This window comes from Stenella coeruleoalba, assembly GCF_951394435.1.
Source record: "Stenella coeruleoalba genome assembly, chromosome: 2".
In the NCBI taxonomy this organism is placed as follows: Eukaryota; Metazoa; Chordata; class Mammalia; order Artiodactyla; family Delphinidae; genus Stenella; species Stenella coeruleoalba.
In genome coordinates this window covers 40,735,900-40,878,207 of record NC_137147.1, presented here as the reverse complement: position 1 = coordinate 40,878,207, position 142,308 = coordinate 40,735,900, and the positions used below count along the sequence as shown (strand labels likewise).

Genomic DNA, 142,308 nt, shown 5'->3' with positions numbered 1-142,308 from the left:
CATTATTGACAACATGCCAAGAATATAGAAAACTAATGATATAAAACTGAGTGCTTATCGATGGGTACTGAATATTTGAGAATTGTTATGGTAAGGGAATTACGTACAGAAATATATGGAGAATGTTATTTTGTTTCTCTGAGAAACACTGATGAAATTCATCATTTAAAAAAACTGGAGTAACTATGCAAGCCTCACGACTTCCTTACACCTAAAATGATAAGGAGTTTTGGGATATGGTTCCAGTTCTTTTTCATGGTTCATCAGATACTGATCGATACTCTGAGAATGTGTGAAAGAAATAGCCAGTTAAAGTATATTTAGATTTTACTTGTTAGAGAAAATTGAAATTTTCCATTTTGATTGAAAATTTTCATTTCCATTTCCCATTTAACTGAAATTCCACTTTGATAAATTATTCTATTTTGCTCTGCTTTAAAGAGGTGTTCACACTGTTTAGTTTTAGCAATTTTCACAACTATCTTTATTAGGCTCTACTACTGGATGTGGACAAATAATTATCTATTTGGTTGAAGGAATTTTCAACTTTATGCTATGGTTTGAAATTACCAATGTCTATCACTATCATTTATTTTACATTTGCACCCCTGTGAACTGACAAACCTTGACTAATAGGACGATGTATGGGCATAACACACAGTTAACAATGGGATTCCAGGGCTTGCAGAGTTGCTCTAAGTTATGAGTTGTTCTAAAATGCTTTTGTGACAAAGAAAAATGGGGTTGGCACTTTTAAAGGAGTCATAGCAAGGATAGTTGAGACAAAAGAACTGTCAGGTTTTGTCTTAAGCTATTGTTTTTTAGAAGAAAAGTTTTGTTCACTTTTTCAAAAGAAGGAATCTGGTATGGAGCATTTATTTAACACTAGCTTCTTAACTTAGATCAAAGCTTATATCATGGGGGAAGAAGTGTGGGGACATGGAGAAAGAGTACCACAAGTAACACTTTAACCAAGATGAAGTCCTTTCCAGCCTCAATATGAAAGTTATTTAATCATTCTGTGCCTAAATTTCCTCATTTGTAATCTGGATATTTTAATAGCACCTTCTTTAAAGGATTTGGGGGAGCACTAAATGAGTTGACGTAGGTAACGCATGTTACTAAGATTTAATTGCACATGTCAAATTACTTCCAGAAAATGGCTTATAATGGTTAGCACTCTGCCTGCGTATTTCTATTTGTAAAGAACAGAGAGTCAACAGTGACCATTTCAGGCATTCAAAGCAAATTAGATAAGGAATGATATTGAGTGGCTATTGATCTGTTTCTACTAGTAGTTTCTATATTCTGAAAGGCAAACCTTACATAAAGATAAATATACTTCAAAGGTTCTTCTAAGTAGTTGTGTAAAACACACATAGGCGTGTATACATATTTCAACTTGCCATTCCTATAACAGGAATGGCAAATAGAGCTCATTGATAGATTAATAATGAATGCTTGGGGCACTGTGTTGAGAAAGAGTCTTAGATCACATCCAGAGTCAGTAAAAAAAGAGCGTCTAGAAAGGTAAGAAATAGCTACATTCAGGCAAGTGAAGGGGGTGTGGCAGCACATGCCAAGTATCTGCCTTCTCTGCTTTATTTAAAAACTTTTAGCATCCAAGCCAAGGCTCTACTTTTGAACCTTTTTAAGAGAGACTGCAACTGTGGAAACACTCCCATCGACTTGGTAAGGTAAGTGTTTGACTCAAGATGAGATTCACGCTGGAGCCTCAGATTTCTCTGAAATCATTATGTGCAAGGTTGGTTCAGGACTTAATTTGTCTATGGAGCAACCAGCTCATTTTGCAACATGGTTTTCACCCTTCCACAATATGTAGAAGCTCTTGAAATTGATCAGGAAGAGTTCTCCAATTCCTATTGCAGTGAAAGAATGTTTAGATTGAAACTAATTTATAGAGGCTACAGGCTGGTGCCCGAGACAGCTGTGTTTTCTCCAGGAGACCACTACATCATTCACAAATGTCACACAGCACATTTGGAACACACCAGGCTCCTTCTGTCCATAGGGAGTGGCTGCTGTTACTTAATCTGCCATCCAAGGGGATAAAACATAGATGCTTCTAATGCATAAAACATAGATGCTTCCCACTCCAGTAGGGGTGGAAAGAAGAGAGTTGATCACTTTTCATTGAACCCAGTTTCGTTTTTCTTGTTTAATTTGCACATCTGAGTAAAACTACAAAGACTTTTTTATTTGGGCAAAAACATGAATTAGGAGATCTGAAACTTGAATTCTCCATGCTTTGGATTCACAAAGCCTCTTTTAAAAATTCTGAGCTTGACAAGAAAACTGAAATATACACATGATAAAGGTAAAATTTTCTTTAAATAGGTTCTTTGAAGTTTACAAACAGATCTCATTTAATACATGCACATATACATGATTTTAATTTCCAAAATTTGATAAGAAAAATGGTAACACTGTAATTATTAATTTTTTATTTATTTGATGACCAATGAATCTGGAGTTTTTTCATGTGCTTCTTGATAATTTGTATTTCTTTTTTAAAATAACAGCTTTATTGAGATATAATTTGCATACAGTACAATTTAAAGTATATAATTCAATGATTTTCACTATCTTCACATGGTTGTGCAATCATCACCACAATCAACTTTAAAACATTTTCATCACTCCAAAAAGAAACCTCATACACATTAGCAGTCACTCTCCATCCCTACCACCTCATATCCAGTCCTTGGCAATCACTAATCTATTTTCTGACTCCATAAATTTGCCTGTTGTGGATACTTCATATGAATGGAATCATACCATATGTGCACTTTTGTGATTGGCTCCTTTCCCTTAGCGTAAGATTTTCAATGTCCATCTGCATTATAGCATGTATCAGTACTCCATTCTTTTTATTGATGAATAATACTCCATTGTATAGATATAACACAATTTGTTCATCCATTCATCAGTTGATAGACATTTAGGTTGTTTCCACCTTTTGATTATTATAAATGATGCTGCTATAAATGTTTGTGTATAAGTTTTTTGGAGTAATTTTTCTTTTATCTTGGGTATATACCTAGCATTAGAACTGCTGGGTCATATGGGAACTCTGTGTTTAATTACTTGAGGAACTGTCATACTGTTTTCCAAATCAACTGGCCCATTTAAAAATCTCATCAGCAGTTTATGAGGACTTCAACTTCTCCACATCCTTGCCGATACTTGTTATTATCTGTTTTTTCATTACAGCCATCCTAGAGGGTGTGAAGTAGAATCACATTGTGGTTTTGATTTGCATTTCCCTGATAGCTAATGGTGTTCAGCATCTTTTTCATGTGCTTATTGGCCATTTATATATCTTCTTTGGAGAAATGTCTATTCAGATCCTATGCCCATTTTTAAACTGGGTTATTTTTCTTTTAATATTGAGTTGTAAAATTTCTTTAAATATTCTGGATACAAGTCCTTTATCACATATATGATTTGCAAATATTTTTCTTTCATTCTGTGGATTGTCTTTTTACTTTCTTGATGGTGTCCATTGCAGGACAAAATTGTTTAATTTTTATGAAGTTCAATTCATCTATTTTATCTTTTGTCACTTGTGATTTTGGTGTCATATCTAAGAAACAATTGCCTAATCCAAGGTCAAAAGATTTACAGCTATGTTTTTTTCTAAGAGTTTTATAGTTCCAGGTCTTAAAATTTGGTGTTTGATCCATTTTGAGTTAATTTTTACATATCTTGTGGGCAATTTGTCTTTCTTATTTTGTAAATTGCCTTTTGTGTCCCATGTTTACTTTTCCAAGTTTTTTTCTTGTATATTTTTAAATGCTCTTTGTATTATATTTTTGTCATTTATGTTACAGATATTTTTCACATTTTATTTTCAAGGATGATGAGAAAACCAAGGTTCTGAAAAATCTTCAGAGACTTCTTCAAAATCACATGGCTAATGCAGCTGTTATCAAAGTCTAAGTCTTTTGATTCTACACCTCATGCTCTCCAACTTAAAAGTCCTGACACAGTATAATCAATTTTACAGTTTGTACACAGTATGTCATTAACAATAGCCTAGCTCAATAGAGCTCAAGGTAAACTACAGAGGTAGTCAAGATTAGTGATCACAAACTACATCCAAAGTACTCAGAATTTAAAGCAAAATCACCAGCATCAAGCCCAAGGATTGGAATGTCCCATGCCAAAGTCAGAACCCTGGACAGCTCAGTATGAGCATTAGCCAAAAACCAGTTTTCTTCTAACTTTACACTGTAATCACTGCAACCCCGGATTAGTGGTTGACTCATACATTACGGGGTTAGTTCCAATTTAAGGGGTTCTGGCCTTATTAATATGATCCCAACCTCTCTTGGTGAAGAGGGTCATACCATCTTCCAAGAGTCTGTAGTCTTGTCAGATGACATACCTTCATCTTTGGGCCTGAAAAATATGTTAGAAAATCCTAGGTCCCAGGGGTTTCTTTGGGGTTAGCCTGGTCTGAGGAGAAAATGTTTTCTTTCTTTTCTTTCTTGCAGCTCTTTATCCATCAGGATGCCTTTTCATCAAATTTAGGGACTAAGCAGGAAATCCACTATAAGTGGGGACCTAAAAGAGAACTTGGCAGAAGCTTAAGTTTATATGAGAATGCCAAGGGAATTAAGGGGAATACTGAGGTAAGAGGGCTCAGAGCCAGGCTGTATTTTTAATTCCATGTACACCATAATATAAGTTTGACCACTGGTGTCACAGAGCAGATAGGACTACACAAACTCTGTGGCTTGTATGCCTTATGAACTGTCCCGTTGTTGGTCATTTATCTCACTGATCCCTATTTGGTTACAGATGTAAAGCAGTGATAAATCAAGATAAGCCTATCATAACCGGAAAAATAACCTACGTGAAGGTCCTGATGATAGTAGAAGGTCCCAAACAGAAGTCCTTAACATGAAGATGGTGCAGGATATCTACACATAGTCAGTAAAGAGAAATACTTGTTTCACTTGATTAAATAAGCAAAATAGAGAACATAAACAATTGTTCTGCAGAAACATCTAGATGATACTCTGGAATAATGTTATTCTTCAACAGAATCGTGGCTTCCTGTGCAACTTTACTTTGGAGACTTTAGAAAGATCTTACTACCAAATGTTGCTCCTACTCTAGCTTGTCAATGGTGTTGGAAATTCAACATTTTGACTTTTTAATATTGGAAGGTCAGTACTGCTGTAAATGGTAGCATCCCCCCATAAGGTAACTCAGTATTAATATCTTATAGTGGATTATCAGATAACTTTACTAAGCTGAGCTTAGATTTTGGTAAGAAAAAGAGAAGAGCCAGCACTTCACACTGCCCAAGTAGGACAGCATGCGGGATTGCAATCGCAGGCCTTAGGAGTCAGAGGAAGATGTTAAACTTCCCCAGGGATGAATGTATTTCAGCAAATTATGGACATGTTCAACAATCCTTGCAGATTGTAATAGTGTAGCAGAAATTATCTCTACAATTGTGAAAATGTTTATAATGGTCCATCAACTTGCCATTAGAGCATTTGGGACACACAGCCTTGTAGATCATCATAGAAGGGGAAAAGGGAAGAAAGAGTGTAGAATTCTCATCTGTTCCAAAATACCTCATACTGAAAGTTTCACATATCACTTCTTATAGAATATTGGTCAAAACGGGTCATAAGCCCCAAGTCTAATGCAAAGGATACTGGGAAATGTAAGGAAGTACATTGAATATTTGGTGAGTCTTATAAACTTTGTTCAAACATTTGTACCAGACACTTTGGGAATACAAAGATGAATCAGCTTTTCAAGATGTTTATAATCAAACCATGGAGATAATAAAATGTGCCTGCGAATAATCAAAATCCAAAGTAGAAGTTGATAAGCACTAGGAAAAAGGCTCAGATAAAGTGTTATGGCAAATTACTGCCATCTGGAGATATCAAGAAAAGCTTTACGGAAAGAGAGCTATTTGAGCGAGGCTTTGGAAGTTGTAGGATCTGTATATGAGGAGCTGATGAATAGAGATCATTCTGGTCTAAGGAACAGCAAGGGCATGGAAGAGAGCAATTATAGGGCACTTACAGAGAAGAGTGACTAAGTACATTTTTCTAGAGCAAAAGGTAGGTAAAGTGGGAAATAAAAATAGAAAAATTGGTTGGGATCAGATTGTGAAGGACCTAGAAAGCCAGGTTAGGGTGTTTGGATTTGTTTTTAAAATAAGAGTTTTAAAGAGACATAAATAGATGTCATTCAGGAAAAGGCAGCAGTAATTAAAATGGATTTTAGGGGAAGAAAACTAATGATAAGGAGGCCGGGTAGCAGGCTATTAAAGTTGTTTTGATGAAGAGCACTAAGAAAGAGGAAATAATAATATAAATGGGGGGACAAATATTAGAAATATTTCAATCAACTGAATTTGGTACCTCACTGAATGTAGGAAGAGTAAAAATTGATCCAAAAAATTTGGGGGACAGATAATTTATAAATGTCATTAATGGAAACTTAAAAACACAGGAAGAGAAGCTGGTTGTAGAATAACTCGTTAATGTTTGGCCATGCAGAATTTAAGGTGCAGATAAAACACTTAGGTGAAGGTATCTAGCTGGCTCCTAGAATATGAAAAGGAGGTCAAGGTCAGAGCTAGTGATTGAGATTAGGAGTCACCTAGGTAGAGAGAATAATCCAAGTCATAAGGTTGGATGAGTCTGCCAGGGGAGACAGTATATTGAGATCTGAGAAGCCAGCCAAGAGCACATCCTTAAGAAATATATATTTATTTGAATTCAAAGAAGAAGAAAGAATATCCACAGAGATGGGGGAGCACACCCAAGGGAGGAGTTTCAAGTGTGAACACCTTCAACAATGTTTAATCCCACAGAGAGCCTGATGATGATGATGACTGAATTGGCCATTGAATTTGGCCACTGAATTTGGCCACTAGGAGGGACAGGGAAGAAAGGTGATACTTGCTTAAAGAAGTAAAGGGATTAAAGGAAAGTGTGGGCTTTTAGAAAAGGACAGGAAAACATATAAGCTAAGGGAGAGAATACAGTGGAGAGGGGAAAACTGTAGATTCAAGGACAGGAAATAATTGATGAAGTCAATGGATTAAGATGGAATCAGCACCTGCTTCTCCTCGCCTGCCATACCTATCACCCCAAAAGAAGCAAGTACCCATCCCTTCTTTTTGTCTTTGCCTATGTATTAAACCATTTCATACGGAGCCACCACAACGTCGCTTTCTGGTCTGCTCCTGCTTTCCTTGGATCCTGACCGCTTCCCTGGAGCCTTGAAGGCTCTCCTTGCAGCAGATGCTTGATACTTACTTCTGATACATTGACCTCCCTCTCGGTCCACAGCTCACAATCACTTCTAGACTTTTGTTAGCTCCCATCTAGCCTAGGAAAAAACGCTACCCAATCTAGTCTCTCCATAGGACCCCACACCTGGTACAAGCCCTTGAGGGCAAGGATTAAATTTAGAATGTAGGAAACTTAATTCTTTTTCAGAGATAGAAGAAAGAGAATACAAGGCAGATGAACACTGAGAAAAAGTTCAAGCTGGTGATGAAGGAGATTCACATCAGATGGTTACATGTAAGGCAGAATCATCTGCAAAGCATGAAGGTGGCAACAGCAGGGTTTCAGCAGAAGAAAAATTGCATGTAAGCCTAGTATTTGTAATTTGTATTGCTTTTTCCAATTGACTTTCATTATAATTTTACAATACATTTTTTCTCAGATCTGCTAGACTCTAATTCTTCAAATGGAGAATACCAAAATTATCAAAGGGCTTTCTGACTACTCTTTATCAAAGGCTTTCTAATATGATCTTTCTCTGGAAGGTAATATTGTCAAATGAATAATAGACTTGAACTTTCATCAAAGCATTTTAAGGTATGCTTAAGGCATTTTATTTCTAAAATTTCTTCAGTAACTCCAATAGTTATCCCACTTAGTACAAATCATTATCCAAAACAAACAGAAAAACAAACAAAGAAAACCATCTGAGAATGACTTTCCAGATGGACAGTATTGGACTGATTAGGGATTCTGAAGTCAGGCAGGATTTGAATATCTATTGCATCACTTACTAGCAGTATAGTATAGCAAGAAAGAACAAAAGGGCATTGTGGTATCAGACTTCCTGGGTCCAAATTGTGACTATCCAACCTATTCAACTCAGGGAAATAACTTAACTCCTCCAAAGCCTCAGCGTCTAATATCTGTAATAATAATAAAAGTACAGTCATAATGTAGACCTCATAAGATTACTGTGAAGTTTGCATAAGGTGGGTCATACATTAAGGGTTAAGAGCATGAGCTCTGTGTCATGTGGCTTGAATTTGGATACCAGCTCTGCCATGGTCTAGCTGTGAGACCTTAGGTAAGCTACTCTCTGTGCATCAGCTTCCTCATCTGGAAAATCAGAATAATAGTATGTCCTCCACAGGACTGTTGTGAAGATTAAATGACATGATAATATAAAAGACTTAGCATAGTGTCTGATGTATAGTGAGTTCTTTTTTTTTTTAATTTATTTATTTTTTGGCTGCATTGGGTCTTTGTGGCTGCGTGCGGGCTTTCTCTAGTTGCGGCGAACTGAAGCTACTCTTCATTGTGGTGTGCAGGCTTCTCACTGTGGTGGCTTCTCTTGTTGCGGAGGACGGGCTCTAGGCATGCAGGCTTTAGTAGTTGTGGCACACGGGCTCAGTAATTGTGGCTTGCAGGCTCCAGAGCACAGGCTCAGTAGTTGTGGCGCACAGCCTTAGTTGCTCCGCAGCAATGTGGGATCTTCTGGGACCAGGGCTCGAACCCATGTCCCCTGCATTGGCAGGCAGATTCTTAACCACTGTGCTACCAGGAAAGCCCCTATAGTGAGTTCTTAATAAACACTATCTATTATTTTGTATTTAGCGCAATGCCTGACATATAGTCAGCACTCAATAAATGGTTCTAAATTATTCTAAAGGGAAAGCTCTTAATGCCTCTGCAAGACACTTTGATCCCATAATAAATACTGGTTTACCTAAAGCCTAATTGACAATGCTAGCATTCCAACTACCATTAATGGGATGCATTTTCACAAAATGTAGAAAGCTGGGCTTCTGAAAACTAAATTACCCTAGAAATAAGGGTACATTAAACACTGCACCTGAGCAGGACACATGTAAAGCACAAACAGCTGCAAGATATTAGGTAGGTGCTCCGACGTGAACAAAAAAGCAAAATAATTGCAAGCTGAAGAAACATCGTAAAAATCAATGGATGCAGAGCCGCAGGCAACGATGCCCCTGCTTTGTTACAAAATGCTAAGATACAGCAGTGCTGAGCTGACCAGCTGGATCCACTGCCAGGAGTGCTGCTGTGAAACTACATTGAAAAGACTGCAGCTCAATATCAAAAAAACAAACAACACAATCCAAAAATGGGCAGAAGACCTAAATAGACATTTCTCCAAAGAAGATATACAGATTGCCAACAAACACATGAAAGAATGCTCAACATCATTAATCATTAGAGAAGTGCAAATCAAAACTACATTATGATATCATCTCACACCAGTCAGAATGGCCATCATCAAAAAATCTACAAACCATAAATGCTGGAGAGGGTGTGGAGAAAAGGGAACCCTCTTGCACTGTTGGTGGGAATGTAAATTGGTGCAGCTACTATGGAGAACAGTATGGAGGTTCCTTAAAAAGCTAAAAATAGAACTACCATATGACCCAGCAATCCCACTACTGGGCATATACCTTGAGAAAACCATAATTCAAAAAGATACGTGTACCACAACGTTCATTGCGTCACTATTTACAATAGTCAGGACACGGAAGCAACCTAAGTGTCCATCGACAGATGAATGGATAAAGAAGATGTGGCACATATATACAATGGAATATTACTCAGCCATAAAAAGAAACGAAATTGAGTTATTTGTAGTGAGGTGGATGGACCTAGAGTCTGTTATACAGAGTGAAGTAAGTCAGAAAGAGAAAAACAAATACCGTATGCTAATGCATATATATGGAATCTAAAAAACAAAAAAGAAAATGGTCATGAAGAACCTAGGGGCAAGACGGGAATAAAGACACAGACCTACTAGAGAATGGACTTGAGGACATGGGGAGGGGGAAGGGTAAGTTGGGACAAAGTGAGAGAGTGGCATGGACATACATACACTACCAAATATAAAATGGATAGCTAGTGGGAAGCAGCCGCATAGCACAGGGAGATCAGTTCGGTGCTTTGTGACCACCTAGAGGGGTGGGATAGGGAGGGTGGGAGGGAGGGAGATGCAAGAGGGAAGAGATATGGGGATAAATGTATATGTATAGCTGATTCACTTTGTTATAAAGCAGAAACTAACACACCATTGTAAAGCAATTATACTCCAATAAAGATGTTTAAAAATAAATAAATAAAATCAGTAGTAAAAAAAAAAAAACTGATATATGTTGACCAAAAGTTATTTCAGTCCTGTAAAAATGAACTTCTTCCTATATGTTGTGCTAAACAGGGAATCACTGAGTTCTTGGGATGTCTTTTTGCTCACTGATTTATATGCACATTTTATAGAAGTGACTAGCATAAAGTAGATAATACATTTGGGCTAAATAAATGAATGAAGTGTGAAGAGTCCCACTAGAAGAAGAGACATTGGGGATCCTTTAGACTAAGCAGGGCCATCACCTCCAAGGGACACTACTCCATATGATTCCTGAGATATCTACCCAGGGTCTCCACCAGATACCTCCAGATGCTATGATTTCCTGGGTTCTGGCTTTGATGCACATTTTCCTTCTGGAGGTGAAGTAGCTGAGACTTCAGCTTTCCATCTCTGCTTGTCCTGGTCTTTCCCTCACATATGGCTTCCCTTCTGAGAACTCAGCCTTCCCTAGTTTCACTTCAGCCTCTTTTCACCTTGCAAGTCTCCACTCACTTCCCAGATGAAGCAGAGTCACTAGCTTCCCACTCCTTGGCTTTCTGTTCTCTATGTCTGTCACCCATGGGATAGAGGCCTTTGTGCAGCTGTGGCCCCTGCAGGCTCTAAAATTAACCTCTTGCGTTCTGTCAGTCCTTGCCTATTCTGCCCATTAACCCCTAAGACACATAGAGGAATACTACCCCCACCCCACAGCCATGTAAAAGGTCACAACATTCCTAAATATTTCAAAGACTGAAGTCCATTGCACTTTTCCCTTGTTTCTCCTATAATTTTCTCCCTCGATCAGCTCGGTGCTTTGTGACCGCCTGGAGGGGTGGGATAGGGAGGGTGGGAGGGAGGGAGACGCAAGCGGGAAGAGATATGGGAATATATGTATATATATAACTGATTCATTTTGTTGTGAAGCTGAAACTAACATACCATTGTAAAGCAATTATACTCCAATAAAGATGTTAAAAAAAAAAATTTTCTCCCTCAGCCTTCCAAATAAATTTGAAAGAAACAGAAGACTCTGTCCAAACTCTTGGCATGGCTCTAGCTTTAGCTAAAATCTTTGACCTGTAGACTTCAGCACAGATACCTTGAAATTTGGGCTTCCTCATAAATCACCAGGAGGGATAGAGATTCAAATCTCCAGTGATAATAAATACAGTCTCCTTCTCTGCTGCTATGGAGAATACACAGCTTAATTGGGGTAGATTTTGAAGGATGCCTAAAGATGATGGCTGAGTCTGGAAGCTTCAGTGGCAGTAGCAGAGCCACAGCTTAGTTTTTCCTAAATGACTCATTTAAATTAGCTCGCTCAGTTTGGATTGGAATAAAGCCACTCTAGATAATGAGTTTAAGGAAGGTCTGAATAGTCAGTCCATTTGGGCTACCTAAGAGGATATAGTTGTGATTCTGTCCAGATTACTGTGCCTACTGATTGAAGCTGATTCAATGCCCCTTAAATACCAGCTCAGATGTGTCTGTAATTTTTTTTCAAACTTGGTGGCCTTCTCAGGCACCATCTTAAACTGATACACTTAGGCTACACTCACTCCAGCTTTCTCTTCCTCTTTGAATTTGGGCAGGCAAGCCACTATGCCATTTACAAGCCCCCACTGGAGAGAGGGAGTGGAAGAATCCAGCTCTGGGCAATGAGGCCCCTACCAAAGGATGAATTTCATCAGGGAGCAACCCCAGCACCTTTATCGATCATTCTACAGTTCCTCAACAAGTTCTACCAACCTAAGAAGTTCTGGGAACTATACACTTTGACTGATAACTAAGGACCACATTTACTTCTACCCAATATTTCCCCAAATGTTACCATACTTCAAAAATTCCACAGAGCTCCATGCCCATCGCATTTTATGTGAATGGCATTCCCAGGAGCCAAACACTTGCAGACTTCATTGCCTCACTGGAATTGAAACGGTGAGAGACCAACCTTGAGAACTACCTCTTCATGATAACTACTCTGTTTCTCTAACAGACTGTAATCCTGAGTGTAATATGTATCCCACTTTTTCCTAGGTTTCAAAATTTGTGGTCTGCCTCAGAGCTGGCATTTTGCTCCCCTAACAAGGTCTATGGTTTTCCTGGACTCTGTCCAAAAACCAGCAGCCAAGCAAAGTGTTCCTGAGATATGCAGAGAATATCAAAACTTCCAGTACACTTATAGTACCATGGAAGCTACCACCCTGGTGCTGGGAGTCCCACTTCTGATGGGGAATGTTCATCCCTCTGAGAATACAGATTCAAGGATTCTGAGACTTCCTTCCAACCAGTCTGACAGTGCCCCAGCTGAGGAACACCATTCTTTACATGTTGGATTGGGGCGCAGTCATATTCTGGATGATTGTTTTCACAACTCCAGGGAGTTCTGGCCCATTCTCTCATATGACCCTGAATTGCTGCTGGCAACTCTGGCTCTTTGATGAAATGAATCAACCCAAATATGAGACTGTAAAGGTCAATTCTCTAGAGTCATCTTCCTTCAAGACATTCCCTGACACGCATGATTGGGGCAGGCCACCAAGCTCCAACAGTTGGTAGTACTTTTGGGGTTTGTGGGATATGACAGGAGAGATGTGGGAGGGATATATAAACATACCTTCTTCCATATTTCTTCATCCTGACTTCCAAGCTTACCAAACTGCTTAAGGAAAATAAGCCAAGCATCATTAAAGGCCCAAAAGACATTTAAAAACCACAAAGATGGTCCATCCTGCATCTATTCTAGTACACCCAGACTATCAGGGTCTTTCCTCTCGCCAAGCATATTGTTCTGAACATACCATGGAGGAATATTTCTCAAAGTATGTTCTAGAGACCAACTACATCAGAATCACTTGATATTCTTGCTTAAGATGCTTATTCCTGGGCCCTACCCCAGACCTACTGAATTAGATTCACTGGAAATAAGCACCTGAAATTATTCTTATATCCACTAAAACTTGAAAATTACAGCTGTGGAAGCACCTTTCCTAACTCAGCCCTGACTCAGCATTTTCACAAACTTATTACACAAATTTCCCACTCCCTATCCCTTGCCCATCTAACCACCCAAAATTATATGATATGGGAGAAGAAGCCCTTAAGAACCAAAGCACAGAAAGCCTGAGAGTATTGTTTGGAAGAGGGCCATGTTTCCAATAAGGACAAAAACAGGTTGTTACAACCAAGAACAGCATCCAATTGTCCAAAGATTAAGCCAAAGGTCCATTCATTTGTTCTAAATCTCTCCTGGTGCAGAAGACAGAATTTATAAGTTCAGGCTCAGCTGGACTGAGATGATCATCAGGGATCAGGATTCATCTTTATCTCTCGGACAGAAATTCTCCCTGTAATGGGTGAAATGACCATTGGCAGATCATAACATCCATCCCACTAACTTAGTCCAGCCAGGAGCAATAAAACCATCTTTGCTGATAGCTCTGAGGAGAGCGCCCTGGGGAGGACTTCCATCACCTTGATTTGGGGTGATATGTGAGGTCCTTTAGAAAGAGGGCTAGTTATAATGTAGGGCAGGATGACCAACTTGTCCCAGTTTGCCTGGAATTCTTCCAGTTTTAAAGCTGAGAGTCTATATACTAGGGAATCCCCTGGAGAGAGGGAGTGGAAGAATCCAGCTCTGGGCAATGAGGCCCCTACCAAAGGATGAATTTCATCAGGGAGCAACCCCAGCACCTTTATCGATCATTCTACAGTTCCTCAACAAGTTCTACCAACCTAAGAAGTTCTGGGAACTATACACTTTGACTGATAACTAAGGACCACATTTACTTCTACCCAATATTTCCCCAAATGTTACCATACTTCAAAAATTCTACCCTAGGTGGGTCAGCCATTTTTCTATTTGAAATGAGTTCTCCACAGGAAAAAGCAGTTCTGTTACAAAAGAAAGGGGGAAGAGGGGCTGAAGCAGGGGAAAATATTCACTTCACCCAGGCCAGATCCATCTTGTGCCTGGGTGGAAGCATGGTAAAAGCCCCCAATTTGCCCCCCTTCTCTACGGCAACACTGGGGCAGGTTGTCTTTCAGATCAGGCTGGGGCTGTGTGACTGGCCCAGGCCATCACCTCAAAGGGTGTCATCCCTCACTAAGCTCAACCAGGACCTGACTTCTATCTCCCAAGATTCTCTGCACCCTCTCCAGGTCCTTGGTCCTAGTTCCTGGCCTTGATCTGACTCTCCACTCTAGTAACATGGCACCTTGCTCTTCGGCTTTCATCCCTGGGTTAACCCTGGTTTCTGGCTTCTGTGTCTCTGTATTTGTTGTAACTAATCTGCACACTCCTCTGATGCCATCGCTGCATCTTGCTTGCATTTGGCTTGACGTTCTTTCAGTAGGGTCTTAGCAGTCCATCTGCAGCTAAGGTTTGCCAAATCCTCCCAACTCATGCAGTTCACCACTGCCCCCACCTGTTTTCAGGTGGAATTCAACGTGGCTGCCCATCAAAATCTGTCCCAAACTGTAAATTTAATCCTTATAGTCACAGCTATTAGTTCTCTGACTTCACACACACACACACACACACACACACACACACACACACCCTCTGATCCTTACAATTCTGCAGTGCAGGCACTTTTTCCCATTTCACAGATGAGTACACTAAGGCTTAGAGGCTTAGAGGAGTGAAGTAACTGGCCCACATTCACAAAGCCAGTCAGTTCTGAAGTTAGAATTCAAAACCTTGAGCTGACTCTATTAGGCAATATGACAGTGGTAACTAGTTGAAACAAAGATCACAAATGACAACTTCTGAAGACTATTTTTTAAAGTTCTGCTCCATGTGTATATCTATCCTTATATTACTGGCACTCAGCAGTGTCAAACACGTGGAATTTTTCAGAATTTAAAAACTCATCTCTACCTCTACAACTTAAATAGTAAAGAGGTTATTTTAAAATGTATCTTAAGATTGTTTTCCAGTAACCGATGGAGTACCATCTAGGCTTAGAATTCTAAATTTATTTACTTTCAATTACATACATTGCACCTTTTCTTTTCATGGGTCAAATATTGTTCTAAACCAGTGGTTCTCAGTGTGTGGCCAGTGACTCTTGGGGTTTGTGAGGTCAAAACTGATTTCATAACAATATTAAGTTATTATTTGCCTTTCACTCTCATTCTCTCATGGGTGCATGAAGCTACGTGATCTGAGATTCTGTAACAGATTGACTGCAAAATCAGGCATGAGAATTCAAATATCTTCCCTTACATCAGACACTAAAGAATTTTTAAAACATGTAAAACGTTGCTTTGTTTCTCACCAAACCTTTTCTTTAAGAAAGTACAGTTATTTTTCACAAACATATGTTGTTTATGTTAGCATGAAATGTTGTTAAAATAAATGAATAAACATGTTTTAAATTTCTGAGTTGTAATTTTGAATGGTAAATATCAATTGGCATAACTCACATAAACAAAAGTTCTTTGCGGTCCTCAATAATTTTTAACAGTATAAAGGAGACCAAAATGTTGAGTATTCCTGTTCTAATTAAGAGATTATTTTGTGGTGAAATTCTAAATTAAAAGCTCTCTCTAGTATAAATAAGCTTTGATATTCTAGAAAGCGGGGAAAGATAGGGATATTTTACAAATTAGTCAAGTGTATTATTATTACAAAAAAAATAGAAACACAATAAACTTGTGATTTGAAATACCTGTCAGTCACTCATTACAGTCATTGACTCATCTGAGTCATTGTATTTATGGCTTTAATAATATTCCTAATGATTAGCAATTCATTTAAATTGAACTAAGAAATAAAACCTAAGGGAAGAAAATTAGTGACAAAATCTAAGAATATTTTTAAAAGCCTTGAAAAAATAAGCCTTGGTTTGTTTTCTTTAAATGGGATATCCAGTAGGAAAATTCTTAACAGCAACTTAAAGAATTGAGGCATTCAAAACAAGATTTGCAGATGAATTCAATAATCACTTCAGTTGAATTAGGAAGAAGTAAAAGTGAAGATTTAAAGATATAAAGTGCTTTCAGGGAAGGGAGAAACGTCTACAACTGAAGAACACAAAGATCTTGTCTGCAATCATCTCATTTATCCTTTCTTCTCCATTCTCAGATCTACAACTTTAGAAGGGGCTTAAATCTTTTCTCATTTATTTTCCTTTTGAATCCGATCAAGCGGCTGCTGAAATAGTTTTAAATGAGAATAGCAACATGATTACACTCACTAAAAAGATATGATGTGGGAAAGGCAAACGTGATCCCTTTAAAGTCATCATTTTTATTCAGATATCTTTTTAGCTCACCAACTTTGGTTAGTAAAAGTATATTGGCAGCATTTCAGGGGTTATTTCTTGGGGCCACTGTAATAAGAAGGAGTCTTAACTGTTCTGTCATTTCGCAACACACGTGTTGAGTAACAACTCAGTGGTAAGTGTGCTCCTGAGGTCTGAAGGCAGGAGAAGCCTGAGAGAGGGACCCTGTCCTCTGAGAGCTGCCCAGTCTAGTGGAGAAAATTACAGTGAGGCTCAAGCTGACTTGATGTTTCTTTCCCATTTATTTTATTGTATGACATTTTACTTCCCCTGGGTGGTTCCTCTCTCCTTCCCTTTCTCAGACAAACCTAAACTGTCTACTAATGCATTCATTTACTAACTTAAATAAAAATGAATTCATTTTGAGAATTTTGCTGCAGCCGTTTAGATTATTGAAGGCACTCTAAGTTGCCATAAAAACTTAGCTGGAAACCCATTTATTTATCATCAGGCTTCAAGTCTCCACACAATTTAAATAATTTTCCAGAAACAGTGATGCTTTTTGTTGGAACAGAAGTTAAGAGTATTGATTGAGGGATGGAGAATGAGAGAATTTTTATTTCAACTGTTAGGATATATCTTGAGAAAGTAGGCAAACTGTTTTTGAAGAAGAGCAGGAAAAGTATGGCTTTGAGTTTTTTGTACTATCCGTAACCTTGATCCTTGGATATTTGCCCTAGATTTCATAGCCTTAGAGTAGTGGTGCATTTTAATTAGAAATATCAAATACCTGCTTATTCAAATACTCTACTAAAGTTGTGTCTGGGAAACACAAAAACAATAAAATATAGGCCCTTGCCTTCTGGATATTTAGAGATATTTAGGAAGAAAAAAAACACCTAACAAAATGATTAAATGGTAAAAAAGCAAACCTGCCAAAAAAGGAGAAATGGAGTCCATCCTCCACTTAGCCCATTTTTTCTCCAGAAACTACTCCACATTTAGAGAACTTCTAGATTTAATACATTTCTTGAACACATGAAAACTCAAATTTAATAACTAGGCATTTAAATATGTGCATGTATGAATATAAGATTGGGAAGCTGGAATAAGAAAAGGCATCTCAAGTGATCTGCTTATAAGCCAAGACCGAGGGGACCTTTTTACTGTAGCAGAAGCCTCTCTGAATGTTACACACCATACTGTTCTACTTCTAAGGTCACACAACCCATTTGCATCTCTATCTTCTGGAATGTTAAATGTCAGTAGATTTGCCAGTAAATTAACAAATTTGTTGATTAATTCTATTGAAGTAGATATAACCCTAAAGATGTCTTGTTACACTTCCAAACAGTGATGAGTATATTCAAGACAATCTCCTCAAAAATCAATTGAGTTTTCAAAGACCCTCTTGAAATAAAGACTACTGGTTTCCCCTCATTATCCATTTCCTTTTCTTCTACAGTAGTGAAATCTCCAATTTTAAGATGGATATAGGGCTACCTTAAATTAACATTAAAATTTTTTACCACCTCTTGCAGCTATCTGTGGACTTGTGACTAAGTTCTGGCTGATGGTATATGACTATCATATGAAATTTCCGCCTTCTCTTTCCTCCTCTCTGCTGCAAGCATCTTAGACCATGAGGTGATCTTATTAATCGAGGCCGTACAAAGCAAAGCAACAAGATAAAAAAGCTGGGTCCCTGACACCTTACTAATCCCAGACCACTATGTCCCAACATTGTATAAGAGAGAAATAAACTTCTATATTTATAAAGCCATGATTATTTTGTGTCTTCTTTCACTGCAGCCAAACCTAAGTTTAATATACATCTAAATTCTAAATTAAAAACAATCATTTAGAATTGCACATTTGAATATGGTAGCCACTATTCACAGGTGTGTCTATGAGCACTTGAAGTGTGGCTAGTCTGAATTTAGATATACTGCAAGGATAAAATATACACTGGATTTTGAAAACTTCATATGAAATAAAGAATGTAAAATCACTCATTAATGATGTTTTATATTGATTAGATGTTGAAATGAAAATATTTTGATATGTTGGGTTAAAAAAATATCATTAAAATTAATTTCATCTGCACAGTAAAGGGAACCATCAACAAAATGAAAAGGGAACATACTAAATGGGAGAAAATATTTGGAAATCATATGTATGATAAGGGGTTAATATTCAAAATACATAAAGGACTCATACAGCTGAATAGCAAAGAAACCAAATAATTCAATTAAAATATGGGCAGAGGATCTGAATAGACATTTTTCCAAAGAAGACATAAAGATGGTCAACAGACACATGAAAAGATGGTTAACATCACTAACCATCAGGGAAATGCAAATTAAAACCACAATGAGATACCACCTCACACCTGTCAGAATGGCTATCATCAAAAAGACAAAAATATGTGTTGTCAAGGATATGGCAAAAAGGGAACTCTTGAGCACTGTTGATGGGAATATAAATTGATGCAGCTATTGTGGAAAACAGTATAGAGGTTCCTCAAAAAATTAAAAATAGAACTACCATTTGATCCAGCAGTTCCACTTCCGGGTATTTGTCTGAAGAGAACAAAAACACTAGCTTGAAAAGATATATGGACCCCCAGATTCATTGCAGCATTATTTACAAGAGCCAAGATATGGAAACAACCAAAGTGTCCACTGATAGATGAATGGATAAAGAAAAATGTGATATATATATATATATATATATATATATATATACACATATGTAAAACTCAGCCATGAAAAAGAATAAAATCTTACCATTTGTGACAACATGGATTGACCTTGAGGCATTATGCAGAGTGAAATAAGTCAGACAGAGAGAGACAAATACTGTATGATCTCACTTACATATGGAATCAAAAACAAACAACAACAAAAGAAAACCAAGCTCACAGATACAGAGAACAGATTGGTGGTTGCCAGAGGTGGAGGTTGGGGGTAGGTGTGATGAAAGGGTAAATGGAGTCAAAAGATATAAACTTCCAGTTATAAAATAAATAAGTCATGAGGAATTAATGTGCAGCATGACAACTATAGTTAATAGTGCTGTATTGCATATTTGAAAGTTGCTAAAAGAGTAAATCTTAAAAGTTCTCATCAAAAGAAAACAAATCTGTAACTAAGTATGGTGATGGATATCAACTAGACTTACTGTGGTGATCATTTCACAATACATACAAATATCAAATCATTACATTGTACACCTGAGACTAATATAATGTTGTATGTCAATTATACTTCAATTTAAAAAAAAGACTTTTCTGATGATAATATATGTGATATTTTAAATATTGTAAAAACATTAATTTTACACGTTTGTTTTACTTTTTTACTATGGCTAATAGAACATTTAAAATTACATATATGCATATGAGATTAAGAGATACAAAGTACTATGTATGAAATAGATAAGCAAAAAGGATATATTGCACAGCAGAGGGAAATATAGCCATTATTTTGTAATAACTTTAAATGGAGTATAATCTATAAAAATATTGAATCACTATGTTGTGCAAAAACTAATATAATATTGTAAATCAACTATACTTCAATAATAAATAAATAAGTAAATCATTAAATCAATCAATCAATCAATATTTTTAAAATAAAATTACATATATGGCCCACATTTTGTTTCTACTGAACAGGGTTGATCTAGAATACAAACTTTTTAATATGGGGGTCAGTAGCTGTCTTCACTGAAGATGAAAACAGACAAAAAAAGGTAGAGTCTATAGAATTTCAGGTTTAGGTCAGGCTTGGAGATAAACATTCTGTCAATAGGGATTTTTAAAAATTAAACTGAAAGATTGCTAACATATCTTTTAAATAAAGAGTATCTGGGATGATTTTTTTAATGTGACTCTGTTTTAAGACAAAAGGTGAATTAAATGGCCAAGGTCTCATAAGCACACAAATTTTAAAACTCTGATAACTCTGATACAAAATGCACTATCTTAGGTAAAATTCTTCAGTATATGTATAAATACATATATATAAATGAAAATACATATGAGACATTAACATTATACATGTATTAGCTTTTACCATATGTTACTAATGTTTTCAAGGGCATGAATGGCTTATTTTTGAGGTCCTGGATTTGATTTAAGAGGGTCATTTAAAGTTAATTATAATCTAATGTTCAGCTTGGTATTCATCTTGTATATGCACAATTAAAATTCTGCTTCTATTCAGGTGTTGTGTTTGCAGGTTGGATCATATAATGATCATTCTGGCATAGCTAGCAAAATGGTGCTGGCCACCACTAGGAATTGTCTCAGAGTTCTCTGTATTTAATAACAGTGTTACATCTTTTTCCAAGATCTCTTGTCAAGTGAACAGATATGTACTTTAGCCATGGTTTGTAAAGCAAATCAAGTGTTTCTATGTAGGCTGGCTCTAATTTCTACAGATACTGTCATCTTTGTGTACATGTGGCTAAGAAGTAAGCCTGTAGTAACAGTATAGCAAACTTTCACTTTCCCGAAATTGAAAAAGAGTTCCTTATTCTGAATAATGGAATACTTTGTTTTTTTCAGTGTCAATATTCATTTTAAATTACAAATATTTGGATTACACAAAAGTACACTTAACCCAAACTATAGAATTAGGCTTTAAAAAGCAAATAAATAATACCTCTTTCTTGCCTTCCCAAGCTTGGAACCAACTGGGAAATAGACATGAGACAGATAACTGGAGATTAAAATATCAGCTTTAATACTGGAAAAGTCATTGGGAGAATCGTTGTGTATCTGTATAGAAAGGCTCACTAGCATCCCCTATTCCCACTAAATCTTGCTAGAGCGCACTCGAGGGAAAATTTGGGTCTATTCAGGCGATTCACTTAGGCAAAATTGCTGCCTCCCACTAATCTGGGGGCACCAACAGATGAAATCAGGAGCAAATCTCCTGTAGTAGATTGGGAGTGGGGAAGGGGGGTGGGGTCTCACATTTGCTCTCTTAACTTCTCAAATATTTTACTGTAAAATACTACAGATGGAAAATAAACGAGGATAAATCTATACAAAGTCAAAGCAGCCCTAGTTTGGTGTATGCGGGTGTAATGCTTACCTACACATTGTGATATAAAGGTTGTGGAGACAGCCACTCTCTCTACAGTGCACATCTGCTGGTTTTGCCTTCCCAGCATTCAACATTCAGTAAGAACACCTCAATTTTTCCTCAAGTATCAACTCTCTTCTTACAGTATACCTGAGATTCTGGTGGACCTGACCCCACCCCTCAGCCCAGACCAATCAGAGCATTCCAGTTGAGCATATGACCCAAGTTAGGCCAATCAGGCTTGAATACCAGAACTTGTGTTGAAACTAGTAGGAAAAAGACCCCCTCTTTCCATTAGGGTCCTTAAGCTGGCAGATGACACTATGTGGAGATGCTCCTCTCTGAAAATGAAGCTGATTAAAATAGATCAGAGTCATGGAGAAACTGAGTCCAGATATTTTCATTTGAATGAATCCTGGATGTGTAGCTTTCCCTAAACCTATTCCTACCCCTGGACATTTGACCTGTTGCTTGTGAAGGTCAATTTTTTTCAATTTTCTTAAACATTTGAATTGGATTTTCTTCACTTAACATCAAAAAGATTCCAGGTTAATAAACTCCCTTGCCAAAAAAATTTTTTTTCCAGAAACCTAAAATTGTGCCACAAGAGGAATCTTTTCCTGGGAGAAGTATTATACTATCAATTCTTAGTGTTAACTATCATCTTAGTGTTAATTTTTTTACCAGTTTTTTTGAGAAAGGACACTGGGATAATGGACATTTTTATCAAGGATGCTTGTATTTTTTCTAAGGAAAATAAAGAGATAAAGAAGCTAATTTCTTCATCATCGAATCAGCTTCTAGTTAGAGCTTGATAATTAGCTAGGGTATCTCAACATGACTGATTACTAACAGCATCTGGAAAAGTTTTTAAAACACAAATTTGTGAACCTTACTCTAAACCTACTGAATGGTATTCTCTGGGATATGTCCTTAGAATCTTAAAAACATTCTACAAGTGATTCTAATTATCAGATAGGTTTGCAAACAATAGGTTTGCAGTCTATTTTGTTTTAGACTAAGGTGGTGGTTCTTTAGCCTAGTGGTATTCATTCATTCATTTATTCATTCAGGCATTAATTTTAGGTTTCTACTTTGTTATTATCTACAGAAATGCAAGGATGAATGAGATGTAGTCCTGACTCATAAAGATCACAGCCTGGTTGAAGAGACTCACCATAGATAAATGTGCTATATCTATAATGGAAGCATGAACCAAAACCTGGGTGCAAGTTGGGAAGAGAGAACAGCTTACTCTGCTGGGGTATTGAGTTAAGGTGTTGAAAGGGATTTGTAGGATAAGATAGGCAGGAAGGGGAAAAAAGCATTTGAGGCCTAGGAACTAGTAGGTACAAAAGGGTAATGTGGTACAAGGCCTTGCAATACTCTGGAAATAAGTTTGGTGTGGATGGAGGAATTGCTGCCAAGTGGGGTGTGGGGTTGAGGAAGCAAGAGGTAATTTGAGCTTGTATTTTATGAAGTGCTAAAAATTTGGGATTTTCTTGTGTGGCCCCACTGGTATTCATAATCCATAGATCCTACCACTCTTATCCCCTTACCTTCTTCATGAAGTCACTTCCTTCCACATCCAGCTTAAATTCCAAGGTCAATCACTATTAACCTTCCTGTGAATACACTCTCAAGCTATCTGCGCTCTTTCACTTTGCTGCATATATCTGGCCAAATTCAACTCTTCTTATCTTCCATGCTAGCAGCCACACAGCTGACTGTGGATGGAGGAAAATCACAACCATACTGACAAGTATCACTTACACTCCTGATCACTAAACTCATAAGAAAGTAATGCTGTTAGGCAATCATATGCTGTCGCCCTAGTCCACTCATTCACCTGGATCATTACATTGTACTTTTTCATCTCTCATCAAACCTCAGCATCTTTCCAAATTCTTACTCTCAGATGACCTTCTTTCTACTTCACTGAGAAAACTGAAACCATGAAAAGAAGGCTTCTACACACCTCTACCACCATATATACCTACCCACCTGCTTCTGTATGAATCCACTGTACCTGATCTCCTGTCCAAGCTCTTAGCTAGGGCTAACCCTGTGACCTGTGTGCACCCACCTTCTCTCAACTCCTCAAGGATGTTGCTGCAACAATTCTCCCTCTATCTCCTGGATACATTTTGGTCCCCACTGGATCATTCTAATTAGCATAAAAGCATGCTGTTATTCTCCCAACTTGAAAAATATCTTCATTGACCTTACTTCTCCTCTAGCTTATGCCCCCATTTCTCTTCTTCCTTTTATAGCAAAACTCTTTGAAAGAGTTTTCTGTAATACTCCTGTTCTCCAATTTCTCTCCTTCCATTCTTCTTGAACCCACTCCTTAGAAACTGTCCATCTTCCTTGACCTATCATTACTCAATTTTCTTCATTTGGCTCTAGAACACCATACTTTCCTGGTTTTCCTCCCACTTTTTTGGCTAAGATTCTTAGTCTTTGGTGGTTCTTTCTCATCTCTCTTAACTTAAGTATCCAAGTGTCCCACAGCTTAATCTTTCAACCTCTTCTCTTTTCTACCCACACCTACTCTTTTGGACATTTAATCCAGTCTAATGACTTTAAATATCATCTTTAGGCTGATGAAATTTGTATTTCCAGCCTGGATCTCTCTCCTGGACTCCAGACTCATAAGTCCAGCTTCTTACTTAGCTTCTCTACTTACGTTTCTAATAGGAATCTTCAACCTAAAATATCCAAGTCTATGCTTTAATATCCTCCCACCCCTAAATCCTGTTTCATTTGCAGCTTTCCCTTTTCAGAAAATGCCATGTCTTTTCTACAACTGCTCAGGTCAAAGCCTTGGAATCATCCTCTCATTTTTTTCACACCCCACATCCAATCCTGTATAGTCTTCCCCAGACATCATGATTCATGCCTTGCCTCCTTCCAGTCATTACTCAGATATCATCTACTGACAGTGGCCTTCCCTGGACATCCAATTTGAAATTGCATAAACACAAACACACACACTTCTTATCTCCTTTCTCTTCTTTACTTTTCTTCTTAGCACTTATCTCTAGCTAACCTGCTATACATTTTATTTATTTCTCTTTTCTCCATTAGAATGCAAGCTACATAAAGATAGATATTTTAACCTATTTTGTTCACTAACTGTATCTCTAGTGTCTAGAAGAGTGCTTGGCTCACAGTGGAAGTTCAATAAATATTTGCTGAGTTAATGAATGCACAAATGAACACACATGTAAAGGATGATGCATGGGAGGTCTATTAAAGCATGACTTTATCAGATCTGTTTTTTAAGACCATAACCATGGAGGTAATGAGGAAGATAGGCTAGTGGGCAAAGATTAGTGGCTGGAAAATAATTTAGGGGCTATTGATAAAAAAAATTTTGTACCCTGAACTAAGGCAGTAGTGTTAGAAATGAGAGAAGGAGATGAGCTGGACCAACTGGGGCAGGAATTAGGAAAGAAAACGGGATGGTCAAAGTGTATATAGGGATGTTAGTATGAGTTAACTTGCCTCATACCTGAGGTGGGGCAGAAAAGTCTGGCTACACTCTTCTTGCCTCTGCCTGGCTCAAACTGGGCTCTGCTCTCAACTCTAATCTTATTTCTGGCTCTTTTATTAAGTTCTGCTTTGGATCCCTTCCTGTATGTATAACTTTGGGCAAGATACTTTCCCCTTCCTAACAGTACCTGTAATTATTTCCTAGAGCTGCTATAACAAATTACCACAAACTGGGTGGTTTAAAGCGGAAACTTATTCTCTCACAGCTCTGAAGGCTAGAAGTCTGCAATCAAGGTGTGGGCAAGGTCATGCTCTCTCTGAAGGTTCTCAGGAAGAGTCCTTCTTTGCCTCTTCCTGGGTTCTGGTGTGTGCTAGCTATCCTTGGCATTCCTTGGCTTGCAGGTGCATGACCGTAATCTCTGCTTCTGTCTTCACATGATTTTCTCTCTGTGTCTGTGTCTTCACATGGCATCCTAATAAGGACACAGTCACTGGATTTAGGGGCTACTCTAATCCAGTATGACTGCATCTTAATTAATTACATCTGTGAAGAACCTAAATCTAAATAAGGTCATATTATGAGGTTCCACATGGACTTGAATTTTGGAGAGACACCACTATCTTCCAGAGAAAGGAGGTGGACATTTAGGGTAAACTATCATTATCAATTTGTGTTTTATAAATCACAATCTTCATCTTGGAATTTCCTGTAAGTTTGCAGATGAAAAAAATTATTTGCTAACTCTTGCTTTCCCAAAGAAAGTGAAGGAGGGATAGGATTCTATGGGTGTGTTCTAGAGGCCTAATACACCAAAGTGATCAAAATAAGAGACTGTTCATATAAAGCTCTTGGCATATTACTTGGTATTCATACATTCCACAAATCTTTCTTGAGCACTTGCTATGTGACAGCCACTAAGGTAGATGCTGGGAACACAACGGGAAATGAGAGAGATGCGATTCCTGCCCTCACAGAGCTCAAAGCGTAGTGGTGGAGGCAGACATTAAACATTCAGCAAAGATATAGGTGTAAGAGTAAATACAAATCCAAAAAGAAAAAGAAATTAATTTTCCCTGGTATAAAAATGGTAAAGAGACTCTTCTCTCCTCCTTTTCTTTCAGAGCATTTCTTCAGAGTACTTGTAATTGCGAATTCTTTCTTTGTCCCTTTTAAAAACCTAAGCCTCTTGCCAACTTTATAACCCAGGAATGTCTTTCTCAAGGACCTTGGAGCCATCTTTTTGAAATGGAATCATCAAGGAAGATAGTGTCAGAGAAAACCAGAGCCAGACAGAAATTAAAGTGGTGAAGGTAAATTTCATGCAGGAACTATTGTAATAGGGGAAGAGAGAAGTGAGTATGAAGCTCCATTCTGAATACAACAAGGACAAGTGGGGACTTACAGCCAAGGAGCAAGGTAAAGAGGGGTCAGTGGATAAAAAAAAATTGCCAAGAGGAAACATCAAGGATAAGGGGGTTTCTGGCCAAAAGAACTTAATAGAATTATTAAGGAAGGCAGGATGGTAAGGTATTGGGGGGAGGGGAAGTGTGGAGGGAGGAATTTGATCAGATAATCATGGTTGGGAGATTTTTCCCCTATTACAAATGAGAACTCGGGTTAGTGAATGTGCTGGCTGTCCCCTGACCTTCTATTTAATACGGCCTGTGTTTTTGGTCCTCCCCGACCTTTGCCTTTGCAGTATATTATTTTTTTTAACATCTTTATTGAAGTATAATTGCTTTACAATGCTGTGTTCATTTCTGCTGCATAACAAAGTGAATCAGCTATATGTATACATATATTCCCATATCCCCTCCCTGTTGCATCTCCCTCCCATCCTCCCTATCTCACCCCTCTAGGTGGTCATAAAGCACAGAGCTGTGTTATGTAGCTGCTTCCCACTAGCTATCTATTTTACAGTTGGTAGTGTATATATGTCCATGCTACTCTCTCACTTCGTCCCAGCTTACCCTTCCCCGTCCCCGTGTCCTCAAGTCCATTCTCTATGTCACGTCCTCTTGTTTAAGGCCTAGTTATCATTTGAGAACATGTATGGGATGGGTTGTATCTGCTTGGCTATATAAAAGGGTTAGGTTTCTTTCTGTCTTCCATCTCTTCAGGGGATTGCCTGTGATATGAATCATATTCTGGTTTAACGTTTATTCAGTAATAAAATTGCTTTCTTTTCCTTCTACCTTTGTGGAGAGGTTTTCTGGGTAGCCAGGAGATTTTGGTTTTAATTATATTTCCCCAAAAAGGGGAATGAGAATTGTCAAGCACTACTGGTGGGAGGGAAATCTGGAACAGCCATTCTGGAAAGTTATCAGATGATATCTAGTGAAGTATATGTTTGCCTTTTGCCCAATAATTCTATTCCTGGCATATACCCCAGAGAAAATGTCCTTAAGAAAACAATTTCAAGGCTGTTCAATACCCTATTGTTTATTGCAGTCAAAATAGGTGCCCATCACTAGGGGAACAAATGAAAGATAAAACATGGTAGATATATATTATGGAATAATGTGCATAATACAGAAACAATGAACTACATGAACATACAGAAACAAGGATAGATCCTAAAATAGCACTGAATGAAAGAGAATCAAAATACAATTTATAGCACAATAACTTATTTTTTTCAAAGAAATTAACTTTTATTTGAAAGGAGACTACCCTTCCCCTCACTATTTCTAAGGACTCTATACAATAGCCTACTTAAACCATTTCCCCAATACCAAAATTTCTAACAGCAAAGCATACAACTGCTCTAAATAATAAGGCTTGTCCTTCACTGATTAAACTTCAAAAATTTCAACACAAAAATCAAACTTTACGTTTTTAAGTTTTAACGAATGTATTTTAAATACAACATGTTTTGTAGGAGTCCACAAGCTTTTCATCTCTAAAAAAACGACATAATTTTTAGGGTTCAAAAATTCCATTCTTCAAAAGAAATGACCAAGTGTTTTCTTCTATAGCTTCAAACTTTCTACACTCAATTATTTGATTGCTCCATGCCACCCCAGACAAACCTGACATGACTGAACTACTTTATGTTACTAACTTCCCCAAAAGAAAGTTAAAAAAGGAGTTTGTAGTAAATGCAGCTCTCTAATACCATGTCTAATACAATATCTAACACAAAAGAAGCTTTAAAAAGATCGTTTCTTTCTTCATTCGATTAGTCAGGAGTTAATTTTCTGTAAAAGCAACAAACAAACAAAAAACCATTTACAAAAGCATAACACTAGGGGTTCCTGTTTTACTCAAGATGTTTAACTACTCAAAATGACAACAATTACATCTTTAAGAATATAATAAAAGGGGTGAAAACAGCAATACAATCAACAAAGTGTAGATGCTAAATAAACCAAAGATGTTTTTAAGGGTTCTTTTTAAGGAGTAGGAAGGATTAGAAGCTTGGAGAAATCCAGAATTAAACAAAAAAAGAGAAAGGGAAAAAAAAAAAAGAAAAAGATGTCCTCAACAGCAGCCACTCTGTTTATCAATAGCGTTTTGGGCTGTAGGAACAAGATCTTTATTGTGATCTGTATTGACTATAGTAAGGAGAAGGTGATCTTCTTCTGTACCAGTAATCATCATCTTCATATCTGTCGTACCCACGATCATATCCTCTATCATAGTAAGAATCTCGACGTCTGCCACCTCCTCCACCTCCACCTCCACCTCCACCGCCTCCACCACCACTGTGAGTTGGTCTGCCCATGTATATGCCTGGTGTGGGTGTGTGCACTCTCTTGGTGATAGAATAATCTACACGAATTCTTCTACCATCCAGCTCCATTCCATTTTCCCTTTCCATAGCCTCCTTTGAGTCATCTATTCTCTCAAAATAAACAAAAGCAAATCCTTGTGATCGTCCAGTTCACTGGTCATAAACCACATTGACACCACTCAATGGTCCATATCAAGAAAATACTTCACGAAGATCTCTCTCTGTCGTGTACAAACTGAGGCCAAACACTCCTAGACAAGTGTTGGGATCTGGATTTGCCCTGCTGCCTGTATGTCTTCTCTGGTTAGACATTGGAGAATGACTTCGGCTCCTGTGACGCCGGTATTCTAGTGTATAGGACCTACTTTGAGATTGTCTTCTATGAGAGTGAGAATGGGATCTGGATCAAGTGTAACGTCTATGAGAATGCCTCCTTGACCTCGACCTGGATTTTAATCTTGATCGAGAATGGGATTGAGAGTGTTTGGAAACTCTTGATGGACTATGAGATCCTGACCTGCTCTCTGATTTTACATGAGCAGGAGTTCCCGTTGGAGATTTTGACTGAGAGCGAGGCTCTCTGCCCTCGAAGTTGTTCTCTCTACATCACTCATGTCAGCCAGGCACTCCCCAGAACTAAATAAGAGACAGGTCTCGGCTTGAGGGCCGATGGCCTAATCAACCAGCTGACTGGACCGTGGGGAGGAGGAAAGAGTTGGCAACAACAGCCGCTCCACTCCACTCCCACTCGGTCGCAGGCTCTGGCAAAAATCCACAATAACTTTTTATAAATAAAAAATACAGACACACAAAACAGTACTGCTTGTTTTTCAAAGATAGATGCACAACTCAAGGTTTATAAGAAACATCAAATGTATGCCTATTATTGGGATGGGGGTGGGACTGGATATAAAATAAAACAAGGGCCTTATATAGACAAATGTCGATAATGTGCTGTGATCTGAGGAATACAATCAACTTTCTGAGCCTCAGGTATTATAAATAAATAAAAGACACAAAAGAAAGGAGGTAGAGGAAAGAATTCTCCCACACAAAGAACTGGTCAGCTCTCTAGCGAATTAAGACTACCATCCCTTCTTAAATTCACTATCCTTCAATTTGCTACCATAAAGCTAAATACAAATAGAATTAGGAAGGTAAAATAAGGAGGTTATGTTGTCTGAAGTGGAGTATCTTTTTACAATTCCGTTCTGGCTGCCTTTTAAGAAAAGCTTGTGCATTAATTATATGTCAACAAATCATGGACAAAGATTATTTAACATTTTTAGATAGACTCATTAGAAATAGCATTCTGTTGGTCTAATTAAAGTTTTATTTCAGGATAATTCCTACCTTTTAATTGAATAATATATATTTATTGCCAGACATGAGTAATAAGAGGACCCCTGCTGATGACTTTATATGCACCACAAAATTATCTCTTCCGCTGCCAAAGTAAACCCTAAGTTGTGCTGCCTTGGTGTTTTCACGATATATCAAATTTAAACATGTGACAGCAAATTTTCACAGATAATCTAATAAAATCATTAACTGGAAAGTACTCATTTGCATAAGGATCAAATGTCAACAAGAATATAAAAATTAAATTAGCATTTGAAATCTCCAGACTTTTGGTTCTCTGGAATTAAACTTGAAGACATTACAAAGCCAAATTGTAATTAGATGTCTCCACTGTTGTCTACCAATAAGAATAGGGCTTTGGGGGAAATCAATTTAACCATCTATTCAAAAGATTTTAATAAAGAAAGATTTTCTTATTTAGGTCTATAGTCACCTCTATTTTGTTTAAGTAATTCCTCTTTAATTCAGGTGGTGACACGGTAAGTGTGCCATAATCAGTGGTAAGATAGCTTCCCAATTGTTTTCAGGTTCAAGATACCTTTATCCATAAATAAAGTAGATTTAAATTTATATGTTTTGGCCTTTGTCTAGGAGTATGAACAGACTGATGAATGAAATGAAGTCTTATTTCACTTAGAATGTTTTACTTTGCTTGACTTTTAGTGGCTTCTACTTCTGTTGTTTCTGGTACAGACACATAAAACCATATCATAAAGAAGCTTTAAAATAAGAAAAGGAGATTAACAAGAATGGTCACTGATTCTGTATGCTTTCTCTGGTTTTAACTGTAATCACCTTTTGCTCCAAATACCATCTAGAACACGCTAACAGGCAATTCTTCCTTTAAGAATTACTAGGACAAGGACTTTAGTTTGGCAACTCACCAATGGTTATCAGTCTACAGCTATACAGGAACTCTGACTCAGTTGCTGACCAAATCCTTGAGCTTTACCTAAAAATAAAATTCTTAAAATTACTCATTTATATAATATAACAAAAACTGTGTTAGCTTTCTCCTAGTCCTTTACTGGTTAGGAAAGTCACAATAAAAATTTCTAACAATATCAAAGTAGATAATCTCTATACTTTTATGCAAGAGTTGCATCTCCCAAAATGAGAAGCTTGATGTAGATAATTCACCTAATTGATTTCTGATCCAATTTCTTAATTTAATTTAAAAGTTTAAATTTCTAAACTATTGTTATCTAGCTTTTACACTCTAAGATGAAAATTTACCCAGACAGGTCATCTTGTTCAACTAGATTTTCAGAGAAGTTAATAGTAAAAGTACAAATATGAATCAGATTTTTCTGGTCCTTTTTTTAAACCCTTAAACCATAAATATTTTAATTAATTTTTAACTAATTAATGACAGAAACTGAAATTTCTGTGAAATAAAAAAATGTACAGGTAAAATTATTTTTTCTTTTTCTGTGTTTATGTATGTTTATAAACAGTCAATATTACAGATAAAATATTTGGAATGAAAATATATTTAAAAATCTGCACTCATATTTTTCATGAGAAAGCAGTTTTAAACTATAGTCTATTGAATGAGGCAGCCACCTGGTGACGGAAAAGAGCACTACAGACACTATCTTGCATGAACTGAACGTCATAAATATGCTACACAAATCAACTTAACCTCAAAAAATATAGTAGTGCTCTCCAACAGAAATATAATAGAAATCACATATGTAATTTAAAATTTCCTAATCGCCGCTTTTAAAAAGTAAAAAGAAACAGTAATTTTAATAAGGCATTTTTATTTAAACCAATATATCAAAACACATTATCATTTCAACATGTAATCAATACATATTTTTTTCATGCTAGGTCTTCAAAATACCATGTGTGTTTCACAGCACAACTCAATTCGGACTAGCCACATTTCACGTGGCTGTGGCTAGTGGCTGCCATGTGGGACAGCGCAGATCTAGAAAATGAAACGAGACCTGCAGTTACTTTGATTTGCCTAAGTTCATTCATTTCTCAGCCCCTCTGCCCACTCTTTTAAAAGTTCTTTCCTTTCCCTCTTTAAATTTTATCTTGTAAAATTTTTTGGCCTCCTGTACACTTTGGAATACATAAACGGCCCTCAAAAGTCTGTCGACGAACGACAAGAAGACCCTTGGAGGTCCTATGTCTTCTCTGAAGGGCATCAGGGCGTTACGTAGGCCTGCGCTGTCCTTCCATTCGGCTCGCTCTGCGCTCAGCGGCTTCGGGCTGCAGTCAGCTACACTCCTGGAGGGCGGTGGTGGCGGGCCGCAGGACCAAGAGCGCGCGGGGGGCATCAGGGCCTGTTCCGACCATCTGGCCGCCTTGACATCACAGCGTCGTGTCTTCGGGGTTCAAGTCCAGCGAGGCTCCGGGCTTCCAATGAAGGTCAAAGATTTTCAGTAGGAAAGAGCCGGGACTGGAAGAGGCAACGACTAAGTCCCCGTCATAAGTCGTCGCTTCCCGTCCGGGCCTCTGATCCGGCGAAGGTGAGTGAAAAGCTACCTGCAGGGATCAAATGACCCGCAGCTCGGGAAGCTCCCCACCCTTTCCCAGGAGCACCAGCAGGGTCTTCCGGGTGGACCCCGACCTCTGCTGATTGGTTGGCGCTTGCCACCACGTGATCCAGAAACGAGTCGGCCACCGCTTTCCCCGCCCCTTTCTCCCCCTCCCCACCCAGAGGTCGCGGGAGGCGGAGGGCGGGTTTCCTAGGCAACCGCAGCGGGGTAGTGTGTACACACCAGGCCCCACGGTAGAGAGGGTGTCGTGCCTGCTGCTGCAAGACAGGGATTAAGAAGTGGGAGTGGACTCTGTTCTGTCTCGGATTGCCCCGGAATCCATCCTCTCTCTGGGATAAGGTGAGTGACTATCCCCTGGTGGCCTTTGGGAGTACCTCACCTGTAGGCAGGCCCCAGGAGTCTCTGCTCCCCTCTCCTCTCTCTGGCTACGCTGGGAGGAAGACAAGAGAGAAGCAACGTTGAGGTCAAAAGACCCCTGTAACGGTGCAGTGGCGATCATGATAATGAGAGACAGTGACATGACTTTATCTGAGGCCGTCACGGTTGCCAGAGCAAAGCTGAAGAGGAGGAGGAGGAGGAGGAGAGGGAGGGTGGCCCACAGCCGCCTGTGCAGCCTTTACTGAGGGAACGAACTGCTCCTTGGACACACTTGATACTGCTCACCTAGAGCTGGAAGGGCGTTTTTTTGCCCATCAGTAATAATGGATGGATTCTGATCCATTTGTACCCAATTAATTTTTAACTAATTAATGACAGAAACTGAAATTTCTGTGAAATAAAAAAATGTACAGGTAAAATTATTTTTTCTTTTTCTATGTTTATGTATGTTTATAAACAGTCAATATTACAGATAAAATATTTGAAATGAAAATATATTTAAAAATCTGCACTCATATTTTTCATGAGAAAGCAGTTTTACTTGACCATACAGGGCTTCTAGTTTGTAGAAAAGAAATTTGATTTTCTCACAATGACACCCTCCCCAGCTCTCATGGCAGACAAAAACATTACTCTTTGTACTCTAATTATTGTTCTACTCTGATTGGTCATGTACAGAAAGTATTTAAGTTATATCATATAGGACCCTGTGGCATGACAATTAATTCAAACCATTCAACAAATTTTTATCAAACACCAAGCATGTGTCAGGCACTGTGGTAGGTTCTTTGTCCCTGCCTTCAGTGAACATGTAACCTGTCAAGGGGGAAAGACCTGGAAGCATCACAATACAGTGGAACAGGTGTTGTATATAGGGCATATGCTGGCTTTAATTGGAGTCATGAGGAAAAGAATGATTATAATACTATCAGAGAGAATTAAAGTCTTCACAGAGAAGACCCTTGATTTAAATCTTTAAGGGTATATGGAGTATGCCGTAAAGTCAAGGGACAGTTAGGGAGGGGGAACAGCATGTGCCAAGAACAGAAATACCCCATGCCATTCAGAGAACTATAGTTGTGGCCAGAGCCTGGGTTGTTCCTGGGAGTTTGTGGTTGATGAGCTTGAGAGGTAGACAGGAGTTAGAGTTTGGAGACCATGAATACCTGCCAAGAGGAGCAGCGTGAGTGGATTTCCCTTTCAGGAGGTTGCTGTCACAGTAGAGTAGAGGATCGATTGGCAGGAAGTGGGACTATAGGGAAAGCATTGGTTAAGTTGAAGTGATGAGAGCCTGAATCAAAGCAGAGGCAATTGGATAGAGGGGAGGAAAAAAAAAACAACAACAACGTGATAGACATTTAAGAGGTATATGCAGAAAGATTTAATGAGTGAGCAAAAGTGGGGGAAAGAATAAAAGAGTGGTTGAGCATAAGTTCCAGGCTTCTGACTTGGATGATTAAAAGAATGGTGTCACTTACCAAGAGAAAACATGCATTAGGAGAAGCAGGCTGGCTGGAAAATATAGAGTTCAGTTTTGAACATACTGAGTTTGAGACACATTCAGGTGGAGCTTTCCATGTGTGTAGTTGGGTGTTGCACAGAAAAGAGGAAGATAAAAATTAGTAATTCTTCAGCAAGAAGGAAACTATTAATCAGAAAATTAAGTTTTACATAACAAATAGAGAGACGCCAAGGAGAAAAAGTCACACCAAAGCAGAAAAAGAGCCATCAGCATCATCAGATTCGATGACAGGGTCAAATTGAGAGCTGAAACATGTCTAGTGTCTTTGGCAATTAGATTATTGTTGACCTGGAAAAAGAAACTGCAGTGGCCTGAGGTGTCCTCACTGAGACTGCAGTAAACTGAGAACTGAATAGAGGTACTGAAGTATTGCTAATGACTACATATCTTTTGTAATGTTTCCTAATGCTATAATATGGTACTAATGACTTATATCTAAAAGTTTTCCTGTAAAGGAATCTAAAATCAGCTGTTCATTGAACACAGGATAGGAGAGCTTTTTTTAACGATAGTAATGACCTAACATTCATATATGGAGAGAAAAGAGACCCTAGAGAAAGAAAGAGGGGAATAAATGAAAAGAAGGAAAATTTAACAGACCAAAGTTCTGAAAGAGACTGAAGAGGATGGGATGAGTACACAGGAAAAGGGATTCATTTTGGGCAAGAGAAAGAATACTTTTACTAAGACAGGAATCAGAAAGTGAAAGAAATACAGTTGACCCTTGAACTGATTAACTGGGGGTTAATCCATGTATAACTTATAGTCGGCCCTCTTATCCTTCGTTTCTCCTTATCCTCGGATTCAAAAGGCATGGACCATGTAGTATTGCAGTATTTACTGTGGAAAAATATCTGCATATAAGTGGGTCTGTGCAGTTCAAACCTGCATTGTTCAAGAGTCAATTGTATATTTTAAGAGGTGTGGGAATTTAAGGAGTGTATATCTGATGGTGTCACTGTTCTCTGTGAAAATGGGGACAAGATCATCTGCTGAGAGAGAGAACTTGAGAAGAGTGGTGAAAGTTTAGAATAGTCCAGACGTTGTGAATCCCAGATCTGTATCTCTAGTCCTACTCCCTAGGAGAGGAAGTTGAAGAGGAAAGTATAAAATGTCTGTTGGATTCAACTCAAGTTAGAGACCATACATTTGCAGTGATTTCAACTCACATGACCAACTGGCCATGTGAAATCTTCCAGCAGCACTCCAAAGCAGAGAGCACAGGTGACTAGATCAACCCAAGGTTTGAGATTGGAAGCGTGAAAGCTATAGAAGCTCCTGGTAGCTCCTGGCTCCCTGGAGAAACTAGAGAAGATCTGTAGTTTCTTAGATGGGCAGGCCCTGAAAAGAGCTTTCCCAAGGCGCAGAAGAGTGGGTGCAAGCTGGGCATCAGGACACTCACCTCTTGATGGAATCAGAAACTGGAAGCCTTGGGACCACCTGTGACTGGAGAAAACATACAAGACTTGTAAATACCAGGAAGGCCCATAATTATGCATAATTAATTACACACAATCACATAATTCAGATATAGTTATGCAAATTATAGAATTTGGGGGTTTTAAGTTAAATTTTGTTTTGCTAATTAACTATTGAATTACAACAAGGTTTTTCCTAAATGAGGGCATTGGTGAAGGGAGGATAAGGTGAAGTGAAAGAAAAGGTTGGTACCCCAAATATGCATAGTAGTCTTCTTGAATAAATGGAGAGTTATATCTTGTTCTAGAGGAAGACTCAATACTGTAAAGATGGAAGTTCTCCCTAAATTAATCTTTACAATCACATCTCAGTCAAAATCCCAAGTGAATTTTTAAAAACTAAATGCAAAATAATCATAAGTCTTATTTGGAAAAATAAATATGAAAGAATAACTGGAAATTTCCAAAAAAGAAAATGAGATAGAAATTTACAACATGAATCACAGTAATCAATACAGGATAATACTGTAGGAATAGATAGAGCTAAGGGAAAGCAGATTAGAAAGTCCAAAATTAGGCTCAAGTATATGTGATAATTTAGTGAATAATGAAGGGAGCAGTTAATTTCTTCTGTAATAGGTATCTTGGACGTGGACTAGAAAACTTGGATGGCTGTTTGTTGACTTTGGGGGTGTTAAAGGCAGGTTTTATCCCTTGTGTGGTGGTGGGCAGACAGACTTTTCCTTTGGTGCTCACAGACATTAAACCAGAATGTAGGGGCTTCTCTTCTGATAAGAAGAGGTACTACAAAGCCCTCCTTTACTTGGGGTGCCATCCAAGTAAACCTAAGGAGGGAAGACTGTGGCCTGCATCTCTTTATGGGCCTCTGATGGATTATCTAAATTCCTTCAGGTTGTTCCTTGCTACATGCTCCCTTGCCTGGCCACTCCTATGCTGTAATATCTGGGGGTTGTCCAAGAATGGGGTAAAGAGACAGTTGCCAATTGGAAGCAGGGAAGGAATGATCAATATTACTTTTAATATAGATCCATCATCTAATCACTGCTCACCATCCTCACTACTACCACCCTATTCCAGCTGCCATCCTCTCTCACGTTATTATAACTGCCCCTTGACTGATCTCCTTTCTTCTCCCTTCAACCCCTACAGTCCATTTTCAACAGAATAGCTAGGGCGATCCTTTCTGAAACCTAAGACAGCTTGTGTTATTCTTTCTTTCAAAATCTTCATACAGCTTTCCATCTTACTCATAATGAAATCCAAAATCCTCATAAAAGCCTACAGGATAGCACATGATCTGACCCCACAGAACCTCTCTGACCCCACATCCTACTGGTCTCCATCTCCCTCACTGTGCTCCAGCTACATCATCTCACTTGCTATTCTACAAACATGTCAAGTATACTTTCACCCATTTTTTTTTGCATTTTCTTTTCCCCATACTTTGATGCTTTTCCCCAAGATTCCTCATAGCCCATACTGCCTCATTTTCCACAGTTCTTTGCCCAGATTCCACATTATCAAAGAGGTCTTCTCTTTTCTCCCATATCTATTATTCTCTAACTGGTAGATATTAGTCCTCAATGCATAAATGAATGAATGAGTGAATGAACAGAGATTCCATTGTATGAGGATAACTTTCTGGGTGTACTTTTCTTTGTGGTGCTAGCTGGGATCCCTTCCTCAGCATAGTGGAGCAATGTCTCCAGTTTACAAAGCCTGAGTACAAATATAGGCTGTAAATATTACCCTGATACAGATCTCAAAATCCTTTGATTTGGACTCTTTGGATGGCCCACAGCCACTTTCTTCCCAATCACTGCTGCTCTGAGTTTGGGGAATTTTTTTTTTCTTTTTTTTGTGGTACGCGGGCCTCTCACTGTTGTGGCCTCTCCCATTGCGGAGCACAGGCTCCGGACGCGCAGGCTCAGCGGCCATAGCTCATGGGCCCAGCCACTCCGCGGCATGTGGGATCCTCCCGGACCGGGGCATGAACCTGTGTCCCCTGCATCAGCAGGTGGATTCTCAACCACTGCGCCACCAGGGAAGCCCTGGGGAATTTTAAAGGATAGTTTTGTAAAATTTCTTCCTCTGGTACCTTGAATTTTGGGCTGGTCTGTACTGATGGGCTTTTTCTCTCAGTCTGATGTCATCTGCTTTATCTTCATTCAAAAGACCTTTCTCAACATCTCTGGCCATCAGTGCTCTTTTGCTAGCACTGCTACACATTCCTTTCTTATTTTCCTAGTTCCCTAGTCATTCCAGCGAGATTTGAGCAGAGAAGGTAGGTAAATACATGGCCTCAAGTCACCATCTTTTTTTCCTTAAAATTTTAATTTACATGTACACCTGCACATGTATAAAGTTTTGCATAAATGATTAAAAGTGATCATATAAATACTTTAAAAATAAACATTTATGTAAAATTTCATAACATGTATGTAGAAACCACACAAATCTTAGGTATCGAATTTTATTCTCTCGAAGTAAATGCATTCCATTAGCACCTAGATCAAAAAATTTATCTTCATCAGCACTCCAGAACCTATCTTTTGCCTCCTCCTAGTCAATCAGCCCTGAAAGGTAATGACTATCTTGACTTCTAATACCATAGATTAGTTTCCAGATTTTATATGAGTGGAGTCATGCAGTATGAACTCATTGTGTTTGTGTTTTCGTTTGTTCAATATTGTGTTTGTGAGAATCATCCATGTTATGTACACCAATAGTTTCTTTCTCATTCTACTCCTAGGTATAAACCCCAAAGAAAACTGTACCTATGTCCTGCATAATAAAAATGTCCAGGGAAACACTATTCAGCTCCAAACTGGAGACAGTCCAAATGTCTACTAACAGTAGAATGAATAAGTAAATGGTTATATATCCATATTATACAATACTAAACATGCTTTTTTAAAGTGTAGGGTTTTTTTTTTCCTTTTTACCTAGATCCATCTCCATGCAACCTCTCATGCCTATTATAACCACACCAGCTTTCACCTATATCCAAGGTAACTCATGTTAACAACTTAGTATGTATCTTTACATATTTCTCCTTACATATGCATAATCATAAACACACATACATATCTCTATTCTATATCTATACACACATGTATGTACACACATATCTGTGGAGGAGTTATTATCGTAAAAGGTAGAATCACAATAAACAAATAAATACAATTTCTACATATTGCTTTGTCATGTCCTCATATTAAAACCAGGATTCCTATATTTTTAAAATAGTATATGTCTGGAATAATATAATGAATATATTAAAAATTATGAAAAATTTGGTTAAATTTTATTGAAGCTACTTAGGTATTTAGTAGTTCATACCATCTAAAATGAGGAAGTTGACTAATTCATTTTAATAAACATTTATTACCATGCCTATGGTATGTCATTAAGCCCTGAAAATTCTTTTCTTTTCTAACTATACTTAGAGAACTGTATTCAGTTTGGAACACCATAGTATAATAGGATGAATGAACTGGAACTGGTTCAAGGGAGAAAACAGGGCTCTTTCTAGTGAGAGAACTAAAAGACATGAACTGAGGGCAAGGTGAACATATAGATGAGAGATGACTATGTTCTTCAAGTATTAAAGGGTCATAGTGTGAAAGAAAAATTATGCTTGTTTTATTTGAACCCAGGAGGTAAAATGACAGTGAATGGGGAGGAGTTATGGAGAGAGAGAATTAAATTCAGAATAAAAAATAACTGTCTAAGAGAAAACTTCATAGATGGAATGGACTGTCTTGGGGTCCAGACATACTTGGTAATGTACTGTTGGGAAATGTCAAGCCACAGGTGAGTAATTCCACCTAAGTAACTTTAAGGCTCTTTTAAATGATATGGCATGACTCTAGTACTTATTTCAACTTTTCCTTTTCCTTAACAGTTATATTATTATAGCCTTCATTTTTAATGGAAGATGATTGAATGTGAAAACCTAAACCAAGAAGACATAATTAAAGAACTGGTGAGTCAAAGCCAGGTTTCTTTTCAACTACATTTGTAAGAATATTAAATGGAACATTTCTACACTCCTTTCTGGAGCTTATCTAGAGATTTCTTCTACACCATGATCTTTGGAAATAGAGAAAAATCATATATATGACACAACTTTTCTTCTTGTGAGTGAAAAATGACATCAGTGAAACTGGCCGTTTATAATTTCTAATGGCAAAAATAAGTTTTTATCTTTTTTTTTTCATTTTAACATCTTTATTGGAGTATAATTGCTTTACAGTGGTATGTTAGTTTCAGCTTCACAACAAAATGAATCAGTTATATATCTACATATGTTCCCATATCTCTTCCCGCTTGCGTCTCCCTCCCTCCCACCCTCCCTATCCCACCCCTCCAGGTGGTCACAAAGCACCAAGCTGATCTCCCTGTGCTATGCGGCTGCTTCCCACTAGCTATCTACCTTACGTTTGGTAGTGTATATATGTCCATGCCTCTCTCTCGCTTTGTCACAGTTTACCCTTACCCCTCCCCATAGCCTCAAGTCCATTCTTTATTAAGTCTGTGTCTTTATTCCTGTTTCACTCTTAGGTTTTTCATGACATTTTTTTCCTTAAATTCCATACATATGTGTTAGCATACGGTATTTGTCTCTCTCTTTCTGACTTACTTCACTCTGTATGACAGACTCTAGGTCTATCCACCTCATTACAAATAGCTCAATTTCATTTCTTTTTATGGCTGAGTAATATTCCATTGTATATATGTGCCACATCTTCTTTATCCATTCATCCGATGATGGACACTTAGGTTGTTTCCATCTCTGGGCTATTGTAAATAGAGCTGCAATGAACACTTTGGTACATGACCCTTTTTGAATTATGGTTTTCTCAGGGTATATGGCCAGTAGTGGGATTGCTGGGTCATATGGTAGTTCTATTCGTAGTTTTTTAAGGAACCTCCATACTGTTCTCCACAGTGGCTGTATCAATTTACATTCCCACCAACAGTGTAAGAGGGTTCCCTTTTCTCCACATCCTCTCCAGCATTTATTGTTTCTAGATTTTTTGATGATGGCCATTCTGACTGGTGTGAGATGATATCTCATTGTAGTTTTGATTTGCATTTCTCTAATGATTAGTGATGTTGAGCATTCTTTCATGTGTTTGTTGGCAGTCCGTATATCTTCTTTGGAGAAATGTCTATTTAGGTCTTCTGCCCATTTTTGGATTGGGTTTTTTTTTTTGTTATTAAGCTGCATGAGCTGCTTATAAATTTTGGAGATTAATCCTTTGTCGGTTGCTTCATTTGCAAATATTTTCTCCCATTCAGAGGGTTGTCTTTTGGTCTTGTTTATGGTTTCCTTTGCTGTGCAAAAGCTTTGAAGTTTCATTAGGTCCCATTTGTTTATTTTTGTTTTTATTTCCATTTCTCTAGGAGGTGGGTCAAAAAAGACCTTGCTGTGATTTATGTCATAGAGTGTCCTGCCTATGTTTTCCTCTAAGAGTTTGATAGTTTCTGGCCTTACATTTAGGTCTTTAATCCATTTTGAGCTTATTTTTGTGTATGGTGTTTGGGAGTGATCTAATCTCATACTTTTACATGTACCTGTCCAGTTTTCCCAGCACCACTTATTGAAGAGGCTGTCCTTTCTCCACTGTACATTCCTGCCTCCTTTATCAAAGATAAGGTGACCATATGTGCGTGGGTTTATCTCTGGGCTTTCTATCCTGTTCCATTGATCTATATTTCTGTTTTAGTGCCAGTACCATACTGTCTTTATTACTGTAGCTTTGTAGTATAGTCTGAAGTCAGGAAGCCTGATTCCTCCAGCTGCGTTTTTCGTTCTCAAGATTGCTTTGGCTATTCGGGGTCTTTTGTGTTTCCATACAAATTGTGAAATTTTTTGTTCTAGTTCTGTGAAAAATACCAGTGGTAGTTTGATAGGGATTGCATTGAATCTGTAGATTGCTTTGGGTAGTAGAGTCATTTTCACAATGTTGATTCTTCCAATCCAAGAACATGGTATATCTCTCCATCTATTTGTATCATCTGTAATTTCTTTCATCAGTGTCTTATAATTTTCTGCATACAGGTCTTTTGTCTCCTTAGGTAGGTTTATTTCTAGATATTTTATTCTTTTTGTTGCAATGGTAAATGGGAGTGTTTTCTTGATTTCACTTTCAGATTTTTCATCCTTAGTGTATAGGAATGCCAGAGATTTCTGTGCATTAATTTTGTATCCTGCTACTTTACCAAATTCATTGATTAGCTCTAGTAGTTTTCTGGTAGCATCTTTAGGATTCTCTATGTATAGTATCATGTCATCTGCAAATAGTGACAGCTTTACTTCTTCTTTTCCGATTTGGATTCCTTTTATTTCCTTTTCTTCTCTGACTGCTGTGGCTAAAACTTCCAAAACTTTGTTGAATAAGAGTGGTGAGAGTGGGCAACCTTGTCTTGTTCCTGATCTTAGTGGAAATGCTTTCAGTTTTTCACCATTGAGGACGATGTTGGCTGTGGGTTTGTCATATATGGCCTTTATTATGTTGAGGAAATTTTCCCTCTATGCCTACTTTCTGCAGGGTTTTTATCATAAATCGGTGTTGAATTTGGTCAAAAGCTTTCTCTGCATCTATTGAGATGATCATATGGTTTTTCTCCTTCGATTTGTTAATATGGTGTATCACGTTGATTGATTTGCATATATTGAAGAATGCTTGCATTCCTGGAATAAACCCCACTTGATCATGGTGTATGATCCTTTTAATGTGCTGTTGGATTCTGTTTGCTAGTATTTTGTTGAGGATTTTTGCATCTATGTTCATCAGTGATATTGGCCTGTAGTTTTCTTTCTTTGTGACATCCTTGTCTGGCTTTGGTATCAGGATGATGGTGGCCTCGTAGAATGAGTTGGGGAGTGTTCCTCCCTCTGCTATATTTTGAAAGAGTTTGAGAAGGATAGGTGATACCTCTTCTCTAAATGTTTGATAGAATTCGCCTGTGAAGCCATCTGGTCTGGGCTTTTGCTTGTTGGAAGATTTTTAATCACAGTTTCAATTTCAGTGCTTGTGATTGGTCTGTTCATACTTTCTATTTCTTCCTGATTCAGTCTTGGCAGGTTGTGCCTTTCTAAGAATTTGTCCATTTCTTCCAGGTTGTCCATTTTATTGGCATAGAGTTGCTTATAGTAATCTCTCATGATCTTTTGTATTTCTGCAGTGTCAGTTGTTACTTCTCCTTTTTCATTTCTAATTCTATTGATTTGAGTCTTCTCCCTTTTTTTCTTGATGAGTCTGGCTAATGGTTTATCAATTTTGTTTATCCTTTCAAAGAACCAGCTTTTAGTTTTATTGATCTTTGCTATCGTTTCCTTCATTTCTTTTTTATTTATTTCTGATCTTATTTTTATGATTTCTTTCCTTCTGCTAACTTTGGGGGTTTTTTGTTCTTCTTTCTCTAATTGCTTTAGGTGCAAGGTTAAGTTGTTTATTCGAGATGTTTCCTGTTTCTTAAGGTAGGATTGTATTGCTATAAACTTCCCTCTTAGAACTGCTTTTTCTGCATCCCATAGATTTTGAGTTGTCGTGTCTCCATTGTCATTTGTCTCTAGGTATTTTTTGATTTCCTCTTTGATTTCTTCAGTGATCACTTCGTTATTAAGTAGTGTATTGTTTAGCCTCCATGTGTTTGTATTTTTTACAGATCTTTTCCTGTAATTGATATCTAGTCTCATAGCGTTGTGGTCGGAGAAGATACTTGATACAATTTCAATTTTCTTAAATTTACCAAGGCTTGATTTGTGACCCAAGATATGATCGATCCTGGAGAATGTTCCATGAGCACTTGAGAAAAATGTGTATTCTGTTGTTTTTGGATGGAATGTCCTATAAATATCAATTAAGTCCATCTTGTTTAATGTATCATTTAAAGCTTGTGTTTCCTTATTTATTTTCATTTTGGATGATCTTTCCATTGGTGAAAGTGGGGTGTTAAAGTCCCCTACTATGAATGTGTTACTGTCGATTTCCCCTTTTATGGCTGTTAGTATTTGCCTTAGGTATTGAGGTGCTCCTATGTTGGGTGCATAAATATTTACAATTGTTATATCTTCTTCTTGGATCGATCCCTTGATCATTATGTAGTGTCCTTCTTTGCCTCTTCTAACAGTCTTTATTTTAAAGTCTATTTTGTCTGATATGAGAATTGCTACTCCAGCTTTCTTTTGGTTTCCATGTGCATGAAATACCTTTTTCCATCCCCTTACTTTCAGTCTGTATGTGTCTCTAGGTCTGAAGTGGGTCTCTTGTAGACAGCAAATATATGCGTCTTGTTTTTGTATCCATTCAGCCAAGCTGTGTCTTTTGGTGGGAGCATTTAGTCCATTTACATTTAAGGTAATTATCGATGTGTATGTTCCCATTCCCATTTTCTTAATTGTTTTGGGTTCGTTATTGTAGGTCTTTTCCTTCTTTTGTGTTTCTTGCCTAGAGAAATTTCCTTTAGCAGTTGTTGTAGAGCTGGTTTGGTGGTGCTGAACTGTCTCAGCTTTTGCTTGTCTGTAAAGGTTTTCATTTCTCCATCAAATCTGAATGAGATCCTTGCTGGGTAGAGTAATCTTGGTTGCAGGTTTTTCTCCTTCAACACTTTCAATATGTCCTGCCACTCCCTTCTGGCTTGCAGAGTTTCTGCTGAAAGATCAGCTGTTAACTTTATGGGGATTCCCTTGTGTGTTATTTTTCCCTTGCTGCTTTTAATATGTTTTCTTTGTATTTAATTTTTGACATTTTGACTAATATGTGTCTTGGCGTATTTCTCCTTGGATTTATCCTGTATGGGACTCTCTGTGCTTCCTGGACTTGATTAACTATTTCCTTTCCCATATTAGGGAAGTTTTCAACTATAATCTCTTCAAATATTTTCTCAGTCCCTTTCTTTTTCTCTTCTTCTTCTGGAACCCCTATAATTCGAATGTTGGTGCGTTAGTGTTGTCCCAGAGGTCTCTGAGACTGTCTTCAGTTCTTTTCATTCTTTTTTCTTTATTCTGCTCTGCATTAGTTATTTCCACTATTTTATCTTCCAGGTCACTTATCCGTTCTTCTGCCTCAGTTATTCTGCTATTGATCCCATCTAGAGTATTTTTCATTTCATTTATTGTGTTGTTCATCATTGTTTGTTTCATCTTTAGTTCTTCTAGGTCCTTGTTAAATGTTTCTTGCATTTTGTCTATTCTGTTTCCAAGATTTTGGATCATCTTTACTATCATTATTCTGAATTCTTTTTCCGGTAGACTGCCTGTTTCCTCTTCATTTGTTAGGTCTGGTGGGTTTTTATCTTGCTCCTTCATCTGCTGTGTGTTTTTCTGTCTTTTCATTTTGCTTATCTTACTGTGTTTGGGGTCTCCTTTTTGCAGGCTGAAGGTTCGTAGTTCCTGTTGTTTTTAGTGTCTGTCCCCAGTGGCTAAGGTTGGTTCAGTGGGTTGTGTAGGCTTCCTGGTGGAGGGTACTAGTGCCTGTGTTCTGGTGGATGAGGCTGGATCTTGTCTTTCTGGTAGGCAGGTCCACGTCTGGTGGTGTGTTTTGGGGTGTCCGTAGACTTATTATGATTTGGGGCAGCCTCTTTGCTAATGGGTGGGGTTGTGTTCCTGTCTTGCTAGTTGTTTGGCATAGGATGTCCAGCACTGTAGCTTGCTGGTCGTTGAGTGAAGCTGGGTGCTGGCGTTGAGATGGAGATCTCTGGGAGATTTTCACCGTTTGATATTATGTGGAGCTGGGAGGTCTCTTGTGGACCAGTGTCCTGAAGTTGGCTCTCCCACCTCAGAGGCACAGCACTAACTCCTGGCTGCAGCACCAAGAGCCTTTCATCCACACGGCTCCTTAATTTGGGATGATTCGTTGTCTATTCATATATTCCACAGATGCAGGGTACATCAAGTTGATTGTGGAGCTTTAATCCGCTGCTTCTGAGGCTGCTGGGAGAGATTTCCCTTTCTCTTCTTTGTTCTCACAGCTCCCAGGGGCTCAGCTTTGGATTTGGCCCTGCCTGTTCGTGTTGGTCGCCGGAGGGCGTCTGTTCTTTGCTCAGACAGGACCGGGTTAAAGGAGCCGCTGATTCGGAGGCTCTGGCTCACTCAGGCCGGGGGCAGGCGGTAGGGAGGGTCACGGAGTGCGGGGCGGTCCTGCGGCGGCAGAGGCCGACATGATGTCGCTAGCCTGAGGCGCACCGTGCGGTCTCCCGGGGGAGTTGTCCCTGGATCCCGGGACCCTGGCAGTGGTGCGCTGCACAGGCTCCCCGAAAGGGGACCTGTGTTCGCACACAGGCTTCTTGGTGGCGGCAGCAGTGGCCTTAGCATCTCATGTCTGTCTCTGGGGTCCGCACTTTTAGCCGCGGCTCGCGCCCGTCTCTGGAGCACCTTTAAGCAGCGCTCTTAATCCCCTCTCCTCGCGCACCAGGAAATAAAGAGGGAAGAAAAAGTCTTTTGCCTCTTCGGCAGGTCCAGACTTTTCCCCGGACTCCTTCCCGGCTAGCCGCGGTGCACTAACGCCCTGCAGGCTGTGTTCACGCCGCCAACCCCAGTCCTCTCCCGGCGCTCCGACTGAAGCCGGAGCCTCAGCTCCCAGCCCCGCCCGCCCCGGCGGGTGAGCAGACAAGCCTCTCGGCTGGTGAGTGCCGGTCAGGTCGGCCCTGATCCTCTGTGCTGGAATCTCACCGCTTTGCCCTCCGCACCCCTGTTGCTGTGCTCTCCTCCGCAGCTCCGAAGCTCCCCCACTCCGCCACCCGCAGTCTCCGCCCGCGAAGGGGCTTCCTAGTGTGTGGACACTTTTCCTCCCTCACAGCTCCTTCCCGCTGGTGCAGGACCCGTCCCTATCCTTTTGTCTCTGTTTATTTTTTTGTTTTGCCCTAACCAGGTACGTGGGGGGTTTCTTGCCTTTTGGGAGGTCTGAGGTCTTCTGCCAGCATTCAGTAGGTGCTCTGTAGGAGTTGTTCCACGTGTAGATGTATTTCTGGTGTTATCTGTGGGGAGGAAGGTGATCTCCGCGTCTTACTCTTCCGCCATCTTCCTTTATTATCTTCAACAGGTAATAATCCAATTTCTTTTTTGAAAACAGTGTTTATGCAATGGTTTATCTTATGAGATGATTGGAGAAGAAGGATCAGATACTTCAAAACTGGAAATGTTTTTCTCAGGGTACCCTCGTATACTCGGATTATCATTATTTCCTAATTTAACAAGTCTCACAATTGTTGCTCAAGATATAAAAGAAATTTCAGGACTAGAAACTTGTTTACGGCTTAAAGAACTTTGGATTGCCGAATGCTACATAAAGGTAAGTCTAAACATAACCTTACATGAAGATTATGCTAAGTCCTTTGGCTTTGGAAAAATAGTTCATTGAAGTATATGCTTGAGGCATGGATCAAAACAGATAGATTCATACATGATGAATTGCAATTAAACCCTTTGCCCAGTAAAACAAAACAGAACAAAAACAGATAAATGGACAAAATATAAAAATAGATTTATACAAAGGAGAAAATAGAAATAAAGAGCCAAAACATAGACACATTCTACTTTTTAATAATCAAATCAGATCAAATAATACCCAGTACTGCTAGTGAAATTGGTTTACTTTGACCCTATTGGTTGTGTGAAAATTATAACATCTATATTGAAAAGCAATATTGCAAAATGTATATGGTTATGATTATAACCATATAAAAATAGGTATCAAGTTGATTTAAAAAGAATATGAAAATTGAAAATAGTATTTAGGCAGAGGGATTGTATGATTTTTTATATTTTAGTACATTTCGCTGGGTGTTGATTTTGCAATCTATTCTGAAAATGTGATTTTTAAGGAAAATGTACTTAAAATCTACTTTATTGAAGGATTAATAGAAAAACACAAGTTAACACTATTCAGGCTCCTCTTTTTTTTTTAACAGAAAATTGAAGGTATTCAAGAATGTAGAAATTTAGAAAAACTGTACTTATATTTTAATAAAATTTCTAAAATAGAAAATTTAGAGAAATTATCCAGATTGGAGGTTCTTTGGCTGAACCACAATGCAATTAAAAATATTGAGGTAAGATAATTTCAGTGATTTATATTTAAAGTCAACTCCTGTAGAGTTTAACCACAATGTCCAAGAAATATTCATGACTAGTTTAATTAGTTAAGAAGAACTAATGTGTATGTAGCATATTGTAACATATAGAGAACTTCGTATGCATCATTTTCTTTACTCCTCCCACCGTGTCTGGGAGGTAAGGTGTTATTTCTTCTCTGAAGGTTAAAAAAAAAAAAAGGAGGTTTAGAGAAGTTTTGAATATAACTTGCCTAAGATTTTAAACACACTCTGTGTGATGTGTTCTTTTTGCTACTCCTCCTCCTCTTTTCCTCTCTGCTTCCCTCCCTGTTCCCTTCTCCTTCAAAAATTCTTTCCAGTTTCCAGAGAACAAAGTAGACTTCACTGAGGCACCCACTTACTTCTAAGTTTGTAAAGTAAACAGCACCTGGTGCTTGGAACACCTGGAGAACTAACCAGATTGCTCAGATGATTTATAAACATAGATTTTAATGATTTCTTCTAAATTATATATTGTCTAAAATTTTAGGGTTTGCAAACTTTGAAGAATTTAAGTGATCTCAACCTTGCTGGAAATCTAATAAGCAGCATTGGTATGTACAGTTTCATTTGGAATATGAGAGAATGTTACAATAATTTTTTGTCAATATGAAAAGTACAGTCTTGAAAAGCATTTCTAAATCTATAATTACAGGATGTGAAAATACTACCCATTGATCAGTGGTTACTAATTATACAACGTTACTGTTAGTCTCATTTATATGCAAGAAAAGATGGTCATATACAACTCAGAAATATGACAAGATATGAACAGGAGGTAAAATGATAAATTTAACTTTTTTCTCATCTTGTTTTTTTTTAATTAAAGGTCGATGTCTTGATCCCAATGAACAACTAGAAAGATTAAACCTTTCTGGTAACCAAATATGTTCTTTCAAGGTATGTTTAAGTGGAATAATTTATTTTATTCATCAACCTGGATCATGAACCATCTTTTTGCAGAAAATGGACTAAAGAGTCCCCACTTAAAGAGTAATTTATTTTGGACTACCCAATACTCCCAGAAATTTGAGAGTTACCTGATTAAATTGGCCCTAACGATCTGACACTATTAAAACCAAACAAATAACTATTTACTTGGTCTTAGGATACCACTTTCTCTTAGTTTTTCTCCCATCTTTCTGGCTACACCTCTTTGGTTTTCTGGTTTTTCATCCTCTCCTAGCATCTAAAAAATGGATTGCCCCAAGTTAGTCCAAGATCTTTTCTCATTTCTATCTGCATTCATTCTCTAATCTAATCATCTTATAACTTAAAATACCTTTATCCACTTATTACTCCTAAATTGGTATCTCTACTTTCCCTAACAATTACTCCAAATGATAGACATCTCCTATCCTAACTCAAACTGATTTCCCCTCTACCGAACCTTTGTCTCCTGCAGCCTTCTCCATTTCTCTAAATGTCATCTCAATTCTTCTAATAACTTAAGCCAAAATCCTTGAGTCATTTTTGACTCCTCTTATTCATTCATACCCCATAACCAGTCCATCAGCAAATTCTGTTGGCTCTACCTTCAGAATATATCCAAAGTCTGACCATTTTTTACCACCTGCATCACTATCAACCTGGTTGAAGACACCATCATCTCTTTCCTGCATTATTGGAAAAAAAAAAAGCCTCCTAACAGTTCTCCCTGTGTTTACCCTTTCACTGCACTCAGTCTGTTCTCCACATAGAAGCCCACTCCTTTAAAAATATGTCAGATCAAATCATTTCTGCTCAAAACCCTCCCTTGGCTTCTCATCTCTTTCAAAGTAAAAGTCAGTTCTTACAATGGCCCACCAGACTCTATATAATCTAGTCTCCTCACTGTCTCCCTGACCACAGCTTCTACCACTCTCCCCTTTGTTTTCATCATTCTAGCCACTCTGGTCTCCTCACTGTTCCTTACATATATCGAGGACACATTCACCTTAGGGCCTTTGCACTTGCTGGAGTATTCTTACCCCGTATATCTTCGTGACTCATCTCATTTCTTTCTGGATGTTATTCAAATGTTATGTTCTTGGTGACACCTTTCCTGCCTAATTAAGTAAAATAGCAATGACCCCTACTACCCTCCTCAAGTGGAAGCATTCCATTACTTTTCCCCTGTTTTATTTTTCCTATTGGCACTTACCCACAACCCTTACTAGAATACAAGCTCCATGAGTACAGGAATTTGGCTTGTTTTGTTCACTGCTATATCTACAATACTTAAAGCAGTACTTGACTTGTAATGAATCTCAATAACCATTTGTCAAGCACATAAATGAGAGAGAAAAAACAAATAAGACAATGTTTATGGTATATAATGTGGGTGAAAGCATATGGTATTCATAATTCTGACAGTGTCAGACTGAAGGTACATTTTCAAACACTTCCTCTAGACAATAGGTGAGCAAATTAGCTATAGAAATAATTTTGAATTGATCAATATTAAAGTAGGCATTCTTTTACTCGGAGAAGAATATAAGACACCAAAAATCTATAGAATGAGGCAGAATGTTATAAACACCTTAAAAAGAAATTTCAATAAAATTTAATTTTATTAGTCAAATTCAAGAGGAAATATCTGATGTGAACATTGAAGGGTTGACAGAATTTCAACAGGCATTGTAGGGAGGATTTTCTACAACGCAGTGGGAAGTAGGCATTCCAAGATGAGAAGAACAATATGCAAAAAGGTGTGGAGGTAAGAAATCAGTGTTATTTGAGTAACATCAGCAGCAGAGATCAGAGGGAGCTGTGAAAGGTAAATTCAGAATGCTGTAGCAGGTAATGTTTAAGGTAACAAATGAGACATAAGCAGGAGTTACCTAGGGAAATAGCATTCCAAGCAAAGGTGTGAAGGACCTAAGTGGTGGAAAGAGTGTGGCAAATATAGAAAACTAGAAATCCTCTGTGCCTGGAACGGAATGAGGGAGAGAATCATGAGTTGAGGCTGAAGAAGATAAGTGCAGAAGGCTGGGAGGATAAGGTATCACCCTGCCAAGAAGCCATATGGAAGTTTATCTCACCCTGGCCAGCCACGGCAGCCTTGTGGTAAAGAGCAGAGGCTGCACAGGCAGAAAGATCTGTCACTTCTAGCCCTGCCACAGACTAAGGGCAGCATAATACAATGGTAACATGAAGTTGAAGTGAAATAATAAAATAAAGCTCCTAGAACAATGACTAAACACAGTAAGCACTCAATAGATATGCCATTTTATTATTATTACTATCACTTTAATGACGTTAACCTATTTCAATCTCCTCATCAAAAGGATGGGGATAAAAATAGGATTATTGTGAAGGTTCATTGTATGGCATAAAATTAAAAAGGCTCTCTATAATAATTATGGCTTCTCATAAAAACATTGAACATGACTCACAGCAACCTTTATTATTCAAATATTAGGAATATTCCTGAAATATTATTATTCTGAATTTTTATGTCTACCCTTTCCAGTCACCCTAAAAAGATACTATCCTGGTGAAAGTGAGATGTGCTTTCATAGACTCCAGTGTCATCTAACTTCTGAGTGTATGTGGAGGATTCCTGCATAAGACTTCAAAGTTCACACCCGCCATAGCCCAGACTGATGGTCAAATGCAACACAGCCACCCAGAAATCAAACAGTATCTTTACTCTTCAGCATAGTCAATGGTTTACCTTCCTTGCCCTGCAGAATTTGACCAAATAATTCTCTGCACAGCTCTATTCAGAAATCTCCTTTTTAGAGTCACCCTGATTAGTTAGTCCCACTCATGCTATGGGCCTAGCCATAGCCTTAGGTCCAGCCAGTAAGCCAAGTTATCACTTGTCCAGAGAGAGTTTGGACACACATTATCCACCTCACCCTGTCTTACTCTTAATTCTAGCAGCCTGATTTCACTACTTGCTTCCCGATTCCATTTGTATTGATACTTTATCTTCTAAATTAGTGCCTCCTGGTCCTTGCTTTGGATTTCCTTTAATTCTGATTCTGAGTCTCTTAACTAGCAGTGCATTCATTTAAGTCCAACTCTACCATAGTACCTTCCTACCCCAGGCACCACCCTAGTAATACTATTATTGAGAAAGATGTGAGCGTGTCTTAGAGGTTGGTAGAAAGTAATAAGCATTCAATTCAATTCACATTATTTATTTAGTGCCTGCTGTGTTCTAAATGCTGAATGCTGGGAATGCAGTGTTAACAGGACACAAACCCTGTTCTCAAAGAGTTTATCTCAGGAATTGGCAAACTTTTTCTATAAAAGGCCAGAAAGAAAATATTTCAGGTTTTGTGGGCCATATATGGCCTCTGTCACACATTCTTCTTTATTTTTTCCCAACACTTTAAAAATGCAATCACCATTCTTAGCTTGTGGATTGAGGGCCAAAGCACATACAGACCCTTGGCTTATAGACTTGTGGATAATTGACAATAGGGTGTGATAAATTCTATAACAAGGGTAAGCCCCGTGGCTAAGAGAGTTCATAGGAGGAGCATCTACCCCAAGCCTGGGGGATGAAACAAGGCTCTCAAAGAAGAAGATACCTAGGTTGAGTCTTGACAGATTAAAAGGTAAAATTGGGGTGAAGTTCAGTCCATTCAAAGGCAGAAGCGTGAGTGAATGTCTAAATGGTCTGGGACATTCTGAAACTTCAAGTTGTTCAGTATGGCTAAAACATAAAATGTCAGGGTTTAAATAGAAGGGACAAGACTGAAGAGTTAAGCAAGGGCCAGATGCCAAATAAAGGAAGGTATAAACAGTGACTTAAACTTCAAGATAAAAGATGTTAAGGAATCACATTGGTCTGAAAGTGCATCGTCAACCCCTACCCCTCCAGAGGCTGTGAGGAAAATGAGGCCCTCAGGAGAAAGCTAGCTTTCAGTTGCCCTTAATAGGCAGAAAGGGCATTTATAGAAACAAACAACAACAACAACAACAAAAACCTCAAACCCTAAAAATCAGGAGTTCAGTGTTAATTATATTAAAACATAGGTGCCATAGCCTTTGGTGAGAAGAGCAGACCTGGAGGCTGAGGAAAATAGCGAGCTGTGTTCCTGGGTGGTCAGTGTGGGGAGTATGGTGAAGGAGGTAGGAGACCTACATCCTTGTTATTCCTGGGGCACGTGTTAGCAAAGGGGCTGTGCAGAGAGAGAATGGTGTCTTAAGGAATAAATGGGCTTCAAGGTTTCATGTAGAATACATCATTTAGTAAATACTCTTTGTCATTTTACATTTAAAATGTATAGTTATATAGAGTCTGCTGTTTAATTATTGTTGATCCATTTTTCATGTATTTAGCATCTTTTTCAATAGAGAATAACACTTTATGCATCTAAATACCTTTAACATATTAAAGCACATAATTAGAATGCATTACATTAAGTTATGGGTGATCTTAAGAGCTAAAATGCCTCCTTTAGAAATGGAGAGTTGCAATTAATCAATTGACCATTATTGTTGCTGTTGTTTTAGGACCTCACTAACTTAACCAGGCTGCGTTGCTTAAAGGATTTATGTCTCAATGATCCTCAGTATAAAACCAATCCAGTTTGTCTGCTGTGTAATTATTCCACACATGTGTTATATCATTTGCCTTGCCTTCAAAGACTTGACACGTTTGATGTGTCAGCAAAGCAAATCAAGGAACTGGCAGATGTAAGTGCATACCTAATCAGGTGTCTGTGTCTTAAGTTTAATTAACTCCTTCTTTCTGGCTGTGTCAACATGTGGTAGGTAGTATGATCTTGTCAGTGTTGTCACCAATTCTACTTTTGCCCAGTGAACTGGATATTTCACATAGATGCATACAGATAATAACATTAGTACTAGAATCTCAATTTTGATGACAGTATTGGAAGGTAAAATAATAGAAAAACGTTTAAACTTATATAAAACTTGAAGGAAATCTGAAAAATTATCAGTGTTAAGAATAATTAAACTAATGCTATATATACGAAAATTAAGCCTAAATAAAGTAGAAATGAAACAAGTAACCTCCTCTCATTTGGAGTATTATATATCAAAATTAGAAGATACCCATGGTTGATGGTAGTATGCCAGGATTAGGTAGATTTTAATCTAATTAAAGATGGTTTGGGGTTCTCTGTAAGTATAAGTGAATCTACCCACACTGCCAAAATCTTGAAGATCTCCAAAATCTTGAAAAGGGCTTTTCCTGGGCTGTCACTGACGGTGAATCTCCCAGTAAGGGGACTACTATGCCATGGTATGAAAGGCTTTATAATTTGAGAGTAGAGTTCATAGGAATTTACCATGTTTTTTAATATTCTTCCCACATTATATTTCTACCTCTCCTTCTAGTCCATTGAGTCCCATTTGTTTATTCAGTTAACCATTCGATAAATAGTTTATGAGTGTCCAGAATGTGCCCACATGAAGCCCTCCCATTCTTTCCTTGTGGCTCATCCATCATCTCAACATAGATAAAGAATGTCTTTATCCATTTCTCTTGTATCTCTTCTCTTGGTAGCTTGAGGATTTATTCTCAAGTTCCACTGTCTCCTCTCATCTTTTCAAAACTGAGATTATCCTCTCTCCCATCCCAATCTAAGAAGTGAGCTGTCTTGTAATATTGAGCAAAAGGCTAGAGTTATTGTCTACTAGCAGATGTCCAGAGTCATTGGAGGGTCAGGGAGGAATGTCTTCTCTAACAAGGTTAAATCAAAAATAATGACAAAACTTTGCAGTGACAACCATATTTTTGAAATTTCCATTATCATCTCTGTAGTTTTTCATCACACACTTTCTGAAAAGGTGAGCAGGATGAATGTGCTTCACTAAATTACTTGGCTGATTAATTTATCTAACAAATATTTAATGCCTATTACATTCGAGGCACAGTTCAAGGCACTAGAAATAGAGTGACCAAAACAGAAAAAAAAACCCTGCTTCCTTGGAGTTTACATTTAGTGAGAGAAGACAGATAGTAAGCAGCTAAATGAGTGAAAAACTAGTATGTCAGATGGTGATAAATGCTATGGAGGAAAATGAAATAAGGGTGAAGGAAACAAGATTGTTGGTAGGGGCAGAGAAAGGGCTGTAGGCTCTTTTCTATAAAACTGTTGGGAAAGGATTTACTAAGGCAACATTTGAGCAGAGACCTGAAGGAAATAAGGGAGCAAGTTTTTCAGGGATCAGCAAGTACAAAGACCTTGAGCAGGAGCATGCCTCATATTTTAAGCACAACAAGGAGGCTAGTATGGCTGGAGCTGAGTAAGCAAAGAGGAAAGAAAGAAGAGATGAATACAGGAGTGGTGGGGGGCAGATCACGTGAGACTGAAGAACGTTGTAAGGACTTTGGCTTTTACTTTGAGTGATATGAGGCCACTGGAAAATTTTGAGAGGAGGAAGAAACAAGATGACTTATGTTTTAAAGGGATCCTTTTGGTTAATGAATTAAGAATAGAGGATTAAAGGAAAAGGTGAAAGCAGAGAGACCAGTTAGATTCCAGAAACTTGGATGAGAGATGCTGATGGTTTGATACAGGACACTGTAGAGGGGGTAGTAAAAAGTAATCAAAAGTAATTGTAGCAGTAGTTAGAAGGTAGAATCCATCTGGATTTGCTGATAGATTGAATTTGAAGTGTAGATGAAAAGGTAGAGAATAATTCCAAGCAACTAACCCAAGCAACTGAAGGAGGGAAGGAGTTGCTATTTGATGAGATGAGGAAGAGTATGGGAGGAGTAAATTTAGAAGGAAGAATCACAGCATAATGTTAAGCATATAAAGTTTGAACAATCTTTTGAATATCCAAGATGGATATATGAGACTGTTATTTAAGAGAGTTGCCTGGATTGGAGATAAAGATATGGGAATTGAAAGCAGAAGGATGATACCAAGCCGAGGACTGGATGAATCACCAAGGGAATGTTGTGGGTGGGGAAGTGTGTCACTTGGGTAGGTAAGTTCTGACTTTACTTGCCACTTGTAGGCAAAAAAAAAAAAAAAAAATCAAGAAACACCATCTGCCATTTCCTTAGTTACAGTTTTTTCTACTCAATTGCACCTGAGAAACAAGCTCTTCTTGATCAGGAATTTTTATCTGCTAATCATCACCCTAAAACAGCCTTTTTCCCCTTAACTCTTCTATGTTATGAATGCCTGATTTTTTGCAGAAGAATTTAGTAATTTCAGTTTCAGAATTTCATATTATGTGTGGAGAAGGAATTCTTTTGTCTGTTCATCAAGCCATATATTCGTTTCCATTCTATCTGTTATGCCAAATAATTCTGTTGGGATCTTGACTATCCACTTTCTACTAAATAAATCACACAACAGTGTACAAGCCTTCCAACTTAATTGAGGTACAGATTTGCCGATAATGCCTTCATTATTTCAGGTAAACAGTTAAAACTAGGTCACATTATAACATGCACCTGATTTGTTTATTTTCTTAGCTAGTTCTTTTGACTAATATAACTCTTGAGCACCATTTACCTGGTATATTTCTTAATGGTGGATTTAATCAATTTATCATGATAAACATTAGTAACTGCATGATCCATTGATATTAAGGAATTCAAGATAACTGGATTAGATTGACAATTTAGTAATTTGCTCAATCTAAAACAAGTTCATTTAGAGCATTCTTTTATAGATTTGGGGGAAAAAACCCATGAAATCCTATTTCTTAGCCATGCATTTAAAAAATGAATAATGTTACATTTGATTTTATTCTTTTAAATTTATTTTTTCTCTAAATTAATCAAATAGGAATAATATGTTAGCTTCAGTAGTACTGCCACATTAGCTAAATGACACTATTTTGTAAATTGAGTTCTTTCTATAGTCTCTTTATGTTGTCACTGAAAGTAAATATGCCTCACACTTAAAATATTATACACAAAGAACATCTCTGAAATTTTATGTTTTGCTTATTAAATTTAAATAGAGGATTCTGTGTAGCCATTATCATTTAAACTAATATCATTATTAGTAACTGAGCATGTAAAACTTAAAAATAATTATATAGAACATACCCCACTCATATAATACCACTAATAATTACCTATAATGTTTTTTGTTTCAGCTAACCTTTTTTCTCACTTTTAGACCACAGCAATGAAAAAAATAATGTATTACAATATGCGTATAAAAACTGTTCAGAGGCATCTTAATGAAGACCTTGAAAAACTGAATGATCGAAAATGTAAATTACAGAAGTTGCCAGAAGAACGAATAAAATTATTCAGCCTTTTGAAAAAAAATGTGAGATTTAATATTGTAAAATTTCAATAGCCTTGTCTTAAGAAAACTGGCAGATAAGATACTATTATCTTTTAAATTTTATATGTATGTATACATTTATAAATATGCATACCTTTTAAAATTAATACTAAGTTTCAAGTAAGTTTGCCCTGAAAATGTTTTGATTCTAGGTACTTAACTAAGCTTCATTCTGTGCTTAGAAATCTGCAATTTAAAAAAGGTATAGGCAGGGCTTCCCTGGTGGCGCAGTGGTTGAGAGTCCGCCTGCCGATTCAGGGGACGCGGGTCGTGCCCCGGTCCGGGAAGATCCCACATGCCGCAGAGCGGCTGGGCCCTTGAGCCATGGCCGCTGAGCCTGCGCGTCAGGAGCCTGTGCTCAGCAACGCGAGAGGCCACAGCAGTGAGAGGCCCGCATACCGCAAAAAAAAAAAAAAAAGTATAGGCATATTAATTTATAGTTTTAAAAATGCTGTGTAATTCAATATGATTCAGTGAGTTATAGAGATCTGTTAGACTTATTTCACTACATTTTTATTAGATACCAGCAGGCTGTGCTCAAAATTCATTTTCTTGTCTAAAATGCTAAAGTACTCTTTACTATTGTATGTTGTATACTATTAAAGTATAGCTTGTTATAAAGTTCCCATAATGTTGTATACTTCAATAGTTTGTGCTTTAGTAGTTATATGTACTTTTTAAATTTAGAATAAATTGGATTTCCTTTACTAAAAGTAGACTCTGAGAAATGAAGGCTTACGTCAAAACAGAACTTTGTATGTATAAGAACTTATTGTATTAAAAAAAAAGGTATAAGAAAATAATGGTTTATTCAAAAAATGGTGTTACAAAAATAGTCAAACTACTTGGGAATAGGGGACTTGGATCCTTAGTTTATACTTTACTAAAAGTAAATACAGTGGGGAAAATAGAATTAAATGTAAAAATGAAAACATAAAAAAGCAGAAGAGTATATGGATTAATATATTTAACTGATCTCAGCCTGCCAAGTAAGAAAAATACTAGAAATCACAGGGAACAGAATTTAGCTTTGATTGAAAAAAAAAAAGTAAAACGCTTTTGTACTAAAAAGCATCATTAATGAAAATAAACAATAAATGACAGTCTGAAAAATTGTTTTCAACAAACATGAAGGACAAACATAATATCCTTAGTATAAAAGTACTCATAAGTAAAACAAGACAAAAAGGGACTTCCCTGGTGGCACAGTGGTTAAGAATCCGCCTGCCAATGCAGGGGACACGGGTTCAATCCCTGGTCTGGGAAAATCCCACATGCCACGGAGCAACTAAGCCCATGAAGCCCACGTGCTTAGAGCCTGTGCTCCGCAACAAGAGAAGCCACTGTAATGAGAAGCCTGTGCACCACAATGAAGAGTAGCCCCCACTCACTGCAACTAGAGAAAGCCCACACGCACCAACGAAGACCCAATGCCGCCAAAAATAAATAAATTAAAAAATTTTAAAGAAGACAAGAAAGTATATATCCAAATAGAAAAATTAAGCAAATTCCATAAACTATCTTTTTACAAAAGAAGAAATAAAAACTAATAAACATGTGAAAGAGGACCTCAATCTGATTATTAATTTCCTAATATGAAATAAGACAACAAGCAACCATTTTCACCTATAAATTTGTCATAGCCTGCCTGGTGAAGATGGGTGTGACACTATTACACCACTGATGAGAGTGTAATTGGGTCATATATATTACTAACAGCCTAAAAATGCTCATAGCCTTTGACCCAGTAAATCTACTTCTAGCACTCCATTTAAAGATTTGGATAAATATTTATATGAGAATATTCATCACTGTACTATTAATAACAACAAAAAATTGGAAACTACCTAAATGTTTAAAAAGAGAGGCAGAATTACTCATTCTTAAGATTGAATGGTATGTAGCGATTAAAAATCAATTTTTAAAAATATATTTAGTACTCTTTATGAAATGAACAGGTTTAAATTCATATTATAATCAGAAAGGTATTCTTAAAACATTAACGTAATTTATTTATTTGAATAAAAAACGACAGGAAAACCAGTATATGGAAATCATTTTATATCTGCCAGTTTCATGTGCAAATGGATGTATTAATATGTGAAAAATAATAGTTATAGATTATATAAACTATAGGTATTTTTATAAAATATGCTTACTTCATTTTTTTAACAGCTGTATGTAGCCATTATAGAGAAAGGAGTACAGATACTTAGCAAATTTCTATTTGTATGCACTTCTCTGTGTACAGTACAATTTATCTTGAAATCCATTCTACGATGCTGGGGTTAGGGTAAGGCAAATGAGGCACTCACCCTGGGCCCAAAGTTTAAGGGAAGGTCTAAAACCTCCATAATTAAGATAAATCATGTATTTTATTATAATATATATTTTAAAAATATTTATTTAAATTTATTTGGTTGCGCTGGTCTTAGTTGCGGCATGTGGGCTCCTTAGTTGTGGCATGTGAACTCTTAGTTGTGGCATGCATGTGGGATCTAGTTCCCTGACCAGAGACTAAACCCAGGCCCCCTGCATTGGGAGCATGGAGTCTTAACCAATGCACCACCAGGGAAGTCCCTATTATAATATTTCTTAAAAATACAAATGAATGCAAAAAAAGTCCATTACGAACAACAAGAAAAAATCACAAATATCAAAATTTTAAATAAGGACATTGCTGTGCAGAGCCGTATAGGAGACTGAGGCAAAGAGAAAAATGTGCACCCCTATATCCATGCTTGTGTATATTTTTTATGTTGTTTCCCAGAATACCAAAGTAGTTGAAAAATTGAAAAGTAGGAGTGATAAAAGTCACATTATTTCAAGCTTATTCTCTTTCTTCCAAAACCAGCATTTCTTATCATTTTACTTTGGCTTTATTAGAAGCTAACTCATCAATAATATTTTAAAATTTATTTCTTTGCTTTTCTTATTTTCAGTTGAGAGAACTGCCATGTCTGAAGTATTTAATTTCACTTGGTCAAGAGAAATTCGTTGACCAAACTTGTACTAAAGTTATAATCACATGCTTGCCATGTTTTTATGAAGTTTGGCTTATTTATTATCTAGATTGCTACTTTGTTAATTTAAGTTAACTAAATATTTAATAGATTCCACTGAACAATTTTGCTCTCTGGCACATTGATTTCAACAGTTGGAACGGGAACTGACTGAACTCAGAGGATCTGGCAAAGGGCACAATGACAGATCCAGTAACAATAAAGTAACTGAGCTTGAAAAATCAAAAAACTGTGAAACTGTCACAGAAGAACCAAGTCTTCAGCAGAAGATAGTGACCAAACTAAATGCCTTGAATGGAAGGGTAACATTCTGGAACAAAAAACTAGATGAGTACGTTTAATGAATTATCTCGTTGTTCAAATTTGAAACATGAGGGAAAAGAATGTTCTGGGCCACTGGTCGAGCTCAATTCTCTTCTTCAGGAATGGAAAGAATTACAGTATGAAGTAAAACACAACATGTTTTTTCAGTCCAGTTCTTAGTAGAGGTAGGCATCATTGGTTCAAAGTCAGCATATAGTTTTTTAAAGAAGCAATACTTTACTAGGAACACTGGACTTCCCCTGAGTGGCTTCTTGTCACATGACTCTAGTGTCTGCAAATTAAAAACATTAGTTTTTTTAACGTTAGTTGCTACTGGTACAGAAAGCACATACAAAAGTTGTCTGGAATCATGTAGAAAGAAACTCAGGTTGAGTATCAACTAGAAACATAAAGCAAGAAGACTTATTAAGTGCTGTGAATTTTTTTTTTAATTTACTAAGGCACTAAGTGGATAAGTTAGTTTGCCCTGTAATAATAAATAGTAACAAAATAATAACTAATATTTATTGAGTTCTTACTCTGTGCCAAGCTCTTGGCTAAGAGCTTTTCATATATTTTGCCTATAATCTTCAAAAAGCCTATTCAGGTGTAGGTACTATCAATCTTGTCATTTTCTAAGAAGTTGCAGCAGAAAAATGTTGTGACTTGTCTAAGATCTGAGAATCATAAATGGTGGAGCCAGGAGAGTCTTCTAACCTTCACTTACTCTGAGGTTAACAAAATTTGAGGTGATTTTAATTGCCAAAAACAGAATGTCTTTTACTTGGTTTAACTGTTAGCACCAAGCTTTCTTTATTCATTGATGAAAGCCTTATATTTTAACATCAGCTTAGAAGAAACTATCATGAATTTTAATGTTGTGAATTTTAGAGCATTTTAATAGCTTTATTTTTTTCTTAAATAGAATTGAAGGAATTTATCGTATTGAAGTAAAACAAAAGAAGAAAAGTCATAGTTTATTAATCCCATTTTTGTTAATTGAGTTGGAGACTGTGGGAAACATCTACTTTGAAGAAGGCACTCGATCTGATGACTGGTAAATCTTTTGATATTTAGTTATAGCTTTAAAACTAATTTTAAGTGCTTAGGATCATCAACCAAAATATCAACTTATAAAAATCTTAAAATGTCCCATTTCAAAACACTTACCATATAGAGTATTCATCCACTGAAAATTGGCAGTTACCTACTTTACCATATATACATTTCTCTGTTTATACTATTGCCATGAGCTAACTTGAAAACATCCTAATAGTATTTCTTTGCTCTTTACTTAATTTTCCTTAGCCCAAGAGCAGAATATAATTTAGAAAAGCTTATGGTCACGAATTAATTTTATGTATGTTTATACGGTTTATTTCTGGACTGAATATAGCCCTGGATTCTGAATACTGGGTGAGAGGCTAGAATAGGGAAGGAGTGGCAAAGCAGGATTGGCAACAGCAAGTTGCAAATACTGGAGGAGGCTGCCTAGTAAATTTCCTGGGGGTCCATGATCAAAGTGAAACCAGTTGTCTAGAGCTAGATAGAGTCAGGGTGCACATAGACTTTATGAGTTAAAATAAGGCAGACGCTTAAAAACCAGGAATTCAGGTGAAAAGCCCATTTGGACAAAAATGGCAAAGCCACCCAAAATGGAAACAGGAAAAAGGGATCCACACTTCAGAATCAAGTCCTACTGGTAGACACAAGGAAGTGGTTGTGTTGCTTCAACTAGAGGGTACAACCCAAAAAATGATCCTAAAAAAAGAGAGCCTTGGCACAAAAATATCATAACTTTCATATTTCTGCAGTCACTTTCTCAAAATTGAGAAGCCCGTGAACAAGGAAACATGTAAAGCTATAGCATGGACTTGATATATCACCCCAGAGGATGGTTTTACTCACTGTCACTGTTGAAACAAACACGATTTTTGTGAAGTAAACTACAAAACTTACAATAACCTTTTAGAAAGAAAAATGTGTGACTGTTATCCATTACTTTAAGCCAAGCCCCCTGATTCTATTAGATGTGGCTCTAACTCACCTCTGTGAGTAAAAGCTTCTGAAGGGCCTTGGGGGTACTTTGGTGGAAAAGTCTAAGACGCTCTGCCCAAGGGACAAAGGGATCTTCTAAAATACTTTCTTTTGTATCAGTAGATCCATTTGCCCAACAGTTATCACTGTTGCTTAACCACAATATTTGATTTTTATGTACAAAGATATAAAAGGTATTCATCCCAGTCCCCATGTAAACAAGTAGAGGCCTTGATTTTTCAAGTGTTAAGAATTGAATGGTGTCTCTCTGCAGGATGTATGCATAATTCTTCAGTCTTTTATTTGTATTCACTCAACCTAAACAGAATTGCTTTTTATTATTTGTTTCTTTTTAACTTATCACAAAGTAAGCTCTTTATAAAACAAGTACATTAGTGAAAAAAACTATGTAAAAGCAAAATAACTAAAAAGCCATTTAGGTAACCGTGTCAGCCTGATAGTAATTTAGATAGCTTTGGTGGATTTTAATAAGCATTAATAATTGTTTACTTGGTTTTAATAAAAATAACCTTGATCCATTTTAAGGAGAAAATCAAATACATGTTGGCAGAATTTCAAGGACTGTTTGTTACTTTTAGCATACTACAAGCTTGGCTACCTTAGCTCTGATCGTTTATGTATATTAGGAAATAACTATTAAAGTGCTTTAAATTGCTCTGTGTGGTACATATCTAGTCATTTTATAATTTAAACACTGACTTTTCTTTAATATTTTTAAGGCCAGTATTTAGCATTTAAATAAAAAGTACTGGAGTAGAGCTAGAACTAAAACATAAAGGTTTTCTCTCAGAAAAGCCTATGTTTATAGTAAAAGAGCATTGCAGATTTCTAATTGTATATCGTTAAAAATTTCTTAGTGGGCTTCCCTGGTGGTGCAGTGGTTGAGAGTCCGCCTGCCGATGCAGGGGACGCGGGTTCGTGCCCCGGTCCAGGAAGATCCCACATGCCGCGGAGCAGCTAGGCCCGTGAGCCATGGCCGCTGAGCCTGCGCATCCGGAGCCTGTGCTCCGCAACGGGAGAGGCCACAACAGTGAGAGGCCCACGTACCGCAAAAAAAAAAAAAAAAAAAAAAAAAATTTCTTAGCTTCATTTCTTTTTTGAAATTGAAGAGCTTTATTTTTCAGTTTAAAAAAGTCCTGATTTTACAGAGACTTGTCTGTTGAGTAGATTGTTGCCACTACAGCATTTTCATTATAGATCATATTATTTACCTCTGTATTGCCAACTGAGTTATATCTATTGACAACAGACAACATTTATCAACATTTATCATATGGGGACTCCAATGCATCAAAGATGCTGTCCTTGTGCTTGAGAAGCTTTTTTAACCTGGTTATAGATACATGCATGGCATTTACAATTTAAAGAAATAACTTCAAAGTACCACAAAACAATATATAAGTGACTCTGTGAGATCCTTGGGGACAGATAGGATGTGCCTTATAAGTCATTACATCTAGCATAGGGCTGGCTGGATTCATAACTCAATAGATAACTAATTGAAGTCTCTATATCAATATATAGATATTCACTTAGTAGGTTCACTTTTGTCTATAAAATAACTTTCAGTAATTAATCTAACTTTTTATATATAAACATTTCAGGCTGTACTGTTTTAGAGAGCTATAGAAACTCAGACTTTTTGTTTTATACTGTTTTATATTTGTTTTTGATATGGTTTAAGTCAGCAAGTCAGTTAACAGTATTTATTAAATGCTTGTTTAGGATTTTGAAGTGATTTTAATAGATTATATTATGCTTCAGCCATTTAAAACCATGTGCATTCTACATTTGCTAAATGGGTGCATCATTTGTATATTAAGAACGTTTGTAGGCATCTCTCTGTGTAACTGAATATCTTAGTCAATGTGTATATCACCACTGTGGATGCTCACACATTCAGGTCTTACTGAATGAGTGGGGGCACCCAGTGACATGAGGGGCCCTCACTCTCCTAACCTCTGCAGATCTTGTTGCTTTTAGCCATTCCTTCCGTGTAACTTCACCTCTCTCTCTCTCTTTTTTTTTTTCTTGTAGTTAGACATTTCCTATTTTCTTTTTACACTCTCCCTTGACAGTCTCTTCTACTCCTGCACTTTCAAAAATTATTTAAAGTTACAATCTCTCTCCTTTACCCCAGTCCTGAATTTCTACCTATTAGACATTTCTAGCCGAATGTCCAACTGGCAAGGCAAACTCAACACATTTAAAAGGGAATCAGCTGTAAACTAAAAAATAGACAGTGGGGTTAGAGTCAGAAAGCCTAGGTTCAAACTCTATCTGCATAGTCTTAAAACAGTTATTTAACTCATCTGAATGTCATCTGTAAAATGAGAAAATAAAAATCTATCACAAAAGGTTACTGTTAGGATTAGACAAGGTGATGTAAAAATATTTAGTTCTTAATCTTTTTGCTTTTGTTTTCCTCTTCCTGCCCACAAACCACCCCTTCCTTCTGACTCCTCCATTCCTGTTTGTAGCACTACCACCCTCTAAGTCATAGAGGCACAACAAACACTGAAGCCATTCTTGACTCCATTCTCTTCCTCCATCTCCATATCCAATCAGCCTAAGACCCACAGGTTCTCTCCATAATGTCTCTTGCATTCGTTCTCTCCCTCTTTGTAACCAAAATCTCCTGCACATGGGCCATCATAACCTTCCTCTTAGACTATTGCTACATATAGCTGGTCCCTGCCTATGCCAAGAGCACTCTGTTAAAAACAAAACAAAAGCCTCCTGTAGCAACCTGTTATCTTCCAAATTACATTCTAACTCTTCACACTGACATTCAGTGTCCTTCACTGTATAGTCTCCAAACTACCCTAACCCCTTTTCAAACCCTTTCAGAGTCAGCTGAACTGTTCATGCCTCACTGCTCTTGGAATATATCTGGTACACCATCACATAAGTGGTTTTCTTTGTTCTACTTCCTTCACCCAGAATGCCTCGCATCCCAGGCCCTGGCTCTATCATTGCCTGTCAAAACTTACTTTATCTTCAAGGATGACATCAAAAGCCATTCCTTTGTGAGGAATTTTCTTGTCATCTCCATCAGCTATAGTCATTTCTTCTTCTTCTTTTTGAATCTTCATAGCACTGAGTTTTATCTCTCCTATCTTATACTCTATTATAATTTTGCTTGTACTTATCCATTACTTCTTCACTTTATTGGTTTATAAACTCGGTGAAGATAGAGACTGCATCTTTTTAATCTTTGAGTCTTTTCTACTTTGTTCACTTGCTCAGCATTCATCCACTGAGCTTCTACCATAAGTCACATTCTATGCTAGGTGCTAGTGATAAAAGTCAAATAAGATATAGTTCCCTCTCTAATCAAGCCTACAATCTGCTGTAGAAGACTATGGTAATGAAATAGTAATAAGTTCTGGGATGATTGTACACATGGAGAATGTAGGAGAGGGCAGCTATGTGAAGATCAAAGCAGAGTGGCAAGTTACAGAAAGTATTGTGGAAGTGGGGACACTTGAGGGAGATGCTTTGATCTGAGTTTTGAAGGACTGATAGAAGTTAACTATACGAAGAATTAGAGGAAGGACTTTGCAGGCAGAGGAAACAGCATGTGAAAGGGTGTGGAAATAGTATAATATGTTTGGAGAACTCAGTAGTTCCACAGGACAAGGGCCTGATCATTAAGGGTCTTGCAGGCTGGGCTGGGTAGTTTCAATTTTGCCCTTAAATCTATCAGACTGAAAGAAAGGTGTAGCAGATTTCAATATTATTTTATACAAAGTCCTACAGAGTCATTATTTCAGGTTCAGACTAAAATGTGTATACATCAGACCAGTAATGACATGCTCCCCAGTTGCATGTAGCACATATTCAACAATGCTGTAAGAAGTTATCATCCTCCATGACGTACTGATAATATTGTAAGTCTCAGTACTTCTCTATCAGCATAGGTCTGTTCTCCCTCCTCCAGCAGTATTGCAGCCTCTGAATGATGTTTTCTCATCCACGGTGTGGCCAGGTGATTGAATGAATTGCTTTACTTCTGTGACCCCAGGTAGCACAGAGCCCTTGTCCTCTCAGCACCAGGGTTCTGTATCTCCAGGGCTCTAGGAATTCCATATGAGGAAGGGATCAGCTGCTTAATTCCCAAAGAAAAGCTCTATGAAAGGATCATACTACTTGGAGTTTCCTGTGCCATTCCTGGTTCTTGCATTCCTGGGAGACCAGGCTAGAAGCTGGGAACTGTCCATTCATCACTTCCATCTATTCTCGATTACTCTCAAGGGCAATTCTCGATTACCCTTTTGTTACTTTATAACAAAAACCTTATCTACATAAAACGCCTATAGCACTAGTTTCTATCAAAGCACAATAATAATGATAATAATAACAATTAGAGTGCAAGTAATAATGAGTTTCAGTGGTTCCAGGACATGTTGTTTAGGGGTGACTTGGACTAATTTAGGCCCACCCAGGAAATGATCCCCCTATACATGACACTGTAGGTTTCCCACTGCACATGATGATCTGGTTGTTTAGCCGGACCTCTGAACTAGTTAGCAGCATTATGCTGGATTGCAGCACTATTTCTGTCTCCTTTACCAGACTGCGAGCTCCTCTGGGATTAGTTTGGTTTGGGCAGCTCACTTTTCAACTCTTGGGGAAGAGTAACTGGGCAGTTCCTAGCTGCACTGGTTCAGTCTTTGCTAGTGAGAAAGGCGAATGCTCTAAATTAGGAGCTCAGATGTTAGTCTTAGGAAGAGACACCCCATCAGGAAGCTTACCTTTGTGATCTTAGCCCACACCCACGCTCAGGCCCTGGTTGATTATCCCAGTGAGGACCAGTCATCTCATTCAAAGGCAGATGTACCCCATATAGGAGCACTTAACTTCCTTTTCAAACTGATCCATTTTTTTCAAATTTATTTTTTATTTTTACTTCTTTTCATTAAGGTAACATTGGTTTATAATATTATATGTTTCATGTGTACAACATTATACTTCTACTTTTGTATACATTACAGTGTGCTCACCACCAAATATTTAGTTTCATCTGTCACCATACAGTTGACCCCCCCCTTAAATTTCAAATTAATCTAAATTCTGTGCTACTTTAAGACAGTGCCAGAATTATTACTGTGAGCGTGGCCAGGCAAGGGCAGCAGAGAGCAAATGAGCATTGTGTACATTTTCCTGAGATCTTCACACAGCAGGCCCCTACTTCTCCTTCAATTTTTAGCTCAAATATCTTCTCTGAACGTCTTACCCAAGACTTGTCTTAAGTAGCCCCTGCCTCTCCAAGCCTCTCTTACCCCAAGCCTCTCTTTCTTCAGAGTACTTACCAGTTTAGATTTTTTTTATGTCTTGTTTATTTTTTTGTCCAACTCCCTTGGAAGATAGGGTCCATGAGAGCAGGGACCCTGCCTCTTTCACTTCTATATCCCTAGCTATGAAGTTATTGCAATAGCCCAACTAAGAGATGATGGTGATTTTAACTAGGAAAATAGCAGCAGTAATGATTAAATAGGGTCATATTCAGGATGTATTTTAGATGTAGAATCAAACAGACTTGCTGAAGACTTGGATATTGGTGAGGAAGAGAGGAGGCAAGGTTTATTCCTGGGATTTTAACCTAAGCTACCAGTTAGGTGATGTTGCCATATACTGAGGTGGAAAACACTCAGGAGGAGCAGGTTTAAAGGCAGGTGTGTTGGGTGAGTTAAATTTGAGAGGCCTATTACATATACAAGTGAACACAGCAAGCAGGTAGTTGGATGTTCAAGAGTAGGTATATCCAGCTAAGTGGGGTAAGGGTAAAGCCTGAAAATAAAATGTTGGAATTTACTAGTATAATAAATATATATGTATATGTATTTATATATATATATATAAATAATATATTTAAAATATGTATTCCCAAAGGACCAGGTGAAATCACCTAGGGATAGAGTTTATGGAAACAAGAGGAGAGCCAAAGACTGATTGCTGGGGCAATCCAACATTTAGAAGTCTGTCAGAGGAAAGAGAAGCAGCAAAGAAAAACATGAAAGAGCAGCCAGTAAGATGAAAGCCAGAAGCATGTAGTTTTACTGAAGCCAAAAAATGAAGTGTTTCAATAAAGGAGGATTGCTCCATATCTTTTAGTCAGAACAAATATATAATAATTAATGAAAGAACTATTATTTTATGTTTCAAAGTTTAGCGCCTCTTTTACTGATTGAATAAGAACCAAATCAGAGCTATACTATATGACCATTTATCTTTAGCAAAAAAAAAAAAAAAATTAGCTATTACTTTTTTCATATGTAACTTTGTGTTCTCAACATTTTAAGGAAAATCTCTTTTCTTTGCATATATTTTGTATTCCCATATAGGTTTAATTCCTGCTATGAATTAATTCTATCACGTTTTTGTACATGGGACTTCAGAACGTATGGTATTAGAGGAGTGAAAGTAAAACGTGTCATCAAGGTTAACAACCGTATTCTGAGACTAAAATTTGAAGAGAAATTCCAAAAGTTTTTGGACAATGAAGATATGCATGATTCGAAGTAAGAAGTTAACTTCCATAAGGAACATTTTTACAACAGTCTGATTTTATTTTGTAAAAGAAAGTCTTTCTGTTTTAAAAGTTTACAATGTTGAAAATATCCTTGTCAGTAAATAGTTCCTTTTCATGCATCTTCCTTGACTAGGATGACCTCATAGTTTATCCACATTGGAGCTCTTTTTGAGACTGAGGAGGAGTGCAAGTTTAATAATGACACTGGAACATCCAGCGTAAATGGGAAATATCCTGGGCAAGGCATATGGTCACTTATCTACAGCTAGGCTTTTCTGAAATCAATTCTAAAACTTTTTTTGTCTTAATTATTCTTAAGGAGCTATCGACAGATGCTGGAATGCCTTTTTTATGTTTTTGATCCTGAAGTTACAGTGAAGAAAAAGCATCTGCTACAAATACTTGAAAAAGGATTCAAAGACAGTGAAACGAGCAAGGTAACATAAAATGTCATTCAGAATAATGCTTTCTTCCTAATGAATAAAACTTTGCCACTGATTAAGCGTGGTTTGATTCTCAATGCTTTCATTCATGTTAGAGCAAACTTACACTGTTTCACAAAAAAGCTTAGTGCTATCATGGAAAGTACAATTCCTCAGTATCCCAGGGGGATTGGTTCCAGGACCTCCCACAAATACCGAAATCCAAGGATGCTCAAGTCCCTTATATGAAATGGCATACTATTGGCATGTAACCTATGCACATCCTTTTGTATACTTTAAATCATCTCTAGATTACTTGTAATACCTAATACAATGTAAATGCTGTGTAAATAGTTGTAAGTACAATGTAAATTCTATGTAAGTAGTTGTGGAAGCAGGGCAAATTCAAGTTTTGCTTTTTGGAACTTTCCAGAATTCTTTTTTAAAAATATTTTCAATCTACAGTTGGTTGAATCATGAATTACTTTATCTTCATTATTATCTATTTAATCTTTCTAGGCATCTTATATTTTATATTGTGATCCTTTTGTGGATGATTTTGAAATCCACTTCTTTAATCTGTTTTAAACTCATCGAGGTCTTCTCCATCTTGAAAAAATTCATTCAGTTAACACTGCTGTGCTTTCTATCATCCTATTTTTCTCTTTACTTTTACTGCCACCATTTCTTTATTCTCTACTTCATTTTCCCCACCTTGATACTGATATTGCTTTATCCTTGGTCACTCCTGAGCTCCAAAATATCCAATCAACCTTTCTCGGTCCTCCACCCATTTGACGAGGCAGCTGTAGCACACTGGTATAGAGCAGTGTTTCCTAATCCTTTTCTCATCATGGCACGCATAAAATCAAAGTATTGCTGTATTTGAATCCTGGCTTTCCTACTCACCAGCTGGGTGACTTCACCTCTCTGTGCCTGTTTCATCCATTCTGTAAAGTGAAGATAATAATAGTATCTTCTTAACAGAATGGTTAGGATTTAGTGAGATATGTGCAAAAAGGTTCTTGGATACTTGTTCATAGCATCATTATTCACAATAGCCAAAAAGTAGGAGCAACCCAAATGTCCATTAACTGATGAATGGATAAATAAAATGTGGTATATACATACAAGAGAATATTATTCAGTCATAAGAAGAAATCAAATTCTGATACATGCTACAACATGGATGAACCTTGAAAACATTATGTTAAATAAAAGAAGCCAGACACAAAGGGACAAATACTGTACGATTCCACTTACATAAGATATCTAGAATAGGCAAATTGGTAGAGACAGAAAGTAGAATAGAGGTTACCAGGGGATGGGGAGGATAGAGGGACAGAGAGTTATTGTTTAATGAGTATACAGGTTCAATTTGGGATGACGTTCTGGAAATGGATAGTGGTGATGGTTGTACAACATCGTGAATGTACTTAATGCCAATGAATTGTACACTTTAAAATGGTTAAAATGGTAGCTTTTAACCTTATGTGTTTTTTTTACCACAATAAAAAAAAAATCACAATATAGCTTTCCAACCTCTTGGTGGAGAATAAATTGGAGGGAGTAGAAGCAATGACAGGGCCACTATACGGGGGAGGTCCTACAGCAGCTCAGGCCAGAGATGATGGTAGCTTCAGCAGGGTGGTATAGTGAGAGTGCCCTCACTGTACTTTCTGGAAGAGAAGTAGGAAGGAGGTGAAGAATTGAGGAAGGTGAGTGAAGTGCTCAGGGTCATATCAGAGAACTCTGAACCATCATGGGCACAAAGGGTAGAGGAAGGATGGGGCTATTTCTGTGTGTTTTCTGCCTGCCAGACACTGTGCTAGCACTTTATCCCCTGCATCTCCTAAAGGAGATACAATATCTCTAATCCTTCCAGCAGTGCTCTACACTGCTCTGTCCAATATAGTAGGCACCACCCACATGTGACTACTGAGCATTTGAAATGTGACTGATCAGAATTAAGGTGTGCTAAAAGTTTAAGACATATAATACCAGTTTTTGAAGACTTAGTACAGAAAAAAAGACTATAATTTCTTATATTGATTACATATTAAAATGATAATATTTGCAAAATATTAGATTTAAAATATATTATTAAAATTTACCAAAAACGTTCTTAGACCAGTTTCTGGCACATAGAAAATTTTTTATTAAATTCACCATTATTGCTGAAACATTTGATTATGAGACTGACACGCAGCCTTCTGTGCTAAGGAGGCAGGTTATTGCTAAAACATTTGATACTTTTGATTGCTCTTTCCATTTTGAAACTCTCCTTTAGCATCCATACACTATTGTTATCCTCACATTTTTCTGATTGTCCCATCTTTGTTTCCTTTTCTTTCCCCGTCTTGCCTCTAAACAAGAAAATACCAGAAGGTTAAAGTTTACTATTCTGCCCTTCTTTCTCCACACACCATCAATTACTCTCATTGTTAAGATCTTAGAAATGGGGCAAGATAATTGGCTAGAAAAATCACTGGGTAGCACAAAGCTCAGATAAGCTAAATTTCTATGTTATGTTGTGCACACAATGAGTAAAGATTGATATTTATGTTCTGCATCATTTAAGAGACGGGATCTGATTAAAAAGATATGCTGTGTAAGCAGCTGAGAAGGAGGATTTGGCTTAGTGTGGCAGTGTCTGGTCCAGGCAGAGAGCCATGCACATAGCCTCTATCTAATGGATATTTAGTGATGTTCATGGGAAATCTGAGATTATAATTACTAGAATGTGGAATTTGTGATCAGATGAGCCACATTTTAGTATTTATTTTTCTAAATCTCTTTGAATAACAGGTTTCAATAAGAAAATAGGCAATTCAGCATTTATATAAAAGATATATTTTAGATAATTTGGCTACTAATATTAAGCTAGTAATAATTTCAAAACTCCAAGAAGTGACAAGGAGGAGTAGACCTGAGTCCAAGTCATGACTTTGCCAATTTCTACTTCAGTCCTTGGATAGATCATATAAACTCTCTTAGGTTTTTTTTTTTTTACTGTTAAAAACAGAGATTTTTGTTTGTTTTAGAGCTGCTTTCACAGCAAGTAATATGAATATTTCTGATAAAACACTTTTAAAGAAGTAACTCTAATCACAATGCAAACTAAAATTTCCATGCATTAGCACAATGAGATGTATTTGGAAAATAATGTAGATTATTAGACCAATTATTAGACTTTTATTTATTTAAATAAGAATCTTCAGTGTAATTTCCCACAGAATTTTCTTTTTGGAATTTGCACAGTTGCTAGTGGAGTATCCTTGAAAACGTGCAAAACTATAGCTCCTGCACCACACAGAGTGGTCAGTTTTGACTCTGGCTGGTTTTACAGGAACAAATGTTGTTCTGTATTACTTTTCATAAATCTATTTGCATATAAATTTAAAATATATAAATGGTTTTATAGAATGAAGTTGCACCTGAAGGTTATCTACTTCTTTTCAGTGAGTCTGACCTGCAGTTTCCTTGTACAGACACATAAACATAAAATGATAAACCATCTTACTAAAGTTGAAGTATTGTCAATCTTGTAAAAATACTCATACTTTGTTTTTTCTTTACAGCTGCCTCTCAGAAAAGAAGCTGTTATTCTTGCTAACAGCCTAAGTATATGTGAGTGTCCCAGAATTGAATTTCTACAGCAAAAGTACAAGAATGAGAAGAAAAACTCTCTTGAGCATGAGCTCTTCAGACATGGTAATACAAGTATGCAGTGTTTCTGAACTTTTAAGTTCTAAGTATTCAAATTCATTAATTATTTGCATAATATTTTTGATACTTGGTTTTATCAACCTGGGAGGTTTTCTGAAACCCATTTTATTTAGTGTTTACCAGTGTAGTGATACATGACTTTCTGATTATTATTACTTTAGTCAGGTTGTCAACAAATATTTACTGAGTGATTATTATCAGCAACATCAATAGGATGAGACTCATTCGTTAATCATATTTAATCCATCTTATATGAAATAAACACTTTTCATAATCTGCTTTTGTTCATTAAGTTGTGTCCTAAAAATAAACTTAACATATTTATGTACATGTTATACACAAACACACACACACAATCACCATACAAACCCCAAATTCATAGGAAAGAGAAAAGAGAACTTGGCCTATTTATATGATAATCATTATATAAAGCACTCAGGAAGACAGGCCTTATTTGTCCTTAATTATCAAAATATAAGATGATAAGAAAATCTGGTTATATATCTAAAGTTGGCTAAAGACAAATTGTGAAGTGTGTGGATTGCTTTAAAGTTGCCTTATAGAAGATAAATGTTTGGTATTTTAATTTAGTCACAGTTATTAGTACTTTATTTGCATCTTGAATATATGTAAATAAAAGTACATGAGTCAGTTTGTAGGACACTTCTGGGAGAGGTTCCCAGGTACCCACAGACTGGAGACAAAGACCAGCTCATCATGTCCTCTCTTGCCCCACCCTCTTCCACTTTTCATTCTTCAGTTCCACCAGTATTTATTGAATGCTTACTGGGTATTAGGCACTTGGTTGGTGATAGGGATTTAGTCAATACAGACTAGACAGTTTCTCCGTTATGGTGCTTACAAATAATAATATCCAAATAAATGTAAAATTACAATTATAATAAGAGCTACAAAGATGAAGTATTAATGCATAGTACCAAAGAATGTAAAATAAACAGAATTGATCAGGTCAGGGAGTAAGGGACATCTATTCTTTGGTCTCAACTATTCAACCTTCTAAGGACTGGGTAGTCAGAAATTTGGTTAACTGAATTCTATAAAAGTAATATTCTAGGTTCCAGACTCTAGCTCTGTTAAGATGATGCATGCTGAACTAAATTATGTGTGTTCTGCAGTCTTTCATTCAGTTAATAATAATCAGAAAATTAAGCAGATTACTGAATCTAGAAAGAACTCCTATTTGAAAAAACCACTTGCTTTTTTTCTCATCCTTCTCCATTCTCATTTAAGAAATATCCATTATAGGGACTTCCCTGGCAGTCCAGTTGTTAATACTTCACCTTCCATTGCAGAGGGTGCTGGTTCCATCCCTGGCCGGGGAGCTGAGATCCCACATGCCTTGTGGCCAACAAACCAAAGCATAAAACAGAAGCAATATTGTAACAAATTCAATAAAGACTTTAACAATAGTCCACATCAAAAAAAATCTTTAAAATAAAAAGAAATATCCATGATGTTTTTCTTGATCCTTCTGGAATATTCTTTCTAAAACAATTAGGTTCTCCCAATTTACATTTCATAACTTGTACATAGTTTTAAAAAGTCATCTGAATACTTTATGCATAGTAATTAGAAGTTGTTTCATAGGATTCAGTGACTCCTAGAGATCCTTAGGATTTAGTGAATTTCAAGGTTCCTTAATATCTAAAGGGAAGAGAAATGTGCATCCATTCAGTAGACATGAGTGCCTGTATGAGTGCCTCTTATGATCTAAGCTATGTGCTGATGATACAGAGATGAATTTTTACCCAGTTAACAAGAACAACAAGTTTCTTAAATTAATTCATAAAAATATTGATAAATATTGTCTTCTTTCCTTCTTCCTTCTCTGTATAGCTTTGCTTGATATAATCACAGGAATTCTCTTTTATAAACATTTTATTTATGCAACAAATATTTATTGAGCTTCTATTTTGGATCAAGCAGTGTGCTGTGTGCTTTACGGTGGCAGACAAGATAGCCAGGATCTCTACCTTTACAAAATATACAGTCAAGTCTGGGGCCAATAAGGAAGATGATATGGGAAAATTATTCAGATGAATTAGTGTTAAAACATTTTGTTTTTTCACACTAGGCATCCTCCTGATTACAAAGGTTTTCCTTGGCCAGAGTGTTCAGGCTCATGATCAGGACTCCATCAGTCAAGCCAACTACCCAATGATTAATTCAGTATTCATTCCTCGAAAATATTTACTAAGTATGTCTGCGATGAAGATAAATCTTTTTTCATCTTTCTGAATACAAAATGTTTTCATTTAATACAGATGCTTACAGTTTAACCTCTACCTAACAAAACTTATTAACTTTTTTATAAAAACCTGTTCCTAGCTACTAATGAACTTCTATATTTCTATTTCCTATTTCAGTGACATTTATATATGTGTGCGTGTAGATATTTTATTTTGTAAAAGTTTGTTTTATGTTTTATTTACACAGATATATATATATGTATAATATATTATATGTATTTCAAAAAATAGAACCTACTCAACTTTTAACAACAAAAAAGTAATATATTTGTCAAAAACTATATGGCTAAACATTGAATAGAAAAGTGAAAAAGTATGAAAAGGGAAAGGAGATGAATATAACTAAACCCTACTAGTCTGTGTAGTGAAAGGGTGACTAGTATTTATAGAATTAAGAAATTGTCTACAGTGGTGGGAAGATATAAGAGAAAAAAACCTCAATGACATAATATTTGGAACTTACTGAGTTTGTTGTTTATTAATCTATGTAAGGGTGAAAAATATTAAATATCATTTTGAAGAGTGTTTGTTTTGCTTGTTTTTGTTTTTTATTTTACCCTAGATTCTATCATGGGACAAAGAAACTGTGATTGCAGCATTCGGCAGTACAAGTGGTTTGTCTTTGATCATGACCTTGTTTTGCCTGAATACATCGTAGAATTTGAGTATATTACAGTGGTATGAATTCATTTTTTAAAAATTTTCTTTATTTTTTTGGCTGCGGCGGGTCTTAGTTGCAGCGCGCGGAATCATCGTTGAGGCATGCAGGATCTTTCGTTGTGGCACACAGGCTTCTCTCTGTGTGGCACATGGGCTCCGGGCACGAGGGCTCTGTAGCTGTGGTACGTGGGCTTAGTTGCCCCAGGCATGTGGGATCTCCGTTCCCCGACCAGGGATCGAACCCACGTCCCCAGCATTCTATGTTATGGAGACGGCTTCTTTCCTTGAACCGCATTGAACCAACCTCTGCTAGTTTCAAACTTTTCTTCTGCAGTTTCCTCACCTCTCTCAGCCTTCATAGAATTGAAGAGAGTTAGGGCCTTGCTCTGGATTAGGCTTTGGCTTAAGGGAATGTTGTGGCTGGTTTGATCTTCTGTCCAGAGCACTAAATATTTTGCCATATCAGTAATAAGCCTGTTTCACTTTCTTATCATTCATGTGTTCACTGGAATAGTACTTTTAATTTTCTTCAAGAACTTTTCCTTTGCATCCACAGCTTGGCTAACTATTTGGAGCAGGCGGCCTAGCTCTCAGCCTATCTCAGCGTTCAGCATGCCTCCTCACTAGACTTAGTCATTTCTAGCTTTTGATTTAAAATGAGAGGTATGTGACTCGTCCTTTCACGCGAACACTTAGAGGCCATTGTAAGCTTACTAACTGGCCTTATTTATTCATTTATTTATTTTTGCGGTACGCAGGCCTCCGCACTGCTGTGGCCTCTCCCGTTGCGGAGCTCAGGCTCCGGACGCACAGGCTCAGCGGCCATGGCTCACGGGCCCATCCGCTCCACGGCATGTGGGATCTTCAAGGAACGGAGCACGAACCCGTGTCGTCTGCATCGGCAGGCGGACTCTCAAACCACTGCGCCACGTAGGAAGCCCCTAACTGGCCTTATTTTAAGACTGTCTTGTCTCAGGTAATAGAGAAACCCAAAGAGAGGGAGAGAGGGAAATGGCTGGTCAGTGGAGTAGTCAGAACACACACAACATTTATTAAGTTCACCATCTTATATGAGCATGGTTTGTGGCACTCCAAAACAATTACAAGAGTAACATCACAGATCACAGATCACCATAACATATATAATAATAATGAAAAAGTTTGAAATATTATGAGAATTACCAAATGTAACACAGAGACATGAAGTGAGCAAAGGCTGTTGGAAAAATAGCACCGATAGACTTGCTTGATGTCTTCAATTTGTAAAAAATGGCAATAAACCAAAACACAATAAAACAAGGTATGCCTATGTATAAATATAATATGATTATTCTTTAAAGGACTTAATTTTCAAAACAAATCATTATGACACCTAAATATTTTATCATGCAAATATATTACATGAGTAATATATAACTGTAGTCTCACTGGAAAAGATTCAAACTGTATTGAAGAATATAGAATAAACATGAAAATCTGCTTTCACCTCAATCCCACCACCACTCCCTTTCCTGAAGGCATCCACTGTTAATAGCTTTGTGGGTTTGCTTTCAACCTTTTTTTCTGTGCATTTACACATATGACAACATATACCATTTTACGTAGTAGAGTCAAGTTCTGAGTATTCTGTAAATTTTTTGCCTTTAACAATATGTTTTGGACAAATTTCACTTCAGTACACATAGGTCTATACTTCAGTCTTTTGGTGACTTCATACTATTCAGTAATACTCTGATTTATTTGACTGTTCCCCTGTTGATGAAACATAGGTTGTCTCCAATTTTATTACTACTTAAAACAATATTTCAGTGAGTATCATTGCAGATGCATCTTCCATACAAATATGGAAGTTTTTCTGCAGCACATATTTGTAGAAGAATTGGCTAGTCAAAGGATATATGGATATATGTGTTTTAATTTTGATAGATTTTGCCAGTACTCTTTACAGAAGTTGAACCATTTTATAAATTTCCAACAGTGTGTGACAGTGCTTGTTTCTTTACATCTTTACCAACACAGGTGTTATCAATCTTTTTGTTTATATCTTATGGCCAAAGAAAAGATATTTTATCCTTTCATGTGCTTATAGATTATTTACAGTTTTATGAATCACCTGTTATATCCTTTGATCATTTTCTATTGGACTCTATCTTTTTCATATTGATTGGAAAAATCTTTATATGCATTCTAGATGTTAATCCTTTATCTTTTATATATATGCAAATGTTTTCTGTCACTTGTATTTTCATTTTATTTGTAGCAAAAAAAGTATTTGTCATTTTCATTTGTAATTTACAAGTTAATTTTTAAGAGATCAGATCTCTCCATCTTTTACATTATGGATTCTGAATTTTATGTCTCACTTCATAAGGCTTATATAAATATTCTCCTTTATTTTCTTCCAATACTAATATAGGTTGTTCTAAAAATTTTAGCCTTTTTTTTTTTTGGCTGTGTTGGGTCTTAGTTGCAGTACACGGAATCTTCGTTGAGGCACGTGGGATCTTTTGTTGCGGCACACAGGCTCTTCTTTTGTTGCGGTGTGCGGGCTTCTCACTAGTTGTGGCGTGTGGGTTTTCTCTTCTCTAGTTGTGGTGTGCAGGTTTTCTCTTCTCTAGTTGTGGCGTGCGGGTTTTCTCTTCTCTAGTTGTGGTGCGCGGGCTCCAGGGAGCATGGGCTCTGTAGTTGTGGCAGGTGGCTCTCTAGTTGAGGTGCCCAGGCTCAGTAGTTGTGGTGCACAGGCTTAGCTGGCCCCACGGCATGTGGGATCTTAGTTCCCCGACCAGGGATCAAACCCACTTCCCCTGCACTGGAAGGCAGATTCTTTACCACTGGACCACCAGGGAAGTACCTAAAACTTTTAGCTTTTTAATTCTATCTAGAAATTGTTTTATTCTGTGTGAGGTTGGGGAGGTCAAATAATTTTATCCTTAAAAATGGACCAAGCATCATCTTTTTTAATCTATTTTGAAATATTAGCTATCATTAAAATTATTTTCATATATAAGTGGTCTATTTATAGATCCTTCTATTTCTGTTCCATTGATCTCTCTGTCTAATCTTGGACACCTACCACATTATTTTGGTTATTACAACCTGATGATATGTTTTGATATGTGATAGGGCAAATTCTCTTCCCCTGTCCCCACTTATGTATATTTTTTTAATTCTTGGCTATTCTTGAACATTTTCCTTTCCAAATAAAATTTAGAAACAGTTTGTTAAGTTCTATTTAAAAGTCCTATTAGGATTTGATTGTGATTGTATTGAATTTAAATTTAATTTGGGGCAAACTGACTACTTTGTAGTATTGGGCCCCTCATCCAGGAACATGATAAGTTATTCCATTTACTCAAGTCCTCTCCAACATTTTCCTTTATATACGTCTTAAACATTTCTTGTTAAGTATAGTTCTGGGCATTTATATTTTATATTGTTATGAAGCGGATTGTATCAGTCAAATATGCTTTCAGCAAAAGACACAGAAATCCAAACAAACAGAAAACAGAATAACTGAAATAACAAGAAGTAGTGAGGCCAAGTCCCTGGCTGTTGTGACTGACTTCAGTGATGTCGGCAAAGACCTCCATCATCCTTCTGCTTTGCCACTTCATGAACTCTTTTAATCGGAATATTCAGTTCTTTCATCACCTCTGGGAAGTTTCTTTCTCTTAATTCCTTGATCATTTCTTCTCTTCCATTCTCTGTTAAGCCCTCTGGAACCTCTGTTTGTTAAACATTGGACATTCTGAACTGATCCTGCATGTATTTTAATTTTTTTTCTCTTGTATTTACATTTCTGTTTTTAAATTCTGTGCTCTGGAAGATGTCCTCAATATTAGCTTCCACTTGCTAATTTGATTTGCTGTCATATCCATTTGCTTTCTCAGAACGTTTATTGAATATTTTCTATTTCACTAATTGTTTTTACTTTGACTTCAAAGCATTTACCCTATTCTTTTCTGTAGCAGCCTATTCTTTTATAGATGCTTTGTTCTCCCAGATTTTAAAAAATTCTCTTATGGGGACTTCCCTGGTGGTCCAGTGAGTAAGACTCCATGCTCCCAACACAGGAGGCCCAGGTTCGATCCCTGGTTGGGGAACTAGATCCCCCATGCCTGCTGCAACTGAGAGTTTGTGTGCCGCAACTAAAAATCCCGCATGCCGCAATGAAGATCCCGCATGCTGCAACTAGGACCCGGTGCAGCCAAAATAAATAAATAAATATAAAATGAAAAAGTAAAAAAAAAATTCTCTTACGGACCATTTTGGTTTTTCCTAGACCCATTTCTGTTTGTTCATGTTGTTTTTGCCCATTCATCCACAGTTCTTATGATAATTACTTAGTTGCCTGATAATTACCTAGAGCATCCTCCTGCTATTTTACTTGTTCACTCTGAACGTCAAGTTTCTTGGGATCTGCTCTTTGAAGTGGTTATCTCCTGCGCATATTTTGGCTGCAGGTTACATTTCTGCTCCTATTTGTCTGTCAGTTCAGTCCCTTCTGATTTATATCTCACAATTTTTAGTCTTTCGTTGGTACCCTCTCCACTGTTATAAAATATTTTTAACTTGTCTTTTGCTAGTTTTAGGGAATTTTCAGCAGGAGGACACACCCATTCTTAGCCCACAGTTTTAATCTACTCTCATAGATTTCCTAATGTGATACTCATCATAGATATTACTATATAACAGGAACAAAAGTTAATTCATCTTTCCTACATAGCCTATTTCTTTTTCAAAATGATAAATACAGCAACCAAATTTTCAACATTTTTAATAAATTTTTAGGTCAAGGCTCACTCTTTATTTTCTGCATTCAACAATGTTATCCTAGAAGAGAGCAAAAAAAATTCAGAAGGATCAGTATTGTCCCAGGATTTGAAATTTGATGATGAAGTTATAAAAATGGATCCCAGGATCAAGCCCAGACCAAAACTTACTCGCTTGGATGATAAAACAATACTTTCCCTTGCCAAGACTAGCATTTACAGTCATATTGTGGTGAGTATTAAAATTTGGGGACATGAACCTTGAATTTGGTCAGAATCTATCGCATGAAATCTAAAGATATTAAACCACCTATCTGATGATGCCAGGCAGCATGCTGTCCATGCCAGGCATGCTTAAAAGTGCCCAGCCCTTTTCTTCTACTGATCAGTGTTGTCCAGTAGTAATATAATATGAACCACATATGTAATTTTGAATTTTCTATTAGCCACATTTTTAAAGATTTTTAAAATTAAAAGGTAAGATTAATTTTAATAATATATTATAGTTAACTCAATATATCCCAAATATTATCATTTCAACATACAGGCAATATGAAGATTCATTAACAGATAGTTTCATGCTAAGTCTCTGAAACCTGGAGCATATTTTACACTCACAGTACATCTCAGTTCACAGTTCAAGTGCTCAATAGCCCCACGTGGCTAGGGGCTATCATAGAGGACAGTGGAGGTCTAGAGGTAGCCTTGTAATTTGCAAGGAATTTCATTCCTGAATAACAAATAAACTCTCTTTAACTGATTAAGATAGTAAGTTTCAAAACAGTTTCCAGGACCAATCAACATAGAATACAGGAGTTTTATCTTTACAAAATTAATCAACAGAATTTGAGTAACTTATTGAAGCAACTTACTTTACACTGAGGAAATTCTATTGAGATATTAAGGCTCCCTCTATATCTTGACTCTCAATCTGTCCATTTCAAATCTGCTACCATTCTGTCCAAACTCCCTTTATCTCCAACCTAGACTACTTCCATAGGGCTACTACACAACTCCAGGAGGCACCATGCACATTGTATTCTGTTAATGTGCTCTTTGGATGCCATTCACTATATAACTTGACTATAACTCAATACAAGGTGTGTGTGTCTGTGTGTTGGGGGCTGGGGAGGTACATGCCTACTAGAGCTATGCAAAAGAGGCCTTGTCCTGCTTCCGCTTTAAGGCCACAACCCATTCTCCATGTTGAAGCGAGAGGAGTCTTTTCAAATAGCAAGTCTGATTTGTCACCCCTCACTACTCCTATTTGAAATGCTCAAATGATTTTCCATTGTTTTAAAAATAAAACCAGAGTCCTTAATATGGCCTATAAGGTTTTGCATGACCTGGTTCCTGGCCTGTCTATCCACACTCTTCTCATATTACCCTCCCTTTAGCAACCTGTGCTCAGCCTCCTTCTTGTTTTTTAATGTACCCTGTTTGCAGCCACACAGAGCCTCTGCACTTGTACTGTACTCCTGCACTGTACTCCTGCATGGAATGTTCTCCGCTGACCCCGTTTCTCCTAGTTAACTCCCACACATATTTTTGATCTATACTTTAGCATTAAATCCTCTTACCTCTAGGTCTAGTTAAGAATCTAAGTAAGATTCCTTTGTCATATGCCTTCCTAAACTATAAATTCCACAAGGGCAGAGATTAGGCTGTTCTTAGTCATTTATATTCCCAGCGTGAGGGCAAAAATATAAGATTGTACAGTGTACATTGAACAAAAGGGCCACACCTAAGGGGCAACTTTCAAATAAGAGTAGTATATTTACTACAACAATTTTTTGATGACTGTTGGTAAAATTTCTTTTACTAACAAAATCAGCCTATTGTAACAATTTTCTAAAAGCTGGAAAATAAAGGCATCTTGAGGTAAGGATGCCTTTTTCTAATTTACTCATAAACACTGAGTGGACTAGCATCAACTCTGCCATTATCTAGCACAATACCTAGCACACATGAGATACTCATTAGTTACTTGTTTTAAAACAGAATGTCTTGAGTGGTTCTTAACAAAGAAAGTGGGTTGTTTACTTGAACCTGCAGAAGTAGTAAACAAATTGATATTAACTGATAAATTGATAAGAATACTTAAGAAGACAAATTATTCTTACATGACGCTATCTTTCTATGCATGCATTGAAAGCTAAGGTACAGATAAAAATTCTGAAATGATTTTTATCTTGAAAGTCAATTACTTTGCTCCATCGTTACATTTCTAAATCCATTGTTTATGATGACAGTTTTTTCTCAAGTGATTGTGTGAAACAGAAAGTAAAAAATATTTTTTAAAATAATAAGTGAGGTCAACAGTTTTCAGTCTGCTTCTAAAAATATTTGAAACACTTTTTTAAGAAAGTTTATGGGATTGCGTTGGTTAAACTGTGTTAGCATCATCCACCAAATCTTCAAGTCTAGGAGACTGTCGTTACCTTAGAGGATTATTATTAGAGAGGAAGGAAAACTTCATAACATGATGGCAATATCACCACCTTTATCATAAGTGTGCAGTATACTTATTACAGGAGCAGTCTTCCAGCTGACAGCATGGAAAAATTGTTTCTGAACTATATTGTCAAGATTTCATATTTGAGTAATGAATTCTTGATAATAAAGCTTCAGTAATGAAAGGTTTAATAAATGAATGTGCTCTGATTGGACTGAGCTTATAGAACATGTATTCCTATAGATTTAAAGGGATTAAATAAAAGTTTTTAAAAAAAACAGCACCAGAAGGTAGGTCTTTTTTATTATCTTTGGTTTGTGATAAGAAACAGAGGAGAGTTAAGACTTCAGAACACCTTGGGCAGCTTGTGACCTCCACCTGACTGTATTAATTTGGTCAACACGCATAACATAAGAATGGAGGGGCTTTTTCATATTAAATTTGCCTATATTGCTTAAAAGCCAGCAAATTTTCTAGGGTTTCCAGTAAGAATACTAGATATTAGAAGAAGGATATTTAGATATCACACCCTTTGTTCTCCCTTCTTTGTGCCGTTACTGTAAGAGAAACTGAGGGGAGGGTACATACCTCTTGTTTTCTTTTCAGTTATCCCCACCAGGTCGAGTTTCATGAGGACATCTATAAAAATAAATAAAATATGTAGAAATAAAAAACCCAGAGTAACATAATTTTATATTCTCTTACAGCACAATTAAATACTGAAACCTAGAGTTGTCAGTTATGTCTGGCTTTTGTACTGGTTTACTCATTTAGCATTTACTGAGATTTGCTGTATTTTAGGCAATGAAATAAGTATTGGGGGTTCAATGAATAAGTTATTTTCCCTGCCCCAAGGATATTATTTCAGTGGAGGAGACAGATATGGAAACAAATACAGGAAGTTTGGAGTTGCTGGGAGAGGTCCACAGAAAGAGGTGGGTTTTTTGTGGATTTTTGAAGGATATGAGAGATTTCATTGTTTTTGTCTTCCAAGCAGAGGAAATACTTTATCTGTAAGCACATGGTTTTGAAAGATCCTGGTGTCTTCAGGGAACACTGAGGAATTCAGTGTGACTAGAACATTGGGTGTGTGACAGTGGAAGTATAGGTGTAGGTTGGAATACAAAGAAGATACATGAGGCTGTGGATGGAAGAGTAAGAGGTTATAGCCACATCGGGATGGATTTCAGAAGGCAAATTTATAAGTTTACATTCTTTTGTTTAGGGAATAGGCTCTCTGTTTTTAAAGACCTTACCTTTGATAGCTTGTGTTTAGATTTAACTGTGGTCAGACTGGTGGTATAGAAATCCAGTAGAAACTATTGTAGTAGTCCAAAGGACAAATAATAGTCTGAACTAAGGCACTGTAGTGGTGATGGTATGGAGCGGTTGATTTAAGAAACATTTCTAGAATCAAATGTATATAGAAAAGAGGGGAAATGGATGATCAACAATATCTGTTAGATGGTGAAACTCTTAATCAGGATTGAAAATATGGACTGCCAAGCAGATAAGAGAAGATGATGAATTCAATTGTGAACATGTTAAGTGTAAGTTATCTGTAGAATCTGTCATGTGTGACCTGTAAACTAGTCTGCATAAATTGGCCCTTCTTAATTTTAGCAAAATTTTGATAACTATTTGACATTCAATTGTTTCTCCCTGCCAGGAATTTAGTTATGTCCACAGTATAATAGGGTATAAGATGGTGGTGGTAAGTGAAGACGGTTGGGAGGTAGATACCTGATTTTATCATGATACCCATTTGTTGTGAATAAGGTGGTCAATTATATTGACATTTTCTTGTGCCACTATTTATTTTGTAGACTATGCATAAATCTTCATTTGATACCATTAACAATGTTATAGTTTAAAGAGAAAAATTATGTAGACATCAGGGTTTCCCCTAAATATAAAAATATAGTAACATTCTTTTTTTTTTTTTTTTTTTTTGTGGTACGCGGGCCTCTCACTGTTGTGGCTTCTCCCGTTGCGGAGCACAGGCTCCGGACGCGCCGGCTCAGCGGCCATGGCTCACGGGCCCAGCTGCTCCACGGCATGTGGGATCTTCCCAGACCGGGGCACAAACCCGTGTCCGCTGCATCGGCAGGCGGACTCTCAACCACTGCGCCACCAGGGAAGCCCATAACATTCATTTTTATACAGCCCAGGATCAAATGGGCAGGGAAAATCTGGGCCAAATTCTGATGTAGAAACTGTCTTAGACACTCTCCCAATTCCTTCTTTGATGTTGTGTCTCCCACTTTAACACCCTCAGCCTTTCTTCCTTAGTCCAGTGCCCTCATATGGTTTCCTGTAATCAGGATGTATCCTTGCCATCCTTTTTCTTGCGAGGCGACCTAGCCAATACCCAAAATCTTTAGGGCCTACACTGTTCACTAGCCTGAGAAATAAGTCTGCCCTAATGAATATCACAACAAAATATTTAGCCATTTTCTAAAAAGAATTTCATGCCGATTATTGATAAACTTAGAGCAAGTGGAAGATCAAATTAATCAAGAACCAGATGCAATGCTGCTATTAGAAACTATACCTTTTAAAATCATATTATAAAATCAGACTATACTTTCAAAATTATATTTTTTTCTCATTGGCTCTCTCTTAATGTTATTTAAATAGCTATAATTAGGATATAATCTGTCTTGTTTTTTATTTACATTTTATTTTACTTCAGAGTCTGAATCTACATGGAAACAGCTTGAGTAAATTGAGAGATCTCTCCAAGTTAACAGGACTTCGAAAACTTAATATCAGCTTTAATGAATTTACTTGTTTAGATGATATATACCACCTGGTAAGAACTGTCTTTTTGAAATTATTTAAGTAAAATAAAATTATTAATTTAATGAATAAATTATTTTTGTAATTTAGACCTCATATATACCATATTAACAGCCCAATTCAGGAACAAAACATACATAAACTATATATATAGTATGTTACTTTCTCTAAAATACGCCTTAGATTTAGATTCTGTTTACAAACCAAATATACACCTGTGGCCATATCTGATTTCTAACTACTTGAAAATAAATGTAAAATTACTCCAGACCTGTTTTTAAAATGGCATTTATAAAGTGTCATTTCCAATTTCTTCTGCTCTTTTTTTCTCTTTTTTTTTTCTCCTTATTGTGAGTCTTTATTTCTTCTTCACTTTCTAGTTTACCACTTCACAGCTAATGTTGTCAGGTCTTCCCATCTGTTCATTATCCATATGGTTAGTTCTCTTTCTCTCTGCCTTGTCCTTTCTACCCTCATCACACACATAGATCTTGTTTGATTTGTGTTTGCCTTCTTATAAATCAAGGACAAATACAGTAATACACATGTACACACACGTATGGATCTTATCTGGCTTTTGTTTTCCCTGTTATATGTCATATAACAAAAATAATTACATATGGGTTCCAGAACTCCAACCCAGCATCCCCTGTTTCCATAGGTCCCAAGTCACTGACATACATTTTCAGAATATATCATCATTCTCAGGTCTTGCTCATTCTCTATCTCCTTGCAACCATGTCAAGGCCCTTGTACTGCTACTTCTGCGACTGTGGTGAGAGTTGCTGCTTTGCTTATTGGCCTTAGATTTTAGTATTAAACCCTCTTCCTTTTTTCTTTTACTAAGCCAAAGTCCTTTTTTTTAAATTGAGGTAACATTGGTTTATGACATTATATAAGTTTATAAAAGTGTGTACAATATTATATTTCAACTTCTGTATATACTACAGTGCTCTCACCACCAAAAGTTTAGTTTCTATGTATCACCATACAGTTGACCACCTTTACCCATTTTGCCCTCCCTCCACCCTACTTCCCCTCTGGTAATCACTACTGTGTTCCTTTTATCTATATGTTTGTTTTTATTTAGTTTGGTTTGTTCATTTATTTTGGTTTTTTTACTCCACATACAAGTGATATCATACAGTATTTGTCTTTGTCTGACTTATTTCACTTAGCATAATACCCTCCAAGTCCATCCATGTTGTTGAAAATGGCAAGATTTCATCGTTTTTATGTCTGAGTAATATTCCATTGTATATATGTACCACATCTTCTTTATCCATTCATCTGTTGATGGACAATTTGGTTGCTTCCATATCTTGGCAATTGTAAATAATGATGCTATGAACATAGGGGTGCATATTTTGAATTAGTGTTTTTTGTACTCTTCAGATAAATAGAAGTAGAAAAGCTGGATCATATGGTGGTTCTATTCTTAATTTTTGAGGAATCTCCATACTGTTTTTCACAGTGGCTGCACCAATTTACATTCTCACCAACAGTGTATGAGGGTTTACTTTTCTCCACATCCTCTTTTTAATTCTTGCCTTTTTGATAATAGCTATTCTAATAGGCATGAGGTGATATCTCGTGGTTTTGATTTGTGTTCCCCTAATAATTAGTGATGAACATCTTTTCATGCACCTGTTGGCCATCTGTATGTCTTCTTTGGAAAAAGCTCCTGTGCCCATTTTTAAAATTGGGTTGTTTGGGGTATTTTTGTTGTTGAGGTGAACGAGTTTTTTAATATATTTTGGATATCAGCCCCTTATCAGATATATGATTTGCAAATATCTTCTCCAATTCAGTAGGTTGTCCTTTCATTTTGTTGATGGTTTCCTTTGCTGTACAGAAGCTTTATAGTTTGGTGTAGTCCCATTTGTTTATTTTTGCTTTTGTTTAGGAGACATATCTAGAAAGACATTGCTAAGACCAACATAAAAGAGCATACTGCCTATATTTCTTCTAGGAATTTTAATGGTGTTGTGAAACTGGACGGCCACATGCAAAATGGATTAAGGACTTAACTGCAAGGCCAAAGTCCTTTTTAATAGAATTCCCTTGGGTTTGGTATGCAACTGAGGAAAGAAGGTAGTTTAATAGAGGTCCCAGGACTATATATAAATTTTGGGCATTTTTGTTTAATTTTCTTCTAATGATTTGCTTGCAGTTCCAAAGGTTATAACAAGCATTATAATTTTGCTTAGGCACAGATTTAAAGACTAAACTCTTAAGTCATGCAAGGTGAGTGAGCTTAGCCAGCTGCCCAGCATGTATTTGCAATGTAGCTTTGTTGTTCTTTAATACAAAGATTTCTTTCATCATCATAGCCTCACAGCCTGCTTATTGGATGACTATTACCACAGTTATTTTACAGGTAAGGGAACTGGACAAATTTTATGCCCAAGTGGTATTTTCAAATTTTAGAACTAGTAAAGGTAGCTAGCTAGATATAGACCCCTCAGACATTAAGAATCCAGTGTATAAACATGTCTCTAAAAATGACTGTAAGGATCTTCGGATGTTCAGAGAGAGGAGATACTGTATGTAAAATAAAACACGGATACTGAAAACTACATATTACAAACAAGTGGTTTAGTAAATTATTATAAGGTGAACATGCTTGTTAACTAGCGTCCAAGTCAAGAAATAAAACTTTGCCACCTACAGCATAAACCCCTTCTATATGCCCCATTCCTTCAAGAAATCATTATCCTGACTGCTAATAGTTATCCTCTCCCTGCTCTTTTCCCCCTATAGTTCCATCACCCCAAATGTGTATCCCTAGCACAGAAATTTGGTTTTCCCTTTTTTTTTTTAATGTACTGTATTTTTAAAGTCTCTTTTAAGTTTCCCTTCTATCCCCATCTGCTCCCCACTGTTTATCTGTAGAAATACTTGGACCTTCAAAACCAGAGTTTACCACAGTCCAGACCCTGCCAATTTGCTTACCTATGATACACCCTACATGCCCTCCACCCTCCAGATTTTCTACAAATTGGCAACTGGATCCAGAGATTGGATCAGACTCTGGTTCCATTCCTCTGGCGAGACTACAGGGACACATAATGTCTAGTTGTCTCACTTTTCTGATTCTAGGAGCCATTATTAATGCCTGTATCTTTTAATTCATTGGAGATTACAAAATAGCAACATTCTTATTCTAGAATTTCTTTTTCATTTATTAATTGGAACACTTTTACATAGAGACGTTTCCCCTTATCTATTATTTGGATACCCAGTAGGACTATTCATACAGAAAATGCAGAATAGATGTTTATTTGATTTTATTTACCAACTTTGAAGATAATGAATTAGTTCCTTACGAATTCCCAAAGATAAGCAATACTTTTTTAGTTTTAATATCATTAGGAATGCAAGGACTTAAACATATTTGATGATATTCAATTTACTGCAATTACTATCATGATTGAAGCTCAAATTTTCTCATCCTTAGCCAGTGGAAGCATCATAAGGTTAGCTCCTTTTGCCATGACCCTAGTAGTCTGTGATAGCTTCTTTGCCACCTGGTATGAAAGATGTTCCATACACATTTTATGTATTTTTCTGTTGCAGACATGGGATCAACTATTTCTTCAAGGAGCCCTGGTTTCTTTTAGAGAAGTGGTATTTAAGGGCCACAATCTGGGTTTGTCATTGTTTCTAGGTCTTTCCATTGGACAGAATTTGTTGTGGGGGAGGGATGTGTGTGTGTGTGTGTGTGTGTGTGTGTGTGTGTGTGTGGTATATGTGCAAGTAAAACTAACCTCATGAATTTATATTGATGCTTCCAATTCGAATTTAAGACTGCAAATCATTTAACTTAACCTTTCTCTGTTACTTACATCTATATCTTTTTTTCCCACACCAATAATCCTGATTCTCAGGGATACAAGGTGATAGAATTAGGATATTTAATAATCACTCATTTGTTTTATCCCCTATTACACACACAAAAGTCTCAGAATGATAGCGCTAATACTCTCATCAACATGTTACTGGAAAGATTTTTTAAAAATTTTGTGTATGTTCTTTTCATTCTTCTCTATTTTAAAAAATAATTAAAATTATCATACTATATCTACTTTGTTAGAGCATGTAGCCCTTACATTCTGTACACTCTCCCTTTTAGTTCATTGGTAATTGTGTATTTAATTCTTATCACCAGTTCTTAGGGTGGTATCAAACATTTTGATTGTCTGAAAAATATTCTATTATAGATTCCTCAGGAAGGGCTTATGGAAACAGTATCCCTTCGGTTACTGAATGTTGATAATAATTTATCTATGTCCTTTATACTTGAAAGGCAGTTTTGTTAGATATAAAATCCTTGGCTCACAATTTCTTTTCTTGGGCATCTTAAATGTTATTTCATTTTCTTCTGGCATAAAGTGTTGCGGTAGAAAAGTCTGATGAGAATGTATAATTTTTTCCCTTGTAAGTCACAGGCTTCGTTGTTCCGGGTCAATATTTCGGATTCACAGTATGCTTTTCCAAAATGTAGATTAAAATCATTTTTTCTTTTGTTTTTTTGAACTGGAGGTTTTTAGCAATTTTTCTGTTTCCTTTCTTTGGTTCTCTTCTTTAGGAACTCCCATTATCCATATGTTGAATTTTTACCTATCTTCACTATTTGTCACTTTCTCTTGAGTCCTTTTTATCTCTCCATTTAGATTTTAAATTGATTTGATTTTTTAAATTTTCATCTTTTTCACCTTCTATTTATCTTAAGGCATTATTTGTTGTGTTTACGTCTTTTGTCTTTGACTAGTTTAATCTTCATTTCTGAAATGCTTTTATTATTTTATTTCGAATTCTTTTCTGGGTTCTTCTCATTTCTGAGTTTTTCTAATCCAGATTTATGTTGTTATTTTGTATCTTGTATCATTCTTAAATCTTTTTGCTTTTTCTGAAATAATAGGTTTATGGTTATGATATGTTTCTTGGGCATATATTTCTGGTATACTTTTATTGCCTGCAGCAATATAGCAATATTTCTCTCTCTCTGTCTTACACACACACACACACACACACACACACACACACACACACACACGCACGCACACAGCTTTATCTGGGATTTGACCTTAATACTTTTTTGCTGCTCATTTTCCAGTGAAATTAGTTCTTAACTTTTAAAACAAAAGTGGGGTTTGGGAAAGCTTTTCTAATTTCACAGATCTCCCTCTTCTGCTGTTTATATGTACTGTTTAAAAACTGTAGCACTTACTTTCTGAAATTTCCTGGCTCTATTCCCTTCTTCCACTTCAGTTTGAACTTTCTCTTTTATTTGCCTTTTTTGTCCTTATCCTGTTTAATTTTTATTTAGCCCAGCAGTTTCTTCTCCAAGAAAGATTCAGTTCTGTAAGGGGGCCCAGGTGGGGCAGTTTGAAGATTCGTAGGGGCTAGACTGCTCCATCCCCTTCAGACCTTTTTACTGTAGGTCCCATGCACTCACCTGGTATCAAAGAGGGCAAAACTCCTCCCACTTTCAACTGCTGTATTCAGTTGGCCCTCATACCTTCCACTGAATATTGGTTGGCTATTTTGGGGCTCTCTTATTCTCAGGTCCCTCAGAGGCTGCCCTGATGCTTCCTTCTTCCTCTCACATAGACCTGGACACCATGTAGGTCTTGTGGTTGGTGGTGGTTTATCCCCACCAACTTCTTTGAGACTTATGGGGCTACCTTGTTATGTAGCTTTGTTATAAATGTTGTCCATAGAATTTTGGTTTTATTTTTAACCCTCTTTTTATGTGGGGATTCAGAGAGATTGAACACCTATGCTGCATAGGCTCTATATTCTACAGTAATCTACTTTGTATGTGTGTTTAATATTAATTATATTTATCTCAGCATCATAAAAGGCTATGATCTAATTTAATCACTCACCTATTATTCCTATTGTCTTCTAAGTTTTTTAATTTGCCTCTCATTTTTACTATCATTTTCCTTAAGTGTGTCTCTAACATGGAGAGTTTCCATACCCATCTTGCATGCTAGGCATTAGTTATACTAGGTTGCAGAAAGCAAACATATTGTTACTATGTGTTCATCACCCTGGCCTTGCCTTGTGAGTCAAAATACCCAATCTGTGACTGTTTATGTAATGAAAGACCTGGGCTTCATAAATGGTGGAAATACACTATATAGTTTTTGTAGAGTTTTTAAAAATCTAAATAAGATATCCACATAAGGTAAATTGAAAGGGCATAAGCTGTATGCCTGTCATTCACTCACCTGAACTATCAGAAAAGGAGAGTATCCAAGCAAAATGAATAGGAACAGATTTATTTTTCTCTGAAAATAGTTACACCATAGTCAGAATTGGCCAAGGAAAGACAAATATGTATGGCTATCTGCAACTTTCATAGATTATGGGCCTAATTTTTTATGGAAATAGTACTTCTGTCTTATCTTTTCCAATGAGAAATTTATTGTTAAAGTGTTTCTAATGCCTTGAGACAGCTAATCTACATTTAGAGATTGAACTATTACCCCTAAAATATTTTAAAGAGGTCTTGTGGGTTTTAATTTTTGTAAGTTGGGCTACATTGTACTGTAACTTACAAAAGATTTAAACTGAAGCACAAGAAATGTTAAAACACAAAACTCTGCTACAAAACTGAAAATATTATTCCTTGAATATTTATGGAGTGTATGGAGTCTGTTTTATATTCTGGGAACATAAAAAAGTGAAGATCCCACCCCTATTTTCAAGGAAAGAAGGCAGTTATCTTTATATGATGAATGATTCACAAATGCTAGTCTGCATGCAAGTGCCGGAATTTGGGACAAGTTTTTAACCACTTTTTGATGAAAAATAGGAGAAGATGGGCCATATAGTAAATTTTTATAAATCTAAATTAATTTAAAATACTGTTCTAAGATTATATCCTTAATACTTTTTTACTGCCAAATATCCTTTTGTTCAAGAAATTATAATCATAGTAAATTATAGGATTTATTTTTACTATGCTTACTTATGGAGATTAAAAAGTCAGTAACACTATTTGATTTCCAGAAATTTTTTAGATTTTAATGATCTGAACACTCAACTCTTGAAACCTGAGTCACTATAATAGACGCTATTCCAACAATATGAACTATGCGTTATATAAGCAGTGACTAATTCTATGGTGAATTCAAACAATTGTTTGTTTTAAACTGTAAAGAAATCAAGTTTATTTTTAATTTATAGTAATATTATTTTTATTTTAAAAAATATGTTGCAAAATATTTTCTTCAAGTACTCTTTATCTCTTTCTTGTTCTGGGTCTGAGTTCGTATATACTTTAAAAGAAAATTTTGTTTGCAACAAATAGAAGTAACAAATTAAAGTCTTAAAGACTTCTTACAAATATGTAAAATAAAGATCTGAATATATAAATGGCCAAAGATGAGAAACACAACAAACAAACAAACAAAATTTTTAAATGTCTAATATAAACACATGGAAAAGATGTGCAACTTCACTGATAATAATATAAATTAAAATAAGGCGGGTGGGTTGGTGGGTATTTAAGGAAACGAGCATTCTCAAATTCCATTGCTGGAAGAAAAAACTGGTACAAACTTCCTTAAAACTATTTGGCAACATTTATCAAGAGTCTTAACAATACAGAAATCCATAAAACCAGTAATCTTATTCCTAAAAACCTTTTCTGAAAGTATATTGGCGTCTCGGTTAAAGTATTATGACCACGGACATTTGTTGCAGTGTTGACAACAATTAGAAGCCACATAATTGTCCATAATGAAATGTTTAAAACAATACTAATAATTCACATATTAGAATACTATGCAATCATGAAAAATCATTTTTAAAAATAAATTTATTTATTTAGTTTTGGTGGCATTGGGCCTTGGTTGCTGTGCGCAGGCTTTCTCTAGTTGCGGCGAGCAGGGCCTACTCTTCATTGCAGTGCGTGGGCTTCTCACTGCAGTGGCCTCTCTTGTCATGGAGCATGGGCTCTAGGTGCATGGGCTTCTGTAGTTGTGGCATGTGGGCTCAGTAGTTGTGGCTCGTGGGCTCTAGACTGAAGCCTCAGTAGTTGTGACACATGGGCTTAGTTGCTCCACGGCATGTGGGATCTTCCCAGATCAGGGGTAGAACCCATGTCCCCCACATTGACAGGCGGACTCTAAACCACTGTGTCACCAGGGAAGCCTCATGAAAAATCATTTTGAAGAATACTTAATGGTGTGTGAATATGTTAGAAGGGTACAAAATTCTATATAACAGAATAATATGTTTTATATAAGAAAAAATATAGGGCTTCCCTGGTGGCGCAGTGGTTGAGAGTCTGCCTGCCGATGCAGGGGACACGGGTTCGTGCCCTGGTCCGGGAGGATCCCACATGCCGCGGAGTGGCTGGGCCCGTGAGCCATGGCCGCTGAGCCTGCACGTCCGGAGCCTGTGCTCCGCAATGGGAGAGGCCACAGCAGTAAGAGGCCGGCGTACCGCAAAAAAAAAAAAAAAAAAAAATCATGTACTTCTAAAAAAGGAAATTATAGAATGGAATAGATTTAGTTTCTGCCTCTGAAGACGAAACTTTTTTAACCAGGCCATGAGTTCAATTGTATAAACTAGAAGCCTAGATATAAGAAATGTAATTCTTTGTTTGTTGGAGACAATTATCTTGCCAGTTTCTCTTTTCCTTCTCCTCCATGAAAACAAACATTGCCACTCTATGTTAAAAGGCTGAAGTGAGAATTAAGAGAAAATGACTAGGAAAATATGTACATTGATACCATTGCTGCAGTATAACTAGTGTTTGGGTTTTCTGTGAGGATTACCAAAAAAGCACGTAAAATACTTAGAGAATCAGAGAGAAAAGAACTGTGTAAATACAAACCGTGATCCTTCTAGCATCACTTCTATTTGTATGTGTTGCAGGATAACCTTGAATATTTGGATGCAAGTCATAACCATGTGATAACTCTTGAGGGATTTAGAGGTCTGATGAAACTTAAGCACTTAGACTTGAGCTGGAATCAACTGAAAAAATCTGGCGATGAAATAAATATGTTATGCAAACACACCACAAGCCTTCTCACTCTGGATATTCGACATAATCCATGGCAAAAGGTATGAAACAGAAATGTTTATAAAAAAGCAAACAATCATTTTTATTTCAAAGCTGTTTTCTCACTACTATTCAAGAATAGCCAGAAATAGGCAAACTATCTTTGTCTCGCTAGAATTCCCTTAAGTATTTCATAAGTTGAATTTAGTGTAGTGATCAAGTGAATAAAATGTTACTATAAGAAAAGTCTTTAATTTCACATCAGACTTTTTTTGCAACCTCTAATAGTTTAAGAGTATTGTGGTTTTAAAAGTGTTAGATGTCACTGCCATTTGCACACCTTCAGAGAATTTTCATAGTGCAGTATAGCTCAGCATGCTAGAACCCTACTGTAATGAGGCATAGGAACCAAGAATAATAGAATACAGTGAGAGAAACATACTATTAAAGGGGGAAAAATTAACAAAAGCATGTTTACTTTTAAATTAACAATAGTATGTTTCTCTCACTGTATTCTATTATTCTTGGTTCCTATGCTTCACATTCCCTGATGAACCTGAATTATAAAGTCTTATTTATGTTCTGTTATAAAAGGAAATTTGATTGAACGCTATTCTTTCTCATCACAAAAATATGTAGATTCATGCTAAGAAATTTCAATATTCAATGATTATACTGAAGAGTATCTCCAAGTATTTAAAATAGCCCCAAGTTTATAATTTCAAGACTATTCCTTTCCTTGCTTTTCAAAAATGTATATAGACTGTGTTCAACATTTTTAAAAGGGACTAAAGCATGATTGGTTCTTTTAAACTGGCCGTATTACGATGTTTATACTATTGTATTTCTCCTTTTTAGCTCAGTAAAATTGAAGAATATTTTTCTTTTGCCAAATCAGACTTCCTGAATGATCACAGTACAGCTGTAGCCCTGTTGCCAAATTAAATGTCAAGAGCTGAAGATCTGTATTGGATCACCCATGGAGCTGACTAGCTAAATGCTGATCTAGATAAGCAGGAGGCACTGCAGTTGTTCTGTGAACACTTTTCACCACAGTCACTTTTCAACAGCTTGTGGGATTTCCTCTCTCCACAAGAGTAGAACTATCCACCTTCAAACAAAAAAGATTAATTCTTAAATATAATTTAATTTCAACTATTGTTTAAAGAATTAAGCCTTTATTTTTAGACAAATATAATAAAGTAGGAGATGCATAATTTGAATTATGTGGGAAGGAACAAAGAACTCCTTTCCATGTCATAGCACATGTAATATTTTGTAAAAATTAACTTTTGGTATTTTTCCCAAGCCAGCCACATTAAGACTGAGTGTTATTGGCAGATTAAAGACTCTTACTCAGTTAGATGGAGTCCTTATTTCTGAAGAAGAAGCAACAGCAGCTAAGAAATTTATTTCTGGGACAAAGATTACTCAGGTTGGATTTTACTGTTTAATATTTCTTGTTCTATTTAGAATATACAAATAATATTTCCCATACTCTTATTTTGTTATTGAGATTTTATATTCTCTCTTAGCATGCTAATAAAAAGATCCGTCTATAACAATCATATCACTTGAATTTTTTTTCTGTTTAAATGTATTCCATTTAAATACCAACTGGTTGTATGGATTCTCATCCCTGCACACTACCCCCAAAATACCTCTAGGGTAACTGTTTCTTTCCTAGTCAACCTGAACTCACCAGAGTCCTTTAGAACCTACATGAAAATAAGCAACTTTCTGTGGATAAGGTAAGCTTCGAGGCCTTGAGAAAGCATTTAGTAAATTATTTACCTAGTATTGATATTATATGTGTCTGGCTGAAAGAAAACAAAACCTATTAACTTAGGGAAGGGGAAATACCTATATTATCCAGATTAAGAACGCTACTTTGGCCAAAGTAGCTTCAACATCCTAAATATCTCCACTCTAGTTATCTAGCTATTTACTTTTTGTGGAATATTTGAATATTAATTCCTTAATGTAATGTTTAATTTTGTATCTGTTCAAAGTGAAGGAAAGAAACTCTTTTGTTGATAAGAATATAATTAACTCCTGAAGAAGAGTTGGGGATTTATCCTACCAGAAATCAAAACTTACTAAAATCCTGTAAGACAATGTGGAATTGGAAGAGTTAGACAAATAGACCAATACAACAGAGTATAAAGACCCAGTGTAGACCCACACATACCTGGAAAATTGATAAATAACAGAGCTGCGTGTACAGATCAGGGAGCTAGTCAATAAAAGGCACTGGAACAAGTGCATTAAGGCTTTCACTACAAAAAGCAAAACCAAAAATGTTTTAGAAGAAAAGATCAGAGATTATCATTATAACCTTGAATGAGGGAAGAATTTATTATGCAAGAAACAAAGAGCATATACTATAAAAGGTTAGATTTGTCTATGTTAAAATTAATACATCTATTCCTCAAAGGGCAGAAAGTGAAAAGACAAGCTATATACTGGGAAAAGAAATTTGAAACACATCTGACAAAAAATATTCTTTATATATCCAAAATATATCAGGAAAAAGACAACCAATCAAACAGAAAACTGAGCAAAACATTTAAACAGACACTTCACTGGAGAGGAAATCAGAACAGCCAAACAACTTAGGAAAAGATGCTCTACCACATTAATACTCAAGAAAATAAACATTAAAACTTAAATGATCTACCAATTTATGGCCACTACTGGGGGGAAAAAAACCCTTGACAATATCAAGTTTTAGCAAAGGTTTGAAGTAAAGGTTACAATTGGTACAACCATCTTGGATAACAAATTGGCCCTATCTAGTAAAGCTAAATATATACATACCCTAAACCTAGCAAGTTATATACTCTAAAGAAACTCTTGCATATATATACCAAGAGTCATGCACAAGAATATTTATGACAGCAATGCTTATAATAGCAAAAAACTGAAATCAGCTCAATGTTCATTGATGGGAGAATTGATAAGGAAATATTATATAGCAATGACATATGAATGAACTACATCTACAGGAAGAAGCACAGAAGAATCTCATGGATATAATACTGAGCAAAAAAGCAAGTCATAGAAGAATATAAACATTCAATTTACATAAAATTTGAATATGTATAAGACTAATATTTTATTTATGGATATAAACATAAGTCTATAAAGAAAGAAAGTATGATAGATACAAAATTTGAGATCAATTGAATGCTTCTTAGGGAATTGATTCACTTGAGATGAGTGATGGCTTCCAAGGAGAAGGAGAGAAAAAAAGATTAGGATGGGGCACCCAGGGAGCTTCTAGGGTAGTAGGAATATTCTGGCTCTTAAACTGGTTTCATGATGGATTATATGGTGTTTGTTTTATAATAATCCTTTCACAGTTTTATAAATATTATTTTGTGGTTAAATGTCTGCTAAAACAAAAAAATGAGTGAGATATATAAAGTATATCCAGATACTGAAAACATTTTAAGGTAAAGAAAATGTCATATTTTAAAAGTATTCATTGGGCCGCTCATCTAGGAAACAATTCTTTTAACTATATATATATGGACCTCTCTGTGCTATTTCCTTTATGTGTTTTTCGTTTTATTAGTTATCTCTCTTACGGCATTCTAGTACTAAAGAGGAGAGATCACGGATTCTTAGTATATGGCCTTCTGCCAAAATTCTGACACAGATTTCAAAATTAGGACCACATTCACATCTGAGTGGAAACTGGTACTTGAAGGTAAAGACAATTTATTAAACCTAATATAAAAATTTAATTGTTTTTTTAGTCAGCTTTGGCCTTTGTATCATAACGAGGGCATAGATAGGTAATGGGCAGAAAACTGGAAGAGCTAAATTAGAAGTAAAAGAGAAGTCAAGTCATGAGTAGTTATGTCACAGGGGCTAGAACTCAGCAGTGGTCACTACAGAACAGGAAATTTAGGATAAAGGTACACTGCAAAACCAAAGGGTAGATTCTGAGAATATATCAAAATAAACAAGAAAACTTTAAAGCTCAGAGCCAGAGACCAAGCCAAAAATTTGGATGGCAAGGTAAAAGGGATCAAGAATCCTGGCAAGAGAATGGAGGAACTGGTCAGAATTCAGCCAAGGCTAAGGGAAAAGTTATGGAGCACTAGCAGCTTCTTGCTCAAGAAGCACCCTTTTACCTCTTGCCAAAGATAGAAACTGGGCTAAGAGAATCTGACCCTTGAAAATGGAAGATATTAGTGGCATTCTTTTTATTACAGAATATACATAGATATTTAGTTGTGATGCCGGCTCTGTGATAGTCTTAGCTGACTCCACAGGGAGTTGTGAAATTAGAATGGCCCTTTAAATCTGTCCCAAGTTGGGCTGAGATGGCCAGGCCTTTCTTTCCTTTCATCATTGGATGTGGGCCAACCTGGGAAGGAGCATGACCTTGGACAAGGCAGCTCTCTGCTGCTGATGCTGTCCCTGAAGGGACTGACAGTTGAAGGCTTTCTGCCAACAGCACTTGCAGCAACTGGGACAAGTCCTTCACTGCTGGGAATCTGACTGGCACAGCTCAGTGTCTGTAATACCATATAAGTCCCTCTGAGTTATAATCTTGTCAAATTTTACTTTTCTGTAAACTAAGAGCTTTGCAATATCTTTAGTTCCTAGAGGACTTTTTATGTTACTTACCACATTTGAATTATTTCATTAGCCTTTTTATCTTATAACATTGAAGTTATTGATGTCATCCAGAAGCAACATATAATGTGAATTATTCTACAGATAACTGCCTTAAATTTAGATGGGCAACATCTTTTTGAAATCACAAATTTAGAAAAATTGGAAAATTTGAAGTGGGCATCATTCAGCAACAATAATCTCACTAAAATGGAAGGCTTGGAATCTTGTGTTAACCTGGAAGAGCTCACATTAGATGGAAACTGCATCTCAAAGATAGAAGGTAAGGTATTAGAGAATTCTAAAGTCTTAAAATATGAATGTCTAATTAACAAGAGCAAAAAGTGAATAACACTGAGGATAGAATTTCTGAAGAGGAAGGTCTTCAGAGAATTTCCAAGAAGGTTTGGAGTAGAGTATTCTAAACACCTCTTTAGTGGGATCTGTGACTGACTGCTATATATAATGAGCCCAACTAGCTGCCTTCCCTCCCCTCTCTTAACCAGTGTTTACCACCTATTACCAAACTTAGCACATTACAAACTAGTCAGTGTTCAAAATCTGTACCATTGAGTAAATAAATGAAAGAATGAGGTGTGCTTTTGAAAAAGATAAAGCAGCTCAGTTCATTTTTCAAAATATGGAATTAAGGTTACATTTGGAAATTTGAAGACTTTCAACAAAATGAACATTTTATTCACTGGAGGTTGAAAATCAGATGTACTATATAAACTTTTACTGGGATCCACATACAAGTACAAATTAAGCAGCTTTATTAATGCCTGCATAAGTGTACACACACACACATCATGCATACTTATCTAGGTATAATACATTTCTGGATGTGCATTTTGGTAACAAGGCTGTCCTTGTCAAGGAGAGAAGGTAGGAATTGAAAATCATGCCTGAGAAAGAGACTTAATTTACACTTTATTAGCTTTTGAATTGTTTTTAGCATGTGTGTACTACCTTTTTCATAAAATAGAAAATTTTACTTTAAAAAATTACATATGCAAAAGCAAGTATTAAAAACAGCATGTATAACATTTGTTATACTTCATTTTAATGGCTGTTAACAATAGTTTCTAAAAATTGCTTGATCATAAGAATCACTTAGGATACTTATTGAGTATATAGATCCACAGGCCTCTCCTCTGTAGATTTTAGCTAAGTAAACAGTGCGGGGGGGTTGGGGGTGGGGGGGCGGAGGTGTAGGTCAGGCATCTGTGTTTACAACTATCACTAGTCTCCATTCCCATACAATAGGGTGTTAATTTTGCTATGTATGTAACAATTGAGAACCCTATTTCCTTTTTATTCCCCTCCATAAGCCTACTGAAGGGAAGACTCCTTCAACCTGTATTTTCCCTATACCCACTTTTCAAACATAGCTACCCCACTAAACTTTAACAGATATTTATCTTCTTTTTTCCAAACATAGATAGGCTTAATATGCATTTAAGGATTTTTGCTTTGATACTACATCCTAACTTGCCCTAGATTGATTTGCTTTCAGCATTTCATAGTCCCATGATAAAGGCTGGTGTGAAAGGGGTGCATGAATAAAATTTATTGAGGACTGATTATTTATTTGCCAAAAGCTATAACTGATACTTTTCAAATGCCATTCCGTTTAATTCCATAACCGTTAGAAGTAGATTTCAGTATATCCATTTCATGGATGAAGAAAATTTGTCTCAGAGGTTACATAATTTTACATAATTTACCTATGGTCCCAAATCTAGTGTGAAACCAACATTTAAAACCAGTTCTAACTCCAGAGTTCTTATCTGTCAACTGCACCATCCTACCTACAGTTATAAAGTGTCTACAGCACATAATGTACATAGGGGGTTAGATTGTGGTGAGAGGAAGCATTTTCTAAAGTTCTGTCTTAGACTGCTTTCAAGCATACAAAGGTAGAATTAGGTTCTTTTTAATACAAATGATGGCACAGTAAGGAATACTTTCCAGAGTGTTGTATTCTAGTTCCTTACCCTTAATGTTTTACAATGGGGGTTGGTGATTATTTTGAGCTTTGTAAAGTAGAGCTTTATATTATTGTGATGGTGAAAACCTTAATTAATTACATAATTTAAAGGTTATTTGAAAGCTTAATTCAGTATTTCCTATACAATACCTTCCCTTAACACCTAAAAAAAATGTGTCTACTTGGAAATCCAAAATTGGAATTTAATATATTATCTAGTACACATTTTATTCTTCTTTAACAAAAGGAAAAACAATGATGGTTAATACTATAAAATCTGTAAAGCCATTTGAACTTAGAAAAAGATAAACAGTAAAACAACCAGCCAGGTATTTTTTAAATTAACTTTTCAGTGCTGTCTGAATCTTTTCTTGAATTTGCTTATTTTTCTAGGCATTTCCAAGCTGACTAAATTAACCCGCCTCAGCATAAATAATAATCTCCTCACTGGTTTGGAAAAGCATACTTTTGATAACATGCTTCATCTTCATTCCCTTTCTCTTGAGAACAACAAAATCACTTCATTGAGTGGTTTACAAAAAGCTTTTACACTAATTGAATTATACATAGGCAATAACTATATTGCTCTCAATCAGGAGATCTACAATTTAAAGGTGACTATCTGGAGTACTAATGTTTTTGGTTTTCTAAATATTTTCTTATTTCTTTATACTATGAAAGTAATGCATGTTCACTGTACAGAATTTGGAAAATATAGAAAAATGTAAGGAAGAAAATAAAAATCAAGAAAAATGTATTTGATGTCCATTTCCTACCATTGGGACTTGCAGTGGCCTCTTTCCTTTTGCTGATACCATATTGCTAGGGCTTTATCTCCTACCAAAAACTTATGTCCATTTCCCATCTTTCCTTACTTGCAGCCTTATCCTCATTGTATTCCCCCAATACAACTACTTCTAGAGCTGCAGAGTCAACCTAATCAACAACAGCAACAAAACAAACCATTTTACATTATAGATGAGGATTAGTTTTACTCCCTCTTGTCTTAACCTCTCCCATCCATATCTACTCAGGGCCCTTCCTTCACAACAAACGTCTTATCTAATAAGGAAGCACATTTTCCCTTAAGATGAATTCTGCTACTCTTACAAGGCAGAAGCACTTCAGTTTTATCCCTCATCAGAAGACTGTTTTTCATTGTTTCATTTCACTGTTGTATCTGTATACACACATACTATTTAACAGATCATTATTCCATAAACAAAGTATATGTTTTAAACTTTGCTAAGTTTCTTTGCAAATCTTTATCATGGGTAATACATTTAGCACCAGCATCCAAAAAGGGATTCTGATCATATAATATAGACCACTGAAATACCGCACAAAATTAGACCTTAACAGTATGAAAGTATAATGCTTGCACTAAACAGCAGCATACTTAAAAGCACTCAAATCACTATGAAATGATAGAGTAATTTAATATTAAAATTCAAGGATGATTAAACTCTTAAGGGGAAAAAAACTTGTTAGAGTGAGATATATATGTATATCACTTTAAATGTATGTATTTTTATTACCAGGGTTTATGCAACCTGGTCATTCTAGACATGTATGGAAACATTATTGTATGGAATCAAGAAAACTACCGGTTGTTTGTAATATTTCATCTTCCAGAACTGAAAGGTCTGGATGGAATCTCAATTGTAAGTTGTTTTATTGACTCATAGCATTTGGTCCAGGCTTCATATTAATATATCCATAGGCCATAATCATTTTGAATGTTGCTTTATCACTAGTATGTTACCCAAACTTATTATGCTTATTAAAATCTAGGTCTCCAAAGCACATTTTAGATCTGGGTTTTAATTGTTTAAATTGAGGTAGTCTGGGAGGGAAGATGCTGCGTACATTTGCACCCACTGAATTCAGTGCCTAACAAATTTATGAGACAGGATAGGAGAAACTGCCCTGGACCCCTACCGTCCTCTTGGGCCTAAAAACAGCTTCCTGTTACCTGGAAAAATACAGTTGTTAAGGTTTAAGAAAAACATATTTGAACCAAAAAATGGTATGTCAACATTACTAGTAAACTATACTAGTAAAAAATAACTTTTTATACTGTGTAAAAAATAACACAGAACATAGGACTGAATATGAAAGCAATATTTGGAAACTTGGATTCTATAACTAGTAAGTTCATACAGGGCTCCTGATTTCCATGTAACAGGATAAGTGCAAAACAAATGGGTGAAGAATAAAAAGGTTCCCTGTGTAACATTGCCTAGCCCCTGTCAGACAATAAAACTCATCAAATTTCTAGGAAACTGAGAGATAGTTCATGATTATTTGGGACTTTGAGGTGCTCTGAGAAAATTACTAATTCTAACCCTGATTTTTTTCAGGGCCCTTCTCAGAATGAAGAATCAAAAATATTCTCCCCCAAACACAAACAATTCTCTAGAATCTTGTATACTGGGTTTTATTTAGGTGTTGGCTTTCATTGAGGGACGTTTTAAAAACAGTCTCATGAAACTAGTACTGTATGTGCTCCAATGGTGGTGTTGAGTATCTTATCCTTCCTATCTCTCTGTGCCCTCATTTGAAGGGCCACCTGAGAAAGTGCTTTTAGAAGTCAGTGTAGGAAAACCTTTCCCCCCTGAGGAAAAGTTATGCTGTCCTCACTGACAATGAGTATTTTTAAACTATTTTCCTTTTCACTTTGACTACCTAAAAGCTCAGGGCCACATTTATGGTTCAATGACAGAAACCCTGTAGGACTTATGGTCTATCTGTCCCTATCCCCAGTTTTGATCTATTTAACTTACATCATCCTCAGTCTTGATCTTCACTATTTATTATTTGCATTTTACTATTTGAGTATATGTTCCTCCTGTAAGCTGCCATAAATTCTTTGTGGAATGAGGTAGAATATAAATATATGAATTAATAATGGACATGAAGACTAGATTGAATAATTTAGACTTTAATTGAGAGGTAATGGGAAGGCATTGAAGATTTTTGAATTGGGGAATAACATTTTGAAAACCATATATTAGGAAATTTAACAGCAGTGTTTAAAGTGATTGATGAAAAACCAATAGGAGGCTATTCGCGTGGTCTACATGTGAGGTAATGAGAAACTGAAATAAACCAAGGGGAAGTGGTTTTAAAAATGGAGAGCTGAAAGGTAGGAGAAATACTGGGAAGAATTGACAGAACTTGGCAACCAATGAAATTTGAAGGACGAGGAAATGGAAGAATAAAAGATGTCTACAAGACTTGAGTCTATTCCACTAAGAGATATCATAACAGAAATATGATTACAGGAAGAAAAGCATTTTCAGGAATAAGATGATTAGTGTTAGACACACGAAGAAAGCTGATAATTAAAACCAAAAGGATATAACATTGACTAAGGAAAGAGAGTAAAGAAAGTAAAGAAATCCAAGTGAGCCTTTAATACTTCCATTTAGGAAATGTAAAGAGGAAAAGAAGCCACCAAAAGTAGACACAGAGGGAAGTAGAAGAGCAATATCATCCTAGAGTGTTTGAGAGGTAAATGGACCTGGACTTCAGAAATGACATAGTCTAAATCCTTTATTTTATCAATGAGCGCAAAGAACTCCAGAGAATTTAAATGACATTCCAAGTGACATGACTTTTTAATGGTAAAGTATGGACAGCTGAGCCTCACTCTGTGCCCAAGGCTCCATGGATATATAATCATACCAGGAAGTAAGGGAGTGGTACTGGAAGTTCCAACCCTCTAATCATGGTTGCTGCCCCTGGCAACCAGCCCCCATTCTTAAGGACTTTCCAAAAGTCATCTTGTTAAGATACTCAGACTGGTTGAAAGGAGCTTGTCATAAATAGCAACACAGTCCTTTCACCTTTATGGCTCTGGACCTATTTCAGAAACCGAAAACAAAAAACCAAATATTATAATAAAAGATGCCCCTATGGCTCTTATATAGGAAATTATGAGGGTTTGAGGAGCTATGTGCCAGGAACAGTAGACAAAGACCAAATATAGGTTTCTTATTATAAATCACAATATCACAGCTTATGCTCTGGCCTTTGAACACAGATCCTTTACAGCAAAATGATCAGAAAATTCAAAATATATTGGAATATTACTGTAATCCCATTCAGTAATTATCCAGTCCATAATCATATAGAAATGTCTCTCCCAGTGAGGCCACTCAGATTTGCAGGTTTCCATTGGAGACTTTGTCAGGTTCCAAAAGCAGGAGTGGTCTCAAAACACATAGCTTAATCCTTTCTTCAGGCATCTGATATAATTGAACTGAGACAATATCATCTCTTGCTCTGAACCCCTTTTGAGGTAATATAATATTGGATTTCCTCATTACATAATCTATTTATTAATTCCTTTACCCGTAAGTGCCCTTCCCTGTTCTCTCCATTTATACCCATACTTTTCCACCTTTGGAAGGGATATTAGATTCAGCCACTGTGCTGGTCTAGTCTAGCATATACCTCCCCTCAGTCCACCCCACTTCAGATAGGACAAGGTTATATAGGTGCAAAACTAGTGGGCTATTTTTGCCACCAGGAAATACAGATGCATTCACTGTTAACCCCAGTTTTGCCAGATGGGGTGAAGGTAAAACCTACCCCCATCAGGCCTTTAGGAATCCTGACAAAAGGCTTAAAAACATAGTTTCTCGCTTAGGAATTATCCCTGTTTCCAGTATTTGTAGTTGTAGCTGTGGTCCTGTGGCCACTGCATCAGGCAGAAAAAAAATTTGAGGTGATGTGAGGAAGAATGAAAGAAAAAATATAATGGTTATACCAGCATCATCCTTCTTTCGCAAGAATTGCATAGTCATATCAGCATCCTTGCCCCATCCCCCAGATGCACCAGAAAAACAGAAGTCTATCCAGTGGGGACCCTCCTTTAGCCCCATTCATGTTCACACTGAGTATGAGCACTCTTAGGAAGGTATTTAAGCCAGCCCATCATGCTTTTATCTCCCCCCGCATTTTAGACAACCAATGTTTTAATTGCCCATTCTAGTTCTCTATTGAACTACTACTCTGAGGGGGATATCTTTCTGCCCACTGTTAGACATTATGGGCTGTTCAGTGTGTTCCTTGGTCTGAAGAAATAAGTCAACTGTCCAGATTGGTGCAATATCTTCTGTTCCAGTTCTTTTATAGCATTATGTGCATTTGCATTTACACTGGGTAAGCAAATCCCAGTCCAGAGTCAGTATATATTCCTGTCAAGACCCATTTGTAGTCCCCCAGGGCTACCAGCCTCAGTCTGACTTGCCAGCTATATTCAGGGCTTTACCACAGGGAAATCTGCCACATAGCCATCTGCAGTCTCTGTCTCTTTTGCTGGCAGACAGAACAGTTCTTATTGGCATTTAGTGCCTCAGAGGGTGCAAGAGGAATATGTCTAGATTCAGCCCATCTCCGCACTGCTGTAGACCCCCAATGTCCACCTATTTTATAGACCCAGGTGGCCACCTTAAGTGAGCATATGGGCATATCTACTTGTCAATTCCAATCACCTTCCAAAATGGGAAGAGAGTTCAGATGGGCATCAATGTGTCCTACTTTAATGTACACCTCAAATTTCCATAAGGCTGTGCCCCATATGGGCATCTTTTTAATAGGTCAGTTTTCCATTGCCCTCCTGCCTGACCATATGGCCAGGCCAGGAACAGTAGATGAAGGTTTCTTATTATTATCTCAGTAACACACCAGAGGACTCACCACAGTGTCATTCCTCAGGTCCCAAGGTCCCTAGGTGGTCTGCCTTCTTCTCTGCACCTTTCAGTCTCCTATATTTATTTTATATATAATATCCAAGGGTTTAGCTGTACTTAGTAGGAAATAGGGAGAAATGAGGCTATTCCATTTTGACCTGGAACCAAAGAATTAATGTCATTTAGTCATTTGTAAGAGAGAACCTCACTTTCTAAATATCCTCATATACAGGAACCACCAGAGATTGAGTGTGCAAAAGATTTGTTTGGTGGCAGACTTACTTCTGACATGATTGCTGAACGACAAGGACATTCAAACTTCACCCAAATGCAAGAACTAAATTGGACTTCATCATCCATCAGGTACAATCATTTTATTCTATGCTATTTGATATTATAATATATAGTTATTATTATTTTTCTAAGGTTTATAATTTATACATCTTATCCAAATATAACCAGTAATTCAGAAAATCATCTACACTACTTCACAATCTCATACTAACTTTACCATCTTTGAATTGCATTAATAACTTTTATTATCACACACTATGATTAAAAATGTCATCAAGCTCTTTCTAAGACCTTATATTTCCCTTTTCTTTTACAATCAAGCTTTTAAAATTAGAACATACTAGGTTTGCTCCTCACATTGTACCACTCTAATCCAATGCTCTCTGGCTACCACTGCCACCATTCCTCTGATGCTGTTCTCATGAATGCTATCATTGTCCTCCTGTTTAATAAATCCGTTTCTCTTCTTTTTCTATTCTGCACTCTTCACAGGCAGACATCTTTAGCCATAGTTTTAATTTATGACGATGACCCCCTAATTTACCCCAAATCTAGCCTCCTAATTTGAATATTCGATTGCTCTCTAGATAGCATCTAGGAAACAACATTCACCTGTTGTCGCCCAAGCCAAAAATCTAGAGTCCACTCTCTCTCCTTTGTCCTCCATTTTTTTGTTTGTTTGTTTGTTTGTTTTTTTGCGGTACGCGGGCCTCTCACCGCTGCGGCCTCTCCCATTGCGGAGCACAGACTCCAGACCCGTAGGTTCAGCGGCCACGGCTCACGGGCCCAGCCACTCCGTGGCACGTGGGATCCTCCCGGACCGGGGGACGAACCCGCGTCCCCTGCATCGGCAGGCAGACCCCCAACCACTGTGCCACCAGGGAAGCCCTGTCCTCCGTTTTTAATTAATCACTACATTCTATAGAGTCTGTGTCTTAAGTATGTGTCATAGTTCCCCCCTTCTTTCCATAGTCATTGCCCTTGTCCTAGGTTGGGGAATTAACTAATTTAGAAACTGGTTTTTTTTTTGTCTTATACAACCTTACCTGCAAATTCATCTATTATCCATACCGCCTTCTAAGATGCAAGTTTTATCAGATCACTTCCCTTCTCAACATTGTTCAGTGTCTTTCCACTGTCTACCGAATAAAATTTTAAATCTCTTTGTACAACATAGAAGGCCCTTCCTTTTTTATTATAGTTTTTCTGAATCCCATTTCTTGAGGACACAGACAGTGACTTTCATATTTGTTGTAGCCTTTCCAAACATATTGTCTGCACTTAGGAAACAAACTAATGAAAACATGTCAAAAGAATAAATGACTTTTAATGTATAAAGTGTATCATAATTATAACTTTAGGGGTGAGCATTTCTTTAAAGGTGTGGTAGGCTTTTGCACAGCCAAGGAAACCATCAACAAAATGAAAGGACAACCTACTGAATGTGAAAAAGTATTTGCAAATTAAATATATGACCAACAAGAAGTTAATATCCAAAATATATAAACAGACGATACAATTCAACATCAAAAAAAAAAAAAACAACCAACCTGATTAAAAATGGGCAGAAGAGATCTGAATTGACATTTCCCAAAGAAGACATACAGATAGCCAACGGGCACATGAAAAGATGCTCAACATCGTTTATCATCAGAGAAATGCAAATGAAAACCACAATGAGGGCTTCCCTGGTGGCGCAGTGGTTGAGAGTCCGTCTGCCGATGTAGGGGACACGGGTTCGTGCCCTGGTCCGGGAGGATCCCACATGCCGTGGAGCGGCTGGGCCTGTGAGCCATGGCCATTGAGCCTGCGCATCTGGAGCCTGTGCTCCACAACGGGAGAGGCCACAACAGTGAGAGGCCCGCTTACCGCAAAAAACAAACAAACAAACAAACAAAAAACACAATGAGATATCATCTCACACTTGTCAGAATGGCTATCATCAAAAAGACCACAAACAACAAATGTTGACGAGAATGTGGAGAAAAAGGAACTCTCATATACTGTTGGTAGGAATGTAAATTGGTACAGCCACTATGAAAAACAGTATGGTTTCTCAAAAAAACTAAAAATAGAACTATCATGTGACCCAGCAATTCCACTCCTGGGAAAAAATGAAAACACTAATTCAAAAAAGATACATGCACCCCAATGTTCATAGCAGCATTATTTACAATTGCCAAGATATGGAAGAAACCTAAGTGACCATAAACAGATGAATAAAGAAGATGTGGTATATACATATAAAATGGAATAGTACTCAGCCACAAAAAAGCAGGAAATTTTGTTTTTGCTATTTGCAACAACATGGATGGACATGGAGGGTATCATGCTAAGTGAAATATGTCAGACAGAGATAGACAAATACTGTATGATATTACTTATATGTAAAAAATAAACTGAATATAACAAAAAAGACTCACAGATATAGAGAACAAACTAGTGGTTACTAGTGGGGAGAAGGAAGGGGGTGAGACAAGATAAGGGTAGGAGATTAAGAGGTACAAACTACTATGTATAAAATAAATAAGCCACAAGGATATACTGTACAACACAGGGAATATAGCCAGTATTTTATAACAAATATAAATGGAATATAATCTTTAAAAATTGTGAATCAGTATGTTGTACACCTGAAACTTACATAATATTGTATATCAATTATACCTCAATTAAAAGAATATATAAATGAAACAAATTGGGATATATGAAAAAAAGAAGTGTTTAGAACAAGGTGATTAAGCTTTATGCTCTTCTCCCTCATAGCTCAAAGGAAGGTAAAACACTTTTAAAGCTGTGGACTAGGAATCAAGCATTCTGACCAATTACCAAAACATCCTTACTAGGTGGAATGCCATAAAAGTTTTCAGGAGATTCCACAGAAAACTCTGTTTTCAAAGAAATTACCTACTTTCTCCTTTTCTTTCCTATCCCAAACCCCTTCCTGGCATTTCAGAAATAACCTATTTCATATATATCCTCTGCAGTTTACAACCTGAAAATCTTATGGTTTACCATATCAACTTCACTATGACTTCATGAACATGTATGGAATTATAAAGAAATTGGAAATGTTTATTTTTAACGTTTCTTTTATGATAGTTCTATATTTATGTGATAATAGACATGTTTTTTTAAGTCAATGAAATTGTATGTCATTTTCTTACACATGTACCCAACAAAAATGTGTATTTATCTGATCATTTGGCCCATATATTTTATTTTTTTAAACTAACTTTACTTTTTATTTATTTTTAAAAATAAATAAATAAATTTATTTATTTTTAAAAATAAATAAATAAATAATTTATTTATTTTTGGCTGCTTTGGTTCTTCGTTGCTGTGCGTGGCTTTCTCTGTTTGCAGCGAGCAGGAGCTACTCTTTGTTGCAGTGCGCGGGCTTCTCATTGTGGTGGCTTCTCTTGTTGCAGGGCAAGGGCTTTAGGTGTGTGGGCTTCAGTAGTTGTGGCACATGGGCTCAGTAGTTGTGGCTCATGGGCTCTGGGCGCAGGCTCAGTAGTTGTGGTGTACAGGCTTAGTTGCTCCGTAGCATGTGGGATATTCCTGGACCAGGGCTCGAACCTGTGTCCCCAGCATTGGCAGGTGGATTCTCAACCACTGCGCCACCAGGGAAGCCCTGACGCATATATTTTATATTAAGGCAATTCTTTTCCATAGAATTTGTCAGATCAGATCTTTTAAAAACGCCTTTGGGGTTACACATGAGAGATTCACCAATATAATTTGCCTGTTAAAATTATAACTGTATTTACTCTGTCTAAATTCAGAACTGTGGATTTGATTCCAGTTGACCAATTTAGAAATGTGTGTAATGTGAATCTACAGAACAATAATCTTACCTCATTCAGTGGATTAATCTATCTGCCTAACGTGAAGGTGAGTCACTCACAAATTTTCTTTTTTTCTTTCAAGGTTTTCAGTGCAAGTTGTAATCTTCTTTACTTTGGGCTAAAATGTATATTCATGTCATTAAAGAAGAGAAATTAATTTTCTGAAAGTATTTTTTCACCAAGAAAAAAAGCATTACTTCCCAAAGTTATTTCAGTTGATCTCAATTTTATGCGATTGTCTTATAAGCAGTGAGTCTTCCTGTCTAATAGGAGATGGGATGGAAGGCTGCCTCTGTAGTGAGTGAAGTTGGAGGATACTGTGGTTCTCAAAGCAGCCTCATCGCCTCCTGTCCTACAGCTTTGAGCCATCTACTAATGCCTTTTAAACTTAGGGAAATAACGATCTCTCCAACTAGAGTTATTTCATCTAAATAAGGCTTGGAGAAGTCAGGAGTACAGATTGAGAAAGTTGAGCAACTTTCTAGGTCTCCATTATTTTGTTTGAAATGGTGTATTTTTCAGCATGTGAGATGATAAAAAACACATTCAAAGCCAAATCCAGACAATTCAGGACATAAAAATTTGTCATTTTTAACACTAATATATTAAATTATGTTGTATAGCCAAAGATATATTTACAGCATCATTCCTATGTTAATATCTGATTAATAATGGATTCCTTCTGTAGGTCTTATGCCTCAACTATAATCATATTGAATCAATCATGCCCCGACTAAAGCCTCAGACTCACTTGACCAATAGACAACTACTCTACCAGAAAGTGCCTTCAAGTGGCTATGGGCAGCAAGGAACTTCAAAAATAAACAGGTATTATTCTTTTTTTTTACAACTATAAATAATTCTGTTGGGAATTTAAAAAGCAGTTAGTCACATTAATGACAGCAGTACGTACATTTAGCTTATTTTAATACTTAATTTAATAGCTACGTGCCAAAAATAAACTTCACAAATAAAAAGATACCAAAATACTTCTTTGTTATTGTTTTTTCCCAGCCTTCTCCATTTCATACTTATATTGTATGATAAATAAATTTCATTTTATTGCTAAGTAGTATTCCATTATATGACAAGTTGTTTATCTTTTATCATTGATGAACATTTGGGTTGTTTCCAGTTTGAAGCTATTTTGATTAAAGTTGCTATGAAAATTTATACCCCTCCTTTATATTGGAGACTACTCAGATTTGTTTTTTAACAGCTTTACTGAAGTACAATTTACTTACCATATTCACTCATTTTAAGTGTATAATTTTTACTAAATTTATAGAATTGTGCAATTACTACCTACTGCAGTACAGTTTTAGAACATTTCCATCACACAACAGAGAGATGCCTTGTGTCTATTTGGAGTCAATTCCCTTTTGCACCTCTAGGTCCAAGATACCACTAATCTACTTTCTAGAGAGTTATGTTTTCCAGACATTTTATATAAATGGAATAATATAATATGTGGTCTTTTGCATTTGACTTCTTACACTTAGCATAATGTTTTTGAGATTCATCCATGTTATAGCATCTATTAGTTCATTCTTTTTTTATTGCTGAATATGTTGGGCATTCCATTGTCTGGATATATTCCACATCATGTTTATCTATTCACCAGTTGATAGACATTTGGACTGGTCCCACTTTGGGGTTGGTATGAATAATGATGCTATAAAGATTTGTGTAGAAGTATTTGTATGTGCTCATGTTCACATTTCTCTTGAGTAGACACCTAAGAGTGAAATTCCTGAGTCGTATGGTAATTTAATGTTTAACTTTTTAAGAAACTGCCACACTGTTTTCCAAAGTGGTTGCACCACTTTACATTACCAAAAATTTTTGAAGGTTCTAATTTCCCCACATCCACACCAACACTTGTTGTCTGTGTTTTTGATTACAGCCATTCTAGTGGAGTTAAAGAAGTACCTTATTGTGGTTTTAATTTGCTTTTTTTTTTTTTTTTTTTGCGGTATGCGGGTCTCTCACTGTTGTGGCCTCTCCCGTTGCGGAGCACAGGCCCCGGACACGCAGGCTTAGCGGCCATGGCTCACGGGCCCAGCCGCTCCGCGGCATGTGGGATGCTCCCGGACCAGGGCACGAACCCGTGTCCCCTGCATCGGCAGGCGGACTCTCAACCACTGCGCCACCAGGGAAGCCCCCATTAGCCATTATTATATCTTATTTGTGACTGTTTAAATCTTTTGCTTATTTTTCAATTATGTTGTTTGGTTTTTTATTACTGAGTTCTTTAAATATTCTGGATACAAGCCCTTTATCAAATAAATGATTTACAAGTATTTTCTCTCAATGTGTGGCTTGTCTTTTTATTTTCTTAAACAGTGTCTTTTAAAAGAATTTTAATTTTGATAAAGTCCAATTTATCAACTTTTTCTTTTACAGATTATGATTTTGTTGTTGTACCTAAGAACTCTTTGCCTAACCTAAGTTCACAAAGATTTTCTCATATGTTTTCTTCAAAAAAATTTTTTTCCTCTTACATTTAGGACTATGATCCATTTTGAGTTTATTTTTGTACACGTTGTGAGGTAAAATGTGAGGACTAAATCCATCTTTTTGCACGTGTATATTCATTTGTCCTAGCACCATTTGTTTAATATACTATCCTTTCCCCCACTGAGTTGCCTTGGTACCTTTGTTGAAAAGCAATTGACCATAAATATAAAAGTTTGTTTCTGGACTCTTAATTCTATTCCATTGATCTAGGTGTCTCTCCTTTTGCCAGTTCCAGACTGGTTTGATTACTGCAGCTTTATAAGTTTTGAAATCAGGACATGTAAGCCCTCCAACCTTGTTCCTTTAAAGATTGTTTTGGATATTCTGGGTTATTTGCATTTCCTTATAACTGTTATGATGAGATGGTTATTTTCTGGAGAAAAAAAGAAGAAAGGAAACCTGCTGGACTTTAGATAGAGATTGCATTGAATCTATTGATCAATTTTGGGACAACTACCATCTTAGTAGTAATAGTGAGTCTTCTAATCTGTGAACACAGAATATTTCTCCATTTATTTAGATCTTTAATTTATCTCAGCAATGTTTTGTAATCTTCTGTGTATACATTTTGTACTCCTTTTGTTAATTTTTTGTGAAGCATTTTATCCTTTTTTATACTATTGTGAATAGAAGTCTTAATTTCATTCTCAGTTTATTGAAGATGTATAGAAATTCAGTTGATTTTTGTATATTAATCTTTTACCCTGTAATCTTGCTGAACTCATTTATTGGTGCAATAATAGTTTTTTGGTGGATTCCTAAGGATTTTCTAAATATAAGATCCTGTCATCTGAGAATAAGGACAGTTTTACTAATTCCTTTCCAATCTGAATACATTTGTTTTTTTCTTTTTCTTGCCTGATTGCACTGGCTCTTGCTTTTTATTTCAAGTAACTCTTTCTGTATTTCTTTGTTCTTTAAAATATAAAACTGTTTTTAAAGAAGAAAATGTGATTATTATATAAATTATGAAGACAGAATATTATAGTTTGATTTATTACTAAATTCATTCTTTTTCTTTTTAAACTTCAATTTATAGTAAATACATACCAAACTGTCTTTTCATGTTTATACAAACAGCTGGTTTGAAATTAAGTTTATGGGCTCAAACTTACATGTGTGTTTCAGAGATACAATGAGCAGTGAAAATTTGCCTCCAATAATGCACAGTTTAGAAGTTCTTCATTTGGGCTACAACGGAATTTGTAATCTCATTCAGCTACAGCTTAACAGACTAAGAAATTTAAAATTCCTCTTTCTTCAGGGTGAGTAGCAACACTATTCATGGATAAGTCTTTATTATTAAAAACTGATTTGATTATCATCCTGTTTTGAAAGCAAATATAAGCATCAACATTAAAACAGATTCATTGACAAAAATATTTCAGTAATCACTAATGGGTTTATCTTGGGCTATTTATATAAATAATGTAAATGTGATATTCTAGAGCTATAGAATATTGCATTCTAGCTCTGACACCAAAACACATGGCATTTTCTATGCAGCATGAATGACATAATGGGGCTAGAGTGGTCTCAGTGGAAAGGGTGAGTCCAAAATGCAGTTTAAAAGAAGTAAATATTAGTACTTAATGACTAGATATACAAGGAAAGAAAAATAGTTCAAGATGTTTGCATGCTTTTATTAAGAGATTGGGCAAAATGAGGTACTAAAGCTAGGGAAAGATTAGTTAGTGTTGTGACAACTTTCAGACATGAAAATGGAAACTTTTTCAAGTTGTAGTACTGCACCACAGGTCAGAACTGGAGATGTATATTTTAGAATTATCCCAGTGGAGGTAACAGGTAAAGTCATAGCATATGTGCTTACTTAGGAAATAAGTATAGAGAAAGAATGAAAAGCCAAAAAGGGATGTGGAGACAAACCCACTACCTCTCAGCAATTCCCTTCCATACCCCACACCCAGTATTAAGAAGGGTGGAATAAGCACCAGCAAAGGAGACATTCACAAAATTTTGAAAGAAAACCAAGAAATACAAACTCTAAATGTCAGGAGAAAAGAGGGTGATTGACCTAAAGTCAAATGATAAAAAGAATGAGGCCTATGAAAAACATACTGGATGTACACAATTGGATTCAACAAAAAAGGAGACCATTAGTAACCTTCAGAGTATCAGATTTGGAAGTGTGGGAAGAGCAAAAGCCAAAGTGAAAATAATATAGAGGGAAGTGGTTGGATAGGCAGTAAAGACAACAAACAGAGGTTGGATGCTCAAGGAACTTGTCCCTGAAAAGAAGGTAAGAGATCAGAAGGTAGCTAGTGAAATTATAAGCATATTTTAAAGGTTTGTAAAGAGGTGAGTTAGGTTAAAGATACTGAACAGGAGGAGATAATTCTAAGGTCAGTCTAAAGAGGGAAGAGGGCAAAAGTTGTAGAGGAGTACACAAATGTAGGCAGTGATAAGATGACGCCATGCCATGGTCTACCAGAGAGTTAATGAACTTACATTTCACATATTGTGTTAAGTTTGCAAGATGGTGGGAAAGGTACAGTCTTTAGGGAAAGGGCAGGGTGGGGCTGTAGGGAAGCAAGTTAGAATCTTAAGGGATAAGGGTCAATTTATCTAAAATATAACTATCTAGTTAAATAAGTGGGAATTGGGAGACCATCAAGATGGCGGAGGAGTAGGATGTGGAGATCACCTTCCTCTTCACAAATACATCAAAAATACATCTGCATGTGGAACACTCCTACAGAACACCTACTGAACGTTGGCAGAAGACCTCAACTTCCCAAGGGCAAGAAATCCCTATGTATCTGGGTGGAACAAAAGAAAAAAGTAAAAACAGAGACAAAAGAATAGGGACGGGACTTCCACATCTGGGAGGGAGCTGTGAAGGAGGAAAAGTTTCCACACAATAGGAAGCCCCTTCACTGGTGGAGACGGTAAATTGTAGACTTCAGGTTTGCTGTCTGAGACTGACTTGTTTCTGATTTTTATGCTTAGTATAGTTTTTAGCACTTGTTATCATTGGTGGATTTGTTTATTGGTTTGGTTGCTCTCTTCTTTTTTTAATTACTTTTTAATTTTTTAATTTTAATAATTTTTAAAAAGTTTTTAAATTTTAATTTAATTTAATTTTTTCTTTCTTTTTTTCTCCCTTTTCTTCTGAGCCATGTGGCTGACAGGGTCTTGATGCTCCAGCCTGATATCAGGCCTGAGCGTCTGTGGTGGGAGAGCTGAGTTAAGGACATTGGCCCACCATAGACCTCCCAGCCCCAAGTAATAACAATTGGCAAGAGCTCTCCCAGAGATCTCTGTCTCAACACTAAGACCTAGCGCCACCCAATGGCTAGCAAGCTCCAGTGCTGGACACCCCATGCCAAAGCAAGACAGGAACACAATCCCACAGATTAGCAGAGAGGCTACCTAAAATCATACTGAATGCACAGACACCCCAAAAACACACCACCGGATGCAGCCCTGCCCACCAGAAAGAAAAGAGCCAGCCCAACCCACCAGAACCCAGGCACCAGTGCCCTCCACCAGGAAGCCTACACAAGCCACTGAACCAACCTTACCCACAGGGGGCAGACACCAAAAACAACAGGAATTACAAACCTGCATCCTGTGAAAAGGAGACCCTAAACACAGAGTTAATCTAAATGGAAAGATAGAAATTTGTCGGATAAGTGACCTGGAAGATAAGAACGGATAAGTGACCTGGAAGATAAAATAGTGGAAATAACTACCACAGAGCAGAAAAAACAAAAAAGAATGAGAAGAATTGAGGACAGTCTCAGAGACCTCAGGGAAAACATTAAATGCACCAACATTCGAATTATAGGGGTCCCAGAAGAAGAGAAAAAAGGGTCTGAGAAAATATTTGAAGAGATTATAGTTGAAGACTTCCCTAACATGGGAAAGGAAATAGTCAATCAAGTCCAGGAATTGCAGAGAGTCCCATACAGGATAAATCCAAGGGGAAACACACCAAGACACATATTAATCAAACTATCAAAAATTAAATACAAATAAAAAATATTAAAGGCAGAATGGGAAAAACAACAAATAACATACAAGGGAATCCCCATAAGGTTAACAGCTGATCTTTCAGCAGAAACTATGCAAGCCAGAAGGGACATGTTTAAAGTGATGAAAGGGAAAAACCTACAACCAAGATTACTCTACCCAGCAAGGATCTCATTCAGATTCAATGGAGAAATTAAAACCTTTACAGACAAGCAAAAGTGAAGAGAATTCAGCACTAACAAACCAGCTTCACAACAAATGCCTAAGGAACTTCTATAGGCAGGAGACACAAGAGAAGGAAAAGACCTACAGTAACAAACCCAAAACAATTAAGCAAATGGGAGTAGGAACATACATACTGAGAATAATCTTAAATGTAAATGGATTGAATGCTCCAACCAAAAGACGTAGACTGGCTGAATGGATACAAAAACAAGACCCATATATATGCTGTCTACAAGACACCCACTTCAGACCTAGGGACACATACAGACTGAAAGTGAGGGGATGGAAAAAGATATTCCATGCAAATGGAAATCAAAAGAAAGCTGGAGTAGCAATTCTCATATCTGACAAAATAGACTTTAAAATAAAGACTATTACAAGAGACAAGGACACTACATAATGATCTAAGGATCAATCCAACAAGAAGATATAACAATTGTAAATATTTATGCACCCAATATAGGAGCACCTCAATACATAAGGCAAATGCTAACAGCCATAAAAAGGGCCATCAACAGTAACACAATCATAGTAGGGGACTTTAACACCCCACTTTCACCAATGGACAGATCATCCAAAATGAAAATAAATATGGAAACACAAGCTTTAAATGACACATTAGACAAGATGGACTTAATTGATATTTATAGGACATTCCATCCAAAAATGACAGAATACAATTTCTTCTCAAGTGCTCATGGAACATTCTCCAGGATAGATCATACCTTGGGCCACAAATCAAGCCTTGGTAAATTTAAGAAAATTGAAATCATATCAAGTATCTTTTCTGACCACAACGCTATGAGACTAGATATCAATTACAGGAAAGAAAATGTAAAAAATACAAACACATGGAGGCTAAACAATACACTACCAAATAATGAAGAGATCACTGAAGAAATCAAAGAGGAAATCAAAAAATACCTAGAAACAAATGACAATGAAAACACAACAACCCAAAACCTATGGGATGCATCAAAAGCAGGTCTAAGAGGGAAGTTTATAGCAATACAATCCTACATCAAGAAACAAGAAAAATCTCAAATAAACAATCTAATCTTACACCTAAAGCAATTAGAGGAAGAAGACCAAAAAAACCCCAAAGTTAGCAGAAGGAAAGAAATCATAAAGATAAGGTCAGAAATGAATGAAAAAGAAGTGAAGGACACAATAGCAAAGATCAATAAAACTAAAAGTTGGTTCTTTTAGAAGATAAACTGAATTGATAAGCCATTAGCCAGACTCTTCAAGAAAAAAAGGGAGAAGACTCAAATCAACAGAATTAGAAATGAAAAAGGAGAAGTAACAACTGACACTGCAGAAATCAAAGAATCATGAGGGATTACTACACGGAACTGTATGCCAAAAAAATGGACAACCTGGAAGAAAGGGACAAATTCTTAGAAAAGCACAACCTTCTGAGACTGAACCAGGAAGAAATAGAAAATATAAGCAGACGAACCACAAGCACTGAAATTGAAACTGTGATTAAAAATCTTCCAACAAACATAAAGCCCAGGACCAGACTGCTTCACAGGCGAATTCTATCAGTTTGGAGAAAAGCTAACACCTATCCTTCTCAAAATCTTCCAAAATATAGCAGAGGGAGGAATGCTCCCAAACTCATTCTACAAGGTCACCATCACCCTGATGCCAAAATCAGACAAAGATGGCACAAAAAAGAAAACTAAAGACCAATATCACTCATGAACATAGATGCAAAAATCCTCAACAAAATACTAGCAAACAGAATCCAACAGCACATTAAAAGGATCATACACCATGATCAAGTGGGGGTGTATCCCAGGGATGCAAGGATTCTTCAATATACGCAAATCAATCAATGTGATACCCCATATTAACAAACTGAAGGATAAAAACCATATGATCATCTCCATAGCTGTAGAAAAAGCTTTCAACAAAATTCAACACCCATTTATGATAAAAACTCTCCAGAAAGCAGGCATAGAGGGAACTTACCTCAACATAATAAAGGCCATATATGATAAACCCACAGCCAACATCATCATCAATGGTGAAAAACTGAAACCATTTCCTCTAAAATCAGGAACAAGACAAGGATCCCACTCTCACCACTATTATTCAACATAGTTTTGGAAGTTTTAGCTACAGCAATCAGAGAATAAAAAGAAATAAAAGGAATCCAAATCAGAGAAGAAGAAGTAAAGCTGTCACTGTTTGCAGATGACATGATACTTTACAGAGAGAATCCTAAAGATGCTACCAGAAAACTAGTAAAGCTAATCAGTGAATCTGGTTAAGTAGCAGGATACAAAATTAATGCACAGAAATCTCTTGCATTCCTATACACTAATGTTGAAAAATATGAAAGAGAAATTAAGGAAACACTCCCATTTACCACTGCAACAAAAAGAATAAAATGCCTAGGAATAAACCTACCTAAGGAGACAAAAGACCTGTATGCAGAAAAGTATAAGACACTGATGAAAGGTATTAAAGATGATACCAACAGGTGGAGAGATATACCATGTTTTGAATTGGAAGAATCAACATTGTGAAAATGACTATACTACCCAAAGCTATTTACAGATTCATTGCAATCCCTATCAAACTACCAAGGGCATTTTTCACAGTACTAGAACAAAAAATTTCACAATTTGTGTGGAAAGACCCCAAATAGCCAAAGCAATCTTGAAAAAGAAAAATGGAGCTCCCTGACTTCAGCCTATACTGTAGATTTTTTGATGATGTCCATACACTACCAAATGTAAAATAACTAGCTAGTGTCTAGCCTTACATTTAGGTCTCTAATCCATTTTGATTTTATTTTTGTGTATGGTGTTAGGAAGTGTTCTAATTTCATTCTTTTACTTATAGCTGTCCAGTTTTCCCAGCACCACTTACTGAACAGGCTGTTTTTTCTCCATTCTTTATTCTTGCCTCCTTTTTCAAAGATAAGGTGACCATATGTGCATGGGTTTATCTCTGGGCTAGTGGAGCTCCCTGACTTCAGCCTATACTGTAGATTTTTTGATGATGTCCATACACTACCAAATGTAAAATAACTAGCTAGTGGGAAGCAGCTGCATCGCACAGGGTGATCAGCTTGGTGCTTTGTGACCACCTAGAGGGGTGGGATAAGGAGGGTGGGAGGGAGGTGCAAGAGGGAGGGGATATGGGGATATATGTATATATATATCTGATTCACTTTGTTGTACAGCAGCAACTTATACTCCAATAAAGATATTAAAGAAAAATGAACTGTTAAGAAGGGAAATAAATAATATCTCATAAGTAAAAAAAATTTTTTTAATTTAGAAGTAAATAAGTGAGAGTTTTCTAACAATGGCAAATTCTACTAGTTAAATATAAGATCCCTGAAATCACATTTAGCACTGTTGTTTTGGAGTTTTCTTTCTTAAATATGTTTAGTGAACATTCTAAAATGAAAAATAGCCAAAAATATGCTACTGTAGACATTATTCAGCACTTAAAGCTATGTCACGTGATTTTTATACCACTGGACTTTATTAAAAGTGACCGTCCAAATACATGATTTCATGAAAGTAATATATTAACACAACTGAGTCATTTTTCTCAGTCTGACTTGAATAGTCTTTTTTTCATTCTTAAGTAAGGCAGTGGTAATGTTTCAAAGTCTGTGATTTAATTCCGTGAGCAATTTTATTGAAGGTTATGATGTTATCAGTTTCTCTAAGGAATAAAACAAAATAAGGTAACTTTCTCATATTTCATCAATTATGAGACACCCACTTTTTATATTTTAACATGTCTTGAAATCAGATTGTATCTTAATTGATGGCATAACATAGTTTACCTAGCCATGTTTTTTTTCCTTAGTATACATAAAATATTGACCTATCTTAACAATCATTGGCATCTTAAGTTCGACCAAATATGTTAAATTACAAAGAGAAGAATTCCAAAAAAGTGGGATCACATGTTCAGTAGTATATTAGTTTGCTAGGACTGCCATAACAAAGTACCACAGCCTGGGTGGCTTAAACAAAAATTTATTTCCTCACAGTTCTGGAGGCCAGAAGTCCAAGATCAAGATATCAGCAGGGTTGGTCACTTCTGAGGGCCTCTCTTCTTGGCTTATAATTGTATTCTGTATCTTCACATGGTCTTCCCTCTGTGTCCTAATCTCCTCTTCACATAAGGACACCAGTGATATTGGATTAGTGATCACCCAATGACCTCATTTAACGTTAGTTACCTCTTTAAAGACCGAAATACAGCCATGTTCTGAGGGGCTAGGGGTTAAGACTTCCACATATTAATTGGGGGGGGACACAATTCAGTCCAGTAACAAAGAGGATAAATAGTGGATGAAAGAATGGCACAGAAGCAGCATTGTAAAAGGTCTAGGGTAGGCCTGGTGTTGCCACTTTTATGTCATTGAGCAAGACAGTTTCTCTGACCCTCAGTTTTCTGATCACTAAAAAAGGATAGGCTTCCCTGGTGGCGCAGTGGTTGAGAGTCCGCCTGCCGATGCTAGGGGACACGGGTTCGTGCCCCGGTCCGGGAAGATCCCACATGCTGCGGAGCGGCTGGGCCCGTGAGCCATGGCCGCTGAGCCGGTGTGTCCGGAGCCTGTGCTCCGCAACGGGAGAGGCCACAACAGTGAGAGGCCCGAATACAGCAAAAAAAAAAGAAAAAAGGATAAAATTTTCCCTGTGCTATTTTAAGAATCGAATAGAAAACACACATAAAAGCATTTGGTCAACTCAAAGGTTCTCTTCTTATATAAGTTATCATTCATACTTATAAAACTATTGATTGCTACAGCTGAGAGAAATCATAGGTTATAATGAAAGGATTGAGGTTTTAATTAACGTAATAAATTCTTAATTTTTTAATGTAGTTGCAGTGCAAAAATATGTTGAGAAAGAAAGAACAGCATAATTAAGGTATATTCTTCCAACCTAACATTACAACAAATTAGTTTATTTTAATAATTAGATATACCTATTTGAATACCTATTAGAATAATAATTAGAATAACCCAGTATACTCAGGAAGTGTATCTTTTTTTTTTTTTTGCTTTTCTAACTACTTCCTGGTGCATTTTGGTCTTTCTTTTTAAGTTGTTTTTGTTTGTTTTTAAAATTAAATTATAGTTGATTTACAATGCTGTGTTAGTTTCTGGTGTACATCAAAGTGATTCAGTTATACATATATATAGTCTTTTTCATATTCTTTTCCATTATGACTTATTATAGGATATTGATAATAAGCACAGTTCCCTGTGCTACACAGTAGTCTCTTGTTGTTTATCCATTCTATATATAATAGTTTGCATCTGCTAGTCCCAAACTCCAGTACATATTTCCCCCACCACCTCTCCCTCTTGGCAACCACAAGTCTGTTCTCTGTCTGTAAGTCTGTTTCTGTTTTGTGGATGGGTTCATTTGTGTCATATTTTAGATTCCACATTGAAGTGATATCATATGGTATTTGTCTTTCTCTTTCTGACTTAATTCGGTTAGTATGATAATCTCTAGGTCCATACGTGTAGCTGCAAATGGCATTATCTCATTCTTTTTTATGGCTGAGTAACATTCCATTGTATCTATGTACCATATCTTCTTTATCCATTTATCTGTTGATGGACATTTAGGTTGCTTCCATGTCTTGGATATTGTAAATAGTGCTGCAGTGAACATTGGGGTGCATGCATCTTTTTGAATTGCTGGATCATATGGCAACTCTATTTTTAGTTTTTTCAGCCACCTCCATATTGTTTTGCATAGTGGCTGCACCAATTTACATTCCCACCAACAGTGTAGGAGGGTTCCCTTTTCTCCACAACCTCTCCAGCATCCCACCCCCCAGATGGTCACAAAGCACCAAGCTGATCTCCCTGTGCTATGCGGCTGCTTCCCACTAGCTATCTATTTTACATTTGGTAGTGTATATATGTCCATGCCACTCTCTCACTTCATCCCAGCTTACCCTTCCCCCTCCCCAAGTCGTTAAGTCCACTCTTTACGTCTGCGTCTTTATTCCTGTCCTGCCCCTAGGTTCTTCAGAACCATTTTTTTAAAATTTAGATTCCATATATATGTGTGAGCGTACGGTATTTGTTTTTCTCTTTCTGACTTACTTCACTCTGTATGACAGATTCTAGGTCCATCCACCACACTACAAATAACTCAGTTTCGTTTCTTTTTATGGCTAATATTCCATTGTACATAGGTGCCACATCTTCTTTATCCATTCATCTGATGGGAATGTAAATTGATACAGCCACTATGGAGAACAGTATGGAGATTCCTTGAAAAACTAAAAATAGAACTACCATATGACCCAGCAGTCCCACTACTGGGCATATACCCTGAGAAAACCATAACTCAAAAAGAGTCATGTACCACAATGTTCATTGCAGCACTATTTACAATAGCCAGGACATGGAAGCAACCTAAGTGTCTATAGACTTTTTAATGACAGCCATTCTGACCAGTGTGAGGTGGTACCTCATTGTAGTTTTGATTTGCATTTCTCTAATAATTAGCAATGTTGAGCATCTTTTCATATACTTCAGCCATCTGTATGTCTTCTTTGGAGAAATGTCTATTTAGGTCCTCTGCCCATTTTTTGATTGGGTTGTTTTTTTGTTATTGAGCTGTATGAGCTAGGAAGCATATCTTCTGCAGCACTTTTATACATCTACTTTTATCAGTATCAACTATTTTAGCACTTAACTGTTGAACAGACAGATTGGGTCAATTCAGTACATTTTGTGCATCATATCTTAAAGGAAAAATTTTGCCAAATATTATTTGATGATGATGCTACCTTCCTATAAATTACATTTCTGTTTCTCCTTGGAAATATGTTCTTTTTAATACTTCACTTCTTAAAGACTCATTTGATAAAAAAATATTTAAATGAAGATAGATAACTTTTATTCAGTTTGGGCTCACTTAACATATCATGAATTATCTTTTTCAGGGAATGAAATCAGTCAAGTTGAAGGGCTTGACAACTTAGAATTCCTTCAGGAATTGGTAGTGGACCATAACCGCATCAGAGCCTTTAATGATAGTGCCTTTGCCAAACCAAGCTCTCTGTTGGCACTTCACCTAGAGGAAAACAGACTACGAGAGCTGAGCAAATTACAACCTTTGGTAAAACTAGAGAAACTCTTCCTAGGATATAATAAAATCCAGGTAACATTATTTATGAGATTTAAAAGACTTAACTCCTTTGAATATAAAGCTTCCAAGCACACCAATGAAAATTTTGCTAGTGTGTTATTTATCATTTATATGACATGTAAATACTCTGGGATGCAGAAATGCTCACCTTGCTGCTAGACTTATAAACCCAACCAACCCACATGCATCTACCTGCAGATCCTCTAAGAGATATTTTTTGTTCCTGACTTCTCTTGGTCCAAGCTATTTGTGCATCTCAATCCTAGACTCCCTCTGCCCCTTTAAACTTAACATACGTACTTGTTCTACCTGACATTTGAATCAACTCCTGATAATGGACTTCGACTTGGCTTTAATAATCCATCTTTCCCCACTCAAGGCTTCCTAAGCTAGCATCCTGCATTTGTTTCACCTGCTCATAATTCAGCCTGTTTCCATTAGGCCACTGCCCCAACTGAGCCTGCCCAAACTCTCTTCTGAGATAGTATGCAGATAAGAGGGTTGAAGGTATTTCTCCTAACATTTCTCTCAGTGTTTTGCTGATGATCAGTTAGCCCTCCTTTTACCAATTTTGATATTTCTGCCCATACCTCTAAGACAATCTTGAAGACAAACTGAACTGTATACTGCCCTGCAAGGGCAGGGACCATGTCTTTCTTGCCCACATTTGTATTAGTATATAGCAAAGCATCTGGTACATAGTAGATACATGATCAATACTTGTTAGTGGCTCTTCTTGCTGGAGTTCAGGAAGCCTTTTCTGGAGTGATATAAAAGCCTGTTCAAGGCTACAAGGAAATCATGATCAGTGCCCCTTTCTACACAGCAACTAGTAAATACATATACAGAGAAAATTACATACAACTCACACATCAAGGGTCAAACAACATTCATCTGAGAAAAAGCCTGCCAAAACTGGCAATGGTTCTTCCAAAGCTTTATCCAGAAGAAATCTAAATTAGGATAATTGCTATCCTATAGGAACTCTTTCCAGTGATAGCAACTGAGCTAACACAAAGAATATGTCAAATCAGACTTACTTGAATCTGAGACCTTACCCAGTATCAAGCCTTACTAATAATTTCAAGGATACACAGGGTCTGGGGCATTCCTGTGGCTTCTCAAATTCCACTTCCAAGTGATCTAAAATAGGTCTAAATATTTTTATAGTTACTAGATGAATTGGCTAAACCCACTAGTCATCCCAAATAAGAAGAGGAGCATATCAATAACTTTGTTTTATTACTATGAACTAGCAACAACCTGAAGCTGATCTTGTTGCCTAAATTTTGTCAGCAATAGCATTTTAGAAATAACTTTGCAGAAACTAAAATGTATTTGCAAACTTTCACCAATGTTAAATAGATAATAATAAATAATCCCATCCAGTAGCAAAGGCAAGTCATTCAACTAGAGAAATAGTTTTTCAACTATATACATTACCATCAAATATATCAGTATTAAGTCCATTCAATATGACATGCTCCTTCATGGTTAAGGTTGTGTTTGATATGCACCGTTGAAATTGTTTAGACTAGATTCACCTCCTTTTCTACACATCTAGGTCAGTCCTCTTGGGAATTAACCAAATATAATCTGAGTTTTAGAATAGATCATAAGTCTTCTGAAAAAAATATGGTCTTTCCTAGTAAGCGCTGCTGTATGGCCTGTTTCCCATGTTAGCTTGTCATCTTTACCCAGTCATGTATTTGGAATCAATAGTACACAGATCTGTCTTTAATCAACAATACAGAATATTGTCAATCAAGCTCACTTCAGAAGATTCAATCATGAACTCGTTGCAATCCAACACTTACATATAATTACCTCAAATCAGCATATATTTAAAGATGTTGGGTCTAACCAAATAATAACTTACTGCTTAATTTTTTAATAGGATATGGCAGAACTGGAAAAACTTGATGGTATCTCTTCCCTCAGAGAGCTTACAGTTTATGGCAATCCAGTGAGTGTGTTATTTTTCTAATTTATTAGTTAATTTATTTTAAATATAATTTATAGTTGTATATAACTTATTTTTATATAATGTGAGAAAAGATTTAATTTTATCTGTTTCCATATGCATAAACAGTTATCCAAGCACAATTTATTGACTAGCGTCTTCTTCCAACTGATTACAATATAAACTGTCATTGTCATATACAAGAGGGTCTACTTCTTGGTTCTACTTTGTATTCATTGGCCTATTTGTCAATCCCTATAACATTACACTGTGTTAATCACTAAAGTTTTACATTAAGTCTTGATGTCCAGTAGAGTAAGCACCTCTAATTTTCCTTGTCTTCCACCTTCTCTTTTTTTTTCTTCACTGTCTTGGCTATCCCTGGCCCTTTACACTTCCTATGAGTTTCAGTAAACAGCTTCTCAAGTTATATGAGAATCTTGTTGATATTTTAATTGGAATTGCACTGAATTTATATATTAATTTTGGGAAAAATTTGCCACCTTTCCCGTTGGAGTCTTCGAAGGGATCAAATAAGTAGCATCCTTACTCACCTAACATTTGAACGAATTGAGAAATATGACAGTGGCAGATAGAGAGCTGAGAATATTTTGCTTAGCTTAGTGAGAAAGCCAAATGGGCCTGCTAACAGATGCCAAAAGTAAGTCATGATGACCCAGTAGCAGGAAATACTTTACTGAGGCCTTTTCACATGGGAGGAGAGCTTCTCCTGGAGGAGCAGAAGGCATTCTCCCAGCAATAAGCTCCTTCTCAAGAGGAAAGACAGGAGCTAAACATACCCAGTTTAATCTTCCCAGATTGGGACTTCCCTGGTGGCGCAGTGGTTAAGAATCTACCTGCCAATGCAGGGGACACGGGTTCGAGCCCTGGTCCAGGAAGATCCCACATGCCGCAGAGCAACTAAGCCCATGTACCACAACTACTGAAGCCCATGCACCTAGAGCCTGTGCTCCACAACAAGAGAAGCCACTGCAATGAGAAGCCCGCGCACTGCAACGAAGGGTAGCCCCCGCTTGCCACAACTAGAGAAAGCCCGTGTGCAGCAGCAAAGACCCAATGCAGCCAAAAATAAATAAAATAAATAGGGCTTCCCTGGTGGCGCAGTGGTTGAGAGTCCGCCTGCCGATGCAGGGGACACGGGTTCGTGCCCCGGTCTGGGAAGATCCTACATGCCGTGGAGCGGCTGTGCCCGTGAGCCATGGCCGCTGAGCCTGCGCGTCCGGAGCCTGTTGCTCTGCAACGGGAGAGGCCACACAGGGAGAGGCCCGCGTACCGCAAAAACAAAACAAAACAAAACAAAACAAAAAAACCCCACAACAACATAAATAAATAAATTTATTTTTAAAAAAATCTTCCCAGATTTATCAGTTAAGTCGCTCTCCTTCCCCGAGTGAAGGAGTGAAGGGACTGAGAGAGCCAGTAGTGCCACATCATAGAGCTATTTCCACCAAGAAAGAAATACAATAAGCAGTCTCCTGTAATATTTATAGCATTGAGCCTTCTCTTTCACAAACACAAATATCGCTGTGTTTATTTTATGTCCTTCAATAAAGGTTTGTGATTTTCTCCTAAAGGTTTTAATCATCTTTCGTTAGATTTATTCTGTTGTTTTTTGTTTTGTTTTGTTTTGTTTTTGCGGTACGCGGGCCTCTCACTGTTGTGGCCTCTCCCATTGCGGAGTACAGGCTCTGGACGCACAGGCTCAGCGGCCATGGCTTATGGGCCTAGCCGCTCCGCGGCATGTGGGATCTTCCTGGACCGGGGCACGAACCTGTGTCCCCTGCATCGGCAGGCAGATTCTCAACCACTGTGCCACCAGGGAAGCCCTATTCTGTTGTTTTAATAGCTGTTTTAAACAATATCTTTTTTATATTTTTCTAGTTGTTTGTTGCTAAAGTATAGAAATTCTGATTTTTGCATATTACTCTTTATCCAGGAAGCTTGCTGAACTCTCTTTTAAATTCTAATGGATTGTAAATTTTGTTGGATTTTCTCTGTAGACAATCATAGTATCTACAAATAATGACTCTTTCTTTCCAATCCTTATGGTTTTATTTCCTTTACTTCTGTCAGTGTGCTGACTAGGACTTCTAGTACAGTGCTGAATAGACACACTGATAGTTACTGACCTCAAAAGAATGCTTCTAAATTGTCACTATTAAATATGTTTGCTGTAGGTTATGGGTAGATAACCTTCAACATTTTAAGGCAGTTCCTTTCTAATTCCAGTTTACTACTTGTTTTTATCAGGAATGGACACTGGATTTTAACTAATTGGAAATATAGTATTTCTCTTTAATCTGTTAATATGCAAATTATATTAATAGATTCTGGTGCTAAACCATCCTTAAATTCTTGGGATGAATACTACTTGGTCATCTTTTATACTTTATTGGATTCAATTTGCTAAAATTTCATGTAGCATATCTCTATGGAAATAAGTAAAATTATTCTGTAATTTTACTTTATTATACTATTCTTTTCAAGTTCATCAAGGCTGTTCTTGCCTCATAAAATTAATTGGGGAGTTCTCCCTCTTTTTCTAGTCTATGAATTAATTTATATAAAAGAAGACTTGTGTGTTCCTTGAAGGATAATTAGATCCTGTCTCTAAAACCATGTGAACTTAATATTTTTTGAAGTTAGATTTTAAACTACTTATTCAAATCCTTTAATTGATATATATTATCTAGCCATTTTCTATTAAACTGATAAGAACAGATACTACACTTGTTCTTAACAAAAAGGCAAGAAGCAATTTCTATTTATTCAAAAGTCAATATTGAGAACTTATATTTTTCAATAAAATTGTCCTTTTATCTAAATTTTAAATGCACTTCCATCATAATACTTTCATGAATTTTAAAAATCTCTACTATATCTGTGTTTTGTCACCTTTTTTATATCTAAATTTGTTGGTGTTTTTTTGCTTTTTCTCTTTTATTCTTGATGAGTCTTACTAAAGGTTTGTCTATCATATTAATCTCTTCAAATAACCATATTTTGGTTTTATCAAGTGTAATTTTTCTTTTTTGTTCATTAATTTCTACCCTTTACCTTTAGTTTCTTGGAATTTACTTTTTTAAAATATTCTGGAGTAGAATGCCTAGCTCATTAATTTTTAATATTTCTTCTAAATGAATAAATTTTAGGTTACAAAATACTGCTTTAGCAATAGCCTAAAAGTTTTGATATGTTGTGTTTTTCCTGCTATTTCTTAGAATCTACTTTACAGGGACTTCCCTGGTGGTCCAGTGGTTAAGATTTTGCCCTCCAATGCAGCGGGTGTGGATTTGATCCCTGGTCAGGGAGCTAGGATCCCACATGCCTTGCAGCCACAAAACCAAAACATGAAACAGAAGCAATATTATAACGAATTCAATAGACTTTTAAAAAAATGGTCCACATCAAAAAAAAAATCTTAGAATCTACTTTACAAAAGATTTCTTCTTTAATCTGTGAATTATTGAGGATTATGTGTGTTAATTTCAAACCTATTAGGTATTTTTAGCTATCTCGTTATTATTTATTTCTAGTGTTATTACATTTTAATCAGAAGAGACAGTCTATACATTCTTTCGTTTTATGAAACTGGCTTTGTGGCCTTGAATGTGCTCATTTTTTTAACTCAATTTACGGCTTAGAGATCCCTCTCCATTAATGTATATGTATCTACTACATTTTTAAAAAATAGTTTATTCCCCTCTGATGATAATCTTTCTTTCTTTCTTTTGTTATCACAAACAGTGCTGCATACTTCTTCTGTGTTGTCAGTACCCCAGATCATCCCTATATTCGGAGATTTGCTAAAAGTCAAGGGACTCAGCATATAGCTATACTCATGGCTAAGATTTATTACTGTGACGTAATGAGGATACACAGCCAAGTGATGAAGGAAAAACACATGGGCAGAGTCTGGAGGAATCCATGTGCAGGCTTCCTTATGCTCTTTCCCTCACATGAGGGGATCACAGTGTGCACTCTTCACACACCAACAAAAATGCAGCAACAAATGTGTTATATTTCTGCCCAGGAAATCCCATTAGACTTAATAGCATTCAAGGGTTTTTTTGGAAGCTGGTCATGTAGGTACCCTGTGCCAATCACATACCAAAATTCCAGACTCCCAGAAGGAGAGCAGGTTGAACATGAATCCTATTGTTTGTATAAGCAGTCTAGGCATAGTGAACTACCCTTATCAGTTAAGGAATGGTGGGAGAGCTTCCAAAATCCAAGTACCAAACTCTTGTCAAGAGCTCCTTGCAAACAGATCCTTCTAAAGATAACAGCCTCAAGCCTACTATGTTAACACTTTCTACACACTCTCTTATGTACTTATGCAAGTATTTTTATAGTAGGTTAATACTATGAAGTGATGGATCATATAGTTCAATAGATGTGTATTGAATTAAACTGCATAGTGTCTATGGGAAATTATCATACAAGTTTCAAACTAATTACTTATAAGTGAACTTTTATAATATAATCCTATTCATGAGTTGGGATTGCCTGTAGTTAATGAACAATATCATATACTCTAAAAAGACATTAAATCTCCAAGTGGTAGCCTTGTTTAAAAAAAAAAAAAACTTCTCATCTTCATTTGGCATAACAGGGAATTGAGGAATCTTTCAATAAGGGAATTCGTATTTATATCATTTAATACTACAAATTAGCTATTACATGTGATCTCTGCTGTCTATGCTTCTCTATAAAGGTTAATCTTTGAAATAAAAAGTTTTTTTAAGGAATGAATTGTTATTTTTAACTTTATTCAGATTTGTAGAAAAATGCTACATCGCCACGTGCTTATATTTCGACTGCCTAACTTACAGATGTTAGATGGAATCCCTGTGAATTCAGATGATAGGGCAAAAGCTGAATTTCACTTCTCTGAACCACAAGCAAAGAAAAATTTGGTAATAATTCTATTATTTACACTTTTTCTTTTAAAATACATAAATTATTAGTAGATGAACATTCTGTCATGAGTTTTTACGTAATGTTTAAACCTGATGTATGATGTTTTTCTAGATAATTTTAGTATGTATTTGGTGATTACTGTCAAAAGCAGCTTGATCTGGTGAATAGAGCATATACACATAGAAGCTAGGAAAGCTCCTTATTCAAAAAACATACTTTGACATAAAGCAAATTATTTTAAACTGTGCCTCTTGTTCCATATGTCAGATAATGCTAGAAGGTAAGAAACTGTAACGTATCACTCTTATAAACAGTGACTAACAATAAAACTCTCTCCACTTAGGAGATAGAAAGGGAAGGAAGGAATAATGACCTCAAACTCTCTGGACTGTGTAGTTCATCTAACAAGGGAGGTGTGTGCCTCTTTTCTTGTATATTGGCAGAATAATTGGGCCTTTTGCCTATGAACCCTAGTAGGGTATCTGAGCATGACAGGGAAGAGGTTAGAGAGAGAAGCCACAAAAGCATATAATTTGGAAATTCTATCATTGACCACCAGGATTTTTCATAACTATCTTAAAAGACTAAATTTAACACAGAAAAGCTATGGTTTTTGAACAAAGAAGTAACACTATTAGAGCTGTGCCTTTGCAAGGTTTAAGGAAGAAGGAGCTGGAGGCAGAGAAACCAGCTAAGAGGCTTTTAGAATAATCCAAGAGAGATTATGAAAACCTGGACTAAGGTGGGGCAGTGAGAGTGTAAATGAACCTCTACTGTCAGTGAAAGCAAGAGAGCAAGGGCATTAGTCAGTGAACAAAGATTACTTTTAAAAGTTGAGTTGAAGAGGAAAGCGATAAGACTACTGTAGATGCTTTCATTTATCTCACTGGCTTACCCAACACTCTCCACTCCCTTTGTAAAACAAACTAACGAGTTCCCAGAGCACATTGAACGTTTGATACTAGTAGGCTACTCTCTAAGCTCACTTCTGCCTTCAGCAATTGATTCACATATTTATTGAGTGGGCTGTGTTTTTTCAAAAACTTATAACTTTTATTTTAAATAAACAGATACACAAGTACAAATTTTAAATTATTATTTCTATGTTTCTATGAAAGCCAAATGGGATTCTTTGTAAAGTCTGGAAAAAGGTCAATTACACAAACCACAAATAATTGATTACACATACACAAATAATATCAAATTAGGTTGGGAGGAAAAAAACCTGCAAAATAAGGAAGAAAATTATAAAAATTCAGACTAATATGTGGGAAAATTTCTTTAAATCTAGACAGTTTCTTGTATTCAAATTTTCTCCACATGTTGTTGAAGTCTTGCTACTTTAACGAAACCAAAACTGGAAATTGTAGGTAAAGCCCTTAAGGGTGGATTTATCAATCAGATAAAATACCAGTCAAGGGACTCTTTCTTAAAGAAAAGGCCTTGACCCTTCATCAAAAGATGTGTGGGCACATGTACTTTTATGTTTTAAAATTTTTTTTAAGAATTATAAAAAGAATTATAGATCTAATTCTTATTATTCCCTGACTTTTTAAAATTAACCAAGGGGATTCTATTATGGGTCAAAATAGCTATAGAGACCTGTGAAACTTAGAGCTGTACAATGTTAATAAAGATTATCTAAAAAAAAAAAAGATTATCTAGATTAGGCAGAGGAAATTGGTTCATTCATGGGTTATATTTACAAATGTTTTTCTAAAAACTATGCTTTGTGAAAAAAAGCTTAGCTACTAATCTGTATAACTAAGAGACAGCACCATCTAATGTCATCTACCTAATTATTGTCACAGTCTCTAGTCTTTAAAAAGAGAATAATTAAAAGTTAGTTCAATGATTTATGCCTCCTTTCCCTTTCTCTCTTATATTCCATGAGCAAGTCACTTCTTGCTTCCAGAAGTGGAAAACTAAAGGAAACTTTAGTCTCTTATTGCTGTTGTAACAAATTACCTCAAATTTGGTGTCTTGAAACAACACAAATTTATTATCTTACAATTCTGGAGGTCGTAAGTCCAAAAAATCAGTCTTACAGAGCTAAAATCACAAGTATCGGCAGGGCTGCATACCTTCTAGGAGAGAATTTGTTCCTTGCCTTTCAAACTTCTAGAGGCTATCTGCATTCCTTGGCTCATGGCCCTCTTCCAGCAATGGCATCACTTTGACCTCTGCTTCCATCATTACATCTTCTCTCACACTGACCCTCCCTGCCTCCCTCTTATAAGGACCCTTGTGATTGTATTGGGCCCACCTAGATAATCCAGGATATTCTCCCCATCTCAAAATCCTTAATTTAATTATGCCTGTAAAGTCCTTTTTTGCCACGTAAAGCATTCACAGGTTTTAGAGATTAGGATGTGGACATCTTGGGGGGCGGCATTATTCTGTCTATCATACCACAAATGTGAGGCCTCCAGTGAGAGACCTATACATTTGATAAATTCTATTTTAAGGTAATGTTGGCTACATTTTAAAAATTCCATATAACTTCATAAATACTCACTAAATTCCATATAAAGAAATCACTTACAGCAACTTTAAAGATCCCAATTTCCATACATATTTTTTAATTAGTTTCATATAGCAAAAAAAGTACATAAACTCAAATTGTAGTCAATGATGGATGATTATTTCACTAAAGGTTTTGCTTGTTGGCTATTCTTTTCTATTTCTCATATAGTGAACTAAGATTTTTCCAATTCTGTACTACCATGTCGTCTTCAGTGATTCTAGATACCTATTCTTGCCATTCAAATCGGTGCCGTACATAAGAATTTAATTACCTTTCCATTTACTCTATATGTAAATACTTTATTTAAAAATTGGGTTTTAAAGAATTCATCTATATATGGTTAGTAAAATAAAGGGGGTATTTGAAGTCTTTATTTCAGAGAAATCTATTTTAAGATGCAATAATAATTTTTATTTTCCTGGCCAGAAAAAAATTGAGCTATTCATTTAGCTGTTCAGAAGACACAAGAACAGAATACTTTTCAAGTTTCACCGGTTCAGTCTAATGTATTTTTCTTTGTTTTAGTTGCTGCTGTTCTTTCTTTTTAACAGCAAATAAAGAGGAAATAAATGAAATCTAAAGTTGTCCTTTAAACCAGAACATTTTGGTGCTCTTGTTTCAGAAGAAAATTTGACAATATTCTAGTTTAATGATGGGAAGAAACTCCTATGAAGGAATTAGGGAATTTGGGATCAGCTTTAGTAAAAGGCCTGATAGGGCTTCCCTGGTGGCGCAGTGGTTGAGAGTCCGCCTGCCGATGCAGGGGATGCAGGGGACACGGTTCGTGCCCCGGTCCGGGAAGATCCCACATGCCGCGGAGCGGCTGGGCCCGTGAGCCATGGCCGTTGAGCCGGCGCGTCTGGAGCCTGTTCTCCGCGGCGGGAGAGGCCACATTGGTGAGAGGCCCGCGTACCGCAAAAAAAAAAAAAAAAAAAAAAAAAAAAAAGGCCTGATAACTTAGTGCTCATTACGAAGCTGCATTTTGGTTACGTTTACTGAAATATGAGGGAAATGGGTAATTTTACACAAATGGCAAAAGCCTGTATCTCTAAATAAATTAAAACATATATTCAGAATTCATATTTTTTAAAGTATAAACAAGGTCAGTCTTACTAAAGACAGAGCAGGCATAAATTTCTAGGGAAACCAAGAGTCTCCAGCCTAAAATACTTCTCTCCTCCATTTGCTGATTCCTGAAAATCTTTTAAAAGCCTCTTAATTCTCAACTAACATAAAATGTAAACACTGTTTAGAGAGTTAGCACACTCATTAAAAGTGATTGTTATAAGATGCTTTTCTTAGTCCCCATTTTATTTACTTGTTTGTTCTTGAAAAACTAATTAACTGCAAGACACCTGGTGAGGTAATGTGAGGAACACAAAGATGTGGAAGATACAACTCTTACCATCTAGAAATTCCTGTTCAGAAAAAAAGAAAAGATATCACAAAGGGGTAAAGGCTTAATTTTCTTAATTCTACACTTACCTTGTTAAGACTCTTTGGAATGGGGAGGTGCCATCACCCTAGACTGTTGTAATGAGTACAATGCAGTCTGAAAAAAACAGAACATAAGGTTCTGAGGGGGTTTAAGGGCCCAAAAATCTGTCTGTTTCACAGTTTTTGCCTCATACAAACTCTGAGTTTAGGGAAGCATATAATTTCTGACCTAAAAAATTTTAAGGTGATTATCAAGTGGGGCTTGTGGTAAGGCTAAGACTACTGATCTGAGTTTTTGAGATAAGGCATTCTTAACTTTTCTTTTATTATGTAGTCTATTCCTGTTACCAACTCTCCTGTGGATGGTGGATCGTTTGGCCAAGTGAAAGCTCCTCCCATAAAGATAACAAATGTAATTCGGCCTGGTGGATTTGGCCATTACTTGGGATCTGACTTCACTTTAACTCCTGAAGTTGAAGGTATTTTGACAGTTTCTGAGTGAATGTAAAAAAGCAAAAACACTTCATTTGAAACAAAAATCTCACTTTGATTTCTAATACTACTTAAAATTGCATATTTTACATTTCCTAAAATTGAATGTTTGTTCAAGTTTCATGTGACCATTCTGATTTCAAAGAATCTACAGTATTTTTTTATTTTTTTATTTTTGTGGTACGCGGGCCTCTGACGTTGGGGCCTCTCCCGTTGCGGAGCACAGGCTCCGGACGCGCAGGCTCAGCCGCCATGGCTCACGGGCCTAGCCACTCCGCAGCACGTGGGATCTTCCCGTACCGGGGCATGAACCCGTGTCCCCTGCATCGGCAGGCGGACTCTCAACCACTGCGCCACCAGGGAAGCCCTATATAGTATTTTTTGGTTCTACTCAACTACTAATATGTTGTAACTACACATTTGCTTGCAATTTGAACTTTGTGATACTTGCACAATTGTTCTTGACATTTCTTTTCAAAGCTTTTATTACATTTTGTGTATTTCATAGCAAACGACTACTAAAACCTGTAGTACATCCTGCTAAAAGTAGAAATCAGAGGTTTAAAAATATTGGTAACAACAGACTCTTGGGGTTCAAAGGGTATCTTACAGAGAGAAGATCAAACTTCATCCTTGAAACCACAATATTATTTTATATATTCATGAAGCTATTAGTAGGGAAGTGTTTCAAGAGGTAGCTCTCTAAAGGAAGGGAGTATATTAAAAGGACAAGGCATGGAAATGTTTCGTTCTATTATATACATTTTCATTCAGACTTAGATCATGCCTTTTCTCTAATTCCAGATCTTCACTGGCTACCATTTTGGTGAAATTGGGGGTAGCTACTCTTTCCCTGAGGGCTCACCTCTTCCATTCTTTCTAACATCCCACTTTGCCTCAGACTACTGTTAGACAATAAAACTGAACATCACAATAATAATAAAATGATCTAAAAGCCTACTAAGAATATGCAATTTTTTTAAAGGAAACTCAGTTAAAATAAATTCAACATAATTTACTCTAAGATGTTATTTTTTGTTTAACTTATTTTTCATACTTCTACCTACTTATGGCTTCAAGATTTTAATCATAGTGAGAAATTTAATGCTTTTGTCCAGTAGATAGAACTATCAGTAAAACTAGACATACCAAATTGTTATTAGCCTCTTTAATAGTACAGTGTCATCACTGTCATCTTCAGGAATGTCTTCAATATCTTTGGGGGGGGCATTAGTTCAACCCTGGATTCATTTCCATAAGTTTCTTCTCAGATATCTTTAAGATTCATTATGCAACTACTTTTTTAGGATTTTCTGGAAAAGTCCTATTTCTTTCCTATTTTCTGACTGTGTTGCCCCAATTTTTGTTTTGAAAAGTATGGTCATTTTATTGATACATTTATTATAGCACACAGCTCTGGATATTTATATTTTTAAAAATTACCGGGAGGGTGGGAGGGAGGGAGACGCAAGAGGGAAGAGATATGGGAACATATGTATATGTATAACTGATTCACTTTGTTATAAAGCAGAAACTAACACACCTTGTAAAGCAATTATACCCCAATAAAGATGTTAAAAAAAAAAAAATTACCAAGAAGGTATCAAACTGATCCACTACTGATCCACTAGCTCAGAAAAATTTAAGCAGCATTAAGTGCTAGAAATATAGTCCGATTTTTATTTTTATTTAAAAATTTTAATTCATGTTATGAAATATGTATAGCACACAGTCAACTGAAGGACAACCAAACCTTATTAATTTATTAATGCTTTTCATTGTTTCATAATTCCTAATTTCAGACAAAAAAGACAAGAATGCAGGGATTCTAACAAGTAATCCTCAGAGCATCCATGCAGAAATAGCTTTTCAGCAACTCGGAGGGACAAATCTCTCTCCATCTCTTTTATCACATCAGAATATGGCATCTCCAAGTGCAGAAATATACCAGAGCAACCAAGATGAGGGAAGGTAAAGCTTTTCTGTGTTTTAATATCACTTGTCATCATTAAAAAAAAAAAAAAAAAACTTCCCCAATTTGCTTGTCATCTATAGAAATAGGAAACTATTAATTGGGAACTACTATTATGGGAACTACTTTTAATTGTATTCTCTCCCAAGTCACTTCTAATCACTGAATATGCAAAGCAGTTCACTTACATTTTGAACAACAGATAAATTCAACTCTGAAATCACAAAGGCTGAGAATTATGTAAATTTTTCAAGCTTCTTATAATTCCCAGTTGCCCTTCCTCCAATTTGGATCCTAGCCCTAGAGGCCAGCTGAAGGCCTAAGAACATGCTACTTCTCATTAAGAATTCACTCTGCTGCTCAACACCTGTCCACCCAGATTTCCAGTTAATACCTGTCCTCTAGCTTCTTTGTAGCCAATCTCTGCAGCGTCTATTAGAGTGACCTAGCAGCAAATCTAGCTTAAGCCTGGTTCTTGCTGTACTAACTTCCCTGCTATAATCAGTCGTGTCCCACTGAGAATATATTTAGTGAGTGTAATATACTGATACCATATTTTGGTATCAATGGTTTATCCTCATGATGACCTGATTTATAGATAGCCAAAAATAGGATATTATTCTTTCTTGTGTTGTCTTTTTGAAATTGTACACATATAAAATACAAAAATTATTTACTGCAGAATTACCTTAAGTGAGCTGATCCATTAAGAAATTGTCACCATTACTTGACTCATAAATATTTTGTTTCTGACAGAATTCCTGGCAGACACTTTCCAAGATCAAATCGAATGTAACTGCCTAAAGAGAAATGAATATATACCAAGAAACCTATTTCTGTTTAGTAGTTGTGCAAAACTAGCAGCCAGTGTTGGTGATAAAAAATATAAGACAATCACGTTACTTATGTTACTGAAGCACCTCTGTTCCATATGAAGATACTCTCTATCACCCTTGGTGAATTTTATTTAATATCATCTTTCTTAAACTTTCTTTATGGTTATCTTAATTATTCATTTGATTTTCTATGTTAGAAAAATCATGAAATATATCATACAACAATTGAAAAGATACAAGTGGCATAAAACAAAGTTCAAAGAATCAAATGTTTAGTCCTGGGGTATTGGAAGCATTTAGTTGTAAAATCTCATTTTGGCTTCTCATATAAAGATACTAAGAAAAGGTAATTTTAGGAAATAAGCATACTTTCATTTGTAGAATATCTGTTCATTTAGGCTTACCTAAAGCTAAAGCACACATTTCTTACCAAACACAACTATTACTAAAGCAAGTTGAGTTGTGCTAGTTGAACTACAGATTAGTTTTTTAGGACTATATTTTGAAAAAAATAGCCTCAAACTGAGTCCGCCCTAAGAATTGTTTAGAGATGGAACTCATAGGCATCAATAGTACTTCCTGAAGGTAGCTATGAGTGCAACCAGCCATTCATGCTCTAAGAATAAAAGAATAGTATTTCATATACACAATTCATTGAATGTGCTCATAGTGATATAATTTTACAAACAAGTTTTAGGCTAAATAAACACATGTTCAAAATAAGTGGACACATTTAAAATTTGGACTCAATTATATTTTACTGGAAATAAATTTTCTAAAATATTGACAATTACATTGTATAGTACTAGGAAAAATCATAAATCAAGTGTGGTTTTGAATTTATTTATTAAACACAGTTCTTTAAATTAATGATTAAATTGCCAATCATATTTTTATATCAATGGGCTCCAAGATTCATGAAGTATTGTTTAAATTTTTCAAGTAGTGGTTCAACGCTACATGTAATTTTCATATTATTTTATGTGTTCCTTACATGAAAATAAATTATTTTTACTAAAATATTTGTATTTTATAATCTATCTGGAAATAGTTTTAAGGATATTTTGGAAACTAATGCCAATATGTATGCAACAATTTTGTGTCTTCTTTAAATACTGTATGTTTGTAATTTAATGATGTAATATTTAAAATTTCAAACCTAATACAGATTGATTTTACCCTTCTTAATGTGTGGTTTTTAAACAACTATTACTCTAAGGTAGAAATAAGATCCTTTGTTTAAAAAGGAACCATGCAGTTCTTAAGATGTCCAGAAGATGTCTTTGTTGCCCTTTAGTTCTGACAACTGTTTTCATTACAGTGTTGTGATAAGCACCTGCTCTTCACTATTTGTTACTAACTTGACATCATTTGCTTTTTCTTTCTCTTATGATTATGTATAAATGAAATGCTCAATATATGCTACTTTTATAGTAAAAGGTGTCTTTGTAAATAATAAACTGGATGGGAAAAATAAAGTAACAGGTTTTCACTGGAGAAAAATTTACAAGAGCAGAAAAGTATAAAGCAGGAAAAACATAACTTATTATTCAGCATCCACTTAACATTTGACATTTTTTTCGTGTAGCCATTTCTTCTATGTATTTTCTTCTATTCCATTTTCTTCTATGCATTTCTAATATATTTGATATCACTTGATTTTTTTGAACACATTGTTCAATTTTGAGATATTTTATTATAAAATTTTAATTCGAATTTGTTCTAGAAAGTAAATTTGTGATAATTTAATAGTAACAAACACTAAGAAGAATAATAAACGTATATAGCTTCCCTGGTGGCGCAGTGGTTGAGAGTCCGCCTGCCGATGCAGGGGACACGGGTTCGTGCTCCGGTCCGGGAAGATCCCACATGCCGCGGAGCGGCTGGGCCCGTGAGCCATGGCCGCTGAGCCTGCGCGTCCGGAGCCTGTGCTCCGCAACGGGAGAGGCCACAACAGTGGGAGGCCCGCGTACCACAAAAAAAAAAAAAATAATAATAATAATAAATAAATAAATAATAAACGTATACAGGCATTGCTAGGTGCTGTACAGAAACAGACATTGACCCAACCTTAAGAACATTTTAAATATAAATATACAATCAATACTTCCATATAAAAGCAATGAGGGGGATAATTACTAAGATAATTTGGCACAGTAGTTC

The 142,308-nt window shown here is 36.6% G+C and overlaps 1 protein-coding gene and 1 pseudogene across 2 annotated transcripts; one reads left to right on the top strand and one right to left on the bottom strand.

Annotated features, from left to right (window-relative positions):
- Positions 1–28,145: 28,145 nt before the first annotated feature.
- Positions 28,146–29,734, bottom strand: LOC307181000 (transformer-2 protein homolog alpha-like; annotated as a pseudogene). The gene has a single exon. The product of its transcript is annotated as a transformer-2 protein homolog alpha-like (transcript).
- Positions 29,735–33,084: 3,350 nt separating this feature from the next.
- On the top strand, positions 33,085–139,684 carry LRRC9 (leucine rich repeat containing 9). Its single transcript, XM_079908455.1, has 32 exons — positions 33,085–33,203; positions 40,111–40,191; positions 47,288–47,506; positions 48,126–48,266; positions 48,799–48,862; positions 49,138–49,208; positions 53,763–53,945; positions 57,365–57,520; positions 60,696–60,892; positions 61,790–61,921; positions 69,270–69,446; positions 69,777–69,894; positions 73,461–73,593; positions 75,704–75,826; positions 76,441–76,556; positions 81,330–81,542; positions 86,461–86,580; positions 95,469–95,660; positions 96,908–97,033; positions 99,179–99,313; positions 100,336–100,513; positions 102,614–102,834; positions 103,762–103,884; positions 108,155–108,285; positions 112,005–112,113; positions 112,756–112,895; positions 115,716–115,852; positions 125,769–125,986; positions 127,872–127,940; positions 132,737–132,877; positions 137,180–137,324; positions 139,140–139,684. Exons 2-32 carry the CDS (start codon positions 40,144–40,146, stop codon positions 139,310–139,312), a joined length of 4,449 nt encoding a protein of 1,482 aa, XP_079764581.1. The 5' UTR covers positions 33,085–33,203; positions 40,111–40,143; the 3' UTR covers positions 139,313–139,684.
- The last annotated feature ends 2,624 nt before the right edge of the window (positions 139,685–142,308 follow it).

Excerpts from the sequence above, each read along its gene's own strand:
- LRRC9 (XM_079908455.1), top strand. The coding sequence starts at position 40,144 with ATGATTGAATGTGAAAACCTAAACCAAGAAGACATAATTAAAGAACTG. Across the intron at positions 53,946-57,364 it reads AAATCAAGGAACTGGCAGAT|ACCACAGCAATGAAAAAAAT; the intron begins GTAAGTGCATAC and ends TCTCACTTTTAG. Across the intron at positions 103,885-108,154 it reads GTCTGGATGGAATCTCAATT|GAACCACCAGAGATTGAGTG; the intron begins GTAAGTTGTTTT and ends CCTCATATACAG.